The following is a 144,179-nucleotide window of genomic DNA, read 5'->3' as shown; positions in this document are numbered from 1 at the left end:
TGTCCAGCTTTTGCATGCACATGAGGTGATTCAAAATAACCGTGGCTTGTATCAGGCACACTGTAGTCCTCAAAGTGACGTCTTTGCTTTTCAACACTTTAAAGAGGTCTTTTGCAGCAGATTTGCCCAATGCGATGTGTCGTTTTGATTTCTTGACTGCTGCTTCCATGGGCGTTGATTGTGGAGCCAAGCATAAAGATTACAGTCTAGGAAACCCTATGGGGGCAGTTCTACTCTGTCACATGGAGCACTCTAAGTTGAAAATCGACTCGATGGCACCTAACAGCAACTGTGCCCACAGTCTCTCTCAGAGGGGGGTCCACCAGTGATCACATCTCATGTTCAGAACTCTCCACTGAGCAGAAGACAAATGATCTTCTAGCTCAGAGGTGCCTCTCATCCTGCTGCCAAGTTTCTTTCTTGACCTCTTGACTAAATTCAATCTTATTTATCATGAGTTGGCCCTCATTAGAGGATTCTTTACGTTAAATTCATGGGTTTTCTCCTCTTTCTCCAGCAAAATATTCCTGAGATGGGCCTGAAACGTGGTAAGATATATCCCATGTTTTCATTCACTTATTCATACATTGGAAACCCTGGTGGTGTAGTGGTTAAGTACTATGGCTGCTAACCAAGAGGTCGGCAGTTCAAATCTGTCAGGTGCTCCTTGGAAACCCTGTGGGGCAGTTCTACTCTGTCCTGTAGGGTCTCTATGAGTCGGAATCGACTCGATGGCAGTGTGTTTGGTTTTATTCATACATTTGCTCATTAATTCAGCAGTTAACTCATAACATCCTCTATATACCAGGCATTGTGCTAAGATGTAAATGTTCACGTTACCCTCGTCTGAAAAATTGCTCTTTGCTCCTGCTTCCCTCTCAAGCTGTTATCTTATCTCTCTTCTCCCATCTTCTGCCCAAAGAGCAATCTCTACCCAGTGTCTGTACTTCCTCACCCCTCCCTTCATTCCTTAGCCCATGATTCTGGCCACTATCTCCTCGGCTCCATCATGTCACTGCATTAGAGTAACTAAAGTGTAACTAACAGTAGCTGCTGTAACAAACAACCTCAAATTCTCAGGGGCTTAACACCATAAGGGAGGCCCTGGATAGTGTAAATGGTTAACGTGCTTGGCTGCTAACCAAAAGGTTGGCAGTTCAAGTCTGCCCAGAAGTGCCTCGGAAGAAAGGCCTGCCAAATTACTTCTGAAAAACCAGTCATTGAAAATCTTGTGCAGCACACTTCTGCTCTGACATATATGGGGTGGCCAGGAGTCAGAGTCGACTGGGTTTTTTAATACCACAAATGTTTATTTCTTGCTCATATTCTAGTCCAGTGCAGGCTGGGTGGTCTTCTGGGCAGCTGTGCTCCATGTGGTGATTCAGGGCTCCAGGCTCCTTCTGTCTTGTGGCTCTGCCTTCCCCTAGGGCTCTCAGAGTTCTATGCTGGATCCTTTGCCTTCAGCCAGCTAATAGCAGGGAGAGGCCGAAAAGGAGCGTGAAGGAAGTTTGGTAACTAGGACAAGCAGTAGCATACACCATTTCTCTCCACATTCTGTGGGTCACATGGACCCAACCCAATTTCGAGGAAGGCTGGGAAATATAGATTTCCTGTGTGCCCTGGTAATGTGATCAGAGAGCATCTTGTCAACAGGGACCTCCTCACTGCCAGTCCAGTGGCTGCTTTTCAGTCCTCCCCTGGCCTGCCTTCTCTGTGTATTCCTTTTTTTTTTTTTATTGTGCTTTAAGTGGAAGTTTACAGTTCAAGTTAGTTTCTCTTACAAGAATTTATACACACACTGTTATGTGACCCTAGTTGCTCTCTCTATAATGTGACAGCACAGTACTCCTTTCCACCCCAGATTTCCTGTGTCCCTTCAATCAGCTCCTGTCCCTTTCTGCCTTCTTTCTCATCACACCTCTGGACAGGAGCTGCCCATTTAGTCACATGTATCTACTTGAGCTGAGAAGCACTCTCTTCACGAATATCATTTTATGTCTTATAGTCCAGTTTAGTCTTTGTCTGAGGAGTTGCTTCAGGAATGGTTTCAGTTCTGGGCTTAGAGAGAGTCCAGGGGCCATGCGTTCCAGGGCCCCTCCAGTCTTAGTCAGACCATTAAGTCTGGTCTTTTTACTAGAATTTGAGTTCTGCACCCCACTTTTCTACTGCTCTGTCAGGGACTCTCTGTTATGTTCCCTTTCAGGGTGGTCATTGGTGGTAAAAACCCAAAACCACACCCACTGCTGTCGAGTCGATTCTGACTCATAGCAACTCCATAGGACTCATTGGTGGTAGCCAGGCACAGTCTAGTTCCTCTGGTCTCAGGCTGATGGAGGCTCTGGTTTATGTGGCCCTTTCTGTCTCTTGGGCTCGTAATTACCTTGTATCTTTGGCGTTCTTCATTCTCCTTTGCTCCAGGTGGGTTGAGACCAATGGATGCATCTTACTTAGATGGCTGCGTGCTAGCGTTTAAGACCCCAGATGCCACTCTCCAAAGTGGGATGCAGAATGTTTTCTTAATAGATTGTATTATGCCTATTTACCTAGATGTCCCCTGAAACTATGGTCCCCAAATCCCCACCCCTGCTACTCTGTCCCTTGAAGTATTTGCTTGTATTCAGGAAACTTCTTAGCTTTTGGTTTAGTCCAGTTGTGCTGACTTCCCCTGTATTATGTGTTGTCCTTCCCTTCACCTAAGATAATTCTTATCTACTATCTTTTTTTTTTTTTATCTAGTTAGGAAACCCTGGTAGCGTAGTGGTTAAGAGCTATGTCTGCTAACTGAAAGGTGGGCAATTCAAATCCACCAGGCGCTCCTTGGAAACTTTATGGAAACCCTGGTGGCGTAGTGGTTAAGTGCTACGGCTGCTAACCAAAGGGTCAGCAGTTCGAATCTGCCGGGTGCTCCTTGGAAACTCTATGGGGCAGTTCTACTCTGTCCTATAGGGTCGCTATGAGTTGGAATCGACTCGACGGCACTGGGTTTTTTGGTTTTTATCTAGTTAGTGAATACTCCTCGCTCTCCTTCCCCACCCTGGTAATCATCAAAGAATGTTTTCTTCTTTGTTTAAACCATTTCTTCAGTGCTTATATAATAGTGGTCTCATACAATATTTACCCTTTTGTGAGTAATTTCACTCAGCATAATGCCTTCCAGATTCATTGTTGACTGCCCTTGCCTTGAGTCACCAGCTTTGCTTGGCTCCCCGCCTCCCTCAGGCTGGCTGGCTGCCACTTTAGCTGCTATTTCTCATCTCCTTCACAGGCTTATCTTCCTTTACTGCTTTAATCATGGCCCTCCATGCCTGCTTCCAGCCTGCCCTGCCACTCGCATGCCTCCTCACCTCCTGGGCCCACCGTCTGCTCTGGCTTGGTGGGTTGCTGCAATTTTCCCAGACACTTCATGTTCATGCTGTTTTTTGTGCCCGAAATTTGTTTTCTCCTTAGTTTGCCAATCAAAGATCTTCAAGGTCAGGCTGATCATCATTTCCTCTCTAAAAACTCTCCAAAATCTACCCAGGCAAAATGAACTGTTCTTATATTATGAGCTATTCATACGTGCATTTATTTTTATATATACAGTTATTTTTCAGTTTATTTATTTATTTTACTTTGCTCAATGTTATTTATCTCTGAATACTGCTCAATAACAAATAGTGGCTTAAAACAATAATCGTTTATCCTGCTGCTCAAGGGTCTGTGGGTTGGCTATAAGTAGACTGAGCTAGGCTGGACACTTAATTCCAGGCTTTGGGGCTCCAGGTTCTAAGTTGCAGGATGTTTAGGTCTGTTCCATGAGTTTCTCATCTTCCTTGGACCAATGGCTGATAGGGGCATGTGATCACCTCCACGTGTCTCATACTGGAGCCTAGACTGAAAAGGAAGTGGCTACCTCGGGCGAGTCCTTCTCATGGCAGATGACCAGAGCCCAAGAGGATAAGCTCATCAGCCAAGTGCTTTCAATTCTCTGCTCCCATCACATCAGCCACGATCCCATAGACCAAAGCAAGTTGGTTCTGCCCAGTGTAGGAGGGGACTTCACAAGGGTGTGAATACCAGGAGCTAAGACTCACTGGGAGCTATCTTGGAAGCTAGCTACCATGGGAGTATTCCAAGTAGCAAGAGGAAATAGCGACGACAAAGGTCCTAAGGTGGGCGTATGCATGGCAGGTTTTAGGAACAGCAAGGAAGTTGATGTGGCTGGAGAAGGGTAAGCTGGGAGCACTGGAAGTGAGGTGCTCAGAGGGTAACGTAGGGCTGTGTAGGCTGTTGTGTAGACTTTGGCTGTTACATCTAGTGAAATGGGGAGTCATTGGAGGTTTTTGAGCAGAGGAGTGACAAAGCCTGATTTGTGCTTTAAAGTCTCACTTGGGCTGCTGTGCTGCGTGGTTTGCTAATCAACTTTCTAAAAGATTAATATGACCTTGCTCTATAGGAGGGGAGCCCTGGTGGCACAGTGGTTAAGCACTCGGCTGCTAACCGAAAAGTTGGCAGTTTGAACCCCCCAGCCGCTCCAAGGGAGAAAGATGTGGCAGTCTGCTTCCATAAAGATTACGGCCTTGGAAACCCTATGGGATGGTTCTACTCTGTCCTATAGGGCCATTATGAGTCGGCATCAACTGGGTGGCAATAGCTTTTGTTTCGTCTGGCTCTGTAGAAAGCGCCGGAGCTCCAGTGAGGAAACCATTAGGACGCTGGAACAAGAAGTCAGACAATCCAATAATCCTTTGTCCTCATGGTAACGAGGGCCTGCCTCCAGATAAACCAAACCCACGGCTATCGAGTCAATTCCAACTCATAGTGACCCCGTAGGGTTTCCGAGGCTATCAATCTCTACCAAAGCAGACTGCTGCACTTGCTCCCTTGGAGCTGCTGGTGGTTTCCAACTGCCGACCTTTCAATTAGCAGTCAATCGGTTTAACTACTGTGCCACCAGGGCTCCTTGCCCCCAGATACAGGCTGTGGAAATGGGAAGGAAAATGCACCATGGAGGACAAATGAAGGCCAAATCTCCTGATCAGTGAGTGATCTAATAAGTGAGGTGAGACAGTGACCAAAAAGAGAAAACATATCAAAAGTCTTTGAGCTTTGAGATCTGGAGGAGTCTACCTTTAAGAGAAATGGAAGGTCGGAGGAGGGCGCTCTCCTTAAAGGGCAACAAACAAAAAATAGAGACAACCTGGAGCAGCTGGTAGAACCCTAATAGAAAATTCCAGGCTTAATTCAGACAATTATCGCGGTAACCCATTAACCCATTTTTATCGAGTGGATTTCAACTCATAGCAACCCTATAGAATTGGTAGAATTGGTCGATGTTCAATGATTTCAAGAGGCAGCATATGATCAGGAACCGATGGTACTGAAGGAAGAAGTCCAAGCTGCTCTGAAGGTATTGGCGAAAAACAAGGTTCCAGGAATTGACAGAGTATCAGTTGAGATGTTTCAACAAACAGATGCAGCGCTGGAGGTGCTCACTTGTCTATGCCAAGAAATATGGAAGACAGCTTCCTGGCCAACTGACTGGAAGAGATCCATATTTATGTCTATTCCCAAGAAAGGTGATCCAACTGAATGTGGAAATTATAGAACAATATCAGTAATATCACACGGAAGCAAAATTTTGCTGAAGATCATTCAAAAATGGCTGCAGCAGTATATCGACAGGGAACTGCCAAAAATTCAGGTGGGTTTCAGAAGAGGACGTGGAACCAGGGATATCGCTGCTGATGTCAGATGGATCCTAGCTGAAAGCAGAGAATACCAGAAGGATGTTTACCTGTGTTTTATTGACTATGCAAAGGCATTCGACTGTGTGGATCATAACAAGCTATGGATAACGTTGTAGCCAAACCTAGAGAATGGGAATTCCAGAACACTTAATTGTGCTCATGAGGAACTTGTACATAGATCAAGAGGCAGTTGTTCAGACAGAACAAGGGGATACTGCATGGTTTTCACCATACCTATTCAATCTGTATGCCGAGCAAATAATCCGAGAGGCTGGACTATATGAAGAAGAATGGGGCATCAGGATTGGGTGGAAGACTCATTAACAACCTGCGTTATGCTGATGACATAACCTTGCTTGCTGAAAGCAAAGAGGACTTGAAGCACTTACTGATGAAGATCAAAGACCACAGCCTTCAGTATGGATTGCGCCTCAAGATAAAGACAACAAAAATCCTCACAACTGGACCAATAAGCAACATCATGATAAACAGAGAAAATATTGACGTTGTCAAGGATTTCATTTTACTTGGATCCACAGTCAACACCCATGGAAGCAGCAGTCAAGAAACCAAAAGATGCATTGCATTGGGAAAATCTGCTGCAAAAGACCTCTTTAAAGTGTTGAAAAGCAAGAATGTCACCTTGAAGACTAAGGTGCACCTGACCCAAGCCATGGTATTTTCAATCGCATCATATGCATGCAAAAGCTGGACAATGAATAAGGAAGACAGAAGAAGACACCTTTGAATTGTGGTGCTGGCGAAGAATATTGAATATACAGTGGACTGCCAAAAGAATGAACAAATCTGTCTTGGAAGAAGTACAATCAGAATGTTCCTTAGAAGCAAGGATGGTGAGACTACGTCTTACATACTTTGGACATGTTGTCAGGAGAGATCAGTCCCTGGAGAATGACATCCTGCTTAGTAAAGTATAGAGTCAATGAAAAAGCAGAAGACCCTCAACAAGATGGATTGACACAGTGGCTGCAACAATGGCCTCAAACATAACAAGGATTGTGGGCATGGCACAGGACCGGACAGTGTTTCGTTCTATTGTACTTAGGGTCGCTATGAGTCGGCAATGACTTGCCACCATGTAACAACAACAATATTGAGGTATTAATGCAGGCGAGCACAGTGAAGTGAGAATAAGGAATTGTTAAATCAATCCTCCATCTCACTTTCACACTTCAATTTGACCCAAATTGAAAGCAAGGGTCAATGAAAAATAGATATTTATCTCCATACTTGGTTCCATCCAAGTGAAAACAAGGAGCACTGGTGGCACAGTGGTTAAGCACTTAGCTGCTAACCAAAAGGCCGGCAGTTCAAACTCACCCAGCCACTCTGTGGGAGAAAAGACCTGGCGATCTGCTTCCGTAAAGATTACAGGCTAGGAAACCCTGTGGGGCAGTTCTACTCTGTCACTTGGGGCCGCTATGAGTCAAAATTGACTCAAGGGCACCCAACAATAAGTGAAAACCATTTAGGCTTACATTGACGGCAGCCTTCATTCTCCCTCTTACTTGGCATACATTCACATCTTGTTCCAGCTTTTCTTTCCTTGCGTGTGCACAGACGGGGAGGTAATAGTGACTGCTTGGGGGACAGTGCCAATAAGGTGTGACTTACCTGGCATTTGGGCTTTTCTGAGTTGCTCTGTTGCTCAAGTAAACAATTTCCAGAAATGTTTGGTTATATTTTGCTAAGAACAGCAGGAAGAATCTCTTTCAAAATCAAAATGAGGCCAAAGTGTTTGTGTTGAGGCCTGAGGCATGTGGGTAGGTGGTCTGGGATGAAGAGTGACACGCTGGCTTTGGTAGACAGAACAGGGAGAGAGAGGTGGTCCTTGCGTAAACTCCGTCTCTGCGTGGAATGAACAGAGCAAAAGTGCTTCTGAGCCTGCCCCACTCTCCTCTCTCCCATCCCTGGCATGGACAGGCAGCCTCCGTGGCTCAACACTTCATCACAGGAGAGAGCCAAGGCTGGAGGCCGTACCTCCATGCGCGATTCACCTTCTGGAGAAATGCTCAAGAGCTGCTGCTCTGTCCTTGTGAGTTCTGATGGAAAACACAGGTGTCTTGGGCTCGTGCTCTCAAAATTACACCTAAGAGTCCAGGAGCAAACTGAGCTGTGGAGAAGAAATCAAATGTGCATATGAAATAGAATGAGAGACGTGGTTTTTTCCAATGTAATACAAAGTGATGTGTCTGAGTCTCCTCTCTTGGGGTAATCCCTTTATAAAGCTCTCCCTGTTGTTATAGTCGGAGGTTTCCAGACTGCGCTGACCTAAGTGAGGCGGGCAGTGAGGTCACGGAGGGCTTTGTAGAACAGGTGAGGATATGAATACGTGATCTGTTGGGGAAACCATCTTAGGATACTGCAGAAGAGGAGCGGGAATTGAGCCACTGGGAAGGCAGGAAGACAGTAAAGGGTATGTAATCAGTTACTGCTGCGGGCAACTGGGGCTCAATCCTGCTAGGGACCTCTGGGGAGCACAGTAGGACATGCCTCCAAGTTATCCTAACCGAGGGGGTAGGGGAGCTGGAATTCCTATCTACCAACTCCCCACCAGTTATTGGCTGAAGGCCACTTCTGGGAACATCAACTCTTCAACACTTTGGTTTGCCCGTGTATGGGTCTGGAGTCCTTGGGTGCTGCAAATGGTGAACACGCTTGGCAGCTAACCAAAACGTTAGAGGTTCAAGTCCGCCCAGAGGCACCTCTGAAGAAAGACCTGGTGATCCACTTCCATTGAGAACCCTACGGAGCACACGGGGTTGCCAAGTGGTGGAGCTGACTCGATGGCAGCTATTTGTATGTGTGTGGTGGGGGGGAGTCTAACATTCTCTCACAGTAACAACAACAAAAGTCTCCAGCGCAAGAAACACCAGGTGTTTACAGTGAACACCCATCAGCATCTGGAGAGGATACATCCATGGGCACCAACTGTCTCTGCTGCACCAAGCAGCTGAAAACAAACGAAGGTTGCCGAGCACACCTGCTGCCCTTCCCGAACAGCCCCTTGTTACATAGTTCTGCTCATTAACACGTGCTCTGTTGCTAGCTCTGGATAAGTAGGGTCTTTAGAACCCGCAGTCTGCATCTCCCTACACGGAAACATGGTCCAAATTTAAATGTATTCTTTGCAGTCAGATAGAACCAGACTCAAATCTCAGCTTTGTTGCTCATAAGTGGAATGACTCTAGTAAATTGTTTGACTTCATGGAATCATCTAAAGATGGAGATAAAAATACCCAATATGCAAGACAGGGTGAAGTTGAAGGGAGAGGATGGAAGGAAAAACGACCCAGCATGTAGGGGACTGGTGGTAAGGGGAGGGACAAGCTCCCATACTAATTAGTTCATTGGTTGGAAGGGAGCAGACAGGGAGCAATACCTGACGGCCTTATTATTCTGGGACGGGGATCAGCAAAGTTTTTCAATAAGGCCAGGTAGGCTTTGCAGGCTGCATGGTCTCTGTGGCAACCATTTCACCCTGCCATCATAGCCCCAAAGCAGGCCTAATCAATATGTAAATGAACAGGCATGGCTGTGGCAATAAAACTTTATTTAGAAAAACAGGTGGTGGGCTAAATTTGGCTTGTGGGCCATAGTTTGCCAAGCCCTGTTCCTGGAGAAGTAGGGTGTGGGGTTGAATGGGGATTGAGAAGAGTATTGTCTGAGACAGTCATGGGGAGATGGGTGAAGGAGCCAACAAAGCAGCGCTCAAAGGTTTTCACCGGCCCTAAGGGACCAGCTGTGGCCAGAGACCAGGATTTTGTGATGGCTCCAACCTGCCCTACTGTGCCTAGTAGAATTTCAGGAAAGTTAAAAACACAAGCAGATTTAGGATTCTGGTTTAGAGTTTGGCCCATTGGATGTGGTGGCAGGACAGTGCTACAAGGGAGTTGGGTGTGTCAAGGAGAGAATGTTCAAGGGCCAGCCATGTAATCTACACTGGGTAGACAAATCAGCCCAGGAGAGGGCTGCTAGACAGGGGGAAACCAGGAGGGTCTTCATAAGCACAAAGAGCAGATGAGTTGGGGAGGAGAAAAGGCTAGGACACTAGGGTGGGAGCAGGGTTGGATTACCCAACAAACAAGGTACGCAAGGGCCCCATTGTGCCTTCCTGACAATCTGCAGTGCACAGTTCACCTGTCTCCATCATCAATGACATGGTGAAACACATGTGAAATTACTCACCACGAATTAGCAAGTAAATACAATTAAGTCTGTGTGTACCTTGCTCAGTGCAAGCCGGTGCATACCGTTCTTCGTGGTTACTCAGCCCCTGGGTGGGAGGATGGAGAGACTGAGAGGTAAGGTGCCTGAGTAGAGCAATGGGGGGTTACACAAACTCCGGAGGGGGACTGTGGAAGGGGGCTGCTGATGGAGAGGAGATGTGAAGGTCATCGATGAGCACTCTCTGGGGATACTCAGCTCCATGAACAGTCTACACTGATGGTACGAAGTCCATGTTAGTGAAGCTCTCCTACTCCCATTAGCCTTCCGTCTTTTATTGATGTAACATATTTGTGGATCAAGCATCCTCTTTTAAGGACAATGAATTTGTCTGGCTTTGGCCAAACAACATATGGTCATTACATGTCTATATACATCTTGGATAACTAAGCCAGGTTCCCAGGCTAGGTTCCCAGGCAGCTGGCTTAGGGATTGGTGGGTCACAGTGCGCTGAGACCATTTTCTTTAATGAAACTCATGCATTATTGTTACTATTATTTTAGTCTTTTATAAGTGAAGTGAAATTCACATAACATAGTTAACCATTTGAAAACGAACAAGTCAGTGGCATTGAGCACATTCACAATGCTGTGCAGCCACCACCTCTATCTAGTTCCAGAACATTTTCGTCACCCCAAGAGTAGACCCCGTGTCCGTTAAGCACTCACTCCCTAATTCCTCCTCCCCTGGCCCCTAAAAAAAACCGTTGCCGTTGAGTCAATTCTGACTCATAGCGACCCTGTAAGACAGAGTAGAACTACCCCATAGGGTTCCCAAGGTTGTAATCTTGACAGAAGTTGACTGCTGCGTCTTTCTCCTTTCGGTTAGCAGCTGAGCACTTATCCACTACACCAGCACTTTCTGTCTCTGTGGATTTACCTATCCTGGACATTTCATAGAAATGGAATCATACAGTGTATGGCTTTTTGTGTCTGGCTTAGGTTCATACACATTGTAGCATGTCTCAGGGCTCATTTCTTTTTATGGCTGAATAATGTTCCATTGTACGAATAGAGCACAATCTGCCTATGCAGTCTCTGTTGTTGGACATTTGGGCCATTTCTACCTTTTGGCTATTGTGAATAGTGCTGCAATGAACATGAAAAAAAAAAAGTGTATATGTATTTGTTTCGAATACCCAATTCTTTTGGGTATATACCTAGGAGTGGAATTGCTGGGTCATACGAAAATTCTATGTTTAACTCTGAGGAACTGCCAAACTGTTTGCCACAGTGGCTGCACCATGTTACCTTCCCACCAGCAATGGATGAGGCTTAATTTGGGGTTTGTGGGTTACTGTTTGCAGACCTTGTATCCTGCAGCTCTGCTGATCTTGCGATGCTGCACACACAAATGGATTCCGGTGAAAGTTGGAAGAATGCTTTCTAGTCTTTCACCACATCAAGTAACTTGGGAGACTTGTGAAGGCCATTTGAATGTCTCTCGATGATAAATTGTTACCTGTGGACTGGTGACATTTTCATACTGGGCAGACTGATCCCATTACTGAAGAATGGAACTTAGGCTGAGCAACTGATCGTTTTTCTACCAACTTACTCATCTCACTCCATCGCTGTCTATTTACCCAGGGATGAGGTAGCTCCAACAGGGAATATGTGTTCAGCTGGGATCTTCCAGCAAATTAGGAGACACATCCAAGGGAAACCTTAGATTCATTCTGCCATTTTTCCTTGAGTCCTGGAATGAGAGGCTCCGATTCCCTGCTTGGCTGTAACGTTTGATACTTTATTCGTCAACAAACTCAACCATTCAAGACAACTGGGAACGCATTCGGAAAATGTCTTTAACTTTTTCCTCTGTTAACTACCAGGTTTTTTGTTTTTTTGTGGTAAAATATATAGAATATAAAATCAGGCAGTTTAACTATTTCTAAGTGTATGATTTAGTGACATTAATTTTATTCATTATGTTGTGCAGCCATAACCTCTATTTCTTTCCAAAACGTTTTCATCGCCCCAAATAGAAACCCTGTACCCTTTAAGCAGTAACTCCCCATCCCCTGCCCCCAGCCCAGCCCCTAAAACCAGTTGCCACCAGTGGACTCTGACTTCTGGTTCTCATGAACGGAGAAGCCTTTCACAGCAGGGGACTGTCCAGAGGCAAGGGCGGGGCCACCACCCAGAAGGGGAGGAGGGCAGGGGAGCTCCTGGCTTGAGAGGGGGCTTACGTGTTAGGTGATATATTCAGCGGCACGGCAGGGAGTCCGTGGGTCAGAGAGCTCTGAAGGACAGCAGTGACTGGGGTCTTTTATAGCCCTAGGGTTATTTTATTTATGCAAAGTAGGCAGGCTCTACCAGTACCAGCTGCCATGGAGTCTCCACCTAATGGTGTGTCAGAGTAGAACTTGTGCTCCATAGGGTTTTCCATGGAAGCAGATCACCAGGTTCTTCTTCAGAGGTGCCTCTGGGTGGACTCAAGCCTCCAATTTTCTGGTTAGCAGCCGAGAGCACTAACCGTGTGCACCACGCAGGGACTCCTTCCCCCAGCTCCCAAGAACCAAAACCAAACCCTTTGCTGTTGAGTCAATTCTGACTCATAGAGACCCTATAGGGCAGAGTACAACTGCCCCATACAGTTTCCAAGGAGTGCCTGGTGGATTTGAACTGCTGACCTTTCAATTAGCAGCCTTAGCTCTTAACCAGTATGCCACCAGCCCTGTTAGCCACTGATCTACTTTCTGTCTCTATGCATTTGCCTATTCTAGATATTTCACCTAATAGTTGTCCCTTTGTGTCTGACTTATTTCACTCAGCGTGGTGTTTTCAAGGTTCATCCATGTTGTAGTATGTATCAGGACTTCATTTCTCTTAAAGGCTGAGTAGTATTCCACTGTATGGAATCAAGTACATCTTGTTTATCCATTCATCTGTCGATGGGCACTTAATTACCAGTCTGAGAGGACAAAACAGGGTTAGTATAACATGAAAATCTATCCGAGGAAATTGTATTTAGCTATATTATTTATTTAGCTGAGTTCATGCCTTGTTACAATTATTTTTGCCGCTCTTCCACTTTGGATTTGGTTAATGGTGGACTTCTTATTTTTGTGGTGGCATCCTCATGAGAAGAAAGCAAAGTATCATAAAAAAAATTTTCTTAGATCAAACTCCTTTAAGGCTTGTCTCCTTGTTGTTCTTGTTATTGACATTGAGTCAATTCCAACTCATGGCAACCCCACGTATTACAGAGTAGAACTGCGCTCTATAGTGTTTTCTTGGGTGTAATCTCTTTTTTTTTTTTTCAATCTTAATATAAGCAGAACCCCAGGGCAATCTTCCAAACTACTGCTGGGTGGGCTCAAACTACCATCCTTTAGGTTAGCAGTCGCCTGCAAACTGTGTGCGCCACCTGGTGACCTTCTTGTCTTCAAGGCTCAAAAATCCTGAATTCTCTCCTGGGCTGGTAAAAAGTCCCTTTATCCAGCCATGCAGCACGAGCGACATCTGCTGGTCGATATTAAAAAAAAAAAGATTAAAAAAAAACGATATTAGGCATCATTATTTTGGAAAACACCAGAGAAAGTGCTTCCCTTAACAATTTTGTTGTTTTTGTTGCTCTTGTTTATTTTTTTAAAATAATTTTTATTGTGCTTTAAATGAAAGTTTACAAATCAAGTCAGTCTCTCACATAAAAACTTATATACACCTTGCTACATATTCCCAATTACTCTCCACCCCACGAGACGGCCCGCTCCCTCCCTCCACTCTCTCTTTTCGTGTCCATTTTGCCAGCTTCTAAGCCCCTCTACCCTCCCATCTCCACTCTAGGCAGGAGATGCCAACATAGTCTCAAGTGTCCACCTGATCCAAGTAGCTCACTCCTCACCAGCATCCCTCTCCATCCCATTGTCCAGTCCAATCCATGTCTGAAGAGTTGGCTTTGGGAATGGTTCCTGTCCTGGGCCAACAGAAGGTCTGGGGGCCATGACCACCGGGGTCTTTCTAGTCTCAGTCAGACCATTAAGTCTGGTCTTTTTACGAGAATCTGGGGTCTGCATCCCACTGCTTTCCTGCTCCCTCAGGGGTTCTCTGTTGTGCTCCCTGTCAGGGCAGTCATTGGTTGTAGCCAGGCACCATCTAGTTCTTCTGGTCTTAGGATGATGTAGTCTCTGGTTCATGTGGCCCTTTCTGTCTCTTGGGCTCGTTATTACCTTGTGTCCTTGGTGTTCCTCATTCTCCTTTGATCCAGGTGGGTTGAGACTCATTGATGCATCTTAGATGGCCGCTTGCTAGCGTTTAAGACCCCAGACGCCACCCTTCAAAGTGGGATGCAGAATGTTTTCTTAATAGATTTTATTATGCCAGTTGACTTAGGTGTCCCCTGAAACCATAGTCCCCAAACCCCTGCCCCTGGTTTGCTGACCTTCGAAGCATTCAGTTTATTCAGGAAACTGCTTTGCTTTTGGTTTAGTCCAGTTGTGCTGACCTCGCCTGTATTGTGTGTTGTCTTTCCCTTCACCTAAAGTAGCTCATACCTAGTATCTAATTAGTAAATACCTCTCTCCCACCCTCCCTCCCTCCTCTCGTAACCACAAAAGAATGTTTTCTTCTCAGTTTAAACTATTTCTCAAGTTCTTATAATAGTGGTCTTATACAATATTTGTCCTTTTGCAACTGACTAATTTCACTCAGCATAATGCCTTCCAGGTTCCTCCATGTTATGAAATGTTTCACAGATTCCTCACTGTTCTTTATCGATGCGTAGTATTCCATTGTGTGAATATACCATAATTTAACAGTCACGTCTCTTGAATGAACACCTTCAAAGAGTTTTAGCAGAATTATGTAGATTTTAGAGATCAGGCGCTGGTTGGAGATGTCACAGCTGAAAAATTTTCCCAGTCTGTAGGTGGTCTTTTTACTCTTTTGGTGAAGTCTTTAGATGAGCATAGGTGTTTGATTTTTAGGAGCTCCCAGTTATCTAGTTTCTCTTCGGCATTTTTAGTAATGTTTTGTATTCTGTTTATGGTATTAGGGCTCCTAATGTTGTCCCTATTTTTTCTTCCAACTCATGGCAACCCCACATATTACAGAGTAGAACTGCGCTCCATAGTGTTTTCTTGGCTGTAATCTTAATGGAAGCAGAACCCCAGGGCGATTTTCCAAACTACTGCTGGGCCGGTTCAAACTACCATCCTTTAGGTTAGCCAAACCAGTGCCGTCAAGTCGATTCCGACTCATAGCGACGCTATAGGACAGAGAACTGCCCCATAGAGTTTCCAAGGAGCACCTGGCAGATTCGAACTGCTGACCCTTTGGTTAGCAGCTGTAGCACTTAACCACTACGCCACCAGGGTTAGCAGTCGCCAACAAACTGTGTGCGCCACCTAGTGACCTTCTTGTCTTCTTCAAGGCTTAAGAATCCTGAATTCTCTTCTTTTTTTTTTTAAGTCCCTTTATCCTGCCATGCAGCACGAGCGACATCTGCTGGCCGATATTAGGCATCATTATTTTGGAAAACACCGGAGAAAATGCTTCCCTTAACAATTTAGTTGTTTTTGTTGCTGTTGTTTATTTTTTTAAAAATATATGTTCACTCTCATGCAGAGTCCTTAAGAGATAGTAAGCCTGGGGCAGGAGACTCAGATTAGAGTTAAGTTTCTACAAAAGATAAAGGAAGGACCAGTTGCGTAATTTGTGGGGCTCAGTGTAAAATGAAAATGTGGGGCCCCTTGCGCAGCGATTAAGAATTTCAAGATGGCAGCTGCAGAGCATTAAACCTAGCACAGGGCCCTTCTGAGTCTGGGGCCCTGTGTGGCCGTATAGGCCACATGCCCATGAAGCTGGCCCTGGGTGTAGGGGGCCATGAGAATGAGCCCAGCTCTAGACTGTCAACCACGTTAGGGGAGTTTGGAGGAAATTGTGGATTACTCAGCTTTAGAAGGTAGACCTTAAGACCTTAAGATCTTCTAGCCTACAGATATCCCACATACCCACTGAGGTCTGACTGAGAGGACAGAAATGCATGTTTAAAAGGAGGAGGGGCTAAATTAGCCATTAGGGACCACCACACAGACCACACATTCTCATTTTCCTCCTCCTTGGGTGGGGGTACAAGGAAGTGAAGGGCTACCTGGGTTCCTTTAGATTTACCTTCCTAGAGGAAGGGGCTGGACAACACATTTATGGCATCTCTTCAATTCTGAAGGCTCTGTTATGGATTGAATTGTGTCCCCCCAAAATGTGTGTCAACTTGGCTAGGCCATAATTTCCAGTATTGGGTGATTGTCTACCATTTTGTCATCTGATGTGATTTTCTTATGTGTTGTAAATCCTACCTCTATGATGTTAATGAGGCGGGATTAGGGGCTGTTATGTTAATAAGGCAGGACTCGATCTACAAGATTAGGTTGTGTTTTAAGTCAATGTCTTTTGAGATATAAAAGAAATGAGAAGAGAGACAGCAGGACCTCATACCACCAAGAAACAAGAGTCAGGAGAGTAGCACGTCCTTAACAATTTTTTTTTTATTATTTTTGGACCAGGGTCCCTGTGCTGAGAAGTTCCTCGACTGGAGAAAATTGATGACAAGAAACTTTCCCCAGAGCTGACAGAGAGTGAAAGCCTTTCACTGGAGATGGCGCCCTGATTTCAGACTTCTAGCCTCCTAGACTGTGTAAGAATGGGTTTCTCTTTGTTAAAGCCATCCACTTGTAGTATTTCCGTTATAGCAGCACTAGATGACTAAGACAGGATCCTAGGACCCTCAGATCTTCCCCAGCCATTGAATGTGGAAGGAGAAAGTAGGCATCTGAGAAGAAGCCATCCTTCCTTTCAAAATGCCCCAGGACTGTCTTGATTTGGCGTAAATAATCATAGCAATAATATTTATGGCAAAGCTAGTCTGCATTGATGGCCAGAAGTGGCACGGAAAATGCAGATTGGGGGCTTCCTAGGTACCAAGCATTGGTGTAAATGCTCAGTCTTAAGTGCTCATCAAGTCCAAGTATCAACTCATTGACTGCTCCAGCAATCCTCTGAGGTAGGTACTACTGTTACACCCATTTTACAGATGAGGAAACTGAAGCTCAGAGATCTCGAATAGCTCACCCAAGGTCATAAAGCTAGTCAATGATTGAGTCCGAGTGAAGACCCAGGCGATCTGACTTCAAGAGTTCCCACTTTATACTAACTCTGACAAATTGAGAAGCTCCTAGATCTGGGGAAGATTGATGACAAGGACCTTCCCCCAGAGGAGCCAGAGAGAGAAAGCCTTCCCCTGGAGCTGGCCCCCTGAATTGGGACTTCTAGCCTCCTAGACTGTGAGAGAATAAATTTCTCTTTGTTCAAGCTATCCACTTGTGGTCTTTTTGTTGTAGCAGCACTAGATGACTAAGACACTGGCCTATAGTTTGCCAACCCCTGCTCTAGACCAGTGCTTCTCAAACACTCATGTGAATTGCTATCACCTGGAGGGCTTGCTAAAACGCAGATGGCTGGGCCCCACGCCCAGAGTTTCTGATGCAGTAGGTCTGGGGTGGGTTTTCCAGTTGCCACCCAGTTGATTCCAACTCATGGTGATGCCATGTGTGTCAGGATAGAACTGTGCTCCACAGGGTTTTCAGTGGTTGATTTTGCCTAGGAGCCTCTGGGTGGACCTCCAACCTTTTGTCGTTAACCATTTGCACCACCCAGGGACTCTCTGGAGTGGGTAAGGCTTGAGAATTCGGATTTCGGACAAGCTTCCAAGTGATGCTGAGAGTCTGGGTACTCCATTTTGAGAACTGCTGTTGTAGACCAAAATGGTTCAAGTGGTTCTGATCCCCTAATGGGAGGAGTTTTTGTCTTTTTCCTGGCTGGGTTCACAAATTGGCCCATTCCATTGGCTACCACAATTCAACAATTCAAAAATCAAGGATGTTTGTGTAGCTCTGTTGCTGGGTATTTGTACCTTAATAAAATTGCTTGATTATTGTATGCCAAAGATCATTAAACCTGCATGAGGACTTTAGGGAAACTTGAGAGTTGTATTGTTCTTTTTTTATTTCTTAGACAGGAACAAAGTTGGGACAGAAGGTTGTTGTTGTTGTTAGGTGCTGTTGAGTTGGTTTTGACTCATAGCGACCCTATGTACAACAGAATAGAACCCTGCACCTTCCTCGTGATCATTGTTATGCTTGAGCCCATGGTGGTAGCAACTGTGTCAGTCCATCTCATTGAGGGTCTTCCTCTTTTCTGCTGACTCTCTACTTTACCAAGCATGATGTCCTTCTCCAGGGACTAATCTTTCCTGATAACATGTCCAAAGTATGTAAGACAAAGTCTTGTCATCCTCCCTTCTAATGAGCATTCTGGCTGTACTTCTTCTAAGACAGATTTATTGGTTCTTCTGGCAGTCCAAAGTATATCCAATATTCTTTGCCAACACTGTAATTCAAAGCTGTCAATTCTTCTTTGGCATTCCTTATTCATTGTTCAGCTTTCACATGCATATGAGCTGATCGAAAAACACCATGGCTTAGGTTAGGTGCTCCTTAGTCCTTAAACTGACATCTTCGTTTTTTAATACTTTAAAGACATCTTTTGCAGCAGATTTACCCACTGCAATGCGTCTTTTGATTTCCTGACTGCTGCTTCCATGGTTGATGATTGTGGATCCAAGTAAAATGAGATCCTTGACAACTTTAATCTTTTCTCCGTTTTTCATGATGTTGCTTATTGGTCCAGTTGTGAGGATTTTTATTTTCTTTATGTTAAGGTGTAATCCACACTGAAGGCTGCAGTCTTTGATCTTCATCTGTAAGTGCTTCAAATCCTCTTTACGTTCATCAAGCAAGGTTGTGTCATCTGCATAACGCAGGTTGTTAATGAGTCTTCGTCCAATCCTGATGCCACGTTCTTCATATAGTCCAGCTTCTCGTATTATTTGGTCAGCATACGGATTGAATAAGTATGGTGAAAGGATACAACCCTGACGCACACTTTCCTGACTTTAAACCATACAGTATCCCCTTGTTCTGTTCGAACGACAGCTTCTTGGTCTACATACAGGAGCCTCATGAGCACAATTAAGTGTTCTGGAATTCCTATTCTTTGTAATGTTATCCATACTTTGTTATGATCCACACAGTCAAATGCCTTTGCATAGTCAATAAAACACAGGTAAACAGAAGATGGGGGATTTGAATTAAAGGGAGGGGAGCCTCAGCAGTCCTGGAAGTCTGCAGAAATCCAAGGCCTCTTTAAGACATCATTCCTCTGGGAAACAGCTGGAAATGTGCAAATACAAACATGAGCGATTTGCTCCACCCACTCATCACACTTCTTCCCCTTAAAAAAAAAACCCTAACCCTAACCCTAACCCTTAAGCTTTGTGGAAATGGTTGCTTTTGACCAGGGTTTCGCAACCTTGGTGCTATTGACATTTTGAGCAGGACTTTCTTTGGAATGTGGCCAGTTCAACTGATAAACTGAATTTTTAATTAAATTAAGTCTAACTAATTTAAATGTAAATAGCCACATGTGACTAATGGCTACCATATTGGATAATGCTGCTGTAGAGAAATGGCTTACGGAGAAGCCCAGTATTTTGTGTGGCTGAGCAGCAAAGGCCAACTTTGTCTACGGTATCTTTTTAATGACATCTCTATTTTGATATACTTCTATTTTGATACACTCTTTTCAATTAAATCAGACTTAGTTTCTGTGTTGTACGGAGTCCCATACCACTGATGACTTTTCTGTACCAATTTTTTATGAGCATATTTATTTTTCTATCTGATACCTACTTGTACAGTGAAACCTGTGACAGCCAGAACTCGATGGAACTGCCTTGTTTTGCCAGGTCTTGCAAGTTTTCCACCTTTGGCAGGATGCAGTCTTACCACTTTTCTGTCCTTTCCATTAGTGGAAAATATTTGAGTTTTCCTTCTCTGACTGGTTGCTGCCTTATACAGTTTCGGCTGGCATTTGCAGGTTTGACCGTATATCCCTGTTATGGATTGAATTATGTCCTCCAAAAATCTGTGTTGTAAATCCTAACTTCTGTGCCTGTGGTTATAATCCCATTTGGGAATGGGTTGTCTTTGTTATGTTAATGAGATAAAATTAGTGTAGCGTGTATCTTGAGTCAATCTCTTTTGAGATATAAGAGAGATTAAATAAGCGAGTAGAGAAGAGAGAGGAAGACTGATGCCAAGCCACATGGAGATCTCCAAGGAACCAGGAAACAAGCTGAAGAGACAAGAACCTTCCCCCAGAGCAGAGAGAGAAAGCCTTCCCCTAGAGCCAGTGCCCTGATTTTGGATTTCTAGGCTCCTAAACCATGAGAGGAAACCCTGGTGGTGTAGTGGTTAAGTGCTATGGCTGCTAACCAAAAGGTCGGCAGTTCAAATCCACCAGGTGCTCCTTGGAAACTCTATGGAAGCAGCTCTACTCTGTCCTGTAGGGTGGCTATGACTCCGAATTGACGCCATTCCGCTTGTGGTATTTCTGTTACAGTAGCACAACATAAGACAATCCCTATCATTCCTTAGAGGTAAACAGGGCTTCAAGTTACTTGTAAACCCCCTGAAAGTTAGCGTGGTAGATCCTCAGCTATTAATCATTAACAAAGGAGCACTCTGAGGTGGCCCAATTCTCTGAATTTTGAGTGGTATTCTCTCCACATAGCTGTGTCTCTACTCTGAGCAGCCTCTTCCACTGCCATTAGCAGAAGCCACCAAGAAGAAATTATAAAACTCTAGTCCCGGCTCTTCAAAAGTCCTCAGCACTCCCTGCACCTCCCAGATCTGTTCAAATGCCTGAGCTGGACTCTCAGGACCCTCCACACTGAGGTAGTTTTTGTTATTCTCTTCTGTAACTATGCATCAAGCCATATCATAGTATGCTTTCTTCCTCGAACCTGGTCCACACTTTCTCGCTTCTCGATGCTTCTCACGATGAGCCACCTAGCCTTGCTTTTGCCTTTCTCAACACCATCTCCTCCAGAAACCATTTTCTGATTTCTTTCCAATGTGAACCCTCTTCTCTTTGGCCCTGTTACTTTGTACCTTTTCATGGTGCTGTCAGTTTGTCATACTGTGGAGCTTGTGTGTTGCTGTGATGCTGGAAGCTATACCACTGGTATTTCAAATACCAGGGGGGTCACCCATGGTGGACAGGTTTCAGTGGAGCTTCCAGACGCAGATAGACTGGGAAGAAAGGCCTGGGGATCTACTTCCAAAAATTAGCCAATGAAAGCCCTGTGGATCACAACAGAAGATTGTCTGACTTGCTTGCTTTGGACACATCATCAGGAGGGATCAATTGCTAAAAGAGGACATCATGTTGGGTGAGGTAGAGGGCCAGCGAGGGTGAGGGAGACCTTGTGGTGAAATGGATTGGCACAATAGCCACAGTGATGGATGCTGGCATTCATGAGGATGATGCAGGACCAGGCAACGTTTCGTTCTGTTGTACATAAGGTCGCCGTGAGTCAGATTCAACTCGATGACAGCTATCTATCTCTATTTTTTAATATTAAAAAACCAAACCTGTTGCCGTCAAGTCGATTCCAACTCATAGTGACCCTGCAGGACAGAATAGACCTGCCCCATAGGGTTTCCAAGGAGCAGCTGATGGATTTGAACTGCTGACCTCTTGGTTAACAGCCGAAAGTCTACCTAACTAGGTTAACGGCTCCCTGAAGGTGAGTATTATATCTTATCCACTTTTTTTTTGGTATCTTGCCTCCTTTGAAAAAGGATTAAAGATGGCTTTCAAAAACATATAGTAGTATATTCAATAGAAACATTAACCATGGAAGAACAAATAATAAGTAAACGCTTGCCTCCAGAACCTAAATCTCATATGTGAAAAGAGCCACTCGCTAGACCCAATCAATTACAATGCCCACATTGGGATTATAATAAGCCTGGTATAACTGAATGCATTCAGTTTCGTCATTAAAATGGGCCCATCCAGTCTCCTAGGAGCCCCAGTGGTGCAATGGTTAAGCGCTCAGCTGCTAACCAAAAGGTCAGCGGTTCGAACCCACCAGCTGCTCTGCAGGAGAAAAGACCTGGTGACCTGCTCCCGTAAAGATTACAGCATAGGAAACCCTATGGGGCAGTTTTACTTTGTCCTATAGGGTCACTATGAGTTGGAATTGCCTTGACAGCACACAACAACATCCAGTCTCTTAAATATATGGAAAATAAGTTGATTTCGAATGCCCGTATAGACATGGATCTTGAATCAGCAGTGGCTGGGAAGAAGAGCCCCTGGGAAGGGAGCCACCCAATGGAGATGACATGAGCAGAGCCTGTTCTCTTGACAGATGTACAGTCCTGTCTGCCATCCTCACAAGTGTTTACTTGGCAGTCTCATAAGCCAGTATGGAACATCAACATATGTGTGTTTTGTACCTGCTGGCAATGTTTATTTTGAATGGAGATATACTGCTGCCTTTTATTTGACGATGCTGAGTGTGTATGGTTTTGTTTGCCTTTGCTTACAGTCAGGCATCTAGCAAATAGACATGTCCACTTTTTCCTTTAACAGCCATGGTCGACTGTTGGTTTTTAGAGCATTAGTTTATTCTCATGACATCTGGTGGCATGATGCATTTCAGAAGATAGAAATGTTGTGTTGTATTGAAAAGGTAGTTAGGTGGCATTGTATTCAGTTGGCGTCAGATGCCACTTATAATGTCATTATTTGGTGACTCAGCTGAGGCTTTTGAAAAACATGCTTTCAGTACTCCCACCTGCCCAGTTCTTCTTCCTTCCCCACACCCATCTCAGCTTTAGCGAGGTTTATTATCTGCCCTTGACTTAAATTACATGGACTCCCCCTGCTCTTCCTGGGTCCTAAGAGATTAACCAGCAGGGAGAATTGTTGAAGACTTGGAGCTGACAGGTGGGGAGTTTGTAGTGATCTGAAATTTTCAGACTGGGTAGGACTGTCCAAATAATTAGCTTTAGGTATCCACTGCCATTTTTCACTAACTAGAAGAAGACAGTGCTTATCTTTGTAAGAAGAATGCACACTCAGCTGAAATAAAGTTAAAATTATTGATTATTGATTGTAAAGGCAGGTTTGCCCCGTACTGGTTTGTGAAGAGGCAAAATTCACATTCACTACTCGAGATTCTACAGAAAGTAAAAGTCACTGAAGACACAGAACGCAGTAACATAGAGCCTTTGGGAGACAACTCTCCATGGTTCTCTTGCATTTCTGCATGTCCTGCAGGTGACGGCCCTTTTTTTTTTTTTTTTAGCTTTGTTTCTCTGGGATGTTTTCATAGCATCCTTTGAAAGGTGGTTGTTGTTAGGTGCTGTCGAGTCATTTCTGACTCATAGCGCCATAATATCACAACTACTCAACTCTACTGTTGTAGCTTGAAACGGCCGTAGACAAAACATAAATGAATGGGTTTGGCTCCTCTCCGATATGACTTAATTACAAGAACAGGTGGTGTGCCAGATGTGGCCCTTGGGCTGTAGTTTGGGCCTCTGACATAGCAGCTTGCTAGGTTCATTGTCAGCATCTAATGAAGGGGTTCCTCTATGCCAGGTGCTGTGGTCTGTATTTGTTATGTCATTTAATCTTCTGTGATGTAGCTGTTATTCCCATTTTACAGACAAGGAAACTGAGGCTCAAGGAAGAGAAGAAATTTGCTAAGCTCCTATGGCTGGATAAAAAAAAAAGATAGCCAAGGTAAATTCAATCTCTGACCTCCTGGCTTTAAGTCAGTTGTTTTTACCAACAACCCTGTGTTAACGTTTGAACAGATGTCTCCATTCCTAACAGTTGTAGAGGCAAACCTCAGTTTTGCGTGAGAAAAATTTCTTGTTTGTGGAAGTATTTGCATATATAAAGTAAGGTTTGGATTATGCAAAACAATGGTCACCAAAATCCCTATGAAATTCCAGCTTCAGAGTCATGTGTATTTTCAATTGTCTTATCCACACCAGCGAACATAATGATTTACAGAACATTTCCATCACAAACTGGGGGAAAAAATATTATCAGCAAAAGTAGTGAGGACTAGGAAAGGGCAGGCCTCCCTATTCACTACTTCTTGGGTGGGTGGCTTATCACCCGGAGATATCTGAAAAGACATATAAATTCAGAGTCCATCTACAGAAGAAAATTAACATTTTCTTATGAATTCGAGTGAGACAAAGATCTGGCCATGGAAAATTTCTGGAAGGATGGTATCTTCATCTCCTAGCGCAGCTATAACAGAAATACCACAAGTGGGTGGCTTGAACCAACAGAAATTTATTTTCTCAGAGTTTAGGAGGCTATTGTTGTTATTGTTGTTAGATGCTGTTGAGTCGGTTTCAACTCATAGCAACCCTGTGTACAACAGAATGAAACACTGCCCAGTCCCGTGCCATCCTCACAATCGTTATGCTTGAGCCCACTGTTGCAGCCACTGTGTCAGTCCATCTCATTGAGGTCTTCCTCTTTTTCCTTGACCTTCTACTCTACCCAGCATGATGTCCTTCTCCAGGGACTGGTCTCTCCTGATCACATGTCCAAAGTATGTGAGACGATGTCTTGCCAATCTTGCTTCCAAGGAGCATTCTGATTGTACTTCTTCTAAGACAGATTTGTTTGTTCTTCTGGCAGTCCATGCTATATTCAATATTCTTTGCCAACACCACAATTCAAAGACATCAATTCTTCTTTGGTCTTCCTCACACATTGTCCAGCTTTCACATGCGTATGAAGTGATTGAAAACACCATGGCTTGGGTCAGGTGCTCCTTAGTCCTTAAAGTGACATCTTTGCTTTTCAGCAGTGCATCTTTTGATTTCTTGACTGCTGCTTCCATGGGTGTTGATTGTTGATCCAAGTAAAATGAAGTCCTTTACAACTTCAATCTGTTGTCTGTTTATCATGATGTTGCTTATTGCTCCAGTTGTGAGGATTTTTGTTAACTTTATGTTGAGGTGCAATCCATACTGAAGGCTGTGGTCTTTAATCTTCATCAGTAAGTGCTTCAAGTCCTCTTCGCTTTCAGTAAGCAAGGTCGTGTCATCTGCATGTCATAGGTTGTTAATGAGACTTCCTCTAATCCTAATGCCCCATTCTTCTTCATATAGTCCAGCTTCTCTAATTGAATAAGTATGGTGAAAGGATACAACCCTGACGCACACCTTTCCTGTCTTTAAACCACGCAGTATTCCCTTGTTCTGCACGAACGACTGCTTCTTGGTCTAAGTACAGGTTCCTCATGAACACAATTAAGTGTTCTGGAATTCCCATTCTTCACAATGTTATCCATAATTTGTTATGCTCCACACAGTCGAATGCCTTTGCATAGTCAATGAAACACAGGTAAATGTCTTTCTGGTATTCTCTGCTTTCAGCCATGATCCATCTGACATCAGCAATGATATCCTTGGTTCGACATCCTCTTCTGAACCTGGCTTAAATTTCTGGCGGTTCCCTGTCAATGTACTGCTGCAACCTTCAGCAAAATTTTACTTGTGTGTAATATTAATGATATTGTCTGATAATTTCTGAATTCTGTTGGATTACCTTTCTTTGGAATGAATACAAATATGGATCTCTTCCAGTCAGTTGGCCAGGTAGCTGTCTTCCAATTTTTTTGGCATATACCAGTGAGCACTTCCAGTGCTGCTTTCATTTATTGAAACATCTCAATTAGTATTGCATCAATTCCTGGAGCCTTGTTTTTCGCCAATGCCTTCAGTACAGCTTCAACCACTTCCTTCAATGCTACCTCCTGAAATGGTTGAACATCGACCAGTTCTTTTTGGTACCATGACTCTGTGTATTTCTTCCATTTTCTTTTGATGCTTCCTGCGTCATTTAATATTTGCCCTGTAAAATCCTTCAGTATTGCAACTCGAGGCTTGAATTTTTTCTTCAGTTCTTTCAGCTTGAGAAATGCCAAGCATGTTCTGCCCTTTTGGTTTTCTATCTCTAGGTCTTTATAATGCTTTGTCTTCTCAAGCTGCCCTTTTAAATCTTCTGTTCAGCTCTTTGACTTCATCATTTCTTCCTTTCGCTTTAGCTACTCAGCATTCAAGAGCAAGTTTCAGGGTCTCTTCTGACATCTATTTTGGTCTTTTCTTTCTTTCCTGTCTTTTTAACAACCTCTTGCTTTCTTCATGTATGATGTCCTTGCACAACTGGTCTGGTCTTCAGTCATTAGTGTTCAATGCCTCAAATTTCAAAGTCTAGAAATCGGAACTCAGGGTGCTGGCTCTAGGGGAAGGCTCTCTGTCTGCTCTGGGGGAAGGTCCTTGTTTCTTTTCAGCTTCTGTTCCTAGGTTCCTTGGCGATCATGTGGCATGTATCTTCCCTTCCATTTGCTTGGTTGCTTGCTTAATCTGCTTTTTTATATCTCAAAAGAGCTGGACTTAACACACCCTACACTGAAGGAGCCCTGGTGGCACAGTGGTTAAGTGCTTGCCTGATAACTGAAAGGTCAGCCATTTGAACCCACCAAAAAAGATGGGGCACCCCGCTTCCATAATGATTACAGCCTTGGAAACCATATGGGGCAGTTCTACTTTGTCCTGTAGGGTTGCTATGAGTCCGAATGGAGTCAACAACAATGGGACACTAATACTGCCTCACTAACGTAACAAAGAAAATCCGTTCTAAATGGGATTATAACCATAGGTATAGGGTTTAGGATTTACAACACATATTTCTGGGGGACACAATTCAATCCATAAGAGATGGTATTTCCTGGGATATGACTATATATCTGGCAAGCTGTAAGGTATCAGTTAATGACTGTTAAAAAAAGGTGCCATTAAAGCAAAAAAAAAGAACTGGGAGAAAACACACCAACCTCTTAAGGGTGATTATCATTGAGTTGTGGAATTATTACAGGTTATTTTAATTTTGGAAACCCTATAGGGCACAGTTCTTCTCTGACTCACATTGGGTCACCCTGACTCGGAACCAATTTGACGGCAACTGGTAACTGGTATTTTAATTTTTCATACTTTTCTGAATTTTCTACAATGAGCATGATTTGACTTTTGTAATCAGACCAAAAAAAAAAAAAAACACATGAAGAAATGTCACAAATTATTTTTTGACACAAATTATTGTTTATATAATAGCAAGGGAAATTATTTTGTCGTAATGTTAAAGATACAAAGTTACAAAGAGAAAAATATTTCCTGTTTGTGTAAAAAGAAATAGAGTCTTCACAAAGGAAAAAGACTAGAAGAATATTAATAGAGGCATTAATAGAGAAAATTAATAAAGGTATTATGGGAATGCGGGGAATTTTTTCTCTTTCACTGTTTTATAAGTTCTAGATTTTCTATAAGGAGTGTATATTATCTTTAAAATTAAAAAGAAAATAATAAAGTGAATGCTATCCAAAAAAGCAAAAACACAGACAAAAACCTGCTTACACTTTTGGCCTCACCTGCTTTGCTCTGTTCACTCAGCGACTTTCTCCAGATTAGCCCTATGCACAGGCAAGCATTGTGTCAGCAATCCCCACAGTGGCATTAGAGGTACTGACAATGGTGCGTGTGCGCACGCGAATGCACGTGTGTGTGGTGTTACAGGGGAGAGAAGGTTGTCCTTTATTATGGAGCTTGTTGTTGTTGTTATTGTGGGCCATAGAGTTGATTAAGACTCATAGTAACCCTATAGGACAGAGTAGAACTGACCCATAGGGTTTCCTAGGCTGTAATCTTTACGGAAATAGATCTCCAGGTCTTTTCTCCAAGGAGTGGCTGGTGGGTTCAAACTGCAGACCTTTCAGTTAGCAGCTGAGTGCTTAACCACTGTGCCAGCTCCTAACATTGTGGAGCTAGTGTTCCTATTTTTCTGATCCAAGGTTAGGACTTTCTCTCGCCCATAGCATTTCCACTCTGCAGATGAAGACCCATCACCCTTTCTCTAAACTGAGCCCAAGCCTACCATATGCCCTGCTTCAGAGTTCTACTTTAGTCCCTGTCTCAAATCTCCCATCAGTTGGCTTGCAAAGTTTCCCTCCTCTCCCTGGGGTCCTGATGCCTCTTACGAGATGTCCTACCCCAGGATCTAGCACAGCCCCCAAGCCCTAGCTTGCTAGCTGGGACCACCTAACCCATTGCCAGACTTTACAGAAATGACCTGATTTTACAGTACAAGTCTCTACTGCCTCAGATTCCCAGACTTTCTGTCCCCACGCCTGGCAGGACAAATTGTCTCTTGCTGGACCATTTGTGCTGACTGTCAGCTTGAATTGTGACTGTGGCTTGCCTCCCCACCAACACCCCCCTACCCACTTAACCTTCAAAGCTAACTGGCCTGCTCTCCCGTGTTGATCTCCTCTAGGACTTGGGCTCCTGTGCCCAGCCTCCCTCCTTCCCAGCCTCCCTATTGCTATGCCAAAGTTGTATCAGGTCTAGACATCCTCCACTGGGTTGGCAACACCGAGGCAGATGCAGAGAATGGGAATAAAAGCACAGGACCAAAAGGGGGTAGAGAAACCAGGAGCCCAATGGGCACAACAGAGGAGATCCTAGAGCGGGGTTGCTCAGCCAAGCACTGTTGGCATTTGGGGCTGGATCATTTTTGTTTTGGTAGGGACTATCTGGTGCATTGTGAGATGTTTAGCAGCATCCCTGCCTCCACCTACTAGATGCAGTAGCACCTCCCCCAGGTGTGGCAACCAAAATGTCTCCAGACATTGCCAAATGTCTCCTGAGGGGCAAATTTGCCCCCAGTTTAGGACCACTGGTTTTGACTATCAACTGCAAATACCAGTGAGGCCCACAGCAGAGGTCCCCTGCCAGGGCAACTTCAGTCTAGGGAAGAGGACTGGGGGGATGTCTGAGGACTGGCTGCTGCCAAGGCCACCCCAGCCCCCAGATGTTTTAATTCCCTTCTAGTATGCTCACAAAAAGGATGACATTTGTATAGGGTGGTGTAAACGGTTAAGCACTTGACTACTAGCCAAAAGGTTGGTGGTTTGAACCCACCCAGAGGCGGCTCGAAAGACAGGCCTGGTTATCTGCTTCCGAAAGTCACAGCCTTGAAAACTCTATGGGGCAGTTCTACTCTGTAGACACGGGGTCACCATGAGTCAGAGTCATTTTGATGGCAACTAACAACAATAAAAGCAAAACAGAAGAAATAACATGGGGGAAAAAAAAAAACAGTGAACCATCATACTGCAGCAAGCAGGGAAACCTCAATTATAACTTTATATGAAAGAGATGGAGTATTTTTGAACTTCCTCTAGATTTAGGTTCACTTATTGATGAGCCAGTCCAGATAATTGTGGCAGGGGCTGTCCTGTGCACTATAGGATGTTTAGCAGCATCCCTGGCCTCTACCCACTAGATGTCAGGCACACCTTCCCACCCAGTTGTAACAATCAAAGATGTCTGCAGGTGTTGCCGAATGTCCCCTGAGGAGCAAAATTGCCCTGGTTGAGACCCACGGTCCCAGCGTAATGCTCACTGGTAATGCTGGCATGCATCGGCCCGGCGGGAACATTAAGGGATGAGAAGGAAGCAGACAGCTGCAGAGGAATTTTGGAAGGAAGCCCTTCTCAACTGATTATTTTGAAACTGAGAAATTTCAAAGCAACAGCACTGTTTGTTTTCTTGACAAACTAAAAGTGAGTTTATGTAAGTGATTCTCAACCAGGGATGAATTTTTTCCCCAGGAAATACTTGTAGATGTTTTGATTGTCACAACTAGGGGTAGGTGCTACTGGTATCTAAAGGGTGGAGGGCAGGGTGCTGCTAAACATCCTGCAGTGAACAGGCCAGCCCTCCTCCCACCCCACAGCAAAGAATGATCTGGTCCCAAATGTCAAACATGCTAAGGCTGAGAAACTCTGGTCCATATGAAAGTTGTTCCTTTGGGTTGGGTTGAAAGTCTTCGTGCAATCTGCCATATCTGGACTCTACTTGCAAAGCAGCCCCTGCAGGCAATGGTGGAATACTCATTCCACCCTGGGTAATTGCCTGTTCTGCTGTATTTGCGAGGAACCAGTCAAATTTGCACTGATGGGGACTGGAAGGCCCCCAAGTTGGCTATTTGATCTCGATCAGATGCCCAAATCATTTAAATTGGTGATAACTGTCCCAGCTTCCTGCAAAATTGTTCAGGGGCAGAACTGGGGAAACTGAGTAATTCAGAACTGCCTTGGCCTTCAGAACTCCCCAGTGAGACGAAATCAGATGAACTGGAGTGCAGGGACTTTGTGATTACTATTTTTTGCTGCCCAGGAGTCTTTTTTTAGCACAGATCACAGTTTTAACTATGGCCCTGGTAGGTGAGGGATAACTGTATTTTTCTTCACATATTTGAAATGAAATGACTTTTAATTTTATCTGAGTCAATTTCATCTGATGTATGGTCAAGGACCCCAAATTAGTCAACAAAAGAGCAACGCAGAAAGGAAGTCAATAGTTCTCAGCTCTGGTGTTGAGTAGAATCTCTGGGGGAGCTTTGGCACAATACCAATTCTTGGAATCCTCCCACCCCTGACCAATTAAATCAGGATCTCTGATATAATGCTTCCCAGGTGGTTCTCTGGAGCAGCAGGGTTGAGAACCTTCAGTGAAAGAATGCAGTTTGCAAAGACCATAGTATGAGGTCAAAGAGAGAAAGTGGCAGGGCTTTGAACCGGTTCACTCTGGTTAGAACTCTGCTGAGAATTTGCATTTCTAACACATTCCCAAGCAATGCTAATGCTGCTGGCTAGGGACCAATTCTGAAAACCACTAGTAGAGCAAGGGTTCTCAAAATTTATTATACATAAGAATCACCTGGGGATCTTGTTAAACTGTAGATTCTGATTCAGTATATCTGGAGTAGAAATGCAAATACTTAGCAGAGGTTTGAATCAGAATGAACCAGTTTGAAGCCCTGGAAAATGGCCAGTGGTGAAATCATGTGCACGTGCTGCGTTCCCATCGCTTCCACCCAGATCCACAGTTGGTGGAATTCAGGGTTTCTTCAGAAAGGAGTCCCTGGAAGGTGCAAATGTTTAACACACTGGGCTGCTAACCAAAAGGCTCAAGGTTCAAGTCCTCCCAGAGGCATCTTGAAAGAAAGTCCTGGCAATCTACTTCTGAAAAATCAGCCATGAGGTTGCCATGAGTGGGAATTGACTTGATGGCAACTGGTTTTTGATTTCAGAAAGGACAAGGACTTGCCCATCGCATCTGACTTCTTCTGGCTTTTTCTTTTCCTTCTTTCCCCTTTTTTTCAAACATTTATATTTTCCAATTTTGGCAGTCCTTCTTGTTACTTTGCTCACTTTTGAGCCACCACACAAGTGAACAAACAAATTACACTGTAGAGGAAGAAGAGTAAAAAAATAATGAAAGCCCAAATTTGGGGCTTTAGGGAAAGTAAGTGTTATAAAATGGGAATAGTTGTGTGCACTTGTTATCTTCTAGCACTTGAGAATTGCTTCAGCCACACTTGATTTTATTTCTCACAGAGGCATAGCCTACTTTCTTGAGTGTCTCAGTTGCCATCATCAGGGAACATTTCTGAGGAATGGCTTGATATGACTTTAAAAAAAAATTTTTTTTTTTTTTTTTTTTTTAGTGCAATGTTATTCCAGATTTGGCATCCGGAGCCAACTTAATGAGTTTTCAACACCATCAGGAGTTTCACGTAGGTCATCCATCTCATAAATTTTAAAAAGCCAAGTCAGCATAATCTGAAAAGTATAAACAATACATTTTAAAATTTAATAATAATAGATTGATATAAGTGAAAGGGAAGATATTTGTAATCTATCACCAAGGTATCTGTGGCAGAGACTGGCTAGCTGTTCAACAAACCATTTCCCTTCGCCTCCTGACACACAGCTAGATTACATTTCCTAGCCTCCCTTGCTCTTAGGTGTGGCCACATGACTGAATGCTGGCCAGTGGGAGATGAGGGGAAATATAGGCTCTATTACTATGCTATGTCCTCTGTGAAGTTCTTGACCCCACCTAATGATGCTGAAGTAGAGAAAATAGGTTTTCTCCAGTGTTTTAATATTAGAGAGAATATATTTTCTTGTTTGTTTTAGTATAACTGTATAAGCTGTAATTAATCTCTAGTCCTTGGAAAATGGTGCAGGCTCTGTTCAAAATATAGCTGAGCAGCCTGTCCCACTTTTAGACATAACAAACACCCTAATACCTTACAACAGGTTTTCCCCTATTCAGAATAGATGATTGAGAGCTTGACATGACTAATGCCATAATGATGCTCTAAGTAATCTCTAAACATTTTTTTATCCCACCAGCTGCACCAGTCTCTTCCAGAGGGGTGCGGAGCTATCTCAGCTCCTGTGGCCTTGGTCTCTCTTCTCTTTTTTGTTCTTTGGAGAAATGGCCTTCAGCCTGCAAAACGGCAAAAAGGCTCCTGACATTTTTAATCTACAACTTTCTTTCTTGCTACCTGTTTTGCCACAGTGGACTTGGCAAAACAGTTCCACTAGCCGAGAGATTGTTATGTGAGTTTTTCAGCCTGTTACAAATATACTGATTAGAGTCTGGATGCCTGATATGCATAGCTTTAGTTTAATAAAGAGTTTTTTGTAGTTGTTTTGTGATGTATAAGACCATCTGTGGACTACGTGCTCAAAACATTAGGTAACCCTGATCTTCCCCATATGAAACCCTCCCATCAACCCTTTAGGGTAGACAGAATTTGGGAGAAATTTAATCCCCTCTGTCTCTTGAATACTGGTATTCAGTAAAGCCCTCTTACTGCTTACCTCCCCATCTTGGTATTGGCTTTGCGGTAGGCGGCTTGAACCTGTGATTTGCAGTAACAATGCTGCTGGCTCTATGCCTGTTGTTGTTAGGTACCATGGAGTTGGTTCCGACTCATAGCGACCCTATGTACAACAGAACGAAAACACCACCTGGTCCTGCACCATCCTCATGATCGTTGCTATATGAACTAGAGGATTTCTAGCGTGGGCCTAAAAGTAATACTGAATTTATTAATATGTCATGCTGTTTGTAAGAGGCACCAGCTATACAGTGTTGAAAGTCTAAGTCCCAACAGTTGGGTTGGGGACAATAGTGTAACTAAGGTATGGCAGGTATTGTACTGGCCCCGGGTGTATGGCGCCACTGAGCAGTTTCTATTAACCCAGTAAGGCCAGTGGAGTATCAGGGAAAATGGTGCCTATGGCAAGCAGCGAAATTGTGCCCCCATCCAAACATCTGACGTCCCTTTTTTAGATAACTTTACCATAATATTAGCTCAAAAACACAAGTCAAGCTTGTTAATCTTTTAATTAACACATTACCGTGCTTGAGGAAGGACATTACCCGAGATTGGTCTGAGTAGAGGGTCTCTGAGCCAAATGTTGATGCAAAAAGAGTAACTCTTCACCTTTTTCTTACAGATTATCAAGAAGGGTATATTGAAGCTTGAGGAGCAAAAGCTTTTCATCTGAACAAGAATCATGGAATTGCCTTTCACTAAGACCAGGGAAAGGAGCCCTGGTGGTGCAGTGGTTAAGTGCTCAGCTGCTAACCAAAAGGTTGGCAGCTCAAACCCACCAGCTGCTGTGTGGGAGAAAGATGTGGCAGTCTGCTTCTGTAAAGATTACGGCCTTGGAAGCCCTATGGGGTAGTTCTACTCTGTCCTATAGGGTCAGTATGAGTTGGAGTCAACTTTTTGAAGATCAGGAAGAACTGCAGGGGAAACAGGTTCTCTTTGATAGATGAAAACATATACAATGCCTCTCCCATCCCGTGCAAGAAATGCCTTGGGACCACAGGGAAGGGAGAGTCTGGTACTTAACAGGCAGGGGCAGATTATCCAACAGGCAAGGTAAGCACAATGCTTACCTTGCTTACTAGATCATCCATAGTGAACAATTTCACATTCTTTTTTCACCACGTCAAAGATTCTGCTTCTAGGTACGGCTGGCACCTGTCTCTCTCCTTACCCCACAGCACCTTCCTAAAGAATCAAAGCTTCTTTTCAAAAGTTACAATCCCTAACCGGGGTGGATGACCCAGTAAGCAAGGTAAACACAGGCTTATTTATGCTTGCTAATCTGTAGTGAACAATTTCACATCAAAGGTATGGTGAAACCCATGTGAAATTGTTCACTACAGATAATCTGGTAAGCAAGGTATGTACTATGCTTACCTTGCCTATTGGATAATCCGTCCCGCTCACAGGTATACAAATCTAAAAAGGTTATGCATTCTTGGCCAGAATATTACACAGGTGGTGCTGTGTCCTTCTCAGGGTATCCCATCGGGAGGCATACAGTGTCCTTCTGTCCTTCATAGGCGGATACTGATTTAGCTGCGTAGTGATCCTTTGTAGGGATGCACCATAGTTTATTCAGCTCATACCCTTGTACATATGGGTTTTCATATTGTTGGAGGTGTATTTCAGGGTAAACTCCTAGAGGTGAGTAGAAGGATATATTAGTCTCCTAGGGCTGCTATATCAAAATGCCACAAGGTGGGTGGCTTTAAACAACAGAAACTTAATATCTCACAGTTCTGGGGGCCAGAAGTTCTCATTCAGGGCGTTGGCAGGGCCGCATTCTCTACCAAGGCTCTAGGGGAAGACGCTTTGTTTTCACCGTCTGCTTCTGGTAGCCCCAGGTGTCCTTTGGCTTGCAGCAGCAGCGTCACATCTCTCTCTGTGTCTCTTCTCCTCTTTTATAAGATACCACTCAGATGGTATTAGGATCCGCCCTACTTTGCTATAATCTCATGTTAACTGATAACATCCTCAAAGACCCTATTTCCAAACACAGCCCCATTTACAGGTAGCAGAGGTTAGGACTTCAACAGATTTTGGGGAGACACAATTCAATCCATGACAAAGGGTAAGTGCATATGTGATTTTGTTAGACAGTGTCTCGCCAAACATCCCTCCTTAGAGGTTGTACAATTTGCCTTCTCTCCACCAACAAGAGTGCCTGTTTCCTCATAATTTACAAATACAGTGCTGTCAAACTTTTGAATTGTTGCCACTTGAATGGGTGAGAATGGTGTCCCAGGGTAGTTTTAATGGGCATTTCTCTTGTTGAGAGTGAAGCTGAGCATCTTTTCATAAGTTTAAGAGTCATTTTTACATTTCAACGGCCCTGGGTTTTCTGGGGTTTTTGTGAATTGTCTGTTCATATCTAACACATTTTTCAGTAGGATTTGGTCTCTTTTAAACTCAATTATGAATACCAAAATCAAAAAACCTAACCCATTGCTGTTGAATTGATTCTGACTCATAGCGACCCTATAGGACAGAGTAGAACTGCCCCATAGGTTTTCCAAGGAGCAGCTGGTGGATTCGAACTGCTGACCTTTTGGTTAGCAGCTGAGCTCTTAACTGCTGCACCACCAGGGCTAGGTCTTTGTGTATTAGGAAATTAGCTCCTTATCTGTGAAATACATTGCAAATATTTTCTCCCAACTTTTGTCTCTTGATTTTTTTTTTAGTTTTTTAGCTGTGAAAAAATTTTTTTTATGTTATCAAATTGATCAATCTTTTCTCTTATTGCATCTGCATTTTGAGTGGCCATTAGGAAGCCTTGCCCTATAAATCATTTTTACTTGGCACCTATTATATCCGAGGTGTTGGGTGAGATGTTAAAAGGAAAACAAACCCGAAGAAGATTCAGCTGTCATATTGAAGAAAACATGGATCATATCTGATTTCCCCTTGATTTTAAAAGATAATTTTCATACTATGATCATGATTTGAGTACAAATAGATTCTCTTTAATCTTGACTAGAACTCCAGGGACTAATTTTTTGGAGTCAGAAACCAACATAGCTAGTAGACAAATGCGAAGGCATATAAGCTAGTGGTTACACATTGGGCTCTGGAATCAAAGAACTCTGGGTTTAATGCTTCAATTCCACAACATACTAGCTGTGCAACCTTGGGCAAGTTGCTAAACCACTCTGATCCTCAGTTCCAGAATCTAATAATAATAATGCCTCATAGGCTTGTTGTGGGAAATAAAGGAAATTATGTATGAAAAATGCTTAACAAAAAGACAAACAATCCAATTAAAAAATGGGCAAAGGACTTGAATAGACATTTCTCCAAAGAAGATATACAAATGGCCAATAAGCACATGAAAAAGATGCTCAACATCATTAGACGTTAAACCTCAACCCATTGCTGTCGAGTCAATCCAAACTCATAGCGACCCTATAGGACAGAGTAGAACTGCCCCATAGGGTTTCCAAGGCTGTAATCTTCACAGAAGCAGACTGCCACATCTTTCTCCCATGGAGCAGCTGGTGGGTTCCAACTGTCAACCTTTCAGTTAGCAGCTGAGTGCTTGACCACAAATAAATGGATAAACAAAACAAAATATGTTACATATATACAATAGAATATTATTCAGCCATAAAGAGAAATGAAGTTCTGATACAGGCTACAACATGGATGAACCTTGAAAACATGTTCAGTGAAATAAGCCAGACACAAAAGGACAAACATTGTATAATAAAATTATGAAATATCAAGAATAGGCAAATGCAGAAACACCAAAGTAGATTAGTGGTTTCTAAGTTCTGTGGGGAGGGAAAAATGGGGAGTTAATGCTGAAGGGATGAAGTTTCTGTTTGGGGTGATGGATAGCGGTGATGGCTGCTCAGTATTATGGATGTAATTGTTGTTGTTGTTAGGTACTGTCGAGTAAATAATAAATCAGAAATTTGTATACACACGTCTGCCCCACCAAAACAAACTATGTTGTTGCCATTGTTGGGTGCCATCCCATCAGCTCTGACTCATAGTGACCCCTCTGTACAACAGAACGAAACACTGCCCGCTCCTGTGCCATGCTAATAATCGTTGCTATGCTCGAGCCCATTGTTGCAACCGCTGTGTCAGTCCATCTCATTGAGGGTCTTCCTCTTTTCCGCTGACTCTGTTATTAATGCCACTGAATCGTACACTTAAAAATGGTTTAAAACGGCAGATTTTATGTTCTATATATTTCACCCACCCCTTGTTTGTCAGTTTGTGGTACTGCGGTGGCTTTCATGTTGCTGTGATGCTGGAAGCCATGCCACTGGTATTTCAAATACCAGCAGGGTCACCCATGGACTGCCAGAAGTATGAACAAATCTGTCTTGGAAGAAGTACAGCCAGAATTCTCCTTAGAAGCGAGGATGCTGAAACTTTGTCCCCCTTACTTTGGACATGTTATCAGGAGGGACCAGTCCCTGGAGAATGACATCATGCTTGGTAGAGTAGAGGGTCAGTGAAAAAAGAGGAAGACCCTTAATGAGATGGATTGACACAGTGGCTACAACAATGGGCTCAATCATAACAATGATTGTGAGGGTAGTGCAGGACCGGGCAGTGTTTTGTTCTGGTATACACAGGGTCACTATGAGTTGGAACCAACTCGATGGCACCTAACGACAGTAATAAAACAATATATTTTACCACAACAACAAAAAAAAATTCTTAGCATAGTGTCTGATACTCAGGAAAGCATCCCCTCTCCCCCAAATGATCTCACAATGTTGTAGAATGTTGCAGTGGACATCTATTATTTTGTCTATGCAATCCTACTCCCTTCTTCTGGTTGGTTGTCAGTCTTAATACCCCCCGCCCCAACCGTAGCCACATATGTGAACTCATGACCCGGGCAGGGCAATCAGAAACTTTCCTTGGGAATTTTCAAATAGGGTTTAAGGGAAGGTACCCTTAAACCTACCCTTTAAGGGAAGGTGGCACTGGGAAAATATGAACCCAAAAGTGGCCAGCAACCATGGTTTGTGTCTCATGGAAAAAGTCAATCTAAAGAAAAAAAGAGAATGAAATTGGTGTAGATGAAAGATAGAGACAATGTGAATGAAATTCAGGTTCCTGCCCTCTCTGAGATCTAGCTGTACCTCTGACCTTCTAATGTCGATAAACGGGAGCCAATACATTCTCCTTTTGCCTAGATGGATTCCATTACTTGGGTCCAAAAGAGTCCAAGCGATACATATGTTTGAAATCAGAAATGTTTAGAAAAATCCAAGTTATGTGGACACTCCAACCATGGCCCTTTGATAAGGGGATGAATTCAGGTAAAATGAGGCTATGTATGTAGTAAGGCACTTTATAAAGCTCAAGGTAATAATATCTGTAGAAGATAATGATAAGGAAGATGGTAATGAAAGACTGGCCTCCCTCCACCCTCCTTCCCTTTTTCTCTCTCTCCTTCCCATTAGAAGGCCATTTGTGGAGCCTCAACTCATTGTATTTACTCAAACAAGTGAAAGACACTTGTACAGTGATATATAATTTCTGGAAGCCTTCCAAAAAAATAGAAGAAGAAAAAAACTTTGAAAGTTAAAAACCAGGGAGAAAGCAAATATTGAAGCATTAACATTGAGGTTGTTTATGGGCCTTCATTGGCAATCATTTCCATCTGCAAAATATTCATTGTAATTGTGATTCAGTTTCCCTTGGGTATGCATTTGGATAACTCTAAGGGGGAATGTGTGCGTCAATTCTTTTCGTATCTCAGTTAATCCACACCTCCCTCGACAAGCACATGAGTTATATAACTGAGCTTTTCATCAGAACAGGGCACTTGTATTTATTTTCAATTCTTATCTTCATGCAGTACTTGTGAGCAAAGCCTTTGACTTTCACCTCTCTCTGTGAGAACTCCATTTCTTTTTCTTTCCCAAAGAAACAAAATGAGGAATCTAGTAACAAGCCTAAATTGGTTTATTGGGAAAAGACAGGAAAACAAATGGAGATGCAGGCCTTAGTATACTGCTTCCCAAGGAGGGCTCTGCTCCCAAGAAATGCTTTTATTTCTAGGGAAACTGTCCTGGATTTCTAAAGCCCACAGCCCCCATCTCGAAGCATACTTTTCTCTTAGCAGCCAAGTTAGATGGAATTTGTGCGTGGTGAATATATATGTAACAATACATTTGCCATTTCAATGATCTTCACATGTTCAGTGAGTTCAATTATGTTCAGCATGTCGTTCAACCATCACCCTTATCTGATCCCCAATTTTATGAGACGGAGTTTTGCTGGCTGCTGTGCCATCTCCTCAAGTTTCTCCGAGCCCACTCAGAACATAGCCTGATTAAAACAGTTGAAATCCCAAGTTGGTTTCCCTATTTAATGCTTAGAATTTAATGTTTTAATCTGTTTTACAGGTAGCTTGAAAATTTCCTTTGAAATAATAAAAAAAGAGGTGACAGCAGAGGGCGCCCTTCCCTTTACTATGCTGTTAACATATCTGCCACCCTAGAGAAAGGGATTCTGGACTTTTGTTTTTCTCAGTTACTCCGGTTGACAATGCACACACATTCCAGTGGTTTGAGATGACACACCCGTTACTATTTCATCAACTCTCTCCTTCTCCCCACTTGCCTTGTTTCTCTAAGCTGAGTGACCTCATAATGGGAAAAACACAGAATAAAGGGAGTGGTCGCTGGCAGCAGCTTTCCTAGGAATACCTGAGTGAAGGAATGTATTGTTTCTCTACAGCATGGCTGCCTGGCTGTCAGCTTTCAGTGCTCCCGAAAGGACTAGAGGTCTTGTGAGGCCTAAATGAGTGGTTGAGACCTGTGTTGGGCCCAGCCCTCGAATTCTGTCACCCTAAGGGAAAGCAGACAAGAAGCTATAAAATACAAAACATCCATGCCTTCAGCCTCCGCTCCTCATTGTTTCAGGCTGACACTGTTCCTGCTGTTTGTGTGTGGTAGTGAATGTCACACAGCACATGTTGGGGTCAGAATAGGGAACACTTGAGAGGCAGCTGTTGAGAGACTCATGGGTGAATGTCACCCACATAATCTTCCCCAACAGAATGGCTGTCCAAGCAGCAGCTGGGAAATGAAGACAGTCAGCATTGTGGCTGGAAGGAAAATGGGAGACATCATTACAGAAAGATGGAAGATTCTAAATATTTTCCTGTGAGACCTTTAAAAAGAGAAAAAAAAAATTAAAAAGAGAAGGATATGGAAATCTTTATCCTTAGATCAGGCTGTTTTCTATATTTATTTTAGATAAAATGCCACTTCCTTTATCTGATTCTTTTTACTTTGGGGAGCTATTGTTTTAATCTGGAATTTTCAGCCTGTCCCACTCCTCCTACAAAGAAGGCTACAGGATTCCCAAATAAGGCCGCATGTTCCTGCCTGTCACCTCATGTGGTCATGGCTGGGCTATGTGTCAAGGAACCAGGGAAACAGAAAAACCACAACCTTTTCTGTAAAGTCTCTGGCCTTTCTGCCTGGAGAAACGTGAGGATTGCTTCAGTGACTCATCCCCTAAAGAGTGAAAGGAGGATGAATTTTGGTTTAAATAGCTTTTAATTTACAGGCTCAACTTACAGGCTAAAGCTGCCAATCAGAGCAGGCGTGATTTACCACCATTCATTTAGAATTCCTTCTTTAATTCGAGAGGGGAAAATGTGAGCAATGTCTTCTGTCAGCATTTTCTACCGTGGGCTACGTGTTCAAATCCCTAGCTGCATGGTCTTCCCTTTCTTAGACTGACAACATCTGCTAACCAAAGATAAAGGCCCCAGAGCATTGACAGTGTCCTAAGTGAGAATCATCTATTTAATCTCCTACTTCAATATGGTTTTTCTCAAAACACTTGTTGTTGTTAGCTGCTGTCAAGTCGGCCCATGACTCTTCATGACCCCACGTACAATGGAAAGAAATGCTGTGTGGTCTTGCACCATCCTCATGATCGGTTTGCCAATCAGACCATTGGGATTCCATTGGCTGATTTTCAGAAATAGATCACCAGGCCTTTCTTCCTAGTCCTTCTTAGTCTGGAAGCTCTGCTGAAACCTGTTCAGCATCACAGCTACATGCAAACCTCCACCGACAGACGGGTGGTGGCTGCGCATGAGGTGCATTGGCTGGGAATCAGACCCAGGTCTCCCGCATGGCAGGTGAGAATTCTCCCACTGAACCACCATTGCCCCCATCCTAAAAACACCAGCCCCTCCTAAAAATTCTTTCCCTAAAGCTGCTCAGACACTGGATGGCAGTTGACAAGTAAATCAGGGGTCTTGGGAGGAATTGTGGTAGCAGCACAGATGATCTTTCTAGTATGTGTGTGTGTACTGTAGACTTTATCAGGTATGTGCAGACAGAATTGCTATAAAAAAAAAATATAAAGTAAAATCCCGTAACATATTAGGTGGTTTTCAGAAACCACAGCTAAGTTAGCTTCTGGGTTCTGAATGGATGGTTAACGTACTCTAAGCTTGCCCCAAATTTCTTCACCTCTTTCTAAAACCTATTTTTAACTTTGCTCTCAAGGACCAATTACTCGTTAATTGATTCAAAGCAGTATTCAGGGCACCAACCCTTTTCTCCCTCTCTCTCCCTCCAGCATTCTTTTTCTTGACTAGATTATAATCTGTTTAAGGACACGGCTGGATTTATATTTCTTTGATTCGCATTCCGAGTCCAGCACTTACGTATTGTAGGTGTCCGATTAACATGTGCTGAAAGAATAAAATCGAAAGAACTACCCCTCACTTTTTGCCTTTCCTTTGCAGAAACTTGAGGGAGTGGGAGCCCTGCCTAAGAATTTGATCTGGTTCAAGGTAAAAAACAAAACAAAAACATTAAGTTCAAGACTTGTGCCAAGCCTTTGTATAGCTAAAAGTAGACATTAAGGGTAATGGGCTCTGCTGTTTGAAATTACTTTATTATGGGTCCTATTTCCTAGTCACTGAAGTGCCTCTAGCAATGGTCTAGAAGGAGGAGGATGAGACAAGAGAATTGACCCTCTCTGCAATAGTGATATAACTTGCCATTTCTGTTGTGGGTGGGAAACCAAGGCAGGTTCAATTACTTTTAGGAAAATGCTCTGTCCCTTAATGTAAGACAGTCTCTGAGAGTTAGGTTGTCCTTCGGAAAGGTACATGTGTGTGCATGTCTTCCGTGTAGAAGTTACTCATAGGAAATGGGAAAGCTGCAGGAAGAATGGAGAGAGCCTCTCTTCACTCCTACTGGCAAAGACCCCAAGGAGGTTTTGGAGTTCCTCAGACTGTGGCTTCTTTATTCTGAATTTTCCTGGGGGTTATGATGTCCTGAGGGTTGTCGTGGGAGGAAAGGACCTAGGGCGAACCTAACTATTGTCAGTAGGGAAGTGAGTTTTCCCTAAAGAAAATGGAAATGTTAAGAATGGGCTCTGTCTTGAAGAGAGAGAAGCAAGGTCGAGATCTTGGTTTGTAATAACAATCCCTAGCATGTATTAAGGGCTTTCTATTTTTTTTTATATGCCACACAGAGTCATTTGCTTCCCAGGCTAGCCCAGAAAGATTTTTTCCCTAAAGTTTTGGAGATACTGGTAAAATCATTATTTTATTTTAACTTTTCTAGCTCAGGACTAGAGTGAATAGACTTTGGAGAGCTGGGCTAGGGGCCAACGACCCATTTAAACATTGTTCCAATATGAGCATGCTTTTGGAGTTCTTAAAACGTTAACACATAGTTTCAGAACAGAACCTCTTTGTGCAGTTGGGTGTGGTCTTGAGTCAGCCTATGCTTGGAAGTAAATATATACAGGGTGCCAGTTTCGTTATCACATAGCCCAGTTTCGTTATCACATAGTCTGTATTTGGGGAAGTGGGGAAGAGCATAGAATAAAATGCTTCAGAGTTTGAGGGATCTAGTCTGGAATTTTCTGGCTGATGAGAACACCTGTTTTCTGACATCTATTTTGGGAGACGCCATCTTGCCATCCCAGTGAGTTCTAATATGTGCCCTGGACAGAGGGCCAAGCTTTTCATTAATCTGAGGCATACTATTGTTGGGTAGTGGTGATTTACCATGGGTGTGTGTATGTCCCTTCCTAAGCAAAAGGACGGGTGCAATTGAGCTGTTGGGTTGATTTATTTGGCTCTTTCCTGGTATTGTCAAGAGGGCAGGCGTCTTAAAGAACTTACATATAACCTCAAGTAGAAGACTGAAGGCAGAGAAAGTGCAAAAAGCATGAAAAACCATGCATTGGAAGCTGTAAAGTCAAATTAATAGGAAAACATGCAAGAAATGATGCCAGAGCAAATGCGTGAAATCTCAGCATTCCACTGTGTTTCCCACGTCCTGAAAGATGGAATACCTCAACAAAGGAAAGCACAAAAGGGGACACAGTCGGATAGGACTACAAAACTACAGACCAAGCGAACAAAGCACTGCCTAGGAAGTCTGTTTCCCTGCTCATTCCTGTTCTTTCACATGTAATTCTTAGTCACTCTCGTGAGACAATTTTAAAAATAGAAGCTCTGCAGTGCATTGGCAGGCTACTTGTTGACGAGCTAAAACTGTTAGACTCTTGACTGCTCCAAAGAGAACAAGAAACCAACAGAGGCTTCTCGCCTGCGGAGCAAATGCAGTCTTCCTCACATATTCCTCTTTCTATAATCATTCTTGTCACCAATTCCAAGGTTTGAGGGATGAAATTCATTTTTAGGTCATGAGGGAGCCTTCTGGTGTGCTCCAGAATATTCGATAACAGGGATGGGCAAACTTTCTGTAAAGGGCCAGATAGTAAATATTTTAGCCTTTGGAGGCATGCAGTCTCTGTCCCAAGTATTCAACTCTGCCACTGTAGCCCGAGAGCAGTTATAGACAACAAGTAAATGAATAAGTATGAAAACCCCAATCAACACCCCTGCTTCTTTGTCTTGCTAACCATGAGCTTGTTTTGAGCAACATTTTTTCAGGAAGTCGCAGCAGGTAGTAGCTCCATCCATTGAACTGGCCCAAGCTACACCTTGAAGCATGCACAGATTGAAGAGATCACGTCCTTCAACCGACCCCAGACCTAGTTGTCACCGGAAAGAATGATACCTCCCAGTGCATGATTTCACCGGATTCCATTTTAGAAACGAGGGGTCCCATTACACGCACATCTGACGGAAGATGATTTAATATTCGGACCTCCAAGTATGGGCATGCGAGGGCTAAGGGTGGAGAGTTCCGGGTACCAATTCCAATCCCTGACGCCACTGGAAACAAAAAGCTCCCCAGCCCCCTCAGATGGTGAGCATGTGGCCTTATGGTTGCTAGACCCCGTGTCACTCCTTGTATCCACAGACAATAAACTTGCCACTTTCTGTTTGCCTTGCAATTAGTGTCCATCTTATTTCAATCGGCTAGTGACAGGACAAGAACCCGAGTGGTGTTCGGTTACAGGTGTGGCTGCGTTCCAATAAAACTTTATAAAAACAGGCAGTGGGCCAGATTTGGTCTGCTTGGGGGCCTAGTTTGCACACCCCTTCTCTACATCTTGAACTGAGTGATATTTTCACAAGTGTATACCTATGTAAAATTTCATCAAGGTACTGTCTACTTAAGATTCAAGCATTTTACAGGATGAGTATTATACCTCCATTTAAAAAATGAGATAAAAAATTCCTTTTTAATATGCATATTAACATTCTATGGTGAATACTTTTTAAACTGGTATCTGCAATAGATAGGATATTAATTCAGCAGCTTGTAACAGGAATCGAGAAGAACAGTGCTTTCAGAATAGTTAATTTCTCTTTCTCATAAGTACAGCAGCCCCTGTACACCGAGGATCCAGGCTCCTTCTACCTGATTGCTATGCATGGGAGAAGGAAAGGGGAAAAAGGCAAGATGTCCACGGCAACGTTCTACAACATTGTGAGATCATTTGGGGGAGAAGGGGTGCTTTCCTGAGTGTCAGGCACTATGCTAAGAATTTTTTTTATTGTGGTAAAATATATCATTTTGTTATTGTTGTTAGGTGCCATTGAGTCGATTCCTACACACAGTGACTCTGTGTACAACAGAACGAAACACTTCCTGGTCTTGAATCATCCTCACAATCGTCGTTATTCTTGAGCCTGTTGTTGAAGCCACTGTGTCAATCTGTCTCGTTGAGGGTCTTCCTCTTTTTCGCCGACCCTCTACCTTAACAAGCATGATGTCTTTCTCCAGGCACTGGAACAAATTAACTTGACGTCACTTCTTTGGGATAAATAGGTGGCATGATTATACAGTTGGTAAAGAAATAAAAGCACAGAATTGTCTGTTAATTGCTTTATCAGAAAGATCTTGCCGGCAGCAGATGGGGCATTAGAATTTTAAGAACTGGATGTGTTTCTGGACTCTGTCCCGCTGCACATTGCTGGTGTGGTGTTTCTTGTTTCACGGCTCTAGCCTTTGTTTCTTCAGAGTTGACTTATCACTTCTAAATGTTCGGGATATCCTGGAATCCAGACTGAATCTATCAAAGGTGACTCACAACCTGCCCGAGCTCAGACCCTACTCCTCAGGGTCACCCTATTAGGTACAGAATGGAGGTCACTCTGCTGAACCATTTAGTCTTTGATGGTCCTCATGACTCCAGCTGAGAAGGCAGGCCGGGTGATCTGAGCAGTTGTCCATAACAAATTGGATGGAGACCACCTCCCCTGGGTTTCCTGACAGCTGGGAATAAATCCAGGTTGCTGACCCAGATGGGAAGGGTGTTTAGTGCATAAATGGTCATCTCTCAAACATCATCATTCTTGCGTGGCTGTACAGCTTCAAGAAGATTAATCACCTGAGCCGTCTGGCACCCCCGGAGAGATGGCCACTCAGGTGATTCCCCAGTGCCCCATTCTGCTCTCTGCTCTCAAATGTCCTGAAACTGACTGCAACAGATGCAACATGTGTAGAGTCTTTGTTGCCCAAGACAAGTGCAACAAATGCTAGGTCTTTCTTTGGTATTGAGTTCATTAGAAGAAGGAAGAAGGAGGGGGGGGGGAAGGAGGAAGAAGAAAACCCCGGACACTGCTTTATTCTGTGTTCTTTTTAAAGAAGAGGGAAGTGTGTGTGTATGTGCGCAGTTCTGGTTTCAGATCTGTCTTATCAGTCAGCTACCAATGAACTGTTACACAGCTAAGTTCCAAAACGTGAAGGATCTACATTGAGTGAAAGCAAATTAAACAACCCACAGATGCTTATTGCCCTTCTGGAGATAAGTTTCTGTGCTGTTTCTTTTTTCTACACAAATTGTTTTCAGCCGGGCCTCTGAAACCATGTAGCCCTACCCCTGACCTCTCTGACTTTCTCCCATGGCCATTCTGAAATCTAAATTTAGGGAGGCCAGTTGTTCACTGTGATCAACTGTTTAGTTGTTGCTCAGATGGCTTTATACCATTTAACCTCAAGGCAGCTGTCTCAGCACTAAAAAGAAAATTATTTTATTCAATAAAATAATTTAAAAGTATTGTTGTTGGTAGTTGCTGCGGAGCCAGCTCCGACTCGTGGTGACCTTATGTATGACCAGGAGACTTTGCCCAGTCCTGCACCATCCTCACGCTCACTGGTATGTTCGAGACCATTGCTGAGGCTATTGTACAGGCCTTCCAGCCTAGGGGGCCCATCTCCCAGCACTATACCTGACAAGGTTCTGTTGTGATCCTTCAAGTTTTCACTGGCTGATTTTCAGAAGTAGATCGCCAGGCCTAGACTATCACCTTCTTCCTAGACTATCTTAGTCTGGAAAAAAAAAAGATCCACTGAAATCTGCCCATCATGGGTGACCCTGCTCGTATTTGAATACCGGTGGCATAGCTTCCAGCATCACAGCAACACGCAAGCCACCACAGTAAGACAAACTGACAGACAGGTGAAAAAAAAAAAAAAAAGATTAGAATACAGAAAATGACATATTTCCCAAGTGTTGAAGAGGAAGGAAATTCTCTCAAACTACTAAAATAAAAGAATCCAAGGGTGAAAGGGGCTATCATAATATTGGTGTTTAAAGAAACGGAGAATCAGAGAGGTTAAATAGAGAATGGAAACCCTATTTTGTAATCCAAAGAGTTGTGGGTTTTCCATTAAATTGTTATTTAAGCTTCAAATCCAATGTGCATTGTTAATCCACAGCTTCCCAACTTACTCTTTTTGAGGTTGATATTTTCCACCTGAAGCAGAGGACCCTAAGGTGGAGGTTAACTGTCATCTGGGTAGTATTGGTGCCTGAATCCACCCTGTCAAGCTTTATTTTGATTACGGTTCCTTCAGCTTATCTCCCAGCCCACATTCAACTTTGTGCCACCTGCAAATTTTGTAAACAAGAATAACAAGGTAATCAGATTAGGACTGGACTTTTTAACTAAAGCTTTGGAAACCTTGAAGAGCAGATACTGGGAAAAGGGATGGCTAAAAGCTTAGGGTTGTGTTTGGCTTCCTAAGGGGTGGAGATGTGGATTTACATTTGAGGCAAACTCTCCCTTTGTTTTAAGAAAACTATTGCTATGGACGTTTTGATTATGCAAATACAAAGCAAGTGGTACCTACCGTTATTGGGGAAGGCTTTAAAGTGGTCAAAACCAGTTGGTGTGGAGTCCCACTCACGATGACCCCATGTGTGTCGGAGTAGAACTGTGCTCCATAGTGTTTCCAACAGCTGAATTTTGGGAAGTAGACCACCAGGCCTTTCTTCCGAGGTGCCTCTGGGTAGATTTGAATCCCCAACCAGCTGAGAACATTAACAGGAACTCCAAAGTAGTGCAGAAACTCTAGATTTTATCAGGAAAGCCAGCTACTCCTGTTTGATTGTATAAATTGTGTGCATTTTGGTTATATAAGTTGCATGTATCTTTCAGCTGGGCTAATTCTCTAGACTTCGCAGTTTTCTGAGGGATGGGCTATTACTTTTCTCTGTAAATTTAACTGTTAGTTATTGTTTAGGAGGAGTTGTGTGTCTTCTTACTCTAACAGCTGTTTACGGAAGACCCTAAGTGAAGAACCTGAGAACCACCACGGGGGCGGGGGCGGGGATGACTGCAGGTATGAGCTCTAGCTCAGCCTGGGCCTTTGTTATTATTTCATCCTGAACCATCCCGACCTTGGGAAATATATAGACTATATTCTTCTGATGACTTTGGGGCCCAAGCTTCTAAGGTATGGATGGTCCTACTTTATTTCATCATAGAATTTAATTTTAGAGTAGAAAATAAGGATTGGGGAAGCAGACTTTGAACTTGGTCCTCAACTGGGTGAATAGTTACTGTCTATATTCCTCTGTGTGTCAGTCACCTGCTTTCTGAGGCAGAGAACACGCCCACTTTGCTTATCACTTAGTCCCACACCTACCATGATGCCCAGCGTACTGCAAACAATAACTATATATTTGTTGAATGAATGAATGATAGAATGAGTAAATGCTAAAAATGTTTGTTGACCAGAGTATGACTAAAGACATAGCATCCCTGTAGTCATTATACCTTGAATTTACAAGAATTCTTCCTTACTCTTACTACATTTAGGACACAAGTTTTTAGAGGAAAAATGAAGAGTTATGGATCCCATTGTCACCCAGCTTTTATTGAACCACACAGCCTTATTTGGGTCCTAATTATAGCGTGCTTTCTGTAGCTCTGTAGAAATGGGTTGGTTTTACTTTCCAGTGCATGGGGACAAGCTTTGAAAGGTGGATATCAAAACTTATTAAAACAAAAATGAAAGCAAGTTCAGCCTTCAGACAGTCTTCCTTCCTTCATCGTAACACGTTTACATTTAATGCTGGATCCTGAAACAAAAGTTTGAACAGGGGTCAAACCTCCCTCCACCCAAGCCTGTTTCCTTCCAGAACTGGGCAATGTGTCAGGCTCCCAGAGGGAGGCTGGATCCCTGCAGACATGGCTTTGAGGGTAGTTATTCTTCCGGAAAGTACACCATGTCTGTTCCTGGTTTGACTTCTCTGTTTTCTGGATTTATTCTTTTGAACAAAGGGAGCAAACCCTTGCTAAATATTGCAGCTCATTCAAAACCCAGTGTTGAATCTCCATTTCAGATTTCTTTTCTTTCTTTTTTTTTAATGCATTAAACTCTCCTAGCTCTCATGAACTTTCTTTTGGTTCACTGTAGAGAGTGGATCTTTGAGTCCCAGGAGACTTCTCACAGGCTGTTGTTAAACTGCTGTTTACAGAGGCCTGTTATTCTCACACCCACACCAGACTGAAAATAGCAGCCATGTCCCTCCTTGTACAGTCTGTGCTTTCAAAGGCACAGTTTGCTCAGCTCTGCCTCCCATTTTCCTTCCTGGTAAACAAGGAATCAGGCTCTTCCATTTAGTTGGCTAGGAGCCATTTTCAGAACACATCAACCATGGGAAGCAATGGAATATCTAAAGGCAATAGATGTAAACCAGGGAAACAACTAACTTTTGATGCTCGCTTTTGGCATAAAGGAGTTTCTTCTGTTGACTTGGAGAGCATTAGAAATGCCCAGGGCTTATTGATGAGGATTTAGGAAGAACAGCTCCCTGCTGCAGAGGCGGGTTCTGCCTCTGACATTTGCTCCAAAGCATTTTCTTTCACTGATTTTTTTTTCTTGTGGTGGAACTCACATAACATAAAATTAACCATTTTAAAGTGTACAGCTCAGTGGTGTTTGGTACATTCACGATGTTGTGTAACCACCACCTCAATCTAATTCCAAAACATTTTTATCACCCCAAAAGAAAGCCCATACCCACTAAGCAATCCCACTAAACCTAACCCACTGCCGTCGAGTCAATTCCGACTCATAGCGACCCTATAGGACAGAGTAGAACTGTCTCATAGAGTTTCCAAGGAGCACCTGGTAGCACTTAACCACTACACCACCAGGGTTTCCAACTAAGCAATCAGTCCCTATTAACTCCCTTCCCCAAGCTCCTGGCAACCACTAATCTACTTTCTGTCTCTATGGATTTACCTATTCTGAACATTTAATATAAACAGAATTATATAATATGTGGACTTTGGGGTATGGCTACTTTAACTTAGCATAATGTTTTTAAGGTTTATCCATGTTGTAGCCTTCCTTTTTACGGCTGAGTAATATTTCATTTCCATTGTATGTATATACTACATTTTGTTTATCCATTCATATGTTGTTTCTACCCTTTCGCTATAGCGAATAGTGCTGCTGTGAAAATTCATGCACAAGTATCTGTTTGGGTACTTGATTTCAATTCTTTTGGGTACATACGTAGGAGCAGAATTGCTGGGTCATATGAAAATCCTGTGTTAACTTTTTGTTTTCAACAGCAGCTGTACTGATTTATATTCACACTGGCAATCTACGAGGATTCCAATTTCTCTACATCCTCATCAACCCTTACTTTCTTTTTTTAAAAAAACTGATTATAACCCTCCTAGTGGGTGTGAAGTGGTATCTCATTGTGGTTTTGATTTGCATTTCCCTAATGATTAAACATGTTGAGCATCTTTTTATGTGTTTGTTGGCCATTTGTATATCTTCTTTGGAGAAATTTCTGTTCAAGCCCTTTGCCCATTTTTTAATTGGATTGTCTTTTTGCTGTTGAATTGTTAAGAGTTCTTTATTTATTCTAGATACTGGACACTTACCAGATATATGAATTGCAAATACTTTCTCCCATTCTATAGGTTGTCTTTTTACTTTCTTGATAATGTCCTTTGGTGCACAAAAGTTTTTAAATTCGATGAAATCCAATTTCATCCATCTTTCTTACACATGGAGTAATGGACTGAGGAGGGCTAGTTATTCCTAGGTCTAGCTGACCAGGAGTCTAATTTGATTCTCACTGGAATATTGTTGGGGTATACTTGTGCTGGCTACAAAATTGCCCCCACAGGTTTCATTCGAGACCAATTTTATTTAAAATCATCGTGGCTTATATTTTACTTGTTTACAAATTCTTTTTTTTTTATTGTACTGTAGATAAAGGTTTACACAGCAAATTAGTTTCTCGTTAAACAATTAATATACATATTGTTTTGTACATTGGTTGCCAACCCCACAACATGTCAACAGTCCCCCCTTCTCCACCTTGGGTTCCCCATTACCAGCTTTCCTGTCTCTTCCTGCCTTTTCGTCCTTGCCCCTGGGCTGGTGAGCCCATTTAGTCTTGTTTTGTTTTATGTGTCTGTCTAATCTTTGGCTGAAGGGTGAACCTAAGGAGTGACTTCAGTACTGAGTTAAAAGGGTGTCCAGGGTACAAATTGTTTTCGTGTTAGAAAAAGTTACTCTTATAAATCTAGAGCAGAGACCTAGATATCATTTACCAATTAAAAACAAAAAACCATTGTCATTGAGTTGATTCGGACTCATAGCAACCCTATAGCACAGAGTAGAACTGCCCCATAGGGTTTCCAAGGAGTGGCTGGTGGATTTGGACTGCTGACCTTTTGGTTAGCAGCTGTAGCTCTTAACCACTGTGCCACCAGGGCTCCCACTTACCTTTAGGGCTAGGGCTTAGAATATGTGATGGGTTAGAAAGAATGGACTATATAGTAGATGCTACCCAATATTGTATATCTAACTCAGACCTCTTTCCTGGGCTCCAGACTCATGTGTCCAACTGCCTACTCAACATCTGGCCTTGGTGTCTCAAATTTAGAACATTCCAGATCAACCCCCTATTTTCTACCCTCAGTAGTCCCCATCTCCGCAAATGACAGCTTCATTCTTCCAGTTGCTCAGGCCAAAACCACGGGATTCATCCTCATTTCTTGTCTTTGTCTCACATCCTACAACCAGATCATTGGCAAATTCTGCTGAGTCTGACCCTTCCTTCACCTCCAGTGGTACCAGCAAGTCATGCAGTGTCCTGTTATCCTAGATTCTTGTCTAATCACTGGTCTCCTTTTTTTCTCCTTCCCCTTTCCAGAATGTATTCTCCACATAGATCTAGAGGGATTCCTTCAAAAGGAGTGGCAAGTCATGCCATTTCTGTGCTCAAAACCCTTTGGGGGCTCCTATCTCCCTCTTTTCAGTCACTTCATATTCATGCGAAAGTTGGATAATAAAAAAGGAAGACAGAAGAACAACTGATGCATTTGGACAGTGGTATTGGTGAAAAGTATTGAATATACAGTGGATTGCCAGAAGAACAGACAAATCAGTCTTAGAATACAACTAGAATGTTCCTTAGAAACAAGGATGGTGAGACTTTGACTCACTTTACTTTGTACATGACATTAGGAAAGACCAGTCACTAGAAAAAGACATCATGTTTGGTAAAGCAGAGGGTCAATGAAAACTAGGGAAACCTTCAATGAGCTGGATTGACACAATAACCACAATAGACTCAAACATGCCAACCATTGTGAAGCTGGCGCTTGACCAGACAACATTTCATTCTGTTATATATAAGGTCGCTATGAGTCTTCAGTATGGATTACACCTCAACATAAAGAAAGCAAAAATCCTCACAACTGGACCAATGAGCAACATCATGATAAACGGAGAAAAGATTGAAGTTGTCAAGGATTTCGTCTTACTTGGATCCACAATCAACAGCCGTGGAAGCAGCAGTCAAGAAATCAAAAGACGCATTGCATTGGGCAAATCTGCTGCAAAGGACCTCTTCAAAGTGTTGAAGAGCAAAGATGTCACCCTGAAGACTAAGGTGCGCCTGACCCAAGCCATGGTATTTTCAATCATATATGCATGTGAAAGCTGGACAATGAATAAGGAAGACTGAAGAAGAGTCGATGCCTTTGAATTGTGGAGTTGGAGAAGAATATTGAATATACCATGGACTGCCAAAAGAACGAACAAATCTGTCTTGGAAGAAGTGCAGCCAGAATGCTCCTTAGAGGCAAGGATTGCGAGACTGTGTCTTACATACTTTGGACATGTTGTCAGAAGGGATCAGTCCCTGGAGAAGGACATCATACTTGGCAGAGTACAGGGTCAGTGGAAAAGAGGAAGACTCTCAATGAGGTGGATTGACACAGCCGCTGCAACAATGGGCTCAAGCATAACAACAATTGTAAGGATGGCGCAGGACTGGGCAGTATTTCGTTCTGTTGTGCATAGGGTTGCTATGAGTTGGAAATGACTCGACGGCACCTAATAACAACAACAACAATGAGCAGGCACCGACTCCACAGTAACTGAGAACATCTCCCTCTGAGCTGAAGACCTGACAAACTTTGCCTGCATTCCTCCCCACCATCCACTCTGATATCATCTCATGCCCCTCTGTCCCTGGTTCACTCTGCTCTAGCCCCTGAACCTCCATGCTGTTTCTGGAACATTCCACTGGCTATGTACTTGCGTCACCTCTCCCTAGAATAGTCCCTCCACACAGCCACAGAGCTCTGTTCAAATTTCATTATATCCTAGAGTCTTTATTGACACCCCTATATAAGATAGCTACTCCTCATTTTTGCCCCTAGCCCACTCCCTGCCCTGGTTACTTTTTCCTCCATCACACTTCTCACATTGCTGCTTTTACATAGCACATTATAAAATATTTATTTTTTGCCATTATTTGTTTCCCCCAACACACAGACATGCATACAATTTGAGGTCCAACTGAATGGCTGAATAAAGAAAAAAATTTTCATTCCATGTACATTGTGTAGCTTGCCTTCATCAACATGAAGAATGAAAGGACTGGAACCAATTAAAGATGGACAGTAGTTTCTGTTTCATGTCAATCTTTAAGGTCTGCACTGCAGTGCTCTTTCTGAATTACCCAGTTTATTACTTCTTAAATGGGAGTGTCTCCATTTATGTGATGTGATCCACTGTGCTGGTAATCCACTCATTAGGGATTCTCAATTATGCATTCATAGGACCAATAACTACCTTGAGGAAACCATTACAGATTTCCATGTGGAGTCCCAGAGGATTTAAGAAAAGCCTTGGAGCTTATGGGGAGTGCCCTAGTTTTATGATCTGTCCAGACCTCTGAGTCAGCTTGATGAGTGATAATCCCAATTTGGGGACCCTAGGAACTGCAATGGTACCAAATGACAGAGTATGCAACTGAAAAGCAGCAACTCTTTTGGCTCCCTCTTTTTATAACACGGAAACCCTGGTGGTGCAGTGGTTAAATGTTACAGCTGCTAACCAAGAGGTCAGCAGTTCGAATCCACCAAGGCGCTCCTTGGAAACTCTATGGGGCAGTTCTACTCTGTCCTATAGGGTTGCTATGAGTCGGAATTGACTCCACGGCACTGGGTTTGGTTTGGTGGGTTTTATAACACAAAAGAACCTCAAATGAGTGCTTTTGGTGTTGCTGTTTTCATCTGCTCTTTTCAGCTGGGGAGAAAGAGTCTGGCATTCATGTTCTGGGTCATCAACATGTTACAGGTAGACAACTCAAAGAATTTAGGTGGAAGTGCTGGAGAGAGCACTGAGTGCACTATACCCATTTAACATATTAAGAAACTAAGGCCTGAGACCCAAGTGGCTTGCACAGGATCTCAGAGCTAAGTACTAGCTGAAATGGCAGAAGAACTCAGGACTGGAAGTGACCTTCAAGAGCTCTACATTATATCTGCAGGAACTGAAGTGTAGCAGATTAAGGCTACTTGCCAACAATCCCCCAGCCATTCAGGGGGGAGCAGAAACTAGGACTCAGGCCTCCTAAGCCCTAATCCAGAACTCTGTGTACCTAATCACTGAACCACTGAGTGGTTCATCTCTAGGCAAAATGATACAGGCTTTCCATTCTTTACTGAAATTCTCTCTTAGAAGTTGGGGCTGGTGGTAGATGAGAGAAGGCAATTTTTAAGTTGAGGCAATGGTCTGATAAAATCAGTCTGCGTACGTTTTTGATAAGTCAACCCTCACTTTAACCCCTGTGAGTATGTTGATGTGCAAATGCTCACTGAGTGAAGATATCCATGATCTGGCTTTCAAAAGGTGATTCATTGCTCTTTAAACCAGTTTTATGCAGCGATTCTCAAAATGTGGTCCCTGGACAGGCAGCATTGGCATCACCTGGGAAATGTTAATTCTTAGAGCCCATCCCAGTCTTACAAGATCAGACATTCTGAGGGTGAGCCACAGCAACCTGTGTTTTAATAAGTGCTCAGAGGATTCTGGTGTGCACTTAAGTTTGGAAAGCTCCGGTTTAGTAGCTGCTGTTGGTGCCTTGCCTGATACCCTGGGATCCTTTTTTTCACCAAGCTGCAGGTGCTGTGGCTAAGAAGTCATACCTGAAACCTTCTCCAGAGGATGCCTTTGGGCAACTGGAACTGTCTCACCTGGAGAGCTTTGGGTCCCCCACCCTCCACACACACTGGCTGTGGGAGCAATGACTGATTGGTACAGGTTGCCAAAGCCCTTTTGCCTGAAGATGGGGCCGACTGCCATGCTGCTGATGCTCCAGAATTCCCTGTGGGATCAGGGCAGTGCTAGACTTCTCCTGAAACCCCACCCTTGTTTAGCTGTCTCCTGCCCTATCTTGCTTTCCTCACTCCCTTACAGATTGCTCCTGCAAGCACCCCCTCAATCAATTGCTTGGCTATGAATCGCCATCTGAGACTCTGCTTCTGGGGAACTTGACCCAACAGAGTTAGCAAGTTCACCTCTTGTGGGTGAACATGTGGGGCTGGGCATATAGGAAGACCATTCTTGGTGAGTCACTTTATCCAGATCTGAGCAGCCCATTTTGCACACTACTTTAAGACTCATTTCCACAGTTGTCACACCCCACCTACAAATTTGAAGGTTTCCTTGACTAGATGGTAATTCAGTCTCATACAGTTTGATTCTAGGAGGAAGAAACTGGGTGATCAATTGTCTCCTTTGAACCAGTCAGAATTACTGTTTTAAGTGTAATATGTAGTTTGATTTTGTTGAGATTAGGACTAATTCGTGAATTCAATGTGGTCATTAGAGAAATCTATTCCATTTGTTTTGGGTCATCTTGTCTCAGGAGGCACATATGGAATGTCCAAAGATCTCGTTCCCAGGATCAGCTCTTCTTTGTGGAAAAAAAAAAAACAAAAACCCAAAACCAAACCCATTGCTGTCAAGTCGATTCGGACTCATAGCGACCCTACAGAACAGAGTAGAACTGCCCCATAGGGTTTCTAAGGAGTGGCTGGTGGATTCAAACTGCCGACCTTTTGGTTAGCAGCTGAGCTCTTAACCACTGCGCCACCACGGCCCCTGCTTTGGGAAAGGGCCACCATATTTCCAAGTTTGAACTCCAAAAGTGCCTTTTAAGGAACTCCTCCTCCAGCCCTTAAATCATGGGGAAAGGGAGCCCTAGGGAACTCTCCACTGTGGAATGGAACCAAGATTCAATGAAGAGTCTGTTCCCCGGATGCTCTCCCATCTCTCTCAGCTCTGGAATTCTTGGTTCCCACAGAACCTGAAACAGATGGTTGGAAGTTTGATTCTAGCATGTGGAGCTTGAGCCTGCCTCCAAGTGAAACTTACCTCTGAGTTGGCTGGGAGCCACCTTTCCTAATATATTTACTTTCCATCCTCCTATGTGACCTGATGCAGGAGTCAAGTATGGGCATGAATCAGTTTCCAGCACAATGGAAATGAACTGTCGCAATCGTCATGTCATAGGGTTGGGATGAGCCTTAAGCAGATTTTTCCATTCTTTAAGACTTAACAAGACAAAACTATATTTAAAAGAATCTATTCTCATCAGAATTCACTGTAAAATTCAGTTATCCCTAATAGGATGTTCTTTTTAAATTTGTAAAAGAATTTATTGAGGTGAAATTCACATAATATAAAACCAACCATTTTAAAATGAACCATTCAGTGGCATTTAATACCTTCATGATGTTGTGAAAACCACCCCTCAGGATGTTCTTTTTTTTTTTTTTTTTTAACAAACCTGGATATCTCACATTACAGATTAAGCTAATTTCTTTTTATGTAGCCTCCGCAGAACAGTATACTGGAATGCTCTGCTCAAAAGCCTTGTGAGAAAAAGTCAAAACTCAGTTGGGAGAAATAATACTAATGGACGTTGATTTTAAGGATGAGCTGACTATTCATTTCTCTAGACACTCCTCATTTTAGTCCCGGTAGACAATTGGAGAGCTGACCATTTAGATCACATTGTTGGAGGCTCTGTGAAAAATGGCTTTTGCTGAGAAGTGCATCGATGTTAACCCTTCTTTGCTTCATACAGAGGGATATTTTACTGAACACCCCAGCATACCAGCAATCACATTTATTCTAGAGGTGCTATTGAGAATGGCACCCCATGTGGAAGCTTGCATGGGAAACTCATAGCGACCCTATAGGACAGAGTAGAACTGCCCCATAGAGTTTCCAATGAGCGCCTGGTGGATTCGAACTGCCGACCTTTTGGTTAGCAGCCACAGCTCTTAACCACTACACCACCAGGGTTTGCATGTGCTAGGACATGCCTTATTTCCCCAGAATTACTGGCATGCTTTCTTTCTTGATCAACATGAATTACATACTTGGTTGACTATTTTTCCCTTTTTGAGTGGGCCATCTGAAAGCTTAGAGCCAAATTTTTGGCTCATCTTTGGTGTGGACTTGTATAATTATGTTCTAATTTTCCCTGTTTTTGTCCCTGTGCATGTTTCCAGGCCCTGCGCTTTAAATTTACTATATATTTCATTTGAGGAAACCTAGGGATCCATCTAGAATACGCTACATATCAAGGCAGGGAGAAAATACAGCTGAAGCATTATAATCATCCCTAATCTTGAAAAACTTTATCAAACCACCCCTTGCTCTTTAATACAAGCAAAACAACTAAATAAATCATGCAGTGGCCTATATTCTGAAATGGGATTAGGCTTTACAAAACCAAAAAACCAAACCCATTGCCACTGAGTCAATTCTGACTCATAGTGACCCTATAGCACAGAGTAGAACTACCCCATAGGGTTCCCAAGGAGCGTCTGGTGGACTCAAACTGCCGACCTTTTGGTTAGCAGCCATAGCACTTAACCACTACACCACCAGGGTTTCCAGAATTTATAAGGACAATTAAAATGTTAGCTGTGGTTACAAGCAGGGGGAGGACCCAGATATACAATCACTGAGGGAGGGAAGATAGTACTTGCCCCATGTGCAGAAGCAAAATGAGCAGGAGGACATCTCTGTCTATGTAAGAGAATGTTGCAAACACACACAGCAGTGAGGCAGGAGGGTGGTGGAGTGAGGGAGCAGTTGGGGGAAATGTCCCACAAGACCTTGCTTGCAGCGTGGATCTCCCGGCAACAGCTGCTGGAGGGCTAAGCAGGAACTTGTGGAACATCAAGAACGCGCGGCTACTGTAATCTTACTGTGCGACTGATCCCCAACAGTTTATCTCTTGTTAGCTATCTGTGACAGGCTATCTGATCATCTTGGTGTAGGATGCATTTTCCTTTTCACAAAAGGTTGAGTTAAAAATGATTGAGGAACGAGAGTCTGTGGAAAAGGAGTCTGGGGAAGGCTGGTGAGAGGAAAAGAGTTAGGGAATTGCTTATACTTTGTAGTGGCCATGAATGTTTGTCTCAGACATCTAGCGCTGCTATAAGAGAAATACCACCAGTGGATGGCTTTAACAAAGAGAAATTTATTTCTTCACAGTAAAGTAGGCTAAAAGTCCAAATTCAGGGTATCAGCTCCAGGGGAAGTTCTTTCTCTCTCTGTGGGCCTTCTCATCAACCTTCCCCCAGACTAGGAGCTTCTCTATGCAGGGACCCCAGGTCCAAAGGACGCACTCTGTTCCCGGCACTGCTTTCTTGGTGGTTTGAGGTCCCCCTGTCTCTCTGCACACTTTTTTCTCTTATCTCTCAAGAGATTGCCTCAAGACACAATCCAATCTTGTCTGTAGACTGAGTCCTGCCTCATTAACACAACTGCCACCCATCCCCCCTCATTAACATCGATGCAGAATTTACACCATATAGGAAAATCACACAATACCAGAAATCATGGCCCAAGCCAAATTGATACACACATTTTTGGGGGGACATAATTCAGTCCATGACAATGTTTTTTCCTCTTTTTTTTCCCTTTTCTTAATAGTTTTTATTATGCCAGTTGACCTAGATGTCCCCTGAAATCATGGTCCCCAAACCCCCGCCCCTGCTACTCTGGCCTTTGAAGCATTCGGTTTATTCAGGAAACTTCTTTGCTTTTGATATAGTCCAGTTGTGCTGACCTCTCCTGTATTGTGGATGTCCATCCCTTCACCTGAATTAGTTCTTATCTGCTATCTAATTAGTAAGTCCTCCCTCCCTCCCCCTCTTCCTCCCCCTCTCATAACCATCAAAGAATATTTTCTTCTCTATTTAGACTATTTCTTGAGTTCTAATAATAGTGGTCTCATACAATATTTGTCCTTTTGCATCTGACTAATTTCACTCAGCATAATGCCTTCCAGGTTCCTCCATGTTATGAAGTGTTTCAGATTCATTGTTGTTCTTTATCGATGCGTAGTATTCCATTGTGTGAATATACCATAATTTATTTATCCATTCATCCGTTGATGGACTCCTTGGTTCCTTGCAGCTTTTTCCTATTATAAACAGTGCTGCAATGAACATGGGTGTGCATATATCTGTTTGTACCATGGCTCTTATTCCTCTAGGATATATTCCAAGGAGTGGGATTGCTGGATCGTATGGTAGTTCTATTTCTAGCTTTTTAAGGAAGCACCAAATCGATTTCCAAAGTGGTTGTACCATTTTATATTCTCACCAGCAGTGTAGAAGTGTTCCAGTCTCTCCACAAACTCTCCAACATTTAATATTCTGTGTTTTTTGGATTAATGCCAGCCTTGTTGGAGTGAGATGGAATCTCATTGTAGCTTTGATTTGCGTTTCTCTAATGGCTAATGATCATGAGCATTTTCTCATGTATCTGTTAGCTACCTGAATGTCTTCTTTAGTGAAGTGTCTGTTCATATCCTTTGCCCATTTTTTAATTGGGTTATTTGTCTTTTTGTTGTTGAGTTTTTGCAGTAATGTGTAGATTTTAGACATCAGCCGCTGATAGGAGATATCATAGCTAAAAACTTTTTCCCAATCTGTAGGTAATCTTTTTACTCTTTTGGTGAAGTCTTTGGATAAGCATAGGTGTTTGACTTTTAGGAGCTCCCAGTTATCTAATTTTTACCTAACTGTTTTATCTGTTTTTGCAGTTCTAGTAATGTTTTGTGTATTGTTTATGCCATGTATTAGGGCTCCTAGTGCTGTTCCTATTTTTTCTTCCCTGAACTTTATTGTTTTGGATTTTATATTTAGGTCTTTGATCCATTTTGAGTTGGTTTTTGTGCATGGTGTGAGGTATGGGTCCTGTTTCATTTTTTTTTGCAGATGGATATCCACTTATGCCAGGACCATTTGTTAAAGAGCGTCTTTTCCCCATTTAACAGACTTTGGGCCTTTGTCAAATATCAGTTGCTCATATGTGGATGGATTTATGTCTGGATTCCCAATTCTGTTCCATTGGTCTATGTATCTGTTCTTGTACCAGTACCAGGCTGTTTTGACTACCTTGGTGGTATCATATGTTCTCAAGTCAGGTAGTGTGAGGCCTCCCACTTTGTTCTTCTTTTTCAGTAATGCTTTACTATCCAGGGCCTCTTTCCCTTACATATGAAGTTGGTGATTTGTTTCTCCCTCTCATTAAACAATGTCACTGGTATTTGGATCGGGATTGCATTGTATCTATAGATCGCTTGGGGCATAATAGACATTTTTACAATGTTGAGTCTTCCTATCCATGAGCAAGGTATGTTTTTCCATTTATGAAGGTCTCTTTTAGTTTCTTGCAGTATTTGTCCTGTAGTTTTCTTTGTATAGGTCTTTTATGTCTCTGGTTAGATTTATTCCTAAGTACTTTCTCTTCTTAGGGGCTATTGTAAATTGTATTGATTTGGTGATTTCCTCTTCGTTGCTCTCTTTGTTGATGTAGAAGAATCCAACTGATTTATGTATATTTATCTTGTATCCTGAAACTCTGCTGAACTCTCCTATTAGTTTCAGTAGTTTTCTTAAGGATTCTTTAGGTTTTTCTGTGTATAAGATCATGTCATCTGCAAACAGAGATACTTTTACTTTTTCTTTGCCAATCTGGATGCTCTTTATTTCTTTATCTAACCTTATAGCTCTGGCTAGGACCTCCAGCACAATGTTGAATAAGAGTGGTGATAAAGGGCCTCCTTGTCTGGTTCCTGCTCTCAATGGGAATGGTTTCAATCTCTCTCCATTCAGGATGATGTTGGCTGTTGGCTTTGTATAAATGCCCCTTATAATGTTTAGGAATTTTCCTTCTATTCCTATTTTGCTGAGAGTTTTTATCATGAATGAGTGTTGGACTTTGCCAAATGCTCTGCATCAATTGATAAGATCATGTGGTTCTTGTCTTTTGTTTTATTTACATGATGGATTACATTGATTGTTTTTCTAATGTTGAACCTTCCCTGCATACCTGGTATGAATCCTACCTGGTCATGGTGAATTATTTTTTTGGTATATTGTTGAATTCTATTGGCTAGAATTTTGTTGAGGATTTTTGCATCTAAGTTCATGAGGGATATGGCCTGTAATTCTCTTTTTTGTGGAGTCTTTACCTGGTTTTGGTATCAGGGTTATGCTGGCTTCATAGAATGAGTTAGGTAGTATTCCATCCTTTTCTATGCTCTGAAATAACTTTAGTAGTTGTGGTGTTAACTCTTCTCTGAAAGTTTGGTAGAACTCTCCAGTGAAGCTGTCAGGGCCAGGGGTTCTCTTCGTTGGGAGTTTTTTGGTTACTTTTTCAATCTCTTCTTTTGTTACAGGCTTATTCAGTTGTTCTGTCTCTTTTTCTGTTAGTTCTGTCCTATAGGGTCACTATGAGTCGGAATCGACTCGACGGCACTGGGATTAGGTAGACAGTGTGTTTCTAGAAATCTGTGCATTTCCTCTAAGTTTTCAAATTTGTTACAGTACAACTTGTCATAATACTCTGTTATGATTCTTCTCATTTCAGTTGGGTCTGTTGTGATATCGCCCATTTCATTTCTTATCTGGGTTATTTGCTTCGTCTCCTGTTTTTCTTTTGTAAGTCTGACCAGTGGTTTATCAATTTTGTTAATCTTTTCAAAGAACCAGCTTTTGGTCTTGTTAACTCTTTCAATTGTTTTTTTCTGTTTTCTGTTTCATTTACTTCTGCTCTAATTTTTATTATTTGCTTTCTTCTGGTGCCTAAAGGTTTCTTTTGTTGCTCTCTATTTGTTCAAGTTGTAGGGATAATTCTTTGATTTTGGCCCTTTCTTCTTTTTGGGTGTGTGCATTTATTGATATAAATTGGCCTCTGATCACTGCTTTTGCTGTGTCCCAAAGGTTCTGATACGAAGTGTTTTCATTCTCATTGGATTCTATGGATTTCTTTATCCATCCTTGATGTCTTCTATAACCCAGTCTTTTTTGAGCAGGGTATTGTTCAGTTTCCAAGTGTTTGATTTCTCTTCCCTGCCTTTTCTGTTCTGTACTTCTCCTTTTATGGCCTTATAGTCAGAGAAGATGCTTTGTAATATTTTGATGTTTTGGATTCTGTTAAGGCTTGCTTTATATGTGGTCTATTCTAGAGAATTTCCATGTGCATTGGAAAAGAAAGTATACTTGGATGCCATTGGGTGGACTGTTTTGTATGTGTCTATGAGGTCAAGTTGGTTAATTGTGGCATTTAGCTCTTCTGTGTCTTTATTGAGCTTCTTTCTGGATGTTCTGTCCTTCACTGAAAGTGGTATGTTGAAGTGTCTCCTACTATTATCGTGGAGCTGTCTATCTCACTTTTCAATGCTGTTAGAGTTTATGTACCTTGAAGCCCTGTGATTGGGTGCATAAATATTTAATATGGTTATATCCTCCTGGTATATTGTCCCTTTAATCACTATATAATGTCCTTCCTTATCCTCTGTGGTGGATTTAACTTTAAAGTCTATTTTGTCAGAAATTAATATTGCCACTCCTGCTCTTTTTTGATTGTTGTTTGCTTGATATGTTTTTTCCCATCCTTTGAATTTTAGTTTATTTGTGTCTCTAAGTCTAAGGTGCGTCTCTTGTAGGCAGCATATAGCCGGATTGTGTTTTTTTATCCATTCTGCAACTTTCTGTCTCTTTATTGGTGCATTTAGTCCATTTACATTCACTGTGATTATAGATAGGTATGAGTTTAGTGCTGTCATTTTGATGCCTTTTTTTGTGTGTGTTGTTGACATTTTTCCACTTACTTTTTTGTGCTGAGAAGTTTTTCTTTGTGAATTGTGTGTTCATCTTTGTCATTGTGGTTGAATTTGTTTTTGCTGAGTCTTTAGGTTTATCTTATTTTTTATTTTGAAGTATAGGATTATCAGTCTTCTTTGTGGTTACCTTGATATTTACCCCTATTTTTCTAGGTATCTCCCTATATCGCCTTGATTTCCTCTGCATATGGAAGATCTATGTCTACTTTATTTAGTCCCTCTTTATTGATTATTGTCATCTTTTACATAATGACATCACTGATTCCCTGTTTTGAGCATTTATTATTGTTTTTTAATCTTGATTTATTTTTATGATTTCCCTATCTAAATTAATATCTGGTTGCTCTGTTCTGTGTTCTAGTGTTGGGTTGGTATCTGATATTATTGATTTTCTAACCAGAGAATTCCCTTTAGTATTTCTTATAGTTTTGGTTTGGTTTTTACAAATTCCCTAAGCTTCTGTTTACCTGTAAATGTCTTAATTTCACCTTCATATTTGAGAGACAGTTTTGCTGGATATATGATCCCTGGCTGGCAATTTTTCTCCTTCAATGCTTTATATATGTCATCCCATTGCTTTCTTGCCTGCATGGTTTCTGCCGAGTAGTCCGAACTTATTGATTCTCCTTGTAGGTGACTTTTTGCTTTTCCCTGGCTGCTCTTAAAATTTTCTCTTTATCTTTGGTTTTGGCAAGTTTGATGATAATATGTCTTGGTGAGTTTCTTTTGGGATCTACCTTGTATGGGGTTTGGTGAGCATCTTGGATAGATATCCTTTCATCTTTCACGATATCAGGGAAGTTTTCTGCCAACAAATCTTCAGCAGTTCTCTCTGTATTTTCTGTTATCCCTCCCTGTTCTGGTATTCCAATCACGTGCAAGTTATTCTTCTTGATAGAGTCCCACATGATTCTTAGGATTTCTTCATTTTTTAAAATTCTTTTATCAGATTTTTCTTCAAATATATTGGTGTCAAGTGATTTGTCTTCCATCTCACAAATTCTGCATTCTGGTTCCTCAATTCTGCTCCTCTGATTTTCTATTGAGTTGTCTAATTCTGTAATTTTATTGTTAATCTTCTGAATTACTGTATGCTGTCTCTCTGTGGATTATTGCAGTTTGTTAAATTTTTCGTTATATTCTTGAATAATCTTTTCAATTTCTTCAACTGCTTTATCTATGTGTTCCTTGGCTTTTTGTTTGTTGCCTGATCTTGTTCATGATGTTGTTCTGAGACAGGTAGGGTTAACTGTGCTGGCAGAACAAAAGAGCTGTTAAAAGATTACCATCTAGAAGTTGGGTAAACAAGAACCACACCCTGTCAACATGAGATAAGGCTGAAACAACCTGTGAGTTACTACCTCCTTTTTAGTGTTTTTCTAGTCCCTTCCCCCTTTACAGGCTCCCACATGCACAGAAGAACAAAGTGTGACTGCTGTTTAACCTTCCTGAGCCCTCTGAAGATGGTGATGTAGTGCCAAAGATAGTGTGCTTGTGCTATATCCCATAATAAGTGATGTCAAGGTCTGCCAAGAGGACTACATCTTGAGTATCAGCAGATTCCATATTGGATTCTAGATGCAGGCACAACCTAATTAACATGCACCGCCATTCTGAGAAGTACCCGCCCCTTGAAAGAAGCCCACTAAATATTCATTACTCTGTTGTCTTCACCGAACCCATATAAGCCCTAGCCCTGCTTCCCTTTTTGAGTCAGTCTCTTGAAGAGGCTTCGATCCCTGCTGACTCCTTTTGCCTGATTCAAGCAAAATAAAGCTTTCTGAAGATAAAGTTTGTCTTTTGCATGTATTCTTACTCGAGAAAAGACAAGCACCCTTTGTGTCAGATAGGCAGTTGGTAACAGTTCCTGATGTTGTTCCTGATGTCTTGAAAAGTTCTATATATTAATCTTTTGTATTCTACATCTGGTAATTCCAGGAATACATCTTCATCCGGAATAGTTCTTGATTCTCTGTTTTGGGAGTTTGTTGAAGCAATCGTGGTCTGCTTCTTTATGTGATTTGATATTGACTGTTGTCTCTGAGCCATCTATAAGTTATTGTATTATTTTATGTTTGCTCACTGTGTCCTAGTCTCTTGCCTTTGTTTTGTTTTGATATAGCCAAATAGGCTACTAGAGTGAGCTAACTTGTTTATTGGAGCCTTTGAAGCACTAATGTCCTGTTACCAGATGGCTAGAGCTGTTACCAGGTATATGAGCCATTCAGTATTCTTGTATAGATTCAGCTCAGGTGTCCTGATAATCAGTCACCCAGTGTGTGGTGTAGGCTCTCACCTACTATCTTAGGGGAGCAGTGGTGATGGGTGTATGCACTGGTTTCTGGTAGCAGCAGGGGGTCACACTCTGAGGAAGGCAGGGGGCTGACAGCCTTCCCTGAAGTGTCAGTGAGGAGTGAGCATCTCTGTTCTTTAGAGTGCTCTGGTGGATAGGCTCTGGAGCTGTACCTTAGGCACCCAATGCTTATACCTGTAAGGACTGGTAGGCACCATTATCCTTTTGCGGGTGGCTAGGTGGTGTGGATGGCACATCCAGTCCTCAGACTCCTCTGGGTAGGTGAAGGCCCTGTTTACTAGGCAGAGCAGTATCAGACCTCCAAAACCTGTCGGTCCACTGCACAGCTGTAACAGTTAGAGTCAGATCTCAAACAGATTTGCCCTTGCGATATAATAGCCACCTGGATCCATGTAGGGGTAAGAGACAAAGTCTGTGGATCGCTTATGCCTGGACTGGAGGTGCTTCTGCTCTGAGCTTCCAGGTTAGGGTAGTCTGCAGAGTATTTTTCCCCCCTTTTGTTAATTTGTTCCTTCTCCCAGGCCAGGAGGTTCTGTCTCAGGCCCAGGGAAATCAACTGTTAATGAAGCTGGCTGGGACAGAGAAGGGAGGGATCAGACAGATAGGAGAGAGCTCTTTCAAAAGAAGGAACTATTAGATCCACCTGCTGTGGTAAATTAGACAAAATCACTTATCTTGCGTCCAGAGTGCTGTTTTATCTCAGATTCCAGAGGCATATGTAGCTGGGTCCCAGCTGAGATTGCCCCAGGGGGTTAGGGCTGCGTCCCGCGCTTGCCTTCTTTCACTGAAGCAGCTGTGTCCTAAACTCCACAGCCAGTCCCATGGCCGGCATGCCAGGGGGTCAGTGTGCCGGCACTTTGGTTGCCTTCTTTTGCTGAAGCAGCCGCTTCCTAAACACCGCAGCCAGCCCTGTTGTAGACCCACTACGGGGTCAGGGGTGCGCCACTCCACTTGCCTTCTTTCACTGAAGCTGCTGTGTCTCTGGGAACTACCATCAGACCTGCCGCAGTTGTACCAAAGAACAGTGCCAAGGAATAGGAGCTGAGGCACTGTGCGGGCTCAGCAACTCCTTGCTGCTTCTGCACCGTCTCTCCCTCCCCTGTTGCTCAGACCCATTCCTTAATTTTGCCTTTGATGCTCAGGGATTCTAGCTTGTCATATATATAATTGATTCACTTGTTTTTTTTGGGTCTTTGTTGTAAGAAGGATTGGCAGAAGCTATTGACTCATTTGCCCTCTTGGTCCTGCCTCTTTTTTCTCTTTTTTGATTGTTTGATTGTTTTTGGTATGGCACCCAGGAAACAGTTTTGAAGAAAATGTAGAAGAGCACAAACAAGAATGATAACAAAAATACTAAGTATGTCCTAGTTCCCACATGAAGTGTAACCATGATCAGTGATAAGAAAACTCAACTTTTGGGAAAACTCATGCCCCCAAATACACAAGAATAGTTTTAGGGCATAAATGAGCTTTATGGCATTGTGACAGAACTGTGAAGATCTGAGATGCAAATGGTTGAGAGATTCATTTCATCAAAGAGGTCTTTGTTCATCAGCTTCAATTTAGCATTTTTTCTGCTTGTCATTGAAAATGCTGCTGAAGCTACATTTAAAGACTCCATGGCTATTTCCCCTTACATTGCTTTCTTTAATCAATCTTTTGCCCTGTGGGTTATCCTTCATCCTAACCTTGAGAACAACTGCCAGCCCCAATTTCTCCCCTCCTCAGCCTCAGGCAGATGCCCAGTCCTTTCCTTGAAGGAAGACTGATAGTTTGCTCTTCCTTAAGGCTTTTGCCTATCTTATTGGCAATGGAGGGCAGTGGTGGTTCAGTGGTAGAATTCTCCTCTTCCATGTGGGAGACCAGGGCTCAATTCCTGACCAGTGCACCTCATGCACAGCCACCACCCATCTGTCAGTGGAGTCCTGTGTGTAGCTATGATGCTGAACAGGTTTCAGAGCTTCAGACTAAGATAGACTAAGAAGAAATGCCTGGTAATCTACTTCTGAAAATCAGCCAATTAAAACCCTATGGATCACAATGGTCTGATCCCATTGTGCATGGGGTTGCTATGAGTTAGGGGGCCACTCACTGGCAGCTGTCTTAGTCATCTAGTGCTGCTATAACAGAAATATCACAAGTGGATGGCTTTAACAAAGAGAAGTTTATTCTGTCACAGTCTCATAGACTACAAGTCCAAATTCAGGGCATCAGCTACAGGGGAAGGCTTTCTCTGTTGGCTCCGGAGGAAGGTCTGAGTCATCAATCTTCCCTTGGTCTAAGAGCTTCTCCGCACAGGAACCTCAGGTCCAAAGGACACGCTCTGCTCCTGGCACTGCTTTCTTGGTGGTGTAAGGTCCCCCTGTCTCTCTGCTTGCTTCTCTCTTTTATATCTCAAGAGAGATTGGCTTAAGACACTATCGAATCTCATAGATCTCATCAATATAACTGCCACTAATCCATCTCATTACATCATAGTGATAGGATTTACAGCACATAGGGAAATCACATCAGATGATAAAATGGTAGACGATAATACAAAACTGGGAAGTATGAGCCATGTTGACAGATATTTTAGGGGGACACAATTCAATCCATGACAGCAGCTAACAACAACAACAAGTGAGAGTGATTGGAGAGCCCCAAGTTGGCTGGAGGGAAAACCAAGAACCAACTCAAGCCAGAACAAAAGCCTCCCAAATGCTCAGAAATTGGCATCCCCAGGCACCTGGGGAAGTTGTAGGCAGGTGCAGCTGAAAGTAAGTGTATTTGCCAGACATCTTTATAAGCAGGTAGACCCCTGGAAGAAGGTTTTCTGGAAACATTCAATCAGTGAGATTGGACTCTGGAAGAAGGATGCTAACCCCAGCCAAGGGTAGTGGTACTGTGCTGGAAACGGGCCAATTCTCTAGAAGTCTGCACACTGATGGGTAGTACCCAAGGCCTTTCCTCTTATTTGAATCTCAAGCTGTTATCCAGGCTTATACCCACAGACAGGACATGGAAAGCTACCTCTCTGGATAAACTCTCATAGCCTGGTTCCTAGTGGCTAAGCATGCCCCACAACACAAAAAGACTGGCCTATGTGCATCAGTTATCTGTTGCCACAATAATACTATGTAAAAAATCACTCCTAAACTCAATGGCTTAAAAACCAACTATTTATTCTTGCTCATGAGTCTGTAGGATGACTGAGTGGTTCTTTATTTTGGCTGTGCTTACTTTTGCATGTGTGGTCAGATGTAGGTGAAGTCAGTGGCTCTGCTGATCTTGGCTAGGCTCTCTCATATGTTTGGGGGTTGATTGTCTGGCTGTTGGCTGATCATTGGGTGGTCTAAGATATCTTTGGCTGAGATAGCTGGTTTGACTCAGCTCTAATCCATGTGGTCTCTCCTCTTCCAGCAGGTTAGCTCGGCATGTTCAAATGGTAGATGCAAAGTTCCAAATGAGGGTGGAAGCTGCAAGACCTCTTGAGGCCTAGGCTTGGAACTGATGCATAGTCACTCTGCTGCCACATTCTTTTGGCCAAAGCAAGTCACAAGGCCAGCCCAGATTCAAGGGTATGTCTTAGTTTCTTAGTGCTGCTATAATACCACAAGTGGGTGGCCTTAACAAATAGAGATATATTTGCTCACAGTTTAGGAGGCTAGAAGTCTGTATTCAGGTCATGGACTCTAGGGGAAGACTTTCTCTCTCAGTCAGCTCTAGGGGAAGGTCCTTGTCTCTTCAGCTTCTGTTTCCTGGTTCTTTGGCCATCTTCATGTGGCATGTATTTTCCCCTCTGTTTGTGCTTCCTTCTTTGTGCCTAATCTGCTCTTTTTAGATCTAAAAGGTGATTGGTTTAAGACACACCCAACACTGATATGGTCTCATTAACATAACAAAGAAAGTCCTATCCCCAAATGGCATTACATCCACAAGTATAGGGATTTAGAATTTATAACAACTATTTTTGGTGGACACAATTCAATCCATAACAGGGTGCAAAATAGACTCTGCCTCTTTAGAGAAAGGCACTGCAAAGCCATGTGGCAAAGAGCAAGGATGTGGGAAGGGGTCAAGGATTGCATCATTTGCAATAAATCTACCATACCATTATTTTTTTTTTTAATAATTTTTGGATGTGTCATCATGACACAACTTCTGGATGTTTTCATTTTAACATTAAAAGCAGGAATTCAGTAAAAATGAAATAGGAGCAGGTAGTCTCCTAGAATCTCCTTTGACTTTTTCCATATATTCTTACCAGTAAGTAGCAAAGGTAGAAATTCATACTGAAATTGAAATAAAATAGCCAGCCTGTACATTTTCCCATGTGATGTATTGCATGACTAATGTCTCCATCTGTACTTAAAACACAGAAGCATATGGCGATAGGAGAGGCAGACAGGGGCTTCAGACAGGAAATGCATCCTGTATGTAAACTGCAGCTGGCGAGAGAAAGACACTCCACATCAGAGCAGGGAATGGAATCATTCATCCGGTCACCTAACCAGACTGAGAGCTGCAGCTTTGGTGTCTGATGCAATCTCACAGGCCCTAGCCACGATAAAACCCTTGAGTGGACAGTTTATTAAGAACATGCTCTTCAACTCCAAGGAAAGGAAAGAGGCTGACCACATTCTCATTTTCCCTGACTTAGTAACTATATTCTAGAAAGTTTCACCCTTATAGGGAAAACCAAAAACTATCCCCTGAAAGGCAAATTCACAAAAGAGAGCTATTTGGGGAAATTTAGTAAGTGGGCAGGCTTCCTCCAGAACCAGAATGTCTGTGCCAAACTTTACTTTTCAGAACTGAGTTATTGGCCAGATTTTCCAGGGCTTCTAGAATCACAGAAGATTCTGTGAAATGGGCACCCAAGATGGTAAAAGATTAGTGGCCTCCTGTTCGCTCCATGTAAGCAGAAGGAGCTGGGCTGGCCCTTGAAGTCATGTGTCTGGAGGGTTCCCGAACATCTCAGCATGTTTCTAGGACTCAGTCTTCTCATCTGTGAAATGGGGGTGCGTGTCTTAGTTATATATTGTTGTGTAGCAAAACACTCTCAAAATTTAGTGGCTTAAAACAATAAACATTTATTATCTCAGTTTCTGTGGGTTAGGAATTTGAGAGCAGCTTAGCTGAGTGGTTCTGACTCAGGGTCTCTCATGAGAGTGCAGTCAAGATGTCAGCCAGGGCTGCAGTCATCTGAAGGCTTGACTAGGGCTGAGGATCTGCTTCCAAGACAGTGTGCTCACGTGACCACTGACAAAAGCCCTTACTTCCTCACCACACAGACCCTCCATAGGGCTGCTTGAGTGCCCTCACAATAAGAGCTAATGATGAGACAGAGAGAGAGAGGCCATAGTACCTTTTATAAACTAATCTCTGAAGTGACATACCATGATTTCTGCTATATTTTGTTGGTCACAGAGATGAAGCTTAGTACGGTATACAGAGGGGATTATGTTGTTGTTACTTGTCATCAATTTGGCTCCAACTCATGGCCACCCTATGTACAACATAACAAAATGTTGCCCGGTCCTGCACCATCTTCATGATTATTGGTATGTTTGAGTCCATCGTTGCCAGCACTATATCAGGTAATATTCTGTTGTGATCATCGGGTTTTCATTGGCTAATTTTTAGAGGCAGATCACCAGGCTTTTCTTCCTAGTCTGTTTTAGTTTGGAGGTGTTAAGACCACGAAGTAGGGAATATTGGCAGTCACCTTGAAGGCTGCTGTCACAGGGAATTAGGCTTGATGAACTTTAAAGTTCCTTCCAGCTGAGTGGTTCTATGGTCTTGTGCAAAGGGGACACAGACACACAGACCACTAGTACAAGTATGCATATAAAAGAGGCTTTACTGGGAGGAAACTTCAGGGAGATAACAAGTGGGGCGCATACAGTGCTTCCACTCCAGGTTCTCATGAAATCACAGAGGGTGGGCCATAGCTCAACTGCACATACCTGGGAAGGGGCCCCATAGAGTAGAAGCCCACCCCCCCCAATAATGCTCTACATATCTACAGAGAAAAGGGGGCAAGGGTACTTACCTTGTTTAATCTTGTTCAGAGATAAGACCTTGTTAAAAAGGGGGAGATTTCTGGAGCCGGTGACCGGGATCACTCAGGATTTTACTTCTAAAAGGCAAAAAGGTATGTAATATAATAAACCAAAAACCAAAGCCATTGCTGTTGAGTCAATTCTGACTCATAGCGACCCTAGATACAGGTCCTCCATTCCTTATGATCTAAATGTTTTGAAAACTCCAAGTGTTTTCATTAGTAATTTGGTAGCAAAATATAACTTCGGTTATCCTGAAGTTACTTACAGTCTTTTCCCATTTAGGATGAATATTCAAACATTTCCCTGCAGAAACAGTCATGTGTTCGACTGTAGGGTGCTGCCCCAGACCCTGCAGACAGACTTCATTATAGACACTGTACAGCCTTTCTAAAATACAAGAAAGTTCAGCTCTATGAGGTGAGGAGTGCTTTTATGCAGTTAACCCCAACTAGGTGAGTTCTACAAAATACCACAGTTATCTGACCCCATAGCAGAAAATGAACTCTACCACTTCCTGGCTGGGTCTTCCACCTCACTGAAATTGAACTCCTGAAACACTAGAAATTTAAATGGGAATCTTAATAAAATATAGGTCCACCATCCCTTACCCAAAACCTTTGGGCTCAAATGTGTTTGGAAATGTGTATTTACATGGTTGGAAATAAATACGTATATAGGGAATCATACATGATAGAGTGTTCTGGAGCCTGATCTACTTTTTATTAGCTCTGTGGCTCTGGATAAATTACTTAACCTTTCTGAGATGGAGTTCCTTATCTGTAAAATGGAAATGATGGTATTTATCTCAGGGAGTTATAATAAGAATTTAATGAGATGATGTAGCTTTAAGTATTGGGTAAATGATATCTATTCTGTTGTCTTCTGTCATTTTCTTTATTTCAAATTTTACAAACTGGACCTTGGCTCCAAGCAAACTCCTATGTATTTGGCCCTTCTATTTGGCTGGAGTCCCTCAGTGGTGTAAATGGTTAATATGCTTCTCTGCTAACTGAAAGGATGGAGGTTTGATTTTGCCCTGAGGTGCCTTGAAAGAAAGGTCTGGTAATCTACTTCCAAAAAAATCAGCCATTGGAAACCCTATGCAGCCCAGTTCTACTCTAACACACATGGGGTTGCCACGAGTCAGAGTCAGCTGGACGGCAACTGGTTTATTTGGCTAAGTGGATAAAATCATTCTCTCTTGCTTTAAGTATACTACGTAGCCACACAAGCCTAGATAAGATGTAACTGATTATACTGTAACAGTGATTAGTCAAATCAACAAATTCCCAGTTGGCCTAGATAACTGTCTTTACCTTATCAACAGACTTCAACTTTCCTAGATTTTGCTACATTTCCTGACTTATAAGATAGTGCATATTAAAGAAAGCATGCTGAAAGAAAGAGTATGTTTTAAACCCTAGCTCTGTTGTTTTGCATTGAATTTGGAACGCAAGACAATTGGCATCTAAAACCTACTTTCTTAAATGATGCGAAAAAGTGTTTTTTGGTTATTAGTCCCAAATTAGAGATTAGAATTTCAAAGAGCTGCCCAGGGAGCCAAGTTTAAACCAGTGAGCTGTAATTATTTTTGTATATGTCTCATCTGGTTAAACTAATTCTTTCCTTGATGGTGGTCTATACAGTAAGTATCATATCTGGCCCCAACTTACCCCAGAATAAAACCTTTTATGTTTTTTTTTTGCAGTTTTTGGTGGTGAAAAAAAGGGCATAATCTGTAAGAAGTGGTTGAAACATCTTTCTGATTAAAAAACTTTTTTTCCACCCACAAAGGTCTGTTTGTCTCCAGAGTTACCATATTTCTGTCTTAGGTCGCTGTGAGTCGGAATTGACTTGATGGCAATGGGTTTTAGTTATCTAGCACTGCTGTAACAGAAATACCACACGTGGATGGCTTTAACAAACAGAAATTTACTTTCTCAAAGTTTAGGAGGCCAGAAGTCCAAATTCATTCAGGGTGCCTGCTCTAGGGGAAGGCTTTCTCTCTGTCAGCTCTGGAGGAAGGTCCTTGTCTCTTTGAGCTTCTGCTCCTGGGCAGATCTTCATGTGGTTTGGCATCTCTCGTCCGCCATCTCTACTTCTTTTGCTTACTTCTTTAATCTCTTTTATATCTCAAAAGAGGAGTCCTAGTAGCACAATGGTTAAGAGCCTGGCTGCTAACCAAGAGGTTGGCAGTTCAAATTCACCAGCTCCTCCTTGGAAACCCTGTGGACAGTTCTATTTGGACCTGTAGGGTCGCTATGAGTTGGAATCGAGCTGGACAACAACTGGTTTGGTTTTTTAATATCTCAAAAGAGATTGATTTAAGACACACCCTATAGTAATCTTGTGTCATTAACATAAAAAGACAACCCATTCCCAAATGGGATTATAACCACAGGCATTGAGGTTAGGATTTATGTCATGGATTGAATTGTGTCCCCCCCAAAATATCTGTCAAATTGGCTGGACCATGAGTCCCAGTATTGTATGATTATCGACCATTTTATGTGATTTCTCTGTGTGTAGTAAATCCTATCACTGTGATGTAATAAGATGGATTAGCAACAGTTATATTGATGAGATCTACAAGATTAGATAGTGTCTTAAGCCAATCTCTTTGAGATATAAAAGGGAGAAGCAAGCAGAGAGATGGGGGAACCTCATATCACCAAGAACACAGCGCAGGGAGCAGAGTGCATCCTTTGGACCTGAGGTTCCTGGGCTGAGATGCTCCCAGACCAAGGGAAGACTGATGACAAGGACATTTCTCCAGAACCAACAGAGAGAGAAAGTTTTCCCCTGGAGCCAGTGCCCTGGATTTGGATTTCTAGGCTACTAGACAGTGAGACAGTGAGAGAATAAATTTCTCTTTCTTAAAGCCATCCACCTGTGGTATTTCCATTATAGCAGCACTAGATGACGAAGACAATTTGCAACACATATTTTGGGGGGACAAAATTCAATCCATAACACCACCAAATGTATGAAAACCAACCTAATCTCCTCCATGTAAAATTACTTTCTTCATTTGATTTTTCCCTATTCATTTTTTAAGCCCTGCAGAGGACTGATTAAATATAGAGTTGAACGTGCCCTGTTAAGGAAAGCAGTTTCACTGCACTAAAAAACAAAGGACGGGAGGCGGGGCCAAGATGGCGGACTAGGTGGACGCTACTGCGGATCCCTCTTGCAACAAAGACTCGGAAAAACAAGTGAATCGATCACATACATAACAATCTACGAACTCCGAACAACAAACACAGACTTAGAGACGGAGAACGAACAAATACGGGCAGACAGCGATCGTTTTCAGAACCAGGAGCCAGCGTACCAGGCAGGTGACCTTCGGAGCCCGATCTGGGGCAGAGCCCAGGGAGGCAGACGGCACAGACAAGGGGCCCAGCCCTACCCCCCGAACTCATCCCGGGAGGGAGCCAGCCAGTTGGCGCGGGCGGCGTAGTGGCGCAGCAGGTGGGAGAAGCACCCGGGAGGCAGTGACTGATCTTGGAGCGGGGAGAGCAGTGTCCCAGCTGGGGAGCCGTCCCGCCGGGAGTTTGGCGGGAAGCGGGCGTGGCGCGAGAGTGGGGATCACCTATATTTCCCTAAAGCGACCCCGGTGGGAGGTCCCAGACGTTCGTGCGGGCGACGCCCGCCCAGTTCGCGCATCCGGCGAGGCGCACCGGAGGGAGAAGTCCCCGAGAGGAAGTGACTGGTCTTGGAGCGGGGAGAGCAGCGTCCCAGCCGGGGAGCCGTCCTGCTGCGATTTTGGCGGGTGCGGGGTGGGGCGTGAGCACGGGGACCAGTTATATTCCTCAGAATTGACCCCGGAGGGGGGGCCCAGCCGTTCGTGCAGGCGACGCCCACCCAGTTCGCGCGAGCGGAGCAGCGCCGGAGGGAGAAGTCCCCGAGAGGAAGTGACTGGTCTTGGAGCAGGGAGAGCAGCATCCCAGCCGGGGAGCCGTCCCGCTGGGATTTTGGTGGGTGCGGGCGGAGCGTGAACGCGGGGATCGGCTCTATATTCTGAGGTGCTACACTCCTAGCTCTCTGATCCCTCCCCCACCCTCCCCAGGCAGCTCCATTAACATCCGAATACTCTGAGCCAGAGGGAGAATTCAGATAGGGATCTGACTGCGTTTTTTTTAGCTGATTACCTGGAAAAACTAGTTTCCCAGTGATGGCTCGGAGACAGCAGTCCATATCAAACCACATAAAGAAACAGACCATGACAGCTTCTCCAACCCCCCAAACAAAAGAATCAAAATCTTTCCCAAATGAAGATACAATCCTGGAATTATCAGATACAGAATATAAAAAACTAATTTACAGAATGCTTAAAGATATCACAAATGAAATTAGGATAACTGCAGAAAAAGCCAAGGAACACACTGATAAAACTGTTGAAGAACTCAAAAAGATTATTCAAGAACATAGTGGAAAAATTAATAAGTTGCAAGAATCCATAGAGAGACAGCATGGAGAAATCCAAAAGATTAACAATAAAATTACAGAATTAGACAACGCAATAGGAAGTCAGAGGAGCAGACTCGAGCAATTAGAATGTAGACTGGGACATCTGGAGGACCAGGGAATCAACACCAACATAGCTGAAAAAAAAACAGGTAAAAGAATTAAAAAAAAATGAAGAAACCCTAAGAATCATGTGGGACTCTATCAAGAAGGATAACTTGCGTGTGATTGGAGTTCCAGAACAGGGAGGGGGGACAGAAAACACAGAGAAAATAGTTGAAGAACTCCTGACACAAAACTTCCCTGACATCATGAAAGACGAAAGGATATCTATCCAAGATGCTCATCGAACCCCATTTAAGATTGATCCAAAAAGAAAAACACCAAGACATATTATCATTAAACTCGCCAAAACCAAAGATAAACAGAAAATTTTAAAAGCAGCCAGGGAGAAAAGAAAGGTTTCCTTCAAGGGAGAATCAATAAGAATAAGTTCAGACTACTCAGCAGAAACCATGGAGGCAAGAAGGGAATGGGACGACGTATACAGAGCACTGAAGGAGAAAAACTGCCAGCCAAGGATCATATATCCAGCAAAACTCTCCAACCCCCCAATATGAAGGAGAAATTAAGATATTTACAGATAAACACAAGTTTAGAGAATTTGCAAAAACTAAGCCAAGACTGCAAGAAATGCTAAAGGAGATTGTTTGGCCTGATGACCAATAATATTAGGTACCAGCACAATACAAGGTCACAAAACAGAACGTCCTGATATCAACACAACTCAAATGGGGAAAGCACAAAAACAAACAAATTAAGATTAATTCTAAAAAATAAATAAACAAAATAATACACATAACAGGGAATCATGGAAATCAATAGATAAACGATCACAATAATCAAAAAGAGGGACTAAATATAGGAGGCATTGAACTGCCAGATGGAGAGTGATACAAGGCGATATAGAACAATACAAGTTAGGTTTTTACTTAGAAAAATAGGGGTAAATAATAAGGTAACCACAAAAAGGAATATCAATTCCACAACTCAAGAAAAAAGCCAAGAAAAACGTAACGACCCAACAAACATAAAGGTAAACATTATGAAAATGAGGATCTCACAATCTACTAAGAAAAACGTCTCAGCACAAAAAAGTATGTGGAAAAATGAAATGGCCAACAACTCACATGAAAAGGCATCAAAATGACAGCACTAAAAACTTATTTATCTATAATTACGCTGAATGGAAATGGACTAAATGCACCAATAAAGAGACAGAGAGTCACGGACTGGATAAAGAAACACGATCCATCTATATGCTGCCTACAAGAGACACACCTTAGACTTAGAGACACAAACAAACTAAAACTCAAAGGATGGAAAAAAATATATCAAGCAAATAATAAGCAAAAAAGAAGACGAGTAGCAATATTAATTTCTGACAAAATAGACTTTAGACTTAAATCCACGACGAAGGATAAAGAAGGACACTATATAATGATAAAAGGGACAATTGATCAGGAAGACATAACCATATTAAATATTTATGCACCCAATGACAGGGTTGCAAGATACATAAATCAAATTTTAACAGAACTGAAAAGTGAGATAGACACCTCCACAATTATAGTAGGAGACTTCAACACACCACTTTCGGAGAAGGACAGGACATCCAGTAAGAAGCTCAATAGACACACGGAAGACCTACTTACAACAATCAACCAACTTGACCTCATTGACTTATACAGAACTCTCCACCCAACTGCTGCAAAATATACTATTTTTTCTAGTGCACATGGAACATTCTCTAGAATAGACCACATATTAGGTCATAAAACAAATCTTTGCAGAATCCAAAACATCGAAATATTACAAAGCATCTTCTCAGACCACAAGGCAATGAAGCTAGAAATCAATAACAGAAAAACTAGGGAAAAGAAATCAAATACTTGGAAAATGAACAATACCCTCCTGAAAAAAGACTGGGTTATAGAAGACATCAAGGAGGGAATAAGGAAATTCTTAGAAAGCAACGAGAATGAAAATACTTCCTATCAAAACCTCTGGGACACAGCAAAAGCAGTGCTCAGAGGCCAATTTATATCGATAAATGCACACATACAAAAAGAAGAAACAGCCAAAATCAGAGAACTGTCCCGACAACTTGAACAAATAGAAAGTGAGCAACAAAAGAACCCATCAGGCACCAGAAGAAAACAAATAATAAAAATGAGAGCTGAACTAAATGAATTAGAGAACAGAAAAACAATTGAAAGAATTAACAAAGCCAAAAGCTGGTTCTTTGAAAAAATTAACAAAATTGATAAACCATTGGCTAGACTGACTAAAGAAAAACAGGAAAGGAAACAAATAACACGAATAAGAAACGAGAAGGACCACATCACAACAGAGCCAAATGAAATTAAAAGAATCATTTCAGATTACTACGTAAAATTGTACTCTAACAAATTTGAAAACCTAGAAGAAATGGATAAATTCTTGGAAAAATACTACCTACCTAAACTAACACATTCAGAAGTAGAACAACTAAATAGAACCATAACAAAAAAAGAGATTGAAACAGTAATCAAAAAACTTCCAACAAAAAAAAGTCCTGGCCCAGACGGCTTCACTGCAGAGTTCTACCAAACCTTCAGAGAAGACTTAACACCACTACTACTGAAGGTATTTCAAAGCATAGAAAAAGACGGAATACTACCCAACTCATTCTATGAAGCTACCATCTCCCTGATACCAAAACCAGGTAAAGACATTACAAAAAAAGAAAATTATAGACCTATATCCCTCATGAACATAGATGCAAAAATCCTCAACAAAATTCTAGCCAATAGGATCCAACAACACATCAAAAAAATAATTCACCCTGATCAAGTGGGATTTATACCAGGTATGCAAGGCTGGTTTAATATCAGAAAATTTTTTTTTTATCACATAAATAAAACAAAAGATAAAAACCACATGATCTTATCAATAGATGCAGAAAAGGCATTTGACAAAGTTCAACACCCATTTATGATAAAAACTCTTACCAAAATAGGAATTGAAGGAAAATTCCTCAACATAATAAAGGGCATCTATGCAAAGCCAACAGCCAATATCACTCTAAATGGAGAGAACCTGAAAGCATTTCCCTTGAGAACGGGAACCAGACAAGGATGCCCTTTATCACTGCTCTTATTCAACATCGTACTTGAAGTCCTAGCCAGGGCAATTAGGCTAGACAAAGAAATAAAGCGTATCCAGATTGGCAAGGAGGAAGTAAAGCTATCACTATTTGCAGATGACATGATCGTATACATGGAAAACCCTAAGGAATCCTCCAGAAAACTACTGAAACTAATAGAAGAGTTTGGAAGAGTCTCAGGTTATAAAATAAACATACAAAAATCACTTGGATTCCTCTACATCAACAAAAAGAACACCGAAGAGGAAATAACCAAATCAATACCATTCACAGTAGCCCCCAAGAAGATAAAATACTTAGGAATAAATCTTACCAAGGATGTAAAAGACCTATACAAAGAAAACTATAAAACTCTGCTACAAGAAATTCAAAAGGACATACTTAAGTGGAAAAACATACCCTGCTCATGGATAGGAAGACTTAACATAGTAAAAATGTCTATTCTACCAAAAGCCATCTATACATTTAACGCACTTCCAATCCAAATTCCAATGTCATATTTTAAGGGGATAGAGAAACAAATCACCAATTTCATATGGAAGGGAAAGAAGCCCCGGATAAGCAAAGCATTACTGAAAAAGAAGAAGAAAGTGGGAGCCCTCACTCTACCTGATTTCAGAACCTATTATACAGCTACAGTAGTCAAAACAGCCTGGTACTGGTACAACAACAGGCACATAGACCAATGGAACAGAATTGAGAACCCAGATATAAATCCATCCATGTACGAGCAGCTGATATTTGACAAAGGACCAGTGTCAGTCAATTGGGGAAATGATAGTCTTTTTAACAAATGGTGCTGGTATAACTGGATATCCATTTGCAAAAGAATGAAACAGGACCCATACCTCACACCATGTACAAAAACTAACTCCAAGTGGATCAAAGACCTAAACATAAAGACTAAAACGATAAAGATCATGGAAGAAAAAATAGGGACAACCCTAGGAGCCCTAATACAGGGCATAAACAGAATACAAAACATTACCAAAAATGATGAAGAGAAACCAGATAACTGGGAGCTCCTAAAAATCAAACACCTATGCTCATCTAAAGACTTCACCAAAAGAGTAAAAAGACCACCTACAGACTGGGAAAGAATATTCAGCTATGACATCTCAGACCAGCGCCTGATCTCTAAAATCTACATGATTCTGTCAAAACTAAACCACAAAAAGACAAACAACCCAATCAAGAAGTGGGCAAAGGATATGAACACACATTTCACTAAAGAAGATATTCAGGGAGCCAACAGACACATGAGAAAATGCTCCCGATCATTAGCCATTAGAGAAATGCAAATTAAAACTACGATGAGATTCCATCTCACACCAACTAGACTGGCATTAATCCAAAAAACACAAAATAATAAATGTTGGAGAGGCTGCGGAGAGATTGGAACTCTCATACACTGCTGGTGGGATTTTAAAATGGTACAACCACTTTGGAAATCCATCTGGCGTTATCTTAAACAGTTAGAAATAGAACTACCATACAACCCAGAAATCCCACTCCTTGGAATATACCCTAGAGATACAAGAGCCTTCACACAAACAGATATATGCACACCCATGTTTATTGCAGCTCTGTTTACAATAGCGAAAAGCTGGAAGCAACCAAGATGTCCGTCAACAGATGAATGGGTAAATAAATTGTGGTATATCCACACAATGGAATACTATGCATCGATAAAGAACAGTGACGAATCTCTGAAACATTTCATAACATGGAGGAATCTGGAAGGCATTATGCTGAGCAAAATGAGTCAGAGGCAAAAGGACAAATATTATATAAGACCACTATTATAAGATCTTGAGAAATAGAAAAAATGGAGAAGAACACATACTTTTGTGGTTACAAAGGGGGGAGGGAGGGAGGGAGGGAGAGGGTTTTTTATTGATCAATCAGTAGATAAGAACTGCTTTGGGTGAAGGGAAAGACAACACTCAATACAAGGAAGGTCAGCCTAATTGGACTGGACTAAAAGCAAAGAGGTTTCCGGGATAAAATGAAAGCTTCAAAGGTCAGCGGAGCAGGGGCTGGGGTCTGGGGAACATGGTTTGAGGGGACTTCTAAGTCAATGGGCAAAATAATTCTATTATGAAAACATTCTGCATCCCACTTTGAAATGTGGCATCTGGGGTTCTAAATGCCAACAAGCGGCCATCTAAGATACATCAATTGGTCTCAACCCACCTGGAGCAAAGGCAAAGGAAGAACACCAAGGTCACACGACAACTAAGAACCCAAGAGACAGAAAGGGCCACATGAACCAGAGACCTACATTATCCTGAGACCAGAAGAACTAGTTGGTGCCCAGCCACAGTCGATGTCTGCCCTGTCAGGGAGCACAACAGACAACTCCGGAGGGAGCAGGAGACCAATGGGATACAGACCCCAAATTCTCATAAAAAGACCATACTTAATGGTATGACTGCGACTAGAGGAATCCCGGAGGCAATGCTCCCCAGACCTTCTGATGGCACAGGACAGGAACCATCCCCGAAGACAAATCATCAGGCATGAAAAGGACTGGTCAGCGGGGGGGAGAGAGATGCTGATGAAGAGTGAGCTAATTAACTCAGGTGGACACTGGAGAGTGTGTTGGCAACTCTTGACTGGAGGGGGGATGGGAAGATAGAGAGAGAGGGAAGACGGCAAAATTGGCACGAAACGAGAGACTGTAAGGGCTGACTCAATAGGGGGAGAGCAAGTGGGAGAAGGGAGTAAGATGTATGTAAACCTACATGTGACAGACTGATTGGAATGGTAAATGTTCACTTGAAGCTTAATAAAAATTAATTAAAAAAATTAAAGTGTGAAATTGAAACTATCCAAAAAAAACAAAGGACGTTACAGTTAGTTGTTCAATGACCAGCTATAAAAATACAGCTCGCTGCTATTTAGAGTTTACAATCAAATAGCTATTGAGCTTGCTGCTCCTGTGAGATTTCTAATTCATATAGTTTTATGGTCAGAAAAGGTGCACCCATAGAATGCGTGCAATGCTGACTGTGAGATAAGTACTGTAGTGTAGGTGAAGCATGCTGGATGTGAAGTATGAGATTGGGGTTTGCTTGCCTTCCTAGTTACATACTTTTCATTAAAGCTCGCCAAAGCCAAGCTAAATATATAAAATGCTGTGTCTAATCTTGTTATAATTACGTTCTAAGATAGTGTTGTTGTTGTTGTTAGGTGCCGTCCAGTTGGTTCCGATTCATAGTGACCCTATGCACAACAGAACGAAACACTGCCTGGTCCTGCGCCATCCTTACAATCATTGTTATGCTTGAGCTCATTGTTGCAGCCACTGTGTCAATCCACCTCGTTGAGGGTCTTCCTCTTTTCCGCTGACCCTGTACTCTGCCAAGCATGATGTCCTTCTCCAGGGACTGATCCCTCCTGACAACATGTCCAAAGTATGTAAGACACAGTCTCGCCATCCTTGCCTCTAAGGAGCATTCTGGCTGCACTTCTTCCAAGACAGATTTGTTTGTTCTTTTGGCACTCCATGGTATATTTAATATTCTTCGCCAACACCACAATTCAAAGGCATCAACTCTTCTTCAGTCTTCCTTATTCATTGTCCAGCTTTCACACGCATATGATGCAACTGAAAAGACCATGGCTTGGGTCAGGCACACCTTAGTCTTCAAGGTGACATCTTTGCTCTTCAACACTTTGAAGAGGTCCTTTGCAGCAGATTTGCCCAATGCAATGCGTCTTTTGATTTCTTGACTGCTGCTTCCATGGCTGTTGATTGTGGATCCAAGTAAAATGAGATCCTTGACAACTTCAATCTTTTCTCTGTTTATCATGATGTTGCTCATTGGTCCAGTTGTGAGGATTTTTGTTTTCTTTATGTTGAGGTGTAATCCACACGGAAGGCTGTGGTCTTTGATCTTCATTAGTAAGTGCTTCAAGTCCTCTTCACTTTCAGCAAGCAAGGTTGTGTCATCTGCATAACGCAGGTTGTTCATGAGTCTTCCTCCAATCCTGATGCCCCGTTCTTCATACACTCCAGCTTCTCGGATTATTTGTTCAGCATACAGATTAAACAGGTATGGTGAAAGAATACAACCCTGACGCACACCTTTCTTGACTTTAAACCGATCAGTATCCCCTTGTTCTGTCCGAACAACTGCCTCTTGATCTATGTAAAGGTTTCTCATGAGCACAATTAAGTGTTCTGGAATTCCCGTTCTTCGCAGTGTTATCCATAGTTTGTTATGATCCACACAGTCGAAAGCCTTTGCATAGTCAATAAAACACAGGTAAACATCCTTCTGGTATTCTCTCCTTTCAGCCAGGATCCATCTGACATCAGCAGTGATATCCCTGGTTCCACGTCCTCTTCTGAAACCGGCCTGAATTTCTGGCAGTTCCCTGTCGATATATTGCTGCAGCCGTTTTTGAATGATCTTCAGCAAAATTTTGCTTGCGTGTGATATTGATGATATTGTTCTATAATTTCCACATTCAGTTGGATCACCTTTCTTTGGAGTAGGCATAAATATGGATCTCTTCCAGTCAGTTGGCCAGGAAGCTGTCTTCCCTATTTCTTGGCGTAGATGAGTGAGCAACTCCAGCGTTGCATCTGTTTGTTGAAACATCTCAATTGATATTCCATCAATTCCTGGAGCCTTGTTTTTCACCAATGCCTTCAGAGAAGCTTAGACTTCTTCCTTCAGTACCATTGGTTCCTGATCATATGCCACCTCTTGAAATGGTTGAATATCGACTAATTCTTTTTGGTATAATGACTCTGTGTATTCCTTCCATCTTCTTTTGATGCTTCCTGTGTCGTTTAATATTTTCCCCATGGAATCCTTCACTAATGCAACTCGAGGCTTGAATTTTTTCTTCAGTTCTTTAAGCTTGAGAAATGCCAAGCATGTTCTTCCCTTTCGGTTTTCCATCTCCAGCTCTTTGCACATGTCATTATAATACTTTGCTTTGTCTTCTCGAGAGGCCCTTTGAAATCTTCTGTTCAGTTCTTTTACTTCATCAATTCTTCCTTTTGCTTTAGCCGCTCGACGCTCAAGAGCAAGTTTCAGAGTCTCCTCTGACATCCATCTTGGTCTTTTCTTTCTTTCCTGTCTTTTCAGTGACCTCTTGCTTTCTTCATGGATGATGTCCTTGATGTCATTCCACAACTTGTCTGGTCTTTGGTCACTAGTGTTCAATGCATCAAATCTATTCTTGAGAGGGTCTCTAAATTCTGGTGAGATATACTCAAGGTCATATTTTGGCTCTCGTGGACTTGCTCTGATTTTCTTCAGTTTCAGCTTGAACTTGCATATGAGCAATTGATGGTCTGTTCCACAGTCGGCCCCTGGCCTTGTTCTGACTGATGATATTGAGCTTTTCCATCATCTCCACAGATGTAGTCAGTTTGGTTTCTGTGTGTTCCATCTGGTGAGGTCCATGTGTATAGTCGCCGTTTATGTTGGTGAAAGAAGGTATTTGCAACGAAGAAGTCGTTGGTCTTTTCTATGATTCTATCATTTGATCTCGGGCATTGTTTCTATCACCAAGGCCATATTTTCCAACTACAGATCCTTCTTCTTTGTTTCCAACTTTCGCATTCCAATCACCAGTAATTATGAATGCATCTTGATTGTATATTCGGTCAATTTCAGACTGCAGCAGCTGATAAAAATCTTCTATTTCTTCATCTTTGGCCCTAGTGGTTGGTGCGTAAATTTGAATAATAATCATATTAACTGGTCTTCCTTGTAGGCGTATGGATATTATGCTATTACTGACAGTGTTGTACTTCAGGATAGATCTTGAAACGTTCTTTTTGACAATGAATGCAACACCATTCCTCTTCAAGTTGTCATTCCCAGCGTAGTAGACTGTATGATTGTCTGATTAAAAATGGCCAATACCAGTCCATTTCAGGTCACTAATGCCTAGGATATCTATGTTTATGTGTTCCATTTCATTTTTGATGATTTCCAATTTTCCTAGATTCATACTTCGTACATTCCAGGTTCCGATTATTAATGGATGTTTGCAGCTGTTTCTTCTCATATAGGTTGCAACAATAAAGAAAAGTGATGAATCTGTGAAGCATCTCACAACATGGATGAATCTGGAGGGCATTATGCTGAGTGAAATAAGTCAATCACAAAAGGACCAATATTGTATGAGACCACTACTATAAAAACTCATGTAAAAGTTTACACACACAAAGAAACAATCTTTGAGGGTTACGTGGGAGGGGAGGGGTGAGGGTGGAAAAACACTAAAGAGACAATAGATAAGTGCTAACTTTGGTGAAGGGTAAGACAGTACATAATACTGGGGAAGCCAGCAGAACTTGTACAAGGCAAGGTCATGGAAGCTCCATAGATACATCCAAACTCCCTGAGGGGCAAAATTACTGGGCTGAGGGCTGTGGCGACCATGGTCTCGAGGAACATTTGCTCAATTGGCATAACATAGTTTATGAAGGAAATGTTCTACATTCTATTTTGGTGAGTAGCACCTGGCATCTTAAAAGCCTGTGAGTGGACATCTAAGATACTCCACTGGTCTTGCCCTGTTGGTAGCAAGGGAGAATGAAGAAAACTAAAGACACGAGGGAAAGATTAGTCCAAAGGACTAATGGACCACATCTACCACAGCCTCCAGCAGACTGAGTCCAGTACAACTAGATGGTGTCCGGCCACCATCACCGACTTCTCTGACAGGGATCACAATAGAGGGTCCCAGACAGACCTGGAGAAAAATGTAGAACAAAATTCTAACTCACAAAAAAAGTCTAGATCTACTAGCCTGACAGAGACTGGAGAAAACCTGAAAGTGTGGCCCCCTGGACACTCTTTTAGCTGAGTAATGAAGTCACTCTCCAGGTTTACCCTTCAGCCAAAGGTTAGACAGGCCCATATACAAAATGAGAATAAAGGGGCACACCAGCCCAGGGGCAAGGACTAAAAGGCAGGCGGGGACAGGAAAGCTGGTAATAGGGAACCCAAGGTCGAGAAGGGAGAGTGTTGACATGTCATGGAGTGGATACTAACTGTTTAATGAGAAATTAGTTTGTTCTGTAAACCTTCATCTAAAGTACACTTATAAAAAGAAAAAAGATAGTATAGGTTCAGCTGTTGGCTCAAGAGTCAGAGTGCCTGGGTTTGAATTCTGGCCCCATCACCAGCCCTACTAGCTATGTGACCTTGGGCAAGTTTCTTAGCCTCTCTGTGTCTCAGTTTCTTTATATATAAAATAAGCTACTATAATATTTTATTAAATCAACAATACCATATATAGATATTGTAGGACACACCATTATTTTATGTACCACTAAGAAAGGAAGAACAATGTTTACGATTGTAAGATGTGTTTGATTATAGGACATCTTCTGATTTCAGAGGAGTTGAATATGGAAAAAAAATGTGTACCTTAAAACTGACGAAATGTGGTAATAGTACTTACATGGCAGTTGCCCAGTAAATGTCAGTTATTGTCTTTTAAAATTACATAAAACTAGATACACACATTTTACCAGTGTCAATGTCTTGATTTTGATATTGTACTGTAATTATGCAAGCTGTAATCAATAGCGGAAACTGTGTGAAGGGTACATGAGCCCTCTATATTGTCTTTGCAACTTCTCGTGAATCTGCAATTTAATTCAAAGTAAGTTAAAAAATGTGCATCTTAGATTGGTCTCAACCCACCTGGAGCAAAGGAGAATGAAGAACACCAAAGACACAAAGTAATTATGAGCCCAAGAGACAGAAAGAGCCACATAAACCAGAGACTACATCAGCCTGAGACCAGAAGAACTAGATGGTGCCCAGCTACAACCGATGATTGCCCTGACAGGGAACACAACAGGGAACTCCTGACAGGAGTGGGGAGGAGAGCAGTGGGATAAAAAAAAATGCAGACCCCAAATTCTCATAAGACCAGACTTAATGGTCTGACTGAGACTAGGAGGGCCCCAGTGGTCGTGGCCCCCAGACCTTCTGTTAGCCCAAGACAGGAACCATTTCCGAAGCCAACTCTTCAGACAGGGATTGTACTGGACTATCGGATAAAAAATGATAGTGGTGAGGAGTGAGCTTCTTGGATCAAGTAGACACATGAGACTATGTGGGCAGCTCCTGTCTGGAGGGGAGTTGAGAAGCCAGAAGGGGATAGAAGCTGGCTGAATGGACACAGAAATACAGGGTGGAGAGAAGGAGTATGCTATCTTATTAAGGGGAGAGCAACTAGGAGTATATAGCAAGGTGTATATAAATTTTTGTATGGGAGACTGACTTGATTTGTAAACTTTCACTTAAAGCACAAGAAAAATTAAAAAAAAAGTTATACTCAAAATGTGCATCTTAGCATTGATGAAATGTGGTAAAAGTTACATGACAATTGCTCAGTAAATGTCAACTGTTCTTTTTTGGGATGGAATATTTGGCTACAAATTCATTGCCATTCCTCCCATCATGAGGTGACATCCATTTCCCTGCCTGTTATGGATTGAAATCTGTCCCCTCAAAATATGTGTTGTAAATCCTTGTAGCTGTGGTTATAATCCCATTTGGGAATGTGTTTTCTTTGTTATGTTAATGAGGCAGTATTAATATAGGGTGTATCTTCAGTCAATCTCTTTTGAGATATAAAAGCAGATTAAGGAAGCAGAAATGGGTGAAGCTAGATGTTAAGCCACATGAAGACTGCTAATGAACAGAAGCTGAAAAGAGACAAAGACCTTTCCCCAGAGCTGATAGAGAGAGCAAGCCTTCACCTAGAGCTGACTCCCTGAATTCAGACTTCTAACCTCCTAACTATGAGAAAATAAATTCTGTTTGTTAAAGCCACCCACTTGTGGTATTTATTATAGCAGCACTAGAGAACTAAGACACTGCCCTTGAATCTAGTGTAGACTTATTATTTGCTTTGACCAACAGAATGTGGCAAAGTGTCACTGGGTAACCTCTGATGTAGAGATCTGTAGCTTCATCCCTTGGCAAGCTCCTCTTGGAACAAAGCTGCCATTACTCTGAGGAGGATAAGTCACACAGAGCGGGGCCACACAGGGGAGAACTGAGGTTCTCCAGTAGACAGCCCCAGCTGAGCACCCAGCTGGCAGCAGCACCACCTCTCAGCAGTGTGAGGGAGCCTTTGGGGCCCAGTGCAAGTGGTGACAAGTGGTTGGCTTCTGGGTATATTTCTTTTCCTTTCAATTTCCTTGGAAGCCAAGTGGAATAAGCAAAGAGCTGGGAGAAAGATGTCATGAGTGGTATTATCTTGGGGTAAAATCTGGATGTCTTTGTCCCAGGAAAATGTAGCCCCTCACTGTGTAAACTAACGGTAGGATTTGGGATCAGAGCTTGGCTGGCTGACCCATACATAACTCAGCACCTTGTCTCTTCAACCATACACCTGTTTTCAATGATGAAGACTTCAATTAAACTGAGGATAAAGAATATCAAGATTTCATATGGGGTGACAAATAATGGCATTTAATAAAGATCACAGGAAGGATTTTCATGTTTACTTATCTGAATAAATATGCATCAAGTCTAGCAAAATGCTAGGTCCCCATTAAATTCTTAATAAATATCAATTGGTGACAAAATGCTAATTGATAAACTCCTAATTCATGTATTATGAAACATGTTATTTATAGGATGAGGTTTTCAAAATACCCATGAATAGCCTTAAACTTGATTTTTCTCTGTCATCTCCCCTATGTTGTTGTGGTTGTTAGCTGCCATCGAGTCAGCCCGATGGTCCCTGACTTATGGCAACCACGTGCACAACAGGATTGGACCACTGTGATCCACAGAGTTTTCATGGGCTGTTTTTTCAGAAGTAGATCACCAGGCCTTTCTTCCTAGACTATCTTAGTCTGGAAGCTTCACTGAAACCTGTTCAGCATCACAGCAACATACAGGTCTCTACTGACAGACTGGTAGTGGCCATGCATGAGGTGCACTGGCTGGGAATTGAACCCGTGTCTCCCCCATGTTGTTGTTGTTGACATCAAGGACACCATCCATGAAGAAAGCAAGAGGTCATTGAAATGACAGGAAAGAAAGAAAAGACCAAGATGGATTTCAGAGGAGACTCTGAAACTTGTTCTTGGATGTCGAGCGGCTAAAGCAAAAGGAAGAATTGATGAAGTAAAAGAACTGAACAGAAGATTTCAAAGGGTGGTTCGAGAAGACAAAGTAAAGTATTATAATGACAAGTGCAAAGAGCTGGAAATAGAAACTCAAAAGGGAAGAACACGCTTGGCGTTTCTCAAGCTGAAAGAACTGAAGAAAAAATTCAAGCCTCGAGTTGCAACAGTGAAGGATTCTATGGGGAAAATATCAAACGACACAGAAAACATCAAAAGAAGATGAAGGAATACACAGAGTCTTTATACCAAAAAGAATTAGTCGACGTTCAACCATTTCAAGAGGTGGCATATGATCAGGAACCAATGGTACTGAAGGAAGAAGTCTAAGCTGTACTGAAGACATTGGGGAAAAGCAAGGTTCCAGGAATTGACAAAATACCAGTTGAGCTATTTCAACAAACAGATGCAGGACTGGAACTGCTCACTCGTCTATGCCAAGAAATTTGGAAGACAGCTACCTGGCCAACTGACTGGAAGAGATCCATATTTATGCCTATTCCCAAGAAAGGTGATCCAACCGAATACAGAAATTATAGAATAATATCATTAATATCACACACAAGCAAAATTTTGCTGAAGATCATTCAAAAGCAGCTGCAGCAGTATATCGAGAGGGAACTGCCAAAAATTGAGGCGAGTTTCAGAAGAAGATGTGGAACCATCTTCCCCATGGAAGGTGAGAAGTCTACCACTGAACCACCAATGCTCCCCTTTCTCCCTATAAAAAACACTCTCCACTATATAGATAGGTGCATACTAGAGTTTTCTCATTTTGCATATTGGTTCTTTTCCATAAGTAGTTTCCTAAGAAGTTTGAAGTTCTTAAAGATTTTATTCTCCAGAAGAAAGGGAGAGACAGAGGGAGGGAGAGAGGGAGGGGAGAAAGAAAAAACTATCACACACATAAAACACTCATAATCTTCTTACCCATTGATCTTATTCCCTGCAACTGAGTAGTTAGATCTGTTGATCCTACAGCTATGCTATGAGACTTCTAATTCCCAGCTGGATTTCCAACTCCTTTCCTCTGAATGGGATCTGCCTAGACAACTCATCTCTGTTGACTAGAGGTGACCCTGCAGAGCTTGTGAAAGTGGCATGTGTTCTCAGGATTATGGTTTGGCCAACACTTCCTGTATGGAGTCATTCCCAGAAGGCGCTTACTTAGTCCCCAGAGCTTCTGTGACACAAACTGCAGGGAAGGCAAAACGAGGTTTCCACTGGGTGGGAGTCCCCGAGGCCTTGTCACCTCTCCTACGGAAAGCAGGGAGCACTTCTTCCTCAGGGCTTGCTTGTCCCCTCTCTAAGAGGCGGCCATCTTGTTGTCATTGGCAGGGTGGCCCTGTTCATATTCATGAACTGGGGCTCAAAGAGTCTTTTCCCTTCCAAGGTAGGGCTGTTCCTAGAATTTCTAGGTACTAGGATGGAGCTCTCAGGACTCACTGTATCGTCTGAGGCCTTAGGGAAATAACTCTTAGGATCTATTTCCTTTAAACTTCCTGCTTTTCCTACCTCTTGACATTAAAAAAAATAGACTATTTAAAAAAATTTTAATAGGCTTTAATTTTTAAGCAGTTTTATGGTTATAGAAAAATTGCACAGAAAGTATAGAGAGTTCCCATATACCTTCCCCCCAACACACTGTTTCTCCTATTAACATCTTACATTCCTGTGGGACATTTGTTACAGTTGATGAACCAATATCAATACATTATTATTAACTAAAGTCCATAGTTTACATTCAGGTTCGTTCTTTGTGGTGTACAGTCCTATGGGTTTTGACAAACGCATTATGCCACGTGTCCACCATTACAGTAGAATACAAAATAGTTTCGCTGCCCTAAAAATACCCTGGGCTCCACCTATTCATCCCTCCCTCCCTCCTCTTGGACCCCTGGCTACCACTGGTCTTTCTATTGTCTTGATTTGCCTTTTGCAGAATGTCACATAGTTGAAATCATGTAGTATGTAGCTTTTTCAGACTAGGTTCAATCGCTTTTATTCAAGTGACTGTTATATGAAGATAAGCATAATGGGAAAAAATATTCCCCAAATCATAATGGGCCCTGCACGTGTGGGGAGATGGGTGTAGACGAGACTGCTGGCTTCTTCTCAATCATCAGGGCATGCTGGCCCCGGGTGTTTGGTGGTGGTGCGAGGGCGGGGAAAGCAGGGGCGATGCAGTTGTCATTATGAGCGAACTGTGCCTCGGATCCAGTTTAGTCCCAGTGGGGAGACCTCACCCCTGGCTTTGCCCCCATGGGCCACTCATCAAGGCAGCTGCGGGCTCCCAAACCCGAGGTCTGTCACCCTGACTCTCCCTGTCTGGCAGCAACCTGGCCAAATCCCCAAGGCAACCTTCTGTGCCTAAATAAGTGAGTGGAATTGTAAATGGGTTACAGTGTCAGCTCTAAAGATGATTTTAAAACTTTTACAAAGAAAAAATTTTTTTGAACCATTGGTGGGTAAATTTCCCGTATGAACTTCTATGAAATTAAAAAAATAATTCCAGAATTGTTATTTTCTGAAACCATCCTTCCTATTGAAGTTTTCCTGTCTGAAAGAAATCTACAGATGAGGGTTTCTGAACAGCCGCACTCTTGACATTTTGGGCAGGACCATTCTTTGTGGGTGGGGGTGGGGCGCTGTCCTGTGCATTGTAGGCTGTTTAGCAGCATTCCTGGCCTCTACCCACTAGCTGCCAGTAGTATTACCCCTCCCGCCCCCCATTTGTGCCAGGGTCTCCAGACATTGACAATTGTCCCCTGGGGGGCAAAATCACCACTGGTTGAGACCACTGCTATAGCTATAATTACAGATAGAGAGATATAGATATATTCACAGAGAGTGGACTGGAAGCCCTTTTAACAAACATTACCCTGGAGAAATGAGATGAAGGATGACTTTAGTGAGCAGAAAACTTTCATTTTATAGTTTCTAAACCACTGCTTTGAATACTTTTTCATAAGCCTGAATTACCTCTGTAATTTAAAAAACCTTTGAAAAACTCGGATTCAGCTCTAGTTCTTTTCCCTAAGCTAAGGTGTTCAAGTGAAAGCAGCCTATTGAAACACCTGAGAAGGGAGATAAGGACCTCATCTGAGACTTGGAAGCCTTGGAATTGCTCCTTCTTTAAAAGTAATTAAATTTGCCTGCAGAATCATCTCTTTTGCCTTGGTAATTCTCCAGAATGCTGAAATACCACATTTGCAAAAGTACACCCACGATATAACCTATCCAGTTTTTTCCTCCGTTTAGACTCACCCACGCAGGCATCTTGTGGAACCAGATAGCAAAAGCCAAAGACACTAATGGGGATACAACAGGACATCAGTCGAGCACTTCCAGCAGATATAGGAGCATATTCCTTTTAGTATACATCTGAAAATCACCTAGTAGTGAATATAAGAAAGGTACAAATGCAGTGGTGATGTTGACTGGCACTTGTCCCTCCTCTCCCAGGACACACTACCTTTGGCTTCATTCCTCCATAAATGAAAACCACCAGCATTCTCATATTTTTGGTAAAATTCTCCACATTCTCCTTGTACTGTCAGCACAATTATCCACAATTCATAGAGTCCACTTTGAAAATGACATTACCGTGATTTGTTACAGTTTTGGTTCTAATCATAGTTATTTGTTTACTTAAATGTATAAGTTGTCCAGCTGTATTTTTTATAAATTTAAATATATTTATATAGTTTCCCTGTTTTTCCATTTAATTGAGTGGGACAAAGAAGCAACATTGGGCAGGCTGGATTGCAAAATGTCACGAGATGCTAGGAAAATTCTTAAGAAAGTGGGTGGGGTTTTGGCCAAGATGGCATTGTAAGTTTATAGCTTGAGGACTCCTTAGCTTCAAATATTTCAAAATAAATAAAATACAAAAAGAATATTAAAAATATATAAACCAAAACCAAACCAAACCTGTTGCTGTCGAATTGACTCCTGACTCATCACAACCCTATAGGACAGAGTAGAACTGCACCATAGGATTTCCAAGGAGCAGGTAATGGATTCAAACTGACTATCTTTTGGTTAGCAGTTGTAGCTCTTAACTACTGTGCCACCAAGGCTCCAAAAACTATATAAAACCTGTTGCTGTCGAGTCAATTCAGACTCATAGCGACCCTATAGGACAGAGTAGAACTGCCCCATAGAGTTTCCAAGGAGCGCCTGGTAGATCTGAACTGCAGACCTTTTGGTTAGCAGCCATAGCACTTAACCACTATGCCACCAGGGTTTCCAAAAAAGTATACAGCTATACTTAAAACAAGGTTAACATCTCTATGGGGGGTAGAAATGGAACAGAAACACAAAGTGGTGATCCAGGCAGAGCTTAGGCCAGGAAGCAGGAAGAGAGGACAGAAGTTTGGCAGCATAAGGAAGTAAAAGTGCCCATGGGAGGCTGAGGACCGAACTAGATTCGGTGGTGAACCAAGTGTCTGGGGTGGGACTGTCTCAGCCAAGCCAGGGAGATCTAAAACTGCAGCTTCTCCCCTCCAGCCCAGGTGAGTGCATGCATGGGGTTGACATCTGCCTCTAACAGGTCTACCAACTTTCTCGTGTTCCAAGATTATCTACCAAGTACTTATCCTCCCAACAGCCCCAGAGCCCATTTTCATACTTCTTCTGACCTATATCAGTTAGTTGCCATGGAGATGATTCCAACTCCTGGTGACCCCATATGTATCAGAGCAGAAGTGTGTCCCATAGGGTTTTCAATGGCTGATTTTTTGGAAGTAGATCACCAGGCCTTTCTTCTGAGGTGTCTCTGGATCAAAGTAACCATTTGTACCACCCAGGGACTCTGACCTCTGTCAATATTGCCTTAAATGGTTTCTCTGCTTTTAAAGCTTTCTTATAAAACTAATTCAACTAATTCCCTCAAAATATTGCTTTATCACATTATTATGTGGCTCCAAAACCTTGTTACTACTTCTCCATTAGTAACAGAAAAGGCCAAGTTCTTTATCTTGCCATTCAAAGCCTTCTGTATACTGTCCCCAAAACTGAGGATTCTGTAAATAAAGGCTAACATGGGACACTCTGCTGCTGACTCCCAAGAAAGCAGGCAAGTCTGATTCCCCAGAGAAGAGAGGTTGAGGTGGACCTCTGTTGTGCTTCCTAGCATCTGTTCCCCCTGGTTGTCTTCTACGAATCATCCCTCCACCACTCCCAGTCCAAGTGGTTTGGGTAAGGTTGACACTGTCTCACATTCTTTGACATGTTATCAGGAGGGATCAGTCCCTGGAGAAAGACATCATGCTTAGTAGAGAGTCAGTGAAAAGAGGAAGACCTTCAATGAAAGGGACTGACAGAGTGGCTGTAGCAATGGGCTCAAGCATAACAACAATGGTGAGGATAGCACAGGACCAGTCACTGTTTCGTTCTGTTGCATGAAATCAACTCGACAGAACCTAACAACAGGCTCCCAGGAACAATCAAGGTGCTCCACCCATGAGAGTGAATAACTTGGGGACAGGCCATAATCAGTCAATCCCATCAAACCCTATCCCTGGACATAGGTGTCAATGATTGGTAAGGAGATGCTCTCTTTTGGCTCGGGTTGCTGAACTGTGAAGAGGGAACCTGGAAAAGCCCTTGGACCACCAAGAATATGCCTGAGAATGAGGGGAACACAAAGGAAAGAAGAGCTGAGAGATGGAGAGAGAAGCAGCTTGTTAACAACGCTGTTGGAGAATGATTTATACAAGAGTCTGTTCAAATGACCAGGAGCAACTAAGAGAACAGGAAACACCTGAGTTCGCTAAGGCCGGTCCTTACTGGATTGATCTGCTGTCAATTTCGATGTGAATTTGTGCTCACTACTTTCAGAATGTCTTTAGTTTCTCTTTGCCACGTAGCTGTAGACCTCTCAGAGTTTGCTCTAGTCGTGGTCTCTTTCCCACTTGGGGGGACTGGTTTCAAAGCTATTTAACTCACTGATTTCATAAGGCATTTTTTTTCAATGGGTTAATATGGGCTGTGAAAAATCAAAGCTCCAAGCCATCTCTGGGTCCATCTGCAGTCATTTGTCTTTTTTGGCAGGTGAAAAAGTATATACCCTCAGGAACAAAGCACAAGATCACAGCTGGGAGGTGTGATGTATATTCTTTTCTGAGCAAAAACAGAGTCGTGATATTATTTCTCCCTATTTTCCTCTCCTTCCCACCAAACCCAATTTGTGCAAGGAGAAATATGAGGTGGAATTCTCTTTGGCTGGAAGACAGCTTTTGCTTTTTAGAAGGCTGATTATAGATGTGATCAAGGCAATACCCCTCCTTGGAGTCCATCCCCTACAGGATACCTCTGTTTAGGCAACATCATGACAGGTGGTGCCATAGGGTTGAATTTCAGCACGGAGCAGTTTGGAATCTCTCCACAGGGCCATTTGGGTTTGATGTTGTAACTGGTCTTGATGTCTGCCTTTAAGCTCTTCCCACTTAAAGTGTGGTCCGTGCTCTGGCAGCATGGGCCTCACCAGGGACAGATTATCCAATAGGCATGGTAAGCACGGTACTTACCTTGCTTACCAGGTCACCTGTGGTGAACAATTTCACATTTTTTCACATCAAAGATTCTGCTTCTAGGTATGGCTGGCATCTCTCTCTCTCCCAAACCCACAGCACCTTCCTACATAATCAAAGCCTCTTTTCAAATTTATATTCCCTGACAAGGACGGTGACCCAGTAAGAAAGGTAAGCATGGGCTTACTTTGCCTATGGGATAATCCGCCCCTGGGCACCACCCAGGAACTTGTCAGGAATGCAAATCTCACCCCCAACACCTCAGACCTACTTAATCAGAATCTTCATTTCAACCAGATTCCCAGGTGACTGTGTGCACATTAAAATTTGAGAAGAACTGCTTTAAACCAATCTTTGCAGAAATGCAATAGGAATTTTATAAAGCAAAGACAAAAATACAGCTGTGAATATAGTCTGAGAGCTATCAGACCGAGCAGGGAGGTGCTATGTCAGGAGTTATATATAGCCCCAAACTGAGGAGCAGTCACCAGCTTGCATAGCTTTCTTTAGGCCCTGGGGGTTACTATGACTAAATGTATTTAAATACTAGGACCACTACCATGGCTCCAGTTTTAAATTCTAAGGGAGATGAAAAATGAAGGATACATTTCAGGTGGAAGTTCATGGGCAGAACACAAGAAGGGAGACTACCAATACGGATGTGAGTGATTTTACAGTACAGGTCAGGTTTTCTAAAGAGGCTGACCATACTCCTTTTTTTTTCAATAAAAATTTCTTTTTTTTTAATTGTACTTTAGATGAAGGTTTACAGAACAAACTAGTTTCTCATTAAACAATTAGTACACATATTGATTTATAACATTGGTTAACAACCCCACAACATGTCAACACTCTCCCTACTACCAGCTTTCCTGTCCCCTCCTGCTTTCTAGTCCTTGACCCTGGGCTGGTGTGCCCCTTTAATCTTGTTTTGTTTTATGGGCCCGTCCAATCTTTGGCTGAAGGGTGAACCCTGGGAGTGGCTTCATTACTGAGCTAAAAGGGTGTCCAGGGGGCCATACTCTTGGGGTTTCTCCAGTCTCTGTCAGGCCAGTAAGTCTGGTCTTTTTCTGTTAGAATTTTGTTCTACATTTTTCTGCAGCTTTATCTGGGACCTTCTATTGTGATTCCTGTCAGAGCAGTCAGTGGTGGTAGCCCAGTACCATCTAGTTGTATTGGACTCGGTCTGGTGCCGTGGTAGATGTGGTCCATTAGTCCTTTGGACTAATCTTTCCCTTGTATATTTAGTTTTCTTCATTCTCCCTTGCTCCCGAAGGGGTGAGACTAGTGGAGTATCCTAGATGGCTGCTCACAGGCTTTTAAAACCCCAGATGCTACTCACCAAAGTAGAATGTGGAACATTTTCTTCATTAACTATATTATGCCAATTGAGCTAGATGTTCCCCGAGACCATGGTCCCCACAGCCCTCAGCCTGGCCATTTGGTCCCTCAGGGAGATTGGATGTGTCTACGGAGCTTCCGTGACCTTACCTTGTACAGGTCGTGCTGGCTTCCCCAGTTTGTGTACTGTCTTTCCCTTCACCAAAGTTAGCACTTATCTATTGTCTCTTTAGTGTTCTTCCACCTCCACCCCTCCCCTCCCACATAACCCTCAAAGATTGTTTCTTTGTGTGTGTAAACTTTTTCATGAGTTTTTACAGTAGTGGTCTCATACGATATTTGTCCTTTTGTGATTGACTTATTTCACTCAGCATAATGCCCTCCAGATTCATCCATGTTGTGAGATGCTTTGCAGATTCATCATTTATTGTTGTGTAGTAGTCCACTGTGTGTATGTACCATAGTTTGTTTATTCATTCCTCTGTTGATGGGCACTTAGGTTGTTTCCATCTTTTTGCTATTGTGAACAATGCTGCAATGAACATGGCTGTGCATATGTCTACTCCTGTGACGACTCTTATTTCTCTAGGATATATTCCTAGGAGTAGATTGCTGGATCATATGGTATTTCTATTTCTAGCTTTCTAAGGAAGTGCCATTCATTTTCCAAAATGGCTGTACCATTTTACATCCCCACCAACAGTGCATAAGAGTTCTGATCTCCCTGCAGCCTCTCCAACATTTGTTATACTCTGATTCATGCCAGTAATGCTGGGGTGAGATGTTATCTCATTGTAGTTTTGATTTGCATTTCTCCAATGGCTAGTGATTGTGAGCATTTCTTCATGTGTCTGTTAGCCACCTGAATGTCTTCTTTGGTGAAGTGTCTGTTAATTTCCTGTGCCCATTTTTTAATTGGATTATTTGTCTTTTTGTTGTAGAGCTGTTGGATTTTCCTGTAGATTTTAGAGACTGGGCCTTTGTTGGGTTTGTCATAGCCAAAAGTTTTTTGCCAGTCTGTAGGTTCTCTTTTTACTCTTTTGGTAAAGTCTTTTTTTTTTTTTTTCAATTGTACTTTAGATGAAGGTTTACAGAACTAGTTTCTCATTAAACAGTTAGTGGACATATTGTTTTATGACATTGGTTAACAACCCCATGACATGTCAACACTCTCCCTTCTTGACCTTGGGTTCCCTATTACCAGCTTTCCTGTCCCCTCCTGCCTTCTAGTCCTTGACCCTGGGCTGGTGTGCCCCTTTAGTCTTGTTTTTTTAATGGGCCTGTCTAATTTTTGGCTGAGGGTTCAACCTCAGGAGTGACTTCATTACTGAGCTAAAAGGGTGTCTGGGGCCCATACTCTCAGGGTTTCTCCAGTCTCTGGCAGGCCAGTAAGTCTGATCTTTTTTTTATGAGTTAGCTGACATTCTTAATAAGAGATGAGGGGTGTGGTCTTACTGTTTCTTCTTGGAGGGGGAGGAAGATAAATTGGCTGAATCACTTCCATTAAGTGCTTTTCCAGTGAATTACAATAATTTTAGACCAATACAGGGTTTTATGATGCATTGGGTAGGGTTTTTTTTTTTTTTCATAAGAGAAGATATTTGAGGCAGCCAGGCACTGTGTTGCTGAGGACATCTCACTCAATGACATTATCAAATATAGACATGCATGATGAAATCTGTAAGTGGGCCTAGAATAATTGGTGAACAAGATGGTCCAAATGTTCACATAACAGGCACTCAACCACTTGTTCAAAGTATAATAGCTGCTGACATTTTGAAGTGCTTACTGGGTCTAGGCAGTATTCTAAGTATTTTCCATGTTACAATCCATTTTATTCCATCAGCTCTTTGAAGAAGGCATTATTATGATCCTCTTTTACAGTCAGGAAGCATTCACAGAAAGTGTCCATAAGGTGCCCAAGAGGTAAGGGGTGGGGTGGGGATTAGAGCCAAGCAGTGGGCCTGAAAGTCCACATAAGTAACTACTATCTAGACCCCACCTCGTGGATGAGCAACACCATCACAGCTTTTGAAATCACATAAAATGCGGGCAAGAAGAATGAATGGGGTCTTAGAGTCAGAGATGAGGCAGGATGCCTATATTTTTAGAGGGGGATGAGTCTGAGTCCTCTTTCTTTTCTCATTGATTTCCCAACCAATTCTGGACTTTTTCCACAGTTCTCTCCCCCTGCCATTTTTGTATTGCCAAGGCCCTTCTTTTCCGGTGCTCTTATTTTTTTAAATGAAAGGAATTCATATACACAGCGTTGAGTGATGGAGGACAGAAATAAAGATTCTGGCCTGTTGCAGTTTCAGGGATGAGCTTTAATTCCAGTGGGGAAAACTGGAGGACCAATTAGGAACACAAGACCCAAGATAATGTAGCTAGACTGATCCAAAACAGTTGGCACTGGGGAATAGCTATAGCTTAATGAACATAAAAACCACAGCAGAGTTTACCCTGGGCACACCCGTGGGATCATGAGACTTTGCCAGCCTTGATTACAATGGCTCCAGAATTACATAAGACTGAGCTTTAGGTGGACAAGGCCAGTGCCCTCGATGTTTAGACCCAGAGGCAACTGTGACAGAGATATTTGGGGGCTGGAGAAATTAACTTCCAAATTAACCTCAAATCATACTACCTGTCCATCTGTGACCCTGAGGTAACCTTAATTCCTGGAAGACAACCTTATCACTCCCAAAACCATAAGACCACCACTAATGATTACAGCCACCCATATAGATCTTTATCTATTTGGGCAAGTTGGAGATGAGAAGACCGAAGAGAGAACAAAAATACTGTCTTCAAACACTATATTAGCCTTTTCTACATCAAAGAGGAGTGTGTGTGTGTGTGTGTGTGTATTTGATGACTTGCTTTTGAACTTGAGCTTGAGATACACATGAAGAGACATAGAGATGACCGATGGGAATATGGTAATTTGTAGCTCAGGAGCAAGGTCTGGCCTTGGTGTGGAGATATGGGATTTACTGACTCCATGCCTAGAATCAGTAATTAAAGTCAGGGAAGCTGTGTGGACATCCTAAAGGGGGCATGGTGTGACAGACTGAAACACGAAACACTGTTTAAGGATTTATAATAAAATAAAAATTTTATTTTTAATAAAATAAATTATATATATATAACATACATACATTAAAAAAAAAGTACACATATATCATATAGAGAGTCCCTGGGTGGCGCAAACAGTTGAACAATCGACTACTAGCCAAAATGCTGATGGTTCAAACCCACCCAAAGGTACCTCAGAAAGACAGGGCTGGAAACCTGCTTCCTTGAAAACCTATGGAACAGTTCTACTCTGCACACATGGGGTTGCCATTAGTTGGAATCAACAGCAACTAACAACAACATACACATACACACATATATATATATACACACACACACACACACGTATACACACATCCTAAACCAAAACCAAACCCATTGTCACTGAGTCGAGTCTAACTCATAGCAACCCTGTAGGACAGAGTAGAATTGCCCCATAGGGTTTCCAAGGAGCGCCTGGTGGATTCAAACCGCCGACCTTTTGGTTAGCAACTGTAGCTCTTAACCACTACGCCACCAGGGTTTCCGTATACACACATACGGACTGCCAAAAAAACAAACAAATCTTCTTGGAAGAAGTACAACTGAAATGCTCCTTAGAAGCAAGGATGGCGAGACTACGTCTCACACACTTTGGACATGTTGTCAGGAGGGATCAGTCCCTGGAGAAGGACATCATGCTTCGTAAAGTAGAAGGTCAGCAAAAAAGAGGAAGACCCTTAATGAGATGGATTGACACAGTGGCTGCAATGATGGGCTCAAGCATAACGACGATTGTGAGGATGGTGTAGGACCGGGCAGTGTTTCGTTCTGTTGTACATTGGGTCGCCATGAGTTGGAACCAACTCAATGGCACCTAACAACACATACATACACACATATGTGTGTGTGTGTGTATATATGTATATAAATAAACCAAACTCATTGCTGTTGAGTCAATTGCGACTCATAGCGACCCTACAGGACAGAGTAGGGCTGCCTCATAGTGTTTCCAAGGAGCAGCAGTTCAAATCTACCACAGATCACTTTCCTCCAATGTATTTAGAGAAAAGGCAAAGTTTATCCCTTGTTCACTCTGAGGCAGGCCAGCATCTCCATGGTGACCTGGACTTCCTGCTGGCTACCACTTGGACCCCTGGTGTCACCATCTCCTCTAGATACAACACTGTTAATGTCACTCTGGACTCCGAAGACCAATGATACAGAGAAGATTATCACTCTCCTTCACGTCCTATACCCCATTTCTTGGCTGTTGAAGGTTTTGGGATAACTAGATGGATTTACAACTTTAGGGGTGAGGGAATTAAAACCATGGTTTACATGATTCTTCTCAGAGTCCAATGAAAACCAAAATATTAAGCTCTTCATGGCAGATTTGTTCTCAGGTACATCCCAGTCCCCAGCCTGGTATATCAATCTTGAGGTTTGCCTTCTCCTTCCATCCTCTGTGATCCCTCCTTTAATTATGTGTAGTATGAATCTCAGCCACCTCTACTCTCAAGCTGATCTCTTCCCAGTCCATGAGATTTGATTTAATCTTATGATCCACCACCATTTCCCACCTGGGTAACCCATATCATATTGTTGTTGTTAACTGTCATCAAGTTGGCCCCCAACTCATTGTAACCCCATGCACAGTGGGATGAAATGCTGCCCAGTCCTGCACCATCCCCATGATCAGTTGTGGGTTGAACCATTGTGCTCCACAGGGTTTTTACTGGCTGATTTTCAGAAGTAGATCACCAGGCCTTTCTTCCTGGTCTGTCTTAGTTTGGAAGCTCTGCTGAAACCTGTTTAACATCATAGCAACATGCAAGCCTCCACTGACAGATGGGTGGTGGCTACACATGAGATGCACTGGCTGGGAATAGAACCCAGGTCTCCCAAGTGAAAGGTAAGAATTCTACCACTGAGCCACCAATGCCTCCAACCCATATGATAAAAATAAAACAAAACAAAAAAATCAAACCCATTTCCATAGAGTTGATTCTGACTCATAGTGACCCTATAGGACAGAGTAGAACTGCCCCACAAGGTTTCCAAGGAGTGGCTGGTGGATTCAAATTCCTGACCTTTTGGTTAGCTGACTACAAGAGTTTCCAAAAGTCTGACTTTATCAGTTTAAATAACATCATGCGGGGTGGAGGGCCTCGGCCAAACAGTCCAGAATGGAAGGACTTTGGCATTTACTTGCAGCTTATAAAAATATGCTTCTACCCTGTTAGCCCAAGACAGGAACCACACCCAAAGCCAACACTTCAGACAGGGATTGGACTGGCCTATGGGATAGACAATGATGCTGGTGAAGAATGAGCTTCTTGGATCAAGTCGACACATGAGACTATGTTGGTATCTCCTGTCTGAAGGGGAGATGAGAGGGTAGAGGGGGGTCAGAAGCTGGCCGAACGGACACGAAAAGAGAGAGTGGAGGGAAGGAGCGTGCTGTCTCATTAGGGGAAGAACAACTAGGAGTATAAAGCAAGGTGTATATAAATTTTTATATGAGAGTCCAACTTGATCTGTAAACTTTCACTTAAAGCACAAAAAAAATTTAAAAAAATGCTTCTACAGACTTCCTGCTGACTTCTGGCCTCCCATGGTAGCTCTTAAAACAAAACACGTGTCTCCTGAGGACGAAGTTTATTGTAGAAAATATACTTGGAATACATTTTAAGGAAGAAAAACAATTTCTTAAAGGCAATATAATCCACCAGGATTTTCCCTGCCCTGAATGGTAAGACTTTTACTTTTTTAGTCAGAACAGTTCTGTTCCCCACACTCAGGCTCTTGGGGCGTACTCTGCATAGCCAGGTGTTTCCATAGGTACAAGAACCTCCAACAGCGAGTTTTAACTTCCAGCCCCACAAAGAATCAGCAAACGCTATGAAATTAAAGTTTTCTTTCACATGACCAAGTATTTCAGCCAGGATTTCCTCCCTGACACACTTTTTAAAAGTGGAAGAGTTACATCACAATGCTTTATCATACTCTGTCCAGAGCAAGTTGCCAGGGACTGTGGGTTTTTTCATCTTCCCATTACAGTTTTTACTAAACTGTACCAAAGTCATGTCACACATATAAAATGCTCATGTCTAATCTTGTTATAATTACCTTCCAATCAGGGAAAGAAACTATCTTAGTGAAGATGTTAAGAACTCGCTTATTTTAACTCCCTCTCCCTTCCATGATCAATAGGCAATTAGTGTGGAGTCTCTGTTTGCTCGGTCTGCTCATGCCAATTTGACTCTTAAAGGGAAGGCAAGTGAGTCTGAAACTTTTTACCTACTGAACATTTCAAACACATTCTCCCAGCACACAAGGAGGAAAGCAAATCTGTGGCAATTAAATAGAAAAAAAGACTGAAAATGAGTTTCTACTCTGCAGCAACTCTTCCTTCCAAAATGAATAGTGCTGTTCGGTAATTACATGAGTACTGCAGTTGCACTTCTTTGTGCAGTGCATTTGAGCTCCATCATTTATATTAATCCTTAGCGTGATGATGAGACCTGGCAGCGTCTGGCCCCTATTTCTGGGCTCCCTCTCAAGCCTTTCTAGATGACTTTGTTTCTCCTCTCCAGCTTGTAGGCTCCCAGTGTCCACATATCCTGAGTGTATTAGATCACCCATACCATCCAGGCTTTTATTCCCAGAGACCTTTGCTTAATAGCCAAGTATGCCTATTTAGGGGTGTGCTTAAATAAGGTAGTACTCTTAACCAACCAGCTGCTGTGGAGTCAATTCTGACTCATGGTGACCCCATAGGGTTATCAATAGCTGATTTTTTGGAAGTAGATCGGTAGGCTTTTCTTCCGAGGTACCTCTAGGTGGACTCAAACCTCCAACTTTTCAGTTAGTAGCTGAGTATGTTAACCATTTGTACCACCCAGGGACACAGTACTCCTACTGGGTGAAATTCTATGGTTAGGCTTTAAAGTAATACTTGTCTCCTCCCCCTTCCCAGTTAGAATTGCTTGCCAATTATGTTATATAGTGTTATATAACAACAAAAACAACAAAAACCCAAACCTGTTGCCATCGAGTTGATTCCGACTCATAGCAACCCTACAGGACAGAGTAGAACTGCCCCATAGGGTTTCCAAGGCTGTAAATCTTAACAAAAGCAGACTGCCACCCACATCTTTCTCCCGCGTAGTGTTATATAGTGTCAGGTGTAATTTTCAAAAAAATTTAAAAGCATAGACTTATTCAAATATTTAGTAAGCATGTGTCAAAGATGTATTTAATAGTTCTCAAAGAGAACAGTAGGTTCGTTTAGAAAAGAATACTGGAATAAGATTGCAAATTAAGATACCAAATTGGTTAACGTTCTACAGGGGAATAAAACTATAATCTTTGCCGTTATTGTTTCTACCCTACAGAAATCATTTTCAACTTACCAATGTTCTACAAATATCTAACTTCACAAAGTCTTGGGTTTGCTTAGAACTGAAAAACAGTTTAGCTTAATTAGAAAAGTAGGTCTGCCTTGAGCATTGAGCTCTTTTCAAGATTTATCTACGTGGGATCAAACTGACAATGGCATCTAGAAAGGTTAGATGAGAAACTCAGGAGGCAGAGAGTTTATGTTAATGATGGTGTAATATGTTGGAAAAAGATAATGAGAACGGTTACACAACTGGAAGAATGTAAACAGTATCACTGAATTATACATGGAGGACTTGTTAAAATGATGTATCCCTTGCTGTGTATATTTTCACCAAAATAAATAAATTAATTTTAAAAAAGACCTTTGAACAAATATAAAATGAACTGATTGATTAATGAGAACAAGTAAGATGTTCCAATCAGTTCAAAGGAGAATTCAAAGAACATATATACACAGGCAACTAGGAATGCTGAAATGAAATTATAAATAGATGCCAAACTAGTCAACATCCATAGGGCAATAATCAATTGTATTCCTTCAACAATTTTTTTTTTTTGCATTTTTATGAGCAAGCATAATTAGGGCTTCTGTCAGTTTTCTGGAGTCCCTGGATGGTGCAAACAGTTACTGTTCTAGGCTGCTAACTGAAAGCTTAGAGGTTTGAGTCCACCCAGAGGAACCTTGGAAGAGAAAATCAGCCACTGAAAACCCTATGGAGCACAGTTCTACTCTGACACATGTGAGGTTACCATGAGTAGGGGTTGAGTCCACAGCAATTGGTGGTGGTGGTGGTCAGTTTTCTACAATGTCCGGAGTTGTAAAAGAGCTCGAAGACATTGAAAGGTGCAGATAACCTGGAAGAGTACCCTACACAGAACATCCAGCAATCTTTGTCCATTTCAAAGTCTGTCCCAATCTTTCCTGACAGACCTAATCATTACTAAGTTCTCTCTCCCTGGAGCACCAGCTGATCCTTAGGGGGACTTATTAGACAAGGCTCTCACACAACTTTGAAAGGTCATGCAGTAACCATTCCGCCTTATTTCCAAATTTTGAATAATTTTTCTTAGCAACAGTTTGTGCCATGATTATTTCCTTATAATACTGCAGGTCAACACACCTTGTAAGGCTGATAGAGGATACCCGCAGTGTAGGAGGAAGGCTGCTGATGACAGATAAGGGGCTATAGCCACTATTCAATGTCACTTCTCAAGAAGCGGCATCTGTTTCCTGTGGGTACTGGCTGTAGGGGCAGATTGCCTCCATTGGGGGCATCCTCTTTCTCCATTACACCCTGCTGAGGGCTGCAGACACACACTTGTTTTTTCTGACTCGGATTTTGGAGTGAGCCTCGTAGTAGTCACATAGTCCCCAGTGTGCAAAGCATCACTAGGAGGAAGTTGAGAGTACCAGAAGGCCCTGTAATTCTTCCTCTTCATTGGGTGGTCACTTGGTACATGGTGGGACAGTGAAAGGGGCCAGCCACTGATGACCAGAAAGAGTTGATGTTTTTAATTGCTGGACTTACACTCTGAGAGAAGCAAAGAGACCCAGACTTGCAAGGTGGCCTCTAACTTAGAGGAGGCCTCAAGAGGGTTGACTTCTGAGGAAATCTGCTAAGAAGACAAATAATGAGAACTAGATATGCTTGGGTTTCTGAATTTTTTGGATTTTTGATAGGTCATGTGGTGCCTACGCTGTCTGTAACCAAATACCACCAGCAGGGTTGGGGCAACACTGTAGAGTCCAGTGCGTTACTATTTCTAAAATATTAGTGTTAATATTTCTGCAGCCACATGAATAAATGTTCATATTAAGTGGGGAAAATCGATGGTAGACAGCTTCCCATCAGTTCAGGTCAGGTTCTGCCATCCATCAAAGGAGTTAGGCAAAAGCTGTTGGCTTGCAGAACCTTTTGATTTCAGAGGAGCAGATGGGGGCTGTGGACCTAAGGGTAATCCTAGATCTGTTCTGGGTTAGAGTGGCTAAGTTGTAAAAAGCTGCATAGGAAACAAAAGCTACTGAATGTAGAAGGTCTTGCGAATCCAAAACCCCACATGTTATGAGTTACTCCTTTATCTCCTATCAGTCTAGGATGATGTCTTAGTTACCTAGTGCTGCCATAACGGAAATACCACAAATAGGTGGCTTTAAAGAACAGAAATGTATTTTCTCACAGCTTGGGATGCTAGAAGTTCAAATTCAGGATGTGGTTCTAGAGGGAGGTCCTTCCTTGTCTATTTCAGCTTCTAGTAGCTGCTGGCAATCCTTGGTGTTCCTTTACTTGTAGCTGAGGCATCTGTCTTCCCCCTGTGTGAGTCTCTGTGTCTATTCTGTTTTTTTTTTTAATAACTCAGAGTGATTAGGTTCAAGACCACCCTACTCAGGTTTGACCTAATTAACATAACAAAGAAAACCCTACTTCCAAACAGGATCACATCCACAGTTATAGGGGCCAAGATTTCAATACATATTTTTGGGGAACACAATTCAATCCATAACAGGGGATAAGATGCATTTTTATTCAATCGCAGGGTTGCAAATTCAAATGTTTCCAGGGCAGGCATGACCCATACCAAGTGAAGCTCTACCTACTGTGCTTTGAAGGTGTGCCTGCCCACAGTACAGCTTCTGACCGCTAAAGAAAATCCAGAAATCAATATTTTTACTGAAAGCCTCCTAAGTTTTCAGTGTTAGCTTTTCTTTTCTTTTTTTTAAGTCTTTGTAACAAAACACAACATCTGGCCCTACGTTTATGGACGGATGCCCTAAAGTTTGAGACCTCTGGTTCTTGGTTTGCTTTTTAGTTCCCACTGATTTCCTGGCTCCCTAACATGAGAACTTGAGGAGAATTAACCAAGCAGCACCATCTGGTAAACTAAACATTTTGCTTAGTTCATTGATGTGTGGGGAGGGAGGGGATGAATTAAAAAGAAACCGACTCCCCAAAAGCACTCAGAATAGTTCATCTTTGAGCAGCTCTTTTCAAGTGATTGTCATTGGCAAATTTTAGTTAGCAAGCACAATCTGAAATTCGTGTGTGATTATCTAATCTGGATCTCTTGTTGGGAAATAATGTAGTAATTGAGAAAAAACTGGGCTTGATTTGATCTGAAACAACTGCAGATGATTGAAGTGATTTCATTTGAGGTATATATAGATTTTTACATTCAGTACTCCCTTTCCGGTTTCAAAGATTTCCCCTTCACCCGGGAATTTAGTGCTGCATTGTTTTTCCCTAGAAGATGAAGCATATTCTCCCAGCTTGCTAGGGATGAAGGGTTTGCACTGGTGGCATCTGGTTTCTTGAATTTCTAGTTCTCTGCCACAGTCGTCTATGTGGTAAAACTGGTGTGTGTACTTGCATATATCTGATAGAGACACACACAAAGATACAAAAAGATAATACAGAGAGAGGAAGAGAGAGAGACAGGCGATAGAGAGAAGCAGCCAATTGTGTTGGAGCTTTTTTGCAAGAGTACTGGCTCAGGTCTAAAATGGTTTTGGCCTTGTCTTGGCAGGGGAAAGAGGTAGCGTCATCAATTTTTTTGCAATGTACAGACTGCAGGTACATTTCATTTAAAAGAATCTTACCTCTATGGAATTCAGTTCTCAAACCCTGAGAATTTGTGTTTCTAGATGCCCATGTTTTCTAAAACATGTCCTCTCATTCTTGGAGACGTAGCCAGTGGCGTGCTTTTAAATATTTAAGAACTGGCTCTCCAGAAACAAAATGAAACAAACCAAATGATAACACAAACAAACCTGATGTGTAGCATTGGTTGATTTCCGTGGTGTAAATACTCCCACCATGGCTGACTTCAAGCTACTGAGGAGATGCGAATGCTGAGCTGGGAAGAGATGCCCACCATTGGCAATTGTAAGTGGATGGCAGCTGGTGCCCCCCACCACTGGGGGTAGCTAAAAGCACACTAACCAAACAAACAAACAAACAACCCAAACTCATTGCCTTTGAGTTGATCCAACTCATAGCAACCCTATAGGACAGAGTAGAACTGCCCCATAGGGTTTCCAAGGAGTGGCTGGTAGATTCGAACGGCTGACCTTTTGGTTAGCTGCCATAGCTCACTGTAGCTCTTAATCACTGTGCCAACAGGGCTCCTAAAATCAGACTAGACAGGGTTAAGACCTGGGACAGCCCCTACTAGCCTTATAAGCTTAGCCAAGGCTCTTAAATCCTTTGAATTTCAGACTTTGTCATCTGTAAATGACACTCAGAATGACAGCTCGGATTGCCCCATGGGGTTATATAGTCATTTTCAAATGGAAACGACAACAAAATGGTAAAGAACTGTGAAAACATAAAAAATGTAAACATTATCATCATTACCATCTTTGGAGAGCCAAAACTTGTTCAATACCGAAAACTTTAAAACATGACTTCGATTACATTAGTGACTGCTTTTAAAAATATGTTTTGTATCTCTCGGCCATAAAAGATTTAAAGTGTACGGAAAGAGCCAGCAGCCCATTCGGCCAAAAGTTCCAAACAATGAACTCAGCAGGGTTATTTTTAGGTGCAGTTGTAGCTGGGCCTGGAGCCACTGGTCTTAAGAAAAAGAATGAGTGTGTTCTGGGCCTTTCTGCCTTCAACAGCTCCGAGGCAACACCTCCAAGGCAATGCGGTTCTCATTGCAAACCTCCTGGAGACCTTTGCCTGGTTGCCATAGTTTTAACTAACTAATGTTTAACTTGGTTTTGTAAACAATAACAAACAGAATCCCTTTTAGTGGAGACATTCTCCCTAAAATTATCTTTCTAGAAGAGCCATGCCCAAAAGAAAGAACATGAGAGCCACACATATAATTTTAAATTGTTTAACAGCCGCATTAAAAGAAGTAAAAAAGAAAACAAGTGAAATCAATGGTATATTTCATTTAACCCAAAACTCCACCCAAATTATCATTTCAACACGTAATCAATATAAAACATATTGAGAGATTTTACTTTTTGATTTTGGTAGTAAGTCTTTGCAATCAAGTGGTTACTTTACAGTAGTTTTTTTTTTTTTTCCTTAAAAGCATATCTTAGTTGGGACTTGGACGTTTCAAGTGCTCAGTAGCCACATGTGGTTAGTTAGTGGCTACCATTTTGGGCAGCTCCATGCTATAACATCAATTAGCCAAGATTGAAAGGAGGCTTGGGATATCCCAATTCCAAGAAAACCCAATGTTTATATAAACTCTTTTATTCTGACTTCAGTGGTTTTTGTTATTGGAATGTAGTTTGCAGGGCAAACTCCCTCTCTCAAATCAGTCTCTCTCTCTCCATTATAGCTTCCCCTTCTCCATTATCCATCAGTTGGGTTATGGGCCAACCTACTCCATGCGTTGGGGAAATATAACTAAGAACAAAATCCGCTCCCAACCCAGAAAACCTCTCCACAAAAACAGAAGAGCAAGTGTGAGGCATCACAGGCAATCCCCTAAAGAGACTGCAAAGACAGAAAGGAATCTGACCCTTCATACAGTTAAGGTCAGGAGCCCTGGTGATGCAATGGTTAAGTGCTCAGCTGCTAACTGAAAGATCAGTGGTTGAACCCCGCAGCCGCTCCGTGGGAGAAAGATGTAGCAGTCTGCTTCTGTAAAGATTATAGCCTTGGAAACACTATGGGGCAGTTTTACTCTGTCCTACAGGGTTGCTCTGACTCAAGGACAATGGGTTTACCATTAGGGGAAGGAGCCCTGGTGGGGCAGTGGTTAAGCGCTCAGCTGCTAACTGAAAGCTCGGTGGTTCGAACCCACCAGCCACTAGGCAGGAGAAAGATGTGGCAGTCTGCTTCTGTAAAGATTACAGCCTAGGAAACACTATGGGACAGTTCCACTCTTTCCTATAGGGTCATTAGGAGTCAGCATCGACTTGATGGCAATGGGTATATAGCTAAGTGGATACAACCCATTACAATCATGTGTTCAAGATAAAACTATGAATCTTCTAGTACGTTTATGGCCCAGAGCCACCTGAAGTAATGCTAATCTCCTTCCAGGAATCTGGGAGGTAGGGGAGTGATCTTCCTTGATGGTTATATTTCAAAAGAGAAGGCTCCCAGGTCTTTGAGGAAACATCCTCGATTGACGTATTTTTCAAAGAAACAGAGAAAGAATACAATGACGAGCTTTCTAAAGTAAACGCTGAAAGAAGGCGGGGGGGGGGGGGTGGTGGGGGAGGAGTCCCTTCCCTTATTTTCAACAGGGAGAATGAAAACGTCTTATTTTAAACTTGTATTTGCCCTTATGGAAACTCTGGTGGCATAGTGGTTAAGTGCTACGGCTGCTAACCAAGAGGTTGGCAGTTCAAATCCACCAAGTGCTCCTTGGAAACTCCATGGGGCAGTTCTACTCTGACCTGTAGGGTCACTATGAGTCGGAATCAACTCTATGGCAACCGGTTTTTTTTTTTTTTTTTGTTTATTTGCCCTTACACATCATTTGTAGGATGACAACCACTCTAGTTAGCCCAGGACTGAGGTGTTTCTCAGGACATGGGACTTTCAGTGTTACAACGGGAACAGTCCCAGGCAAACTGGGAAGAGTTGGTCACCCTCGATTTGGAAGCAAAGTTTCAATGCTGCTAGGAGAGTCTATGTGCAGCTTCCATTCTGAACTTGTCTGTAGCTGTTAGTCTGGAGGCCAAGGCCTCTCAGCAGTTCTGCAAGCCACTGTGGATCTTCACGTTCTGTCAACTTGTGATTCTGCTGGACTCTTGAATGTTTTGATGGCTACTGGCTTGCCCCCCTGAATCAGGTGAAACCTGTCCCTTGCACGCAATGACTTCTTAGGTTCCCTCCATCCAGGGAATAGGTCCCTTTTTGCAGCTCCCCTAATGGACATGGAAACTGGGCAAACCGGTCTGTCTGTATTACCCTGGGTGCTGATTTCTCTGCCTACCTGACTTGAGCTGAGATTGGGCCTCTCTTAAAAAGTCAATTTGAATATGTGCTCCAACCTTTATAGTGCCATACTATTTATTATACCCAGCCTTTTTTGAGAAAGAGTTTATAGCTGCTGTCTTCAATTCTTAATTGGGTTTTTACTTTATATTACCATCCAATAATACTTGAGTAACTTAATCTCAAGATTACTTAAACTCTCCATGCCTGGATTTCCTTCTTGGTCTCAGTCTTCAAATTGGTGAAATGGGGATAATAAATATAACAAAAAAAATTTTTTTTTAATCTCATTGCGTTACTGTGAGGATTAAATGTACACTTAAAGTGTCTAGAACAATGTAAATTGCTTTAAATAGACCCGTAGATTTGTCTAGTTTATGTTGGCTGTTATTATCATTAGGTTTGTATGTCTTTTCTTGAGATCAGGATGCACATCTGTTATCTCAGTATCTCCCCTCCCCTGCAGTGCTTAATAGACTATCCTACGCAGTGTAAACACTCACCGAATATTCATTGATTGGCCGAGCCCAGCAATCCCACTTCTCCTGGGTCAGATCTGGATCTGGCAGTCAGGCTCTGAGGCCTCCTAAATATGGTCAACGTCATGCACCTTGTTCAGAACAGACTGACAGCTCCAGGTCCTGGTTTGCAGCCCCTCTGATAACCTGCCCTGGAATATGACGTCATCCGATTGCGCCATCTCTGGCCTGATCCTGTGCACATCAAATTGCTTTCCCACGCGGCGTCTTTGCAAAGCAAAGCTTTTCTGAACTTCAGCACACACAGACAAGCAACCTTCAGCGTGGCATTCAAGTGATGTGGTAGTACGATTGGTTGCCTTCCCAACTGCCAGTCTGCGTCCAAACCTGCCTTCCACAAGGGAGCCAAAGAATGCCAGCGCCTCACTTTCCCAGCTTCCCCCTGTCTAGATCATGTGACTCAACCCTGGCCAATGGGACTAAAGGGGCTGTCTGCTGGGGCATTCTGGGAAAAATTGCTTCCCTCTCTTTCTGCTACTTGCTGCTTGGAGTTGAAGCCTCCGTCGTAAGACTGTGATAGAGAACTGAGAGAACCACGAAGAAGAATGGTAAGTAAGGAGTATGTGAGTCGCTGCTGCTCTGATGTCATTTAACTGCTGGATTAACCAATTTTGGAACCTTCTGCCACCAGACCTCTATTATGTGGGATGTATTAGTAAACCCCTATTGTTTAAGTCACTTTTCATTGGATATTTCGTTACTGCCCCTGAAAATATCCTAGCTGACACGAATGAGTTCTTTGATGGCCCTGGCTAGAATTAGTCCTTAATTAAGTATAATCCCATGTTCTCTTTGCAGGACCCCTGCTGCCAAAAGCTGACTGTAATTTGTCACTTCTAGAACTTTCTGGCACTTCACCAGAGGCAGTGTAGTTTGATGGTTATGAGCACAAACCCAGGAGTCAGACCTTGGCAAGTGTGGCCCTCGGCAAATTACTTAAGCTCTTTGTGTCTCATTTTCTTCATCTGTGAATTGGCGAGGATGATAATTAAAAACAAAACAAAACTAAACTTATTGTTGCCTAGTTGATTCTGACTCATGGCAACTCCATGTGTTACAGAGTACGACTGCTCCATAGGGTTTTCTTGGCTGTAATCTTCACAGAAGCAGATTGCCAGGCCTTTCTTCCGTAGTGCCACTGGGTGAGTCTGAACTGCCAACTTTTAGGTTGGTAGTCAAGTGTAAACCATTTGTGCCACATAGGAACCTGCTAAGCAATGCACCTACCTCACAGGATTTTGTGAGCATTACATGAAATCAGTATACAAAAGGCTCTTAAAATAGTGCCTGACACATAGTAAGCGCTGTAGGTGAGAGCTGCCTTGCTTATTTACCATTCATTTTATATAGCCTTGTGATATCTGATACATATATATTTTTTTTCCTTTTTGTACGTTTTTTCATGTTGCAATGGTTGTTTTATCACCCACGAAGACAAATTCCATTTTCTAGAAGAGCATATTTCTAAGAGCCGGAGGGTGAACCTTCATCACTTAACTAATGGGGCTATGAGCATTTATTTTCTCAGTACCTCAGTTTCCTCATTTGGAAATGAGAGGGGGCTGCTGTCTCTGTTTGGGTCCCTCCATAAGAAGAGCCTGAGAAAATTCTAGTGGAAGTTGTTTATTTGGGAGGTGATTCAAGGAAATTTCAATAGGGGAGTAGAGAAGTGACACAGGGAAGGGAAGAGGGCAGCCACTAAAGGGGGCATAATCAAGCCAGTTCCCACGGTGGGCAAAGGAAGCTTCAGCCCACAGACGACTGCTGGTCATCACTGTAGAGCAAGGGCCTCAGAGATGTCCCCAGGACGTGAATGAGCTGGTCTATTGAAACACCGTCACCCTTCAGGCGTTGGTTGAGGGTTGGTCGGGGTGATGATGATGGTGGTGGTAGTGAGATCATTCCCTGACACTTCTGGCCTGTCTCCATGGGTGGGTGTGGGCCAAGCAGGCCCAGCCTCCAGGGAAAATTGGCAGGCATATGAAAGTCAGGCAGCCTGTACTCCAGTGGAAAGGCCTGAGGGCTGCCGCTCTAGGCTGGAGTGGTGATTGATTCAATTCAGTAAATACAGAGGTTTTTTCCCGGGGTTGGGGTTGGGGGTGGGTGAAAGAAGCTATTCTGTATAAGGAATTTTGCTAGCTAAGCAACAGGATACAAAGATGAGTAAGAAATGGTCCCAGAATTCCATGGTGACACAATCCTGTGGCAGAGACAGACATGTTAACAAATAATACGTTAGCAATATTTGCAGTGTGAGAAAAGCAAGATTAGAAGTTTATTTTTACCTAACAAAATGGCAAATGGTAAGACTGTTAAAAAAAAAAAAAAAAAAAAAAAAACCCTTCTCATGTGTGGTTGTTTAGAAAGGCAATTTAGTAACATTTTTCAAAATTATAAATGTGCTTATCCTTTGACATAGCAATCCAACTTCTGGGAATTTATCCTATAGATCTGCCCGCACGTGAATAAAATGATGAATGCACAAGGTTATTCATGACAGCATTGTTGTAATAGCAAAAGACTGGAAACAATCCAGGTGTCCGCCAATAGAGGATGGGTTAAATAAACTTTGGGACGTCTGCACAATGGAGTACTATGCAGCTGAATAAAAGAAAGGGCACTCTTTGTACTGATGTGGAGATAGTGCCAAAATATCTTAAGTTAAAAAAAAAAAGGTGAAAATACAGAGCAGGTAACATGTTAACCCTTATGTAAGAGTGTGAGAGAAAGAAGAACGTGTATTTGTGTGTATGAAAATATGAATAAAAATATACGCAAGAAACTAATAAAAAGAGTGAGACAATGGGGTGGAGGATGAGGCAGACCAACCCATGGATGGAAGTTAAGACCCAGTCTGAGTTTTGAACCATGTGAAGGTATTTAAAAAAAAAAAAAGTAAAATTAAGGCAAACAAAGAAGTCTGTTCAAAGTTCACAAGCATCATAGAAACAGGTGGTTAACCCTAGTGGAGCAATGGAGAGATTATGGTTTTTGTACAGTTATGCCTCTCCCATAGTTATTTACTGTCCACTTTGTTCCAAAACTTTTGATATGGCACATAGTAGGAACATGCTAAATATATTTTTGGGGGGATTAATAAACAATGCAAAATTTGAGAGGCTAGTTTTCAAGTTCAAATACAGTTTCTGAGGACATTTTATGCATTGTGAGTTGCTAGTCAAGAAAGGCATTGTTGTTATGTTTCTTTGTATCCCCTACAGAGTTTAATAAAAGTACTCTGCACTTAGCAGGCTCTCAAATATTTGTTGAGCAAATGAAGGATTTAATTGAAAAATAATTTCAAGAAGGTTCATGTCATCGTGGTACTTTCCCACTTAGGAAGCTTAAAGTAAATTTCGGCTAAAAGAAATCTTTCAGTAAACAAATGTGTGTTCCATGCTTACTGTGTACGTGACTACATAGCCACCAAGCACATGACTGAAGCTTGTCACACATCAGGCTTTCATTTTATTTATGGCCTGTATGGGCATGTTAGGAGTCTCTGAGTGGTGCAAATAGTTAAGCACTCGACTACAAGCTTAAAGGTTGGTGGTTCAATCCCACTCAGAGGTACTTCGGAAGACAGGCCTGGCAATCTGCTTCCAAAAGGTCACAGCCATGAAAACTTTATGGAGCAGCTGTTCTCTGCACATACAGGGTTGGAATCAACTCGACAACAACTAGCTAACAACAAACAACAACAGCATGTTGAGGCCATCAGAGAGAAAAGTATCTATAGAATTTAATCTAACCTTATGGATAGTTTGCTCAAATGCAATCCCGAAGTTACCTTACCAAGTACAAAAGAATATTCACTTCTGGGAGAAGATGTTTGCAATACATATATCTGGTAAGAATGTAAAATTGGTACAAAGACTTGGCACCCAGTTTGGCACTTATCCCTTGACCCAGCTATTTCACTCCTAGGTATTACCCAAGAAAAAAGGAAACATGTTCACAAAAAGATTTGCATACAAGTGCTGCAGAGGCCCAGTTCCAATGTCCCTCTCTCCTCCCTGCTCTTTGTGCGCGCTTCTTTCATACCACTATTTCCAGTACACTTGTTTGGGTGTCTGTTTCTCAGCTCAATTATTAATTTGCATAAAACACAAAATGTGTTTCATGTTAGATACTGCAGATACCAGGCATTCCTTTTTAAAAATTCCTGGAGCTTAGTTCATGGCCTAATGCATAGTAACTGAAAGCATTCAATAAGTGTTTAATTGTTGAATGACGTCCGTTTCAAACTTGTCACTGTTTTTAGTATACTCTGGTAACATTGCATATAAAGGCGCCCTGGTAGCGCAGTGGTTAGGTGCTCTACTGCTAACCGAAAGGTCAGGGGTTCGAACCCACCAGCCGCTCCACAGGAGAAAGAAAGAAAGGCAGTCTGCTTCCGTAAAGATTACAGCCTTGGAAACCCCATGCGGCAGTCCTACTCTGTCCCCTAAGGTCGCTATGAGTTGGAATGGACTCCATGGCAATGGGGAAACATTGCACGCCATGCCCCCTTAAGCTGGTCTGTACAGGAAGGGAGTATTTTCATTGAAGTGTTTAAGCCCAAACATATATGTACATAAAAATGGCTTGAGGACAGTGTCTGACCTCCCCAACCCCATAAGGGGGAAGAAGGAAAACCAAGATCAACAGCACAAGGCCGACTCCCATGAGGAGGAGGCCAGACAAGCCTCCTCTCTCCACCATCTTTACTAATTCTGACACCAGCTGTCCCTCGCACAGCACTCTACTTCTTTGCTGGGTTCCATAATTCATTGCAATGGCCACACAGAGCTCACAGACCATACTTGCAATTATGGGGTTTATTAGGGAAGTAACAGATTACAATTCAGGTTCAGAAACACTCAAGATATGGTTCTTCCATCAGGACAGCCTCTTCCTAGCTGTGCTCATAGGCACGCTTCTTTCTGGCCCCCAGTCTCTGCCCAAAGACACTCAGCTTTCTCTCTCCATGGGCCAGAAGCCCACTGCGCCATCTCCTGCTGCCCGATCGCCCCTGCTGCCCGGTCACCCCTGCTGCCCGGTCGCCCCTGCTGCCCGGTCGCTCCTCCCTTGGTGGTGGTGGGCTCCTCTCTGCTCTGGACTTGGCTCTCTCTTAAGGTAAAACTGACCAGTCCCCTTAATAGGTGACAATTACCCTATCACACAGTCACCTGTGTGGGAGTTACAAGACCATGGCTAGAAAGGCCACACACAAAGGTAATTAATCCACCAAAAAGTAGAAGATGCAGAAATCAGAACTGGGAGATGATTAATGGTGTCTGACTCAAGAGAGAGTAGCCTGTGTACAGGAGACATGGTGGGTTCGGCCATTATACCTGGTATATAAAATGAAGCCGAATCAGTAGTTCTTACGGGCAACTCTTCTCAGCAGGTTGCAAAAAATTCCATGGAAACCCCTGCACGGTCAGATTTCAGGCACCTGGGTATCAACCTCAAGTGAATTATCTAGTGAACATACGATATTCTTATTATCCGGGATCAGCTATTTGCCAGCATGAAGAGAGGGTGGGAGGGATGGAACGAGATAGACAAACAAAAACGAGGAAAATGCAGTAGAACACAGCAAGAATATCTGCCCCCGAAGGCCTCTGGGCCCCGGGTCATAAGAATTTTTTTCCATCGAATACAGAAGTTCTGAAATAATGCTGGAGAGCTCAGTTGGTGCAGCTTTGGTCCAGCTTGAGTTGAGAATAACTCTTTGTTCTTTTAGAGACTCTGCAGTGTATTAAGGACAAGGAAACATTTTGTAAGCAACAGTTCCGCGGTTCTCCCAGGAAGAGATGAACCATCCTAAAAGAACATTTCCATTTCTGATTTCAATTGTACTTTAATAATGGAAGGGGTTTACATAGCTAGCCTTGGAACATTTAAAATCCAGGTACAATGTCCCAAGCCATATGAATGTTTTAATGATCACTTTTAAATACCCAAGAGTCGTTCTACAAAAGTTGATTTTTATTTTTCCACAATAAATACCTTTGGGTTGTAACATCACGCTATATTTAAAATACATGTGAAGTAAAATTAAACGCAGAATGGTTTTCTTCTATTTATTGCTTTCTCGCACTATTTTTACATTTAATAATTGATTGTGGGGGGGGGAACCCTAATGTCAATTTCTTTAAGAAACGTCAAGCAATCTTGCTAAAATATTCACTAATCTTGATTAAATGGAACTTTGGATTGGCATCCTAAATATTTCACTATGTTGTGAAATTTTAAATACAAACACAGTCCTTTCCCCTTTGAGTGATTCTGAGTGATAACTATGAATTAATTAGTTTAAGTCATTTTTATAAACACAGATGTTCTTTTCTAATTTGTAAGCCAAGAAAAAAGTTACCTTTTTTTTTTTTGCAAGTAGTTATCAGTCATATTACTTCATGTCATCTTAGAAATTTTGGACTCTGATTTTGATTCTCAACTTTTGGCTCTAGGGCATGTGACAAAGTTCCCTCCTGGTGGTTTTCAGAGATGCTCAGGTGAGTGGCAGGCTGTGGAGGGCTTAGGAGAAGCCCCGGCTTGTGTCTTCTGCCTTCATCTTTCCTCGGGACCATCAGAACCCACCAGAGGGGTAAGTGAGTGGTTAGCCCACCGTCTTCTCTGAACCTTTGGTCTGGGCTGTCCCTCCGCTTTCTCCCTATGAAAACGCTGCCTCTGTTTCACAGCCCTCCTCTGTGTGGGTGATGTGCGCTCGTGCTTATAGAATTGCCTGCCTGAAAACAACCACGCCGTCACATTTATGACGTTTTGTTGTTAGTTGCCATTGAGTTGACTCTGACTCATGGTGACCTTCTATATAACAGAACAAAAAGCTGCCCGGTTCTGCACTGTCTTCATGATCATTGGTACATGTGAAACCATTGCAGCTATTGCGTCAGTCCATCTCATTGAGGCTTCCCTAGTTTTCGTTGGCCCTGTACTTTACCACCCATGATGTCCTTTTCTAGTGATCGGTCTTTCCTGATGACACACTTATATAATTTTGAATAAAATTATGGAATTAGAATTATAAGCACAACTGGCATGAACAGGTTTGGGAACAAATACAACTCATTCCAGGTAAGCATGCAGCTTAACTGGTGAGAGGAAAATGGTCAAGGGCAGGAGAGTGGTATCTATTCATTGAAAGGATTTAGCCTGCTGTGCCAGTGTGTGTAAGAGGAAATGGAGGTTGATTAATCCCTGGAGTTTGTTAGGTCAGGTGCCTTTCAGAGCTGCTTCTGTACTTTAGACGGGCCAGCTTTGGGGAGAACGTGAAGGAATCTTCTTCATTGATGTTGATGCCCCCCATCCTTGCAGCATTTTCTCCCCACTCCAGACATAGTCGGTGGCGTCACTAGGGTTGGTGTCACCCAGTGCAGTAACTCAGGTTGTCACCCCATATGCTAATTACCTTATATTGTAGCTAAAACACTAGAAGATTGACAAAATCAGCGACTATAAAAACACTAGCAGCGTATGTTTGTAGCATGTGCAGACGAACCCACGTGATTCGAACCATTATTGTAACTGGGTAATAATGACAATTCTGACCGGAGTACATTAGAAGGTTCAAAAAGTAAATTAGCATAGACTTTTAGCCTTGTAGGTATATTGACACATGTAAGCTGGGCTTATGAAAAATGTTTTTGTTTTTGGAACTACAGGGGTATTTTTATAAAAAATAATAAATTTCTGCTGAAACACTGCACAAAAATTTTATACATGGTCATTTTGGTGTCACTACCTCTGGCAGTGTCACCTGGTGTAGTCCACACCCCCCTGCACCCTCCTAGTGGCATCACTGCTCATAGTTCTTATGTTCACTTAGCTTCTTGGGGCCTTCCACCAGGTTGCTTCACCCAGGATCGAACTCACTGCCCCAATGCTTCTAGACCCTAATCCAGTTTACATGATTTTGGGACCTGAGGGTACAGAATAAAAAAAAAAAAATGAAATAATGTAAGTAGGGAAGTATGACCTTCTAGCATTGACTTCCTTGAAATGTGCTGGCCTTTTCCCCCCATTTTGTGGTAAATATATATGTAACAAAGCATTTGACATTTTAGTAATCTTCTCATGTACAATTCAGTGACATTGTGTTTATCATATTGTTCATCCATCATCCTTATACCGTTCCCAGATTTTTCCATCACCCTTAATAGAAGTTTGGAGTACCTTAAGCATTGAGTCCTCCTTTCCCCGTCCCTCTCGCTCACGCCTGTTAACCACTAATAAATTCTGGTTTCTGTGCAAGTACTTATTTTAGGCATTTCATTCAAGTACAGTAATTTTTTTTTTTTATCTTTTTTGACTGGCTTACTTTACTCAGCGTAATGTTTCCTAGGTTCCTCCATGTTGTGGCATATATCAGGACTTCATTTCTCTTTATGACCAAGCAATATTCCATTGTATGAATAGACTACATTTCATTTATCCATTCATTGATTGATGGACTTTTAGGCTGTTTTCACCTTTTGGCTATTGTGAATAGTGCTGCACTGAACATCGGTGTACAAGTATCTGCGTCCTTGCTTTCAATTCTTTTGGGTTTATACCTAGGAGTAGAATTACTGGATCATATGATAATTCTATGTTTAACTTTTTGAGAAACTGCCATACTGTTTTCCACAGCGGCTGTATTGTTTTACAGTCCCACCAACAATGAATGAGGGTTCCTATTTCTCCGTATCTTTGCCAACACCTGTTGTTTTCTGTTTTTTAAATCATAGCTGTCCTAGTGGGTGTGAAGTGATAGCTCGTTGTGGTTTTGTTTTGCATATCCCTAATGACTAATGACATTGAATATCTTTTCATGTGCTTGTTGGTTATTTGTATTTTTTCTTTGGATGAATGCCTATTCATGTCCTTTGTTCATTTTTTGATTGGATTGTTTGCCTTTTTGTTCTTAAGTTGTAAGAGTTTATGTTTTCTGGATGTTAAACCCTTATCCAATATATGGTTTCCAAAAATTTCCTTCCAATCTGTAAGTTGTCTATTTACTTTCTTGATAAAGTCCTTTGATGAACAAAAGTTTTTATTTTGATGAGGTCCCATTAATCTATTTTGTCTGTGTTTTCTGGTTCTAGTTCTTACATTTAGTCTTTGATCCATTTTGAGTTAGCTTTTGTATGTGGTATGAGGTATGGGTCCAGGTTCATTCTTTTGCTTGTGGATATCCAGTTGCCCTAGCACCATTTATTAAAGAGACTGTTTTCCTCCATTGGATGGACTTAGCACCTTTGTTGAAAATCAATTGATCATAGCTATATGGGTTTTTTTTTTTTATATGGGTTTATTTCAGGAGTCTCAGTTCTGTTACATTGGTCTATATGTCTATCATTATACCAGTACCAGATTGTTTTGATTACTGTAGTTTTGTAATATGTTTGAGATCAGAAGTGTGAGCTGATCATCATTGATTATTCACTAAATACAGAGCAAAGCCCTTATATAAGGAAGAGTTGAAACAAGAAAAGATGAAACTGCCCTTGCCCTTTGGAAGACTGCATTCCAAGCAAATTTGAAATGTGATGTCTAACTAACCTTTAGAAGTAAAAACAAATCCCCCCCCCCAAAAAAGAAAGAAACCATAGCTATCGAGTTGATTCCGACTCACAGTGACCCTGTAGGACAGGGTAGAACTGCCCCATAGGATTTCCAAGGAACAGCTGGTGGATTCGAACTGCCAACCTTTTGGTTAGCAGCTATAAATCTTAACCATTGTGCCACTAGGGCTCCAAAAACAAATCAGGAAACACAAATTAGGAAACATGCGAGAGGGAGGGATGGTATTAAAGTGGCCATTTCTAAATGCCCTTTTCTTCCAGCCAGGCCCTATAGTTTTCAGGATTATCGAAGGTTTTTTCTTAGGATATCCTGTTATGCCTTGCAAGATAAAGGAGAACCAAAAGCGTCCCAGTTTCTTCCTCAAGAAGTGGATCTTTGTTTGGGCCCCAACTTCCTTGCCAGCAATAATTGATGATATACATGTTTATATGTGTCATTGTGTGTGGTTGTTTCTATTTATCTTGCCTTGCCAACTAGAATATTACATTTGGATCACAATATTTTTTCTTTCTCTGTTTAAATACATAGCTTCAGATCTGTGTCCCCACTGGGAATGTAATAAATTTTAACTTAGTAACATGACTAATAAGGCAAGTACAGTCACCATAGGCACACGCCTTGTCCGTGGCTTTAATTTCCACATTCCCATTGTGTACATTCCATTTACTCCTATGCGTGTTAAGTTCAGACATTGAGTGATGGCCCTCACACACAGCAAAATGTTCTGCAATTGCTGAACTTTGTCCTAAGTGACTCCTGACCCCTGGCACCTCTCAAAACAGACCCACAGGCCATCCCCTGCCCCTTTCTTTAACCATCTTTTAAGTCTCCCCAAGAATGATTGCAATTGTTGTCTCCCTGGGATTCTGTGTGCTCTAACATTCCGTTAGGAATACAGTGCTGTCTTTCAAGAGGCTGATTAGAAGGAAACAGGAAATTGGGCAGTTGAAGACGAGTCCTATTCATGTTCTAAAAATAATGGATTGTTGAGGCTCTGTTTGAAGTCTGGCTTTCCGTAAATGCACACACAGTCCTTGTGCCATCGTTGTCCGTTGTGATGAGTAAGGAGCTTTATGCACAAGGACTTACGGGAGGTGGAGCCGGACATTACTGCCATTTATAGTTAGAACAGAGGTCAGGGCCCATCCTGCAGATAAGAGCGGCATAGCTTCAGGGGGTTCACTTGAGAGCCTATCTCAGTGGAACTAATTTCCCAAATTGCCTCCTCCCACAGTTTTGTTGTTATCCCCTTTCAACCCACCCCACCTCACCGCCATCTTGTTTTGGCTTGGCCGCTGTTATAGAGCAGCTTGCTGGAAGTGGGCTTGGAGCTTGGGGCAGGGGCCTGGAAGGCGAGCCCCCTTCTTCTTAGAGCGCCTTCTGTCTTTTCCAGCCAGCTTAGAAAATACCCTATCTGTTTTTCCTTCCCTTTTACCATACAATGGTGGCAAGTTTATGTACAGTTAAGGAAGGATCTTTTCTGGATTTGTATTTCTGCTCTCTGCAGGTGCAAGGTAGAAGGATAAAAGGAGAAAATGGATTATAACCCAAGTAGGTTTTGTGCTCAGGGACAGGGTTGAAAACACTGATACTTGGATGTGGCAGTAAAATCAAAATTAAAATTATGAGGAGTGGGCATACTGGGATTACTGGGACGGACAGCATCAAGAACTGCTGGTGGTGACGAAGAGAATGATTTGTGTTGTTACTGACCTTAGGTCTATGGAAGGGCAAACAAGCTAACCAAAATAATCTGTGTGCCTTTAAAAAAGTTTCTTTCTTATTGTGGTAAAAATACATATAACAAAGCATTTGCCAATAGGACAGTTTTTACAGGTATAATTCAGTGACATTGATTCAGTTCATTATATCGTGCAACCATTACTGCTATTCTTTTCTAAATTATCCCACCACCATTAACAGAAACCCAGTGCCCCCTAAGCAACGACCCCCTCTCATCCCCTTCCTCCCACCCCTGATAACCACTGATAAGCTTTGGTCTCTACACATTTGACTTAAGTGGGACAATACAATATTTGTCCTTTTGTGTCTGACTTTTTTTTTTTTTTTTTTAATGTCCTCAAGGTTCATCCATGTTGGGGCATGCATCAGGACTGCATTTCTCTTTATGGCTGAGTAATATTCCATTGTATGTATGGACCACATTTTGTTTACCCATTCATCTATTGATGAACATTTACGTTGTTTCCACCAATCTTCCTACCTTCTTAAAACCAGTAATATCTTCATATCAGTGACAGGGAATAAAAGGATAACAAAACCCTTTGTCTCCAGGTGTCTGGTAATTTGCATCTCACTGCAATAAAAATAAAGGGCAATGTCGGCAAATGAGGGAGCTGTCACTAGTTCTGGCAGGACCTAAAACAGTGGGATAAGGGATGAAGAGTTCAGAAGAAATAGAAAGTTACCTCCAAGATAAATAATCACGAGCGATCATATGTCTACCGTGCCTGTATTGACGCAGCAACACAGCCTACATACAACTTGATTCAGAACTACCTTTTAACCGAGTGGGTGAGGCTGTCACAGAGAGAAAGCCAGTGGGAGCAGAGACAGTTGATTTATGTAACAACTCTCATGCCCCATCAAATGTTCTATTTTCTAGAAAAAGTTCCCTTACGAAGGTCAGCTCGATGGACCAGAAATCTGCCTCCTGTCTGCATGGTACAAATCTTAGTTAACATTTGCCGTATCAGGTTCCTCTTGGCCCCTCAATTAGTCATCCAGATAACCACAGAAAGATGGAACCTCAAAGGCAGCCAGGAATAAAATGTGTTCAGTAGAAGAAAAAATATACAAGCAGGCTTTAAAAAGAGAAAATTTGAATTATTTTCTAAAAAAATATATGCGCGGCACCAATTATTCTTAGATCCGTCAATAGCAACTTACTCTGATACTCATTTTTAAAAACCATTTATCATTCTGGGTATCTTCATAGCTTTCTGGGTTGGGTATATGAAACAAAAGCCAAAGCCTCTAATGAAACATGGCCACAAACATCAGTACCGAAACCATACCAAACTCACTTAAAAGAATTACATAGCACGAGTAGCAAGTACTTAGTAGATGGATGACCTTCGTGCTTATTTATGTCGCTGGAAGGACACAACTGTCTGACATCTTCAGAGTTTGAGGAGTGCTCTCAGCAATTACATTATTTTTGACACAACAGCTTAAGGTGACTTCCTGTGGTTGAGGCGGAGTTCTCTGAATTATTGTTCATTTCCCTGCACCCAGAGTTTCTCACGGGAGCCAGTTTAGCATGGGGAAGGCTGCATAAAAAATGGCCAATAAAGCGTAAAGCAGAGGCACTCTTTCAGAAGGAATATCCTAGGTACCTACCTGTGTGTTGGGGCTTTGGTTGTTAATCAAGTCTGTTAACGTCTCATCTCTGCTCTGTGAGGTTCTAGAAGCTGACGTTCATGATGACGTTATTAGAAAAGATCCACACACAAAGGAATTTGATAAATGCCAGCTGGGCACTATCTATAATATATATTTTGGGTAAGAGAGGAGAAAATTGGGAGATAGTGGCAAAACGTACGGAGTTGGCACTGTCTGACTGGCAAGAGGAAGCATTCTTTCACTCAACTTTTCTGCTGTTCAGACCAACTTGTTCCTTTCTCACGAATGGAGCTGCATGGGGGCCTCCGTACCCCACTTCTTGGGGGCTGGACCGATGGTGCCCCCTGTCTGTTCTGCTCTTGTTTGCAGCAGCAGCAGCTGCCAGATGCAGAGCATGATGCTTTGGGGGGTCCTGCCTGCTTGGAGTCCCTGGGTAATGTGCTTGGCTGCTAAGTGAAAGGTTGGAGGTTTGAGTCTACCGAGAGGCACCTCAGAAGAAAGTCCTGGCAATCTACTTCTAAAAAATCAATCATTGAAAACCCTATGGAGCACACTTCTACTCTGGCACACATGAAGTCTCCATGAGTCTGAGTCGGCTTGATAGCAACTGACATTTTACTGGTTGCCTGCTTGGTGATAGCTTTCCAGATGGCCATGTGGGTCCCTTGCTGCTTTCTCTTCAGGCTGCAGAGGGCTTCTGCCGTTTGACTCTCCAACAGAGCAGCCAAGGCAGGCTTCATTCATCATTGAAAAAGGAGTCAATTACAGTAAGTTGAATTCTCTCCACCCCAGAAGTTGCCTCTGACCCTCGATTCTTTTTCCCAGAGGCCTTCACTTCTCTGAGGTCATTGTTCTTTCTCCCAGCAGAGCCTGACCATCTCACCAAGTCCCTTCTCATTAAGTAATTAAATCAGAGGTTCTCAGCCTCAGAACTCTTGACATTTGGGGCCAGATAGTTTTTTTGTGGCAGAGGCTGTCCTGTGCATCGTAGGATGTAGCAGCATCCCTGGCCTCTTACCGGCAGCACCAGCCTCCATTGTGACAACCAAAAATGTCTCCAGGCATTGCTGAGTGTCTCTGTGGTAAAGTTGCCAGATTCAGCAAATAAAAATACAGGATGCTCAGTGAAATTTGAATTTCAGATGAACAACTAACACTTTTTTGCTATATGTATTTTCCATGCAATATTTGGGAGATAGGTATGCTCAAAAATTATTTGTTACTTACCTGAAATTAAAATTTAACTGGGCATGTGTATTTTATCGGGCAATTCTACCTAGAGGGCAAAATGGCCTTGGCTGAGAACAACTGGGTTAAGTGATTATGTTCATCTACTTTGAGAGATCAAAGGAGTCAGCTTCTGATTGTGAGACTGCCACTTCGGCAAGATGGAGGATGGGCAAAAATACACAAATGGCCGATAAACACGTGAAAAGATGCTCAACATCATTGATCATTCAAACAAAAAAACCAAACCCATTGCTGTCAAGTCAATTCCGACTCATAGTGACTCTTTTAGGGAAATGCAAATCAAACCCACCAGAAGATACCACTTCACACCCACTGGGATGGCTGTAATCAAAAAGACAGACAATAGCAAGTTGTGGCAAGGATGCCAACACCTCTTTGGACTGATGAAGTGACAGACGTTTACCTTCCTGAAATGAAGAGAAAAATACCATGAGATCAAAACACAAACTAATGCCCTTGTAAGATCTCTTCCCACAATTAGGGCAAAGTCTCATTGCTCTCTCTGCTTCAGATTTTCCTTGCGCCTACCCATCCTCCACACTGCTGAAACAGTGGGTTTTCTAAAACAAACATCTTATGGTATTACCTCACTCTTAGAAAATATTGATGGCCGCCCTTTGATGACAGTTGAGTCCAAATGCCTTCCTAAGGCATTCAAGCTCTTCCCCAATCTAACTCCAGCTCTGCTCCCAGTTTGTTATTGTGGTATAATTCACATACCATATAATTCACCGATTTAAACTGTATAATTTGATGAATTTTAGGATATTCACAGAGTTGTGCAACCGTCACCACAATCAAATTTATAACATTTTTATCAACCCAAAAAGAACTGAAAGGTCTGTGGTTCGAACCCACCAGCTGCTCCACCAGAGAAAAACCTGGCGATCTGTTCCCACAAAAAAAACAAAAAAACAAAACAAAGATTACAGCCTAGTAAATGCTATGAGGCAGTTATGCTTTGTGCTATAGGATCACTATGAATCGGAATCGACTCGATGGTACAGAACAACAGCAACCGATTAGCAGTCACTCCTCATTTCCCCCAAACACTCCTCCCCCCAAGCCCCTGGCAACCCATGTGTAGTCCTTTGTATCTGGCTTCTTTCACTTAGCATAATGTTTTCAAAGATCATCCCTGTTGTAGCACAAATTAATACTTCATTCCTTTTTATTGCTGAATAACATTCCATTGTAAGGATATAATACATTTACAAAATTCATTTATCCACATGGATGTGCATCTATAGGTGTAACTGTATTGTTGTTGTTGTTAGGTGCTGTAGAGTTGGAACAAACTCCTAATGACTCTATGTACAGCAGAATGAAAACTGCCCAGTCTTGTACCATCCTCATGATCATTGTTATGCTTGAGCCCATTGTTGGAGCTATTGTGTCAATCCATCTCGTTGAGGATCTTCTTCCTTTTTGTTGACCATCTGCTTTACCAAACCTTCTCCAGGGACTGATCCCTCCTGGTAACATGTCCAAAGCCATCCTCGCTTCTAAGGAACATTCTGACTGTACTTCTTCCAAGACCGATTTGTTCATTCTTCTGGCAGTCCATGGTTTTTTCAGCATTCTTCGCCAACACCATAACTCATTAAAGGCATCAATTATTCTTCAGTCTTCCTTATTCGTTGTCCAGCTTTTGCATGCATATGAGATGATTTGAGATGTAACTGTAGGCATATGTATATACATGTTTATGTGTGCTATATATACTTTCAAATATAAAATAAAGCACATAGGGGCCACAGTTACGGATATTTCCTAGACGTACCCAAACACCTCATGGGATTGATCTACTACGTTTGAGGGCTTAGGACCATAGTCTCGTGGGGCAGCTTGGTCAATTGGCACAGTATAGTCCATAAAGACAATGTTCTACATCCTAGTTTGGTGTGTAGTGTCTTAAAGCTTGCAAGTGGCCATCTGAGATAAAACTGTTGGTCTCTATTCATCCAGAGCAAAAGAGAAAGAAGGAAACCAAAGATTCAAAGAAGAAACTAGTCTACAAAACCAACAATCTACACAAACAACGACATGACCGACCTTGAGACCAGAAGAACTAGATGGTGCCCAGCTACCACGACTGACTGTACCAACCAGAGACTCAATAGATGGCCCTGGATAGAATGGGGAAAAAAATGTAGAACAAAACTCAAATTCCAAAAAAAAAAGGCTAGGCTTACTGGACTGTTACAGACTAGATGAACCCCCGAGACTGTCGCCCTGAGATACTCCTTTAACTTGGAACTCAAACTACTCCCAGAGGTCACCTTTCAGCCAAATGTTAGGTTGGCCCATAAAATAAATAATATCACCCATGAGTACTGTGTTCCTTAAAATAATCATCTAAATGAAACCAAATGGTAAACATTTACCCTAGACCAAAAGATAAGACGGCAAGGTGGGGGTGGGGGGGAGGGGGGCGGGGACAGGGAAGCTAGATTAATGGAAACAGAATAACCAGAATGGAAATTAGGAGAATGCTGGTATATATTGTCAAAAAATATAACCAATGTCACTGAATAATATGTATAGAAATTGTTAGATGGGAACCTAATTCCCTGTGTAAACTTTCACCAAAAACAGAATAAATTATTTTTTTAAAAATTTGGTGTCACACATAATACTTAATATTGAAATGGTAGACCTTCCCTTTTAAAAACCAAGTACATATGGTGATGGGAAATTTGGTAACAGTTATGGGTGATGGTTGTACAGCATGGTTAATGTAATTAATGTCACTGAATTTGTACACCTGAAAAATGTTGAACTGACAAATGTGTTATATATATTTTCCCAACAATAAAAAAACAAAAAAAATTCATTCATCAGTTAATGGACATTATAAATAATGCTGGTGCAAACATTCATGTACAAGTTTTTATGAGCATATATCTTCATTTCTCTTGGGTATATATCTAGGAGTAAAGTTCCTGGGTCATGTTGTAAATCTATGTTTAACTTTTTGAGAAATCACCAGAGTGCTTTTCACAGTGGCTGTACCATTTGACATTCCCCCCAGCCGCGTATGATCCAGTTTCTCCACATCCTTACCAATATTTGTTATTAACTATTTGATTTTTGTCATCCTAGATGGCAATGGGTTTTAAATGGTTTAGTGGGTGTGAAGTGGTGTCTCATTGTGGCTTTGATTTTCATTTTCCTGGTGGTTAATAATGTTGACAACCTCATTTTATAGATAAGGAAATTTAGACTTAGTGATGGGATTTACTCGAAAGCACAGAAATAAACTTCAAAGCTAGATCTTCTGCTCAAATTTGGGATCTTGCTGCTATCCTGCAGCTGCTCATTAGTGGATAGATGGTTGTTTATGAAGCATGCGCAATGGATATCCTGTGGCCCCAATGTTTGTTTATTGTCTCACTGGAATGTAACTGCATCTTTTGATGTTAGAATGTTAAAGAGGAGACTCCTAGGATTCATATACATTACTTTGTGGTTTATAGAAATAAGAGCATTGGTTTCTGAGAGTTCTACCTGTCAGTTTCCTGATTTCCTCTTTTGTGTTTGCAAAGACGAAGTGGAGAAACAGCAGGGTGAATACGAGGAGTTCAGGCTTCCACCGAGGACAGATGTGGCTTGACAACTTTCTAGCTGTGCAGCCTTGGGGGGAAGCTCCTGATCTCTGAACCTTGATTCCTTTTCCTTTTTTCCCTTCCCCCCACTTTCCTCCTTTCCTTCTTCCTTTTGAGGATTTAAAAAATATAGGAAATAATGTAGCCAGCACCCACATATGAACCTCTGTTTCTGCAGGGTTTTTGTGAGGAATAGATGATAGATGGGGGCAGTAGTGGTTCGGTGGTAGAATTCTCGCCTTCCATGTGGGAGACTCAGGTTTGATTCCTGGTCAATGCACCTCATACGCGGCCACCACCCGTCTGTCAGTGGAGGCTTGCGTGATGTTATGAGGCTGAACAGATTTCAGCAGAGCTTCCAGACTAAGATGGACTAGGAAGAAAGGCCTGGATATCTACTTCTGAAAATCAACCAATGAAAACCCTGTAGATCACAACAGTCAATCTGCAGTGGATCATGGGGATGGCGCAGGACCAGGCAGTGTTTCGTTCCATTGTGTGTGGGGAAGCCATGAGTCAGGGGCCAATTTGAAAGCAGCGAACAACAATGACAATGATCTGTATTGTTTTTCGTATTTTTAAATTAAACTGGATTGAAATAGATTTTATTTGTATGCTTTTTGACAGTTTTGCTATATCCATGTCCAACTCTGGGGTCTCCCTGGGGAATCTGCAGGCAGGTTGGGAGGCACTGTAATAAACAATGTACTGTTTATATTGTCAAATGTCAGACCTGTGTCTGCTACAAGTCTGAAACCTTTTCCCTCTATATTTATGTCAATCTCAAATATATGTCCTGAAAGGGTTTGCCACAGTTCTTAACAGTCCTCTACTACCCAGTTTCTGCTTGTGGGATTAATTGTCTTGTCTTGGATGACATTTAGCTGAAATGGAAATGTACATTATCAAAGCTGTTACTTTAGATCCATTGCATAGAAATGGCTAACTCTCAGACTAAAGTGAATTTATTCCATTTGATAATCTACTTTGTGATTGCAATACAATATCAGCAAGGCTTGTAAAAAGCAACAACACTGTACAAACAAGAAAAATCTTTGAAATCAAGAGTTCATTTCCATGTGGTTTTCCCCACGTAGTAAAACAAAAAAGTGAAGACAGTCTCGCTGGAGGCTGCCATATCCATCTCTGCCTAGGCTGTTTTACATGAGACGAAGGATTTCAGATTGCAAAACCTGCTTTAGTGATTCTGGCCAAATGGCTTCAACAGTGAGAGACAGGATGAAAAAATAGGTGACAAGGAAAAGGGTCAGTAAACCTCCCCCAGAAAACCAACCCCCCCCCAAAAAAAAACCTGTTGCCATGGAGTCGATTCCGATTCATAGCAACGCTATCGGACAGAATAGAACTGCCCCATAGGGTTTCCAAGGCTGTAATTTTTTATGGAAGCGGACTGCCACATCTTTGTCCCACAGAGCAGCTGGTGGATTCGAACCACCGACCTTTCAGTTCGCAACCGAGCACTTTAACCACTGTGCCACCAGGGCTCCAAAGGGTCAGTAACCAAAAAACCAAACCAAACCCATTGCTGTCAATTCCAACTCATAGCGACCCTATGGGACAGAGTAGAACTGCCCCATGGGGTTTCCAAGGAGTGGCTGGTGGATTGGAACTGTCCACCTTTTGATTAGCAGCTGAGCTCTTAACCACTGTGCCACCAGGGCTCCAAAGGGTCAGTGGTGACCTCAAATGTGGGCCCACAGGATTCTAAAGCGACTTATTTAGTATGAAAAATTACTTCATTAAAAATCCTTCAAACTTAATTTTATTAAGTTCTTACAGTGATCAAGGCCCTAGGTGCTGCTGGCTAAGTAGACAAACCTGTAGGTTGAATTTGTGGTTCTCCTTCTAATTGGTTGGACTGGCATTATATCACTAGAGGCCCAGGAGAACAGAAACCAAAGAAGGAGACTGGTAATTTTCTATCTTTATACATTCTCATGACTTGCAAAACTAGCTCTTCAAAAATTAAGACATGAGCAATTTTGAACAAGTGCTTTTCTTGTCTGTTTGGATATTCCCCAAGCAGAAATTATATAAGCAGCAGCAATATTTGCTGTGATCTCATCACTGGTAAGCAATTTCAGTTTAATTTTAGTTAATAGCCAGCCATGCCTATCACTGACAGGAGAAAAGCATCAGGAGATCGTCCCGGCTAGCCTCGAGGCAGGTAAAGGTCTGAATCACCCAGAACAGATGGCCTTTATCTCCTGAAAGATCTCACGGGGGAAAGAACACAGTTTAAATCGATGAGTAAGAGGTTTCAAGTTGGAGTTGAACTCAGTTTGTTCCCAGCCTTCACTTTCTGCTGACTCCCAGGTGACCCTGATTTATCATCTTGTCCACCCAATGAGGAGAGAGAAAACAGGAACGTAGAGTTAAAGTTCAAGCTTTCTCTCGTTAAAAATGAAATTCCATTTTATTTAAGGTAGCTTTGCTTCAGGTTCTTGATTTCATTATTATAATTATGTTTCTCTTAGATGATATGATAATGGTAATGTGGCTGATCACCTGGGTGATGATACTCGGTGTATTAAATATAACAATAAATATAACCAACAAAAAAAAAAACCAACCCAGGGCCGTCGAGTATATACTATTTAGTAATAATATTTAGATAGACTAATATTTAAAGTACTTTCCAACATACATGGTACCTCTCCGTATTTTTTTTCATTTAATCTTCAGCAACCTCTAATATGTATCTGACCACCTCAGTTGCACAGATCATCTAAGCCTAGCAGAAGTTAACTGGCTTATTAAAAGTCACTTTATTAGAAAGAGTTGGTACTCTAATCCAGGGATCCCTAAACTATGGCCCACGAGCCAAATCCAGACCCGTGACCTGTTTATGTAAGGCCCTTGATCTAAGAATGGTTTTTCCATTTTTAAATGGTTAAAAAAATCAAAAGACAAATAATGTGTTGGGGCACATGAAATTTATATGAAATTTAATCTCACTGTCCATAAACTGGAAACCCTGGTAGTAGTTAAGAGCTACAGCTGCTAACCAAAAGGTCGGCAGTTTGAATCCACCAGGCGCTGCTTGGAAGCTCTATGGGGCAGTTCTCCCCCGTCCTATAGGGTTGCTATGAGTCGGAATTGACTCCACGGCAGCAGGTTTGGTTTTTTTGGGGGTCCATAAACAAAGTGCTGTTGGAACACAGCACTCCCATGTGTTCACATATTGTCCATAGCTGTTTTTGTGCTACCGTGGCAGAAACCACATGGCCTGCAAAGCTTATTCACTCTCTGGCCCTTTACAGAAAAAGCTTGCCAACCTCTGCTCTAATCTGGCCTTAAACTGTACCCCCGGATGCCTTTGACTGGATGGGAATGTGGAAAACTGTAATATAAAGGTCATTTGTTGAAACTTGTCACTGACCTGCCGTTTTATCAAACATGCAATCAAACCTATGAGACAGTTTTACTAATACGGTCATGATCTTTTGCAAATGAGAGCATGGGCTAAACAGTTGTTATTGTCACTCTATGTTCCCAAATTCTGTAGGAACATTTTAATTATTTAGAGTCAAAAAAAAAAAAAAGGCTGTGTCAATATAAAATCATCGATATTTCAGGAAGCATTATGGAATTTTTAATATGTAAATCTGTCTATTGCAACTGTTGAGACTTCTTTGGGAGTGTTATTTTATGGGGAAAATTAAGTATGAATATTCAGTAGTTTAGCTTTAGAACTTGGCCCCAAGCTTAACCCTCATGCTGCCTTTTGAAGTATCCAAACAGCTGCTTCTGAACTGCCCAAAAGTCTTTCATTTTGTGCTCAGAAATACTTTACTCCCCCTCCATTTGGCATAGAAATGACACAGCATATTCAGAAAATGTGACATGAGAATGTTTTTGAAAAACTGAAAGTAAATGACAACCCCTTCCTCCCTAGTACCTGCTGCCCCAACTAATCGCAACTTGCCTTTATCAACACCTCAAAGGGAAGACCTCCAGGTTATTAGCATCATTCATCACTGGGTTTTCTCTTTAGAAATAGCTTTGTAGTTCTCCTTGCTTGGGGATGCCTAAACTACCCAAGGGGTAATTTTACTGAGATGTAATGCACTTAAAATGAAATACCTCGATTTGGATATTTACTTCCATAAGTTTTGACAAATGCATTCACCCATGTAACCCACCTCATCAAGATTTAGGATATATCACCCCAGAAAGCACCCCTCTGCCATTTCCAGCCAATAACAACACCCCCACCTGCAAGCAACCACTTATCTGATTCTGTCACCAAGGATTAGCTTCATTTGTTCCAGAACTTCACAAAAATAGAATCATAGAATATTAATTCTTTTGTGTCTGGCTTCTTTCACCAAGCACGTCATTTAATTTGTCTATGTTATTCCTTGTATCAGTAATTTGTTCCTTTTTATAGCTCAATAGTAATCCACTCTGAGAATATACCAGTTTGTTTATTCATTCTCTTGTTGATAGACACCTGGGCTGTTTCTAGTTTTTGGCTATTAAGAATAAAACTGATATAAGTAAGCATCCTTATGTAATGCTTTGTGCACATATGTTCTCATTTATCTTAAATAAATACTTATGAATGGAATTATTGGGTCATTGATAGATTTAAACAACTTAAAAGATGTTTAACTTTTAAGAAACTGTCGTCAAGTTTTAAAAAGTAGTTATGAAATTTTAAACTCCTGCCAGCAATATGAGAGTTTCAGTAGCTCCACATCCTTGCCAACACTTGATATTGTCTGACTCTTAAATTTTAGTCATTCTAGGGGTTTGTAATGGTATCTCACTGAGGTTTTAATTTGCATTTTCCTGATGACTAATGCTATTGAGCACCTTTTTTTATGTTCTTATTGGCCATTCATATATCTTCTTTGGTGAAGTGTCTATTCATGTCTTTTGACCAGTTTTTATTGGATTGTTTAACTTTTTATTATTGGTTTGTTTGAGTTATTTACATTTTCTCAGTGCAAGTTCTTTTCCTGGTATATGCGTTGCGAATATTTTCACCCAGTCTTTAGCTAAAAAAAAAAAAAAAAAAATTTTTAGCTTGACTTTTTATTCTCTTAACAATGTCCTTTGAAAAGCATAAGTCTTTAATTTTGCTGAAGTCCAATTTTGATGAAGATCCCATATTTTCTCTTATAGTTAAAGCTGTCTGTGTCTTATGTAAGAAATCTTTACCCACTTCAAGGTTACCAAGATATTCCCCTGTGTTTATTTTAGAAGTTTTATAGTTTTAGCATGTACCTTTAGATCTATGATTCATCTTGAACCAATTTTTTGTGTGATGTGAGGTAAGAGTCAAAGTTATTTTTTTAAAAAATGTACATCTGGTTGTTCTAGTGCAATTTATTGAAGAGGTATTAGTATTTTTATTCCTGTTATTTAAATTAAGAAACTAAGGCTTGTAAAAGGCAAGTGTCTTGCGCCAGTCACACGAACATCCATCTGACTCCACTTCTATACCAATAATAAATATGATGAAACATCACCAAGTTCTCTAGTGCTGTCCTTTCCTCCTAAGCAGATGAGAACAACATACTCCTTCACTATTACCCTGGTCGTTCTCTCTCACAGATGGCATTCCCAGGCATTACCAATTCTCTAAACCTGGCCATGATGACCTTTCAAAATTTATAGCACATTAAATATAGTACAGTGAAAGAAAGAAAGAAAAAAAAAAACCTAAGATACAGTATCTGTCAGTCAAGAAAATGAGCATCTTTATGTGAGAGATGGGGCTGATAGACATTAATTAGACACTAAAACTTTAAAGATCATGGAAACTCAAACTGCTGCCTAGGATGAATCACTCAAGGGCTGAGGGGATGAGAGCGAAGGAGTAAAATTGAGAGAGAAGACTTGCAGAGCCTGAGATTATGTCTGCAGATGTCTAAGCTAGCCCCAGTTTGAGAAACCCTGCCTTAGAAGTCAAGCATGTCATATAAGCAGATCACTTGGCATGATGCCATCAAGAAGCATGCAAATATGCACCTGGAAATTGCACGGCAGTATGCGAGTGTTAAGATAGTTGACCAGATGACCCAGAATATGCTTCTGCTCTTATTTTTTTTAGACTAACATACAAACAAAATTTAATGATTCTCATGGAGAACTTGGAGCCCTGGTGGTGCAGTGGTTAAGAGCTCAGGCTTCTAACCAAAAGTTTGGCACTTTGAATCCACTAATTGTCCCTTGGAATTCCTATGGTGCAGTTCTCCTCTGTCCTATAGGGTGGCTACGACAGCATCTGGTTGGTTTTTTTTATGGAGAACTTGGGGGCTCCTAAGCATCTGTCCTTGGATATCATCAGAAAAAAAAAAAAGGCTGAGTGTGAGTGGAGGACAGTGGAAATGAAAGACCTGAAAGCCCCAGGAGTGGTGGATAAATATTCTGGTTGGCTCATCCCTTTAAAATGAGGATAGCCAGTGGCTTGAGCAGAGGTTTCTGTGGCTCTCCGGTGAAAGGAGGTGACATCCAAGGGCACAAGGAACTAAAGGAGAGAAGATAACTGGAAAGACAGGTCCATCATGGATCTGCCTGTGGATGTGCCCCTCCCCCCCCCCACCTCCCCGTATGCCTTACTTTCTTCAGTGAGGCAGAAATTTTCCTCTGATTCATATGACTGATTCTGAGTAGCCACTTCCTGTGTCTGCGTTAAGCCTAAAAGCATTTGCCTCACAAATCAGAGGAAACCCCCTTGGACAGTGGACTTGTTGATTTCTGGCTTCCTTCTGAACACTTGCAAATGCTAACCCCTAACCAGCTCTGTCAACTGGAAACAGAATGTGTACCACAAATGTGAGCCATGTATATGACATTTAAAAATTTCTAGGAGCCACATTAGAAAGGTGAGAAGAAACGGTGAAATTAATTTTAATAATACATTTTATTGAACCCAGTATAGGGTCGCTATGAGTCAAAATTGACTCAACAGCAGTGGGTTTATCCAGAATGCTATCATTTTAACATATAACCACGATAACAGTTTTTATTATTCTTTGTTTTTTTTATTGTACTTTAGATGAAGGTTTACAGAGCAAATTAGTTTCTCATTAAACAATTAGTATACATATCGTTTTTGTGACATTGGTTGCCAACCCCACGACATGTCAACACCCACCCCCTCTTGACCTTGAGTTCCCTGTTACCAGCTTTCCTGTCCCCTCCTGCCTTCCCGTCCTTGCCCCTGGACTGGTGTGCCCATTTAATCTTGTTTTGTTTTATGGGCCTGTCTGATCTTTGACTGAAGAGTGAACCTTGAGATTGACTTTAGTACTGAGTTGAAAGGGTGTCCCGCAGAAAGGGCCACATAAACCAGAGACTCCATCGGCCTGAGACTGGAAGAACTAGATGGTGCCCGGCTACCACTGATTACTGCCGTGACAGAGAACACAACAGAGTATCCCTGATGGAGCAAGAGAACAGTGGGATGCAAATCTTGAATTCTCCTAAAAAGACCAGGCTTAATGGTCTGATGGAAACCCTGGTCGCATATTTTTTAATGGTTTGACTGAGACTGGAGGGACCCTGACGGTCATGGTCCCCAGACCCTTTGATAGCCCAAGATTGGAACCATTCCCGAAACCAACTCTACAGACAGGGCTTGGCCTGGACTATAAGATAGACAATGATGCTGGTGAGGAGTGAACTTCATGGCTCAAGTAGACACCTGAGACTACGCAGGCAACTCCTGTCTGGTGGCAGGATGAGAAGGAAGAGGGAGCTGGTTGAATGGACACGGGGAATACAGGGTGGAGAGGAGGAATGTGCTGTCTCATTAAGGGGAGAGCAGCTGGGAATGCATAGCGGGGTGTGTATAGCTTTTTATATGAGAGACTGACTTGATTTGTAAACTTTCACCTAAAGCACAGTAAATAAATTAAAAAAAAAAAAGGGTGTCTGGGGCCACACTCTTGGGATTTCTCCAGTCTCTGTCAGGACAGTAAGCCTGGTCTTTTTTTGTGAGTTAGATTTTTGTTCTACATTTATCTCCATCTCTGTCCAGGACCCTGTATTGTGATCCCTGTCAGAGCATTCGGTGGTGGTAACCAGGTACCATCTAGTTATGCTGGGCTCGGTCTGGTGGAGGCCGTGGTAGATGTGGTCCATTAATCCCTTGGACTAATCTTTCCCTTGTGTCTTTGGTTTTCTTCTTTTTCCTTGCTCCAAACATGATAACAATTTTTAAGGAAATATTTTATAGTCTTTCTTGTCATATAAAGGGCTCAAAGTTCAGTCCGGATTTTACACTGACAGCACCTCTCGATTCAGACTGACCACATTTCAAGTGCTCATTAGTGAAATGGGCCCGGTGGCGCTGTCATACCCAGGCTCCTCCTTCCTTCCTCTTTGAGTTGAGAAGGGGAACAGAAGAATGGGGAGATATTTAATATTTACTGGGCACCAGCTACTCTTGATAGACACCATGTTAGGGGACTGCTCGTGTTACCTCTTAGAAACCTGTTATCTCCCCATGCAGACCGGTAAGAAAACTAAGGGAAGCACCAGAGAGTTCAGTGATGACCCAAAGCCACCCAGCCAGTGCTGTTCTTTGAACTAAAGTGTGAATGGTCCCAAAGCCCATATGTTTTTGGCTACACCAATGATAAATCCCAATAAACACTGGACCCCAGAGACCAAGTTCTTCAGAACCTAAGGGAGGCAGAGGCAGTAGGGGGAAGTCAGCCCTAGCTTTAAATTAGCAAAGCCATGGCCTGGTTCCAGCAATGCCTTGTTGGTCTCTCACATCTGTATTAGATCACACAGACCCAGGCAGGCTAAGGGCTGTGCCCTTTGCCAGTTCAATAGAGTTGTGTTGGCTAGGATTCCTTGGCCATAAATTGCTTCCCACAGGTGGTTCTTGTGTCCTGTCATACATGTGGATAGATATTGTTAATATGTAAGGAACTGTGTGTGTGTTTAAAGTATAATATTAGCCTTGCTCTGTGGTCATTCAGAGCCCTGGTGGCGCAGTGGTTAAGAGCTGGGCTGCTAACCAAAAGGTCGGCAGTTCGAATCCACCAGCTGCTCCTTGGAAAACCTATGGGACAGTTCTGCTCTGTCCTATAGGGTTGTTATGAGTTGGAATCGACTTGATGGCAACAGGTTTGATTTTTGTGTGTGTTTGTGTGGTCATTATCTGTAAATTCTTACCTTCTTGGCTATAAAGACTATTCACCATTGTTGTGACCAAGTGAGTCTTCGGTCTTCAGCAAGCCTTTCATCATTTTCACTGTAATCCATAATGGAGTTATCATTTTTCATGCAATGATAGCCACACTAGTCAAGAGTCCTAGTGCTCCGGTGAAAATGTTCCAAGGATGGAGACATAGATATTCAGGTCTCATCTCAGGAAGACAAAAGCCATTTCATTGTTTAGAAGCTTTCCATTTTCCCCTTGGTTTCCCGGGTTATACTCAATATTTTGGGTTAATGGATGAGAAGGCTTGAGGCTCTTGCTAATATGCTGACCTTTTCAATCAATACATTTAGCTCCAGGCATTCTTGTGGTCAATTCTCTGTGCCTACTCTTCAGCATCATCTGTCTATAAAATGCCTGGTGGATTAGGTTAGAACCTTCCTTTTCTCATCAATGCATCAGCCCAGACGCCAGCCTGCAAGACATGGACATATAAGAATTATTTTAACCTTGGTAACTTGAAATTGCGTCAATAACACCCAAATCGTCTAACATTTCAAATGTCTCTTTAGTCTTGTGAATCTACCTACAGGAAAATCATGTTTTAGGAAAATGTGTTCTGAACTATATACTTATTCTTAGACAAACAAGGTTTTTCATTATAGGCAAGATTGACTGACCTGTCTATATATCAAATAGACTAGTGTAGGAGAAAGCCTAGGATAAATGACTTGCATGGATTTTTCTCTCACCCCACCCCCTTATTTCAGTGTTTGAAATAATGAGCACTAATAGTATAGTTTATCATGATGGAAATAGCTTTTACACTCCTAAATTTTAAACCTTGAATTTTCTCACTGCATCATAAAATAGAGCAGTGTGATTCACCTTGACTTTATTGGGAATAAGGCTTTTTTGTTCCATTAAAAAATAAATTCATGGGGCTTGGAAAAGGACAGTGGACACAGGTCCTAACGCCACTGCTTGTAGCCTATATTGCCTTGGATAAACTATTTAAATTCAGGAGCAAGTTGCTTAATCCCTTAAACTAAAATTTTCACATCTATAAAATGTTAACTTACTGGTAATACTTTACGGAATGCCTTAAGAGCATATCTTATAGAATATTAAAGAATTTGAATGAGAACTATCTTTAAAAATATGTAAATTGACCTCTATTAGAGCACCAGGTGGAAAGAATGGTGGGGAATGAAGCTGTGGTGCAATGGATCACTTTTGTGTGGTCTTTCTAGCCATGGTCTTGTAACTCCCTCCCAAGTGATTGGGTGGACTGTATGAAGAGTAATTGTGGGCCACCAAAGGGATTGTCAGCTTTGCCATCCCACGGGGCTTGAATTGAGCCACCCCAGAGGAAGAAAAGGGAGGATACCACCACCACCAAGGAAGAACAGCCAGGAATGAAGAGCGCATCCTTTGGACCCAGGATCCCTGCAATGAGGAGAGAGAGAAAGAGAGAGAGCGCGAGCGAGCTCGAGAAGTGGCAACAGAAGAATGTTGGCAGAAGACGGCGTGGTGGGCTTCCAGGCCCACGAAGTGAGAAAGCTGAATGCCTTTGGGCAGGAGGCTTGCTGGTAGAGTAGAATGCCTCTGGGCACTTATTGGCAGAGTTACAAGAACTTTGTAACACTTGCTTGAGCAGGGCAGAGGCCTAAGGCCAGAGCGAGGTGTGCCTGTGAGAACAGCTGAAAAGAGGCTGTCCTGATGGAAGAACTATATCCTTGATTGTTTCTGAGCCTGAATTATAACCTGTTACTTCCTTAATAAAGCCCATAATCATGAATATTGTCTGTGAGTTCTGTATGGCCATTGCAATGAATTACTGAACTCAGTCGAGAAGTAGAAAGTGCCGTGGGAGGGACGGTGGGTGTCAGAACCGGTAAAGATGGTGGAGAGAGGATTGTCTAGACTCTGCCTCATAGGAATCAGCCTTGGGCTGTTGATCTTGATTCTCCTTCCCCCTTGTGAAGTTAGAGGAGGCCAGACACTGCCCCCATGCCACTTGTACAGAAGCATCACCAACACATGGTGACATTAAATTGGCCCCTACTTAGGAATACACATTGCCGTGCACCTGTGTACTAAATTCTTAATGTGTAGTTCCTTAAGCAATTCAACAAGACGTGTACAGTGAGAAAGTAGTGATCCTGAGGAGATTTGAGATTCTCTGGAAATTACTGGAAGAATTTTGCATATAAAGTGAAGTATGACCGGGTTTTGAAGGTAGGTAGCAGTTAGGTGAGAAGAACAAGGCTGGACCCAGCCATGGAGGAGCTAGAGAACTAGGAAGATAGAATAAGGGCAGACAGTCATTTTTAAAAATTGTTCCATAAGGAAGGAATGAAGTCACAAAGACAAGAGCAGACACCAGTTACTAGGACTTGGATGAGGCGGCAAAGCAAAGCTGCATCTGTGAACTCATTCTGACTAGGGACATGATTTTATGAGAAAGTGGAGAAATGCTGGATTTGTACTCTGGAGCCTCTCAGTCTCAGCTGGGTTTTTTTTGGGGAGGGGGACAAGGGGCTAATAACAGGTAAAAATTATATGTTGTTTGCACCTCACCAGCCATGTGAGGTAGGTGTTGTTTATCCATTTTATAAGTGAAGCCATGGACTCAGGAAGTTAATAGCTTTAAATGTCACTCTGCCTGAGACTGCTTATTGCCAACCTGATACCCATTTCTCCCTTCTTCCTTTGTCAGAGAATCTTGATTTTTTTTTCAGGATGGCAACCAAACCAAAAGAGTCTATTTTCCAGCTGGTTTTGGCCATGTGACTAAGTTCTGGCCAATGTGAAAGTTGTTGAGTGGTGCTTCCAGGATGGTTTCTTTTGCCTTACTCCCTTTTATCTTCCTGCCTCTGGAATGTGGATGTGATGGCAGAAGCTAGAGCAACTATCTTGTAACACTGAGAATAAAAGCCATGTATGTATGAGAATGGTGAAGCAGAGAGAAGTTCCCTGATTGCCCAGTGACTTTGTGAAGTCTCCCCACCAGGTTGGATGGACCAAGTCTGGACTTTTCAATAAGAAAGACTAACCCTTTGTGTGTTTAAGGCACTGTCTTTTCAGGTGCTATCTTATATGTAAATGACCTATTCATAACCAACACAGCCACACAACTAGGACTTATAGAGCTGGGACTTTAATTCAACACATTTTGACTTTCGTTTTTCCTACTCCGGACAGGCACCCAGGCAGGTCATTTACAAACAGTATTTAAGTGGGGAGAATAATCAAGATTTAACAACACTCAAATAATTTCTTGAATACTTTTTAGGGAGCATAGAAATTACCGGTCTTATAAAAGTCCCATGGTAGAAAATTGTTTTATTTTCCAGTTCTTAGTTTGGAAGTTAAAAAAGGTTCAGGTTTCCTCTTCTTTGTCTAAACATTTAAATAATTTCCTCTCCTTATCTGCTTGCGAATCTTATTGGAATTTTGGTCAGGTGGTTGCTGTGTCTGGATGGTGTGAAATATAAGAATTCATGCGGCTCATATGGTCTCCTCGCCCAGCCAACTAACACATGACTCACGGCATTCCAGTAAAGGTGGAGGCAGCCTGGCCTCCAAACTACACAGCTGCATGCATTTGCTCAACGTTCTTGGTGACTTTGGCCACCATGTACTAACCCTCTCTCTCTATACATAAGTATTAGGTTGCCCTGACTATAGTACTTGTTGGTTTTTACCCCTACTTTTGGAATGGGGTTGGGGTTGCCAAGTCTGCAGGCTTGAGACACTGTCAGATGACAGTTTGCTTCTTCCCCTGACCTGGTTGTATCCTTTATGACTTGTATGTAGAACAGGGAGTTCATTTATGCCCCCTTGGTTGCAAAAAAAGGCTCTTGGGCAGTTAACCTGAGTCACAAGGCACCAGTCAAAGGTTGCCTCTTCCCATCACAATAGGAAATTCTTGACTCGCCCTTCTTACCTTGGCTCCAGCATGAACGGAGTTGGTTAATATGAACTGTGCTGATGACTCTCCATGATACACTTTCTGCATTTCTCCTTTTATTAGACTGTTTATGCCTCTGTCATAGCCTTACAAGTCACCCCCATATTTGTACCATTAACGCTTTAACTTATTTCAGCTCACTTCCAGGACTGTTCAGTGGATGTTTCAGTCTATGGTCTTGCAAGACTGTGTCCTTCCATAGATCTATCCATAAGCATAACTAACCATTCTTTCTTCCCAGTCTGTACTAACGACACATTTGTAGGTCACGGAATCTAATAAGAATTACTCAAATTTCTGCCTACTGACTTTTTTTAATCCCCCGAGGTCTAGATAAAGGGATAGACTTATTTTCTGGTGTTTTGTTTAAATCTTCTTTTTCTGCAACTTAAACTCTACATCTGTTACAATTTTTGCCTCAGATAATAGCCATTCTTATAGACCCTTAAAAAAATTTCAGAAGGTAAGAGTTTCCTGCAAAGCATAAAGGAGAGAGATCCTGTAAACAAACATTTCCAGTCATTGATGAGTTATTTGCTTCCTTGAAAATTCCAGTTATCTTGGTATACATGCTTTGGATTACAGACATCCCCTTGAATGGAGCTACCAGATTCACTGGAGAAGGAAGCCAAGAATTCTGCCTCAGGCTCTTAAATTCGAGATACCGTCTCACCAGGTGGCAAGGCATAAATGATAATTTGCACCACACAGATGTAATGAGCCATGGATCTCACCATTTTAATAAGCTAGTTAGTATGCACCTTGTTTTTAAAAAGTTCAGAGAAAAGAAACCATTAGCCATCCTACTTTTATCAATCAAAATAATTGAATTGAGAATAAAATGAAACTTTCTGAGAAAATCACTTGTAACAATTGCTCTATGATTAATGAAATATGAGTGGGCTGTTGTTGAGAAATACGCACTCTGGTTGATGGACTGTATATTGTCTTGGCTGTTTCTTAAGGCTGCTGTTCTGAAAGCAAATCTGTTGCTGAAAGAAGTTCATTGAAGTGGGGAACAAATTGTATGTTAGAAGGCACTAGAATTATGACTGTCAATCTGGAATGGAAAATGCATAATTCAAAAACGTGCTTATTGGGAGGATAGACAAAGCATGAAGTCATAGGAATGAAGGGTAGAAATGGGGATGAATCATAAAGTTTCTGGATGTTAGATGTTGTGTTGAACATCACTGAGTCTTTTCACAAATCCAATTTAACATTGTCTTTACCTTCCAGTGGGGGGGGGCTCATGAGCATTTTTAGAAAATTACAAAATCTGCATTCATATTTTCACAGTTATTAATTTCCATTGTTCTTTATCACTTCCTGACCAGTCTACTCCATATTCTTATCAAAAACAAAACAAAACAAAACTTCTTTCCATCTCATCCAATTTGATCCTTGTACCATCCTCTGTCTTTCCTACTGGCCTCCTGGT

The 144,179-nt window shown here is 42.1% G+C and overlaps 1 long non-coding RNA gene across 1 annotated transcript; it reads right to left on the bottom strand.

The window, feature by feature from the left end:
* Positions 1-64,105: 64,105 nt before the first annotated feature.
* LOC111752228 (uncharacterized) lies at positions 64,106-124,970 on the bottom strand. Its single transcript, XR_002787208.2, has 3 exons — positions 124,750-124,970; positions 71,197-71,283; positions 64,106-70,149 (listed from the first exon to the last, which is right to left on the bottom strand). It is a non-coding gene; the product is annotated as an uncharacterized LOC111752228 (long non-coding RNA).
* Positions 124,971-144,179: the final 19,209 nt, after the last annotated feature.

This window comes from Loxodonta africana, chromosome X (assembly GCF_030014295.1).
Source record: "Loxodonta africana isolate mLoxAfr1 chromosome X, mLoxAfr1.hap2, whole genome shotgun sequence".
NCBI classification, from domain to species: domain Eukaryota; kingdom Metazoa; phylum Chordata; class Mammalia; order Proboscidea; family Elephantidae; genus Loxodonta; species Loxodonta africana.
Note: the sequence above shows the minus strand (reverse complement) of the source record. Positions and strands in the feature narration are given on the sequence as shown.